Below are 130,000 nucleotides of genomic sequence, written 5' to 3'. Positions count from 1 at the left end.
AATCATCACTAGTAACTTGGTAACTTATGTAGAAAAATCTGACATGTACTTTTTGCGAAATTTTTTTTGTGCGCTTATATCTATTGTGTGAAAAAGAATTAAGTGCATCACGATGTGATGTCGAATTTTGTTTCTGTCGTTGCATTGCACCGGATTTACTAACAACTACACTTTCAAGTGCTAAATGTTTTTAACTTCAATAATGTAAAATTATAATATTTAAATAAATTTAAATGTAAATTTTGGAAATCGCAGAGATTAGCTGGTAACAAAAATAAGAAAAATTAGGGCTCTTTCACTTAAACACTAACAACATCAGTCGCTCTCGTGCTCTGACAAAGAAGAAATACTAAAACCGCCCACTGCTCATCAAAATCTCGGTCCCAAATCTAGTGCCTCCTAATCAGTAATCTAAAAAGGCTAATTTGTTGGGCCTTTGGCTGACCCGAAAAGGTTCCGTTGGGGGTCCATTAGTCGATGCCGAACCAGCTGTTCACTAGCAGAAAACAATGAAAAAAGTCACTTTCGAGCTATGGTCCAAAGATGCATTCTCGTCCCGGGCCGCGGCGGTGACTGGACGATTGAGGTGAAGTGAATTAATTTTGCTGCCGAAAAAATGATTAAAGAATGGTAGTCATCATCCCAGATCGCCCAGATTGGACGTGGGAAGATCACCTCTGGATACTAGCTGGCAACCCAATTAATTTTAATATCGTATTTTGGGGCTTGAAAAGTGATTTTACAACATCAAACGATTAGCGTTTGAAAATAGAGTGTGAGACAAATTGTATTACATTTTTTTTCTAGTTAACTAGGTTTCTTGTTTAAGAAGTATTATTCAGAAGTATTCAGAAAATCGCAGTCATTGCTTTTCGGCGACGATTACGTCTTATCTTATGGCATTTTCGCTTTTGACTTTGCACTACACCAGTGGAGTCAATACTACACTCATTCAAACTTGACTACATTCAGCACATCTCATTTTTTACACTACACCGGTGTAGCACCAGTAAAAAAGGAAAATACTATTAGACACAACTCGCTGATTCACGAAGCATCTATGGGCGGTGAACCGAAAGAATGAAGATGTTTATCGATCACCTGGTCATTGAATAATACCGCCACCCTATTAGCCAATCAGACCAGAAAGATGAGTTTTTTTTTTCAAATGCACTGTGGATGTAAAACTGCAAGATCGCTAGATAATCCCCCGCAGGCAATGAAGATTTGGCTGAAGATCGATTCGATGCGCAACTCTGTTGGTGGGACGGCGGAGAAGCGCCAACTAGGTCAAACTTTAACGAAGAAGCTACTGCGGTTGGGCGTTGATTTTGTTTATAGTGTGTCGGAGTAATCGAACAGCGGGATCTGGTGTAGGTACCTACACTTTCTTCTGCCATGGATGGGTGTGGGCAAATTGATTGAATCTTTTTTCATTATATCATCTATCGTTATTTAGCGGGCCTCCACTGTTGCCCAAAATTACTAAAAATTATGTATAATTGCATGCCCATCTACTAGAGATTGAATCGTTGATGGAATAAAAATCTCTTGCTTATTGATTTCTTTCGGATAAGCCCGTATTTTCGCTGGGCTGAACTTTTAGGAAATCGATTTTCAGTTATAGCCATTCCTTACAGTGTGGGTTGAGGTCGATCAAAAGATCGAAAAAAAATTCTATTATCTTAAAATATAGATTCTTAACAATGTTTTCCCAAATTTTTATGAAGTTCCAAGCAGTAGAAGCAAAGTTATAACGTTCTTCACCTAGCTCCCTTAATAGGGCCTGGGTATATACTTGAAACTTTAAACGCGATTATCTCGAAATCATGTTTTTTCCAAACACATGACTACGAATGTTGAAAAAGCTTTCAACCGTTTTCAAAATTTTTTTTTAGTTGCTCCATCCAGATTTTCATATCAATGCTAAGATTTTTTAATATTTTTTCAGGGTTGGGCGTAGCGTAGTTGGTAAATCGATTGCCTTGCACGCAGCGCACCTGGATTCGAGTCCCGACCATGTGCGGGGTCTTAAGGTTTAAAAAATTTTCATTAGAGATTTTTTAAACCCGAAGAGGCGAATGACCTTAAGATTAAAACCTCTATAATCAAAATAAAAAAAAGATTTTTTTTTTCAAGTGAAAATAGTGACTTTTTTGAAAAATCATCACCATTTGCAAAACTAAAAAAAATATTCACAATGAATCGTTCAAAGACACCACAAGTCCCTGTACTAACATTTTTTTTTTGCGTTTATGCTTTTAGTTTATGCTTTTTGTTGAGACAGGCGTCATAGTCACGGCAAACCTCTTTGAAAAAACGCATTTTGCAAATATTGTTATAACTTCGACAATTATTAATTTTTTTCGTGTTCTCAAGTGGATTTTGCAAATTAGACATTGCGCTACGCTATGCGTGTAACAAGTATTTGACATAAATATGGCAATATACCTTCACAAAATTTGAAACTTTTCCCTTTTTTTGCACCTACTCGTCAAGACCAAGACCGAAACATATATAACTCGTTAAGTCGATAAAATTATTGAACTTGCTATTTAGATCAGCGTAAAACATAACTTGTTTGCCTTTCTCCTATAGAAAGGCTATGCAATCACTCTGAAAACCGATTTTTTAACCGAGGACCGGAGGGCTGAGTCTCATATACCATTCGACTCAGTTCGTCGAGTTATGCAAATGTCTGTGCGTATGTTTTTCTTTGTAAGGTTAAAAAAGCTTCAAAAACCTGGCCTGTAGTGTATTGGCACTGTGTGAGACTCACGACTCACGTTCGTGTCTAACCACTAAAAACATTCCTTACTTTTTACGCCTTTCTTCCCCACGGAACTACGTCATCGTATGACTTCGTGGGGGGGGGGGGGGGGTTCGTTGTGCTTCCGTCGCAACTCTTTCTTCTGCGCTATCTCAGAGCCTCGCTTGGTTCATGGAGTGGCTCTCAGAGCCTCGCTTGGTTCATGGAGTGGATCTACTTGGATAGTCCCCATAATGAACTCACACTTCTCCGACCGATAGTTCCCCGACGGAGAAATTTCCCCCGACACCGATACCCGCTTTCTTGAGCCATTTAGCTCCCAGCTTTATCGAGATGGACTCGGATATTATCCTACTGCGACTGCTATTGAATTTCATTAAATTCCGACCTCCGGTTCCGGAGTTACAGGTTAAAGAGTGGGGTCACGCATGAAATTCCCATATAAATCGGAATCAGCACGGTATCTAAAAGATGCAAAACTGCATAAAATATGTTCAAAAATGTTTGGATTTATAGTTTCAGCCCACTGATGCCCAATCAAATCCACGTTGACCACATTGGACAACTTTGGCGGAACCGGAAGCTTCGGGAAAGTGGTTCTGTTCCAGAGTTGAATTCACATCTGCTTCTCATAAATGTCTGACTCGATTTTCACAAAATCAGTCTAAAATGAAAGCTAGAATATTCCCATTGAATTCTATTAAATTTCCTTTGAATCGGAGTTCTGGTTCCTGTGTTACGGGTTGAAGTACTTGAAGACCTCAAGCGAAATTTCTATATAAACTGATAATCATGTATAAATGATGCAAACATAATTAAAATGAGTTACAAATTGCTTGCAATTGTTGGCCGATACTCTCATACCATTCGGCTCATTTCGTTGAGTTCGGAAAACGTGTGTATTCGTATGTGTGTATGTCTGTGTATATATGTGTGACCGACAATTGCGCATCGGTTACAAATTACGGAGATGACCGAACCGATTTTTTCAAAACAAGTCTCAGATGGAAGGTATAATATTCAGTTTAGTGTAGTTTCATTTCATCACCCCCCCCCCCCTGCCACCCTCGCACCTGCATTAGAGCATTGCAAAAACACTCAGTTTTGAAATCTCAAAGGCCTCCTATTGTGACAAATAGCAAAGTAAACTCAGATGCCAAATTTCATATTATTTGGACAATTTTAGACCTCCGCCCGCCTTTGCTTGAAGTTTTTGACATTGGTTTCATGGGAAAGTACAGTGTATCCCACATTTATACGTTCACCCTAATTTCTCAGAATAACTTTTTTCTATTCAATCAAACTGCACCAATTTGTTAGCGTTTGTTTTGAAGCTTAATCAACGACGTTTCCCGAACTTTAGAAGCCCTGGTGCGTGTTGTTCGTTTGTTATGGTAGTTTAAGTGAAAAAAGTGATGTCCCATATTTAAAAGTGCACATGACTTCTTTGCCTTTCTCATGTAGAAAGGTTATGCAATCAATCTGAATATCGTTAACCTAATCCCGGTCTATCCCCCCATCACACACCATCCCACCTTCCCTCATCAATTACCACCCCCATCCCGAAGAAAATTTCCTAGTTCCTCCTAAATTAACTTCCTTAGTATGTCTGTAAAACCGGTGAAAAGTTTGATTTGAAATAATTTTGAGTTTGAAAACTACTTTAAAATTGAAACTAATTTAAAATTTGTTAACAAGCTGAAACTTTTTGGCGGGGTCCGAAACCCCGAACCCTCCTCCTGGATCCGCTGCTGTGTTCAAGTGTTTTAGCTACGACACATAGCTTCTCAAGTTCGTGGCTGTCGATCCATTGTATGTAAGTGCAAATCGTACTGAATATGTAATGGACATTTCCACCATTATATTAAACATAACCAGCCATGGAATCGTACACGAAAAAACCAGTCATAAATTCATGGGCAAAAGGTCACGATTTCGTGAACTGAACATTTTACGAAAACCATGACCAAGTTCCTGAAATTATGAATAATAAACCTCAAATCCATGAAACTTGCTTTCAAAAAACTAGTTCGCCCCGACTATACAGGTACATGGCGTTACATTAGAATGTTTGGTTAGGATACTGTTGTTGTTCCCTAGCCATGTTTAGTTTTTGTTGTGATTCTAGTTCATGATTTGGGAATATACAGCCGACAGTCAAATGATGTTCATGATTTCAGGAGCTTATTCGCAATTCTAGTGATATCTCATCACGTTATTGTGCTATCTTATTCATGGGTTCACTATCGCATTTTTCTGTCAGACTAGTGGGATTAAAATTCATGATTTCAGGATCTAAGTCACGATTTTTGTAACAGCTGTTCATGTTATCGTAATATTTTAGTCATAAATAGAGTAATTCATGTTCATAATTTCAGGATCTTAGTCATGATTTTCGTAATTTCTGTTCATGTTATCGTAATGTTTTATTTTAAAACTTACTTCCAAATTTGACACGAAGAGTAATATGACTAAAGTTCATGATATCAGCAGTTTTACTATGGTATTCGTAAATTCTCTTCGCCTAATTGTGATCTATTACTTTTTGGTTACTATCGATTTTTTTTTTATTTGGAATAACGTGACAATATGAACTGGATCATAAAAATATGACTGATTCGCGATATCTTGTTCTGTGAATTATTTCACGCACACTATTTGGGATTCTCAGCGCAATTTTCGTTTTCTATCCAGACATCACCATTAACCTTATCAAGAGAATAACTATGTTCGAGGTCCTAATAGTTTTTTTTATATCTAATGCTCTATTATTGCGTGTCTATTACTATGGTCGCTAGCAGCTGGACATTTCATAAAACAGTGCATGGAATAAAAATAATTCTCCAAATTTTGTGAAATAGTTCACGGGAAAATTTCAGTATCATGTTGCATGAAATTGCAAATGATTAGCGATATCTTCTAAATATCACCAGCACGCAAAATAGATTGTAAATCATGTACTAGGCATCATGAAGCAGTTCACAAATACATGAATAATATTTAATGATTTCGTGAAGTATTTTACAAAAATTAACGTGAGTTGTGACTTATACTAAACATCATGAACCAGTTCACGAATACTTGAATTATATTTCATGATTTCGTGAACTATTTCACGATCACGGATATTGGATCGTGACATAATAAGAATCATGAACCAGTTCACGAATACATGAAAAATATTTGATGATTTTGTGCACTAATTCACGAGCACGGATATTGGATCGTACCTAATATATTAGAGATCATGAATTAGTTCACGAGAATTAAATGGATTCATGAATACATTTTTGAATTTCGCGAAATAGTTCACGAGAACATATCCAGAATATTTTGATTTCGTGAACTAAGGCTCCTATATCTATGAAAATCATCATGAGTCAACCTTTGGTTTTATGAATAATGTGCATAATGTCATGAACTCGTTTGCGTACTGAAAATCGCATTAGAAATGACTTGTTCACAAAACAAAAACAAATAGGGTTAACGTGCCCTTATTCATCTCATTAGTCACGATGTCACACTATTTCGCTGAAAACTCGGCTTACAATTCTTGGATTGCGCTTAAATAGGAGCCAACATCTTTGCTTCGGTCATAAGAAGCAGATCAATAAAAAATCTGCCTTGAAAAAAGTGAAATACTCGCATTAGAGCGAAGCGAAAAGTCGAGTACAACGCACCCTTATTCATCCTACCATTTGAAATAATGCGTTGAATAGAGATAGCAGACACTGCTCTAACTAATGTGTTCAAATGGGTGGGATGAATAGGGGTGCTAAGATGAATTAGGGCGCAGTAACCCTAGTTCCACTAAAATAAGCGTTATGCGGGTGAAGGGAAATTGAACATAATTATAAAACACATTTTTGTTCATGGTCCTGTTTTCACATCGCAAAAATGTGTATGTTCCGCAAAAATTCGTGTAGTTTGGATCAATGAGAAAGGCACAATTGCACCGCTAGGTGGATTAAAACAGGTTTTTTTTATTAACGACAGAGAAGTTCATTTTTCTTTTTTGCCTTTCTCATATAGAAAGGTTATGCAATCACTCTGAAAATCGTTAACTTAATCCCGGCTCGGAGGACCGAGTGTCATAACCCATTCGACTCAGCTCGTCGAGATAAGAAAATGTCTGTGTGTGTATGTACTTGTACGCCAAAGTTTTTTCTTACGCGGGGGATACGTACCGCATAAAAAACCGCGTTAATTAGAAAATCCGCGTAAAAAAATCAAGTTAATTGGACAATCCGGGTAAAAAAACCGCGGTAATTCGAAAATCCGCGTAAAAAAACCGCATTAATTCGAAAATCAGCGTAAACAAAATCTCAGCAAAAGAAGTTGTTTTGTGCGCATTTCGCAATTACCACGGTTTTGCAAAAACAAAATGCAAAAGAAGATTTTTGGGAAGATGGAAGAGACGGGTCTGGACTCCTTATGGCCCGCACCTCAACAATATGGATATTTTCGGAATGGTCTTGAAGAGTAGGTACCAGAAATTGATTTTTAACGGCATTTTGAAATCCAAGATGGCGACTTTCGGCTTAGCGAAATTCGCTATAACCCGATCAACATGGGTTTTTTCGGAATGGTCTTAACAAGTTGGTGCTATGTTATGTGTGACGCCATTTTGAAATCCAAGATGGCGACTTCCGGTTCAGCGGAGATTCTCTACAACCCATGCAATATGGGTATTTTCGGAATGGTCCTAACGAGCAGGTGCCAGAAATTTATGTTTGATGCCATGTTGAAATCCAAGATGGCGATTTACGGTTTAGCGAAATTTGCTATAACCCATGCGATATGGATATTTTCGGAATGGTCGTAAAGAGTAGGTGCCAGAAATTTATGTTTGATGCCATGTTGAAATCCAAGATGGCGACTTCCGGTTTTCTGAAATTCGCTATAACTCAATCAATAAGGGTTTTCGGTCTTGGTCTTGACGAGTAGGTGCCAGAAATGAATAAATTAATTAATCTGGACCTTCCCCGCAAGGTTTTCCATGAAAAATTGATTTTTGACGTCATTTTGAAATCCGAGATGGCGACTTCCGGCTTAGCGAGATTCTCTACAACTCAATTAATATGAATATTTTCGGAATGGTTTTGACGAGTAGAAGACAAACGTCGATGTTTGGCGTCATTTTAAATTCTAGATGGCAACTTTCGGTTCACCTAAATTCCCGCATGAAAAATCTGGGCAATCATCCAAAATATCCTCGAATATAAGATCTTATCATAAACCAACGAAATGAAAAATATTTTTATGTGTTCATCCAGAAGAGTGGAAGTGAGATAAGAAAGAGAAGTATGTGGTGTGAGTGGGGGGGATTGAATTGATTCAAATTAAACACATTGCTTAAATTCAAATATATTCAACTACAGTGAAGACTCGTTTTTATCAGCCCGTTGGTGAATTTTAGGCTGATAAAACGGGGACATTGATAAAATCGGGACATATATTTTTCTTTCTTTTTAAGAAACCGAAGATCTTAAAATATTCTTCTTTAGTTCCTAGATATACCCTCATAACCTTTCCTGATTATTCAGCATAAAATTCCCTTAAGGGGATCTGACAGTGCAAACTTCAGAAAAAATATATTTTTTGCATATTTCGGATCTCTAAGAAAAATATGCATAAGAAAGGATTTACTCGAATTCAACTTGGTTCGTCCGCTAGAGCCCATCAAACTACCAGCTATCAATTTTCATATGAAGCTGATAAAATCGGGTCAAAAAGCTGATAAAATCGGGTGTACATAAAATCGGGTGCTGATAAAATCAGGTCTTCACTGTATTTAATTAAAACTATTTGTACTCCAACTTCAACTTCCAAAAACACCGGAATTGATTGGGTTATAGCGAATTTCACTAAGCCGGAAGTCGCCATCTTGGATTTCAAAATGGCGTCAAAAATCAATTTTTGGCAGCTACTCGTCAAGCCAATTCCGAAAATATCCATATTGTTGAGGTGCGGGCCATAAGGAGTCTTTCAGACCCGTTTCTTCCATCTTTCTGAAAATCTATCGATTTTTTTTTGCAAAAACCGCGGTAATTGGAAAATCCGCACAAAAAAACCGCGTCAATTGGAAAATCGCCGTAAAAAAACCTCGTAAAAAACCGCGTAAAAAACCTGAGTGTATGTATGTGTGTATGTGGAAAAAAATGTTACCTCTGTTTCTCAGAGATGACTGGACCGATTTGCATAAACTTAGTCTCAAATGATAGGTGCAACCATCCCATCGGCTGCCATTGAATGTTTTATTGATTGGTCTATCGGTTCCGGAGTTACGGGTTGAAGAGTGCGGCCACACAGCAAATTCCCATATAAACTGAACTGAAAAATGCTCAAAGGGTTTCATTTCAAAATAGATTTGTATTGTGGTTTTTATATTGAAACGACATTTAATTAGCAAGGGGTGTGAAATATTTTTTTCAATACTAAGTACTCAAGGAAGAGCAAGGAGTTGAACGAAGAAACTTACCGAATTTTTTATGCACCGAGGCGCAAATCTTGAACAAAAAGAATTATAATTTTAGTCGGTTTCTATTAGTCAACTTTATTGGATGGCCATACATTACATTTCAACATCGGGAGAGAAGGTGATGCAGCCGGCTCCTTGAACCGACTGTAATAATTAGTTTGTTAGTTTGTACAGCTCCGTGCTAGTAACTGGGGCCAATTGGAACGAAAATCTCAATAAAGTCATGGGTGTGCTTCGATTTCGTCTTATCAGAAACCGACAGTAACTTATTGCCGTGGGAATAGATTAGCGCCGGGTTGACGCTAAATTCCAAAGCGAGTACACAAATTATGCCAATGAGACACAGCGAAGCCGAAACTTGTTTTGGTTTAGCAAGCCAATGCGAAAGCAGTATGCTATATTCCTCACTAAGGAGGAAAAGTTGGGTAAACACCAATCTTTCTCCCAAAGGCGATTGTTCGTGAAACCACTCTTTGTACGTGAAGGGCACAGATTCTAACTTAATAAAATCATGGGTGCGTTCCGATTTCTGGAAAATCTTTCAAATCTTTAAATTTAATTCCAATGAAATATTCCGAGAAAATATTACAAAATAAGGAAAATCTGACGAATATAAAAAAAAAACCTTTGCAAGCTTTCGATATGACGTGTCCAACACGATAAGTCTTACTAATTTCAAACATATCTGTAAGGTATCGAGGAATTTTTCGAACATTAAGCAAGATTTTAGGCAATTTTGAAGGTAGGCAGGTATATTAAGGGGTTACATACCTTTTTATTTTTCAATAAATCGAAATAATTTTTATTACTTTATCTGAACCACCTTTTGAATATTTTTCCAATTTTTTTTTGTGATCCGAGAAATAGATCGAAAGTTACAGCGCCCCGAAGCGCACTTCATCTACCAAGAGCAGTGGTAGCTTGAAATTTTAAACTCGATTTTAACTTCAATCGTGATCACTGCAAACCTATTAAATAAAAAAGAGTTTCGGGGAAAAAGGCATAACTCCGCCAATTATCAATATATTTTAATAAACTTATTCTTGTTTATTTTACTGAAAATTGTGCTACCAAAATACTATAAGTTTGATGTAATGAAATCATTGCTTTAGGCCTTTAGGTAAATTCAAACTTTCTTGGCATTTTTCGCACACAAAACTATGTAACCCCTTAACTATCTAGAGCGATGATAAAACGATTTTTGATTATCGATCTTCAAACATTATATACATAACATTTGAGTGCTGAATTCTGTACACTATCGATGATACAATGTTTTGAATGGAACGGTTTTTTTTGCTTTTTGAGAAATTTTAAATTAGCTTTTATTTTATATTGGTTTCAAACTCAAAATCATTCCAAACTAAATTTGGCCAACAAAACTGATATTCATTAAATAAGATTATTACGTCTAAAGAATTGTACAATGTGCATTATAAATCAAAATTTTAGACACCTCTCGAAAAAAATCTGGATCCACCCCTGAGCGCAACTAAATAAACGTTTTTTTTCTGAATACTCCATTTGTGGATCTTGTGAGCTAAATTTAAAAAACGCATCCAACGTATCGCTGTGGTTTTAGGAACATTTCTTAGCTTACGTAGTCAAAAACTATGGTTTACTTTTAATTCAAATGCCGTAATAATTTCAATTTAAGATCATAGGGACCATCCTTAAATGACGTAGCATATTTTGAGTGATTTTTAACACCCCTCTCTCCCATCGTAGCATTTCGTCACAAACCTCTAAATACACCCCCCCCCCCTTGGTATTACGTAGCTTGACGGTAACGCTCCCCACCCCCTTGTCAGGGTAATTTTTGAAGTTTTCAAACAGCCAAAAAGTACATGGAATAAAAAAAACTAAATAAAGAACAAGAAAAAAATAAGAACATCTGTTCATGAACAGCAGTACCGATGACGACATGAACGTGAACGATAACATGAGAGAAGACCGAATGATCCACAAGCTACCGTAGACAACGAGGCTGATATATCACCATTAAGAAAAAGGATCTGCAAACACAGCAGCAAGCTGCACCAACAACACCCTGTGGACAGCGGGTAACTTCACGTTTTGCCCTGCTCAAATAAAGATAGGATTTTTGGGAATTAATATTGCATAACTAAAGTAGGCTACAGACGCGCACGAAACTTGCTCTCTTCATATCGCTGATACTTCCAGTTGCTTTGTTGGATAATAAGGCGTGGACGTTGAAGAAAGCAGACTTTCGAGTGCTAAGTATATTTTAGACAAGAATATTGCTTTCACCTAATACCTGGATTGTTCGACCATGATGATAATGATGATGCTGTAATGCATTTAATTCTGTAAAAAATACACAAATACTCACTCAGTACATTAGTCTGAATTGAAAATACTGAAGCGGGTCGCCCCTCGAACTATCCATAATTTCTTGCACCGTTGTGCTGTCAACCTTATCGACCATATTTTCTCTCTATTCCAAATCAGATGGATTTTGTGATTGTTTGAGCGAAATTGGCGAAAAAGCGCAGCTTCTATCCTACGCCACGGTCGTTGACTTCGAATTTTGTTTTATAGATCGAGTCTTCGGAAAAGCGAATATTTTCTGTGAAAAGGAGGTATAGGCCTACCCAAGTAACAATTCTGGTTTTATAGCACAACTCAAGTGCATTCTAAGATTTAAGCAGGGCGTGTGCCATAAAACCTGAATTGTTAATAGGGTACAGAAATCGCTTATGTTCAGTTTTATCACCTGCACCATTCAGTAGTGATATCATTCAACACGTTAGCCCAAGCAGACATTTTCATGTTGCAGAACTTCCCAAAACACGTCGTCGAAAGTGACAGCGTTAGAGTTAGGATTTCCGTGTATATAGAAGACATAAAAATAGCGGTGCACATGCATGATTCGACAACGCGTAGTTACCCCAAGTTCATTAAAAAAATACATGTCACAATACGGACAATATGCATTTTTTACACTTGACACTTGGGTAAAACGAGATCTCAGGTATTTCTAACAACATTTTTGTGGCATGTTTGGGGGTCGAAGGACCTATTCTTTCCTACCTGACAATTCAAAGCACGTGATACTATAATTACGCAAATCATAATATGCATTTATTAAGGACAGCTTTCTACTTACCAGAATCAGATGGTACACCGTGGAAAATCTTGCGCTATTGATACTGAGGAGAGTGCATCACTATTGTCAAATTTATTTATCGTACATGAACTGTTGTCAAATTTATAGCTGTTATTCAGGCCATAATGGTAACTGCAAAATCAGCATCCAGTATTCTCAAATCAATAGTCAGCTCTATCAACGAGGAAGCAAATTCCAATAATGGCAGGTTTACGCTCATAACCCAGAAGTGCAAAGGACAAGAAAGAACAGCTTATCACAAGCACCAACACAGCTTTATAAATTTCAAGATGATGATATAGACGTGAACGACAAAAAGAGGAAAAATGAATGAGCTCCATGATACAGCAGACGTGTTTCCATGCGCAATAGCAAGTTGCATACACGAGATGTGACGGGCACTCAATAATATAAATACTTCATTTTTGGGTTGTTGGCCTAATTGCCAATACCTTATTTAACTGCTGGTATTCAACGGGGAAAACAGATCGAACTGGTGAGTTAAGCGAAAGCAATTATAATCTGAAAAAAATCCCCCAGAGGCAGGATTCAAACCTGCAACCCTTGGGACTCCGGCCCCATGCACACATCCTCACACCCTTATGCTATCCCTAGGATATGATGACGTCTCAGAAAGCGCACATGATTACTGCATTGGCGACAGTGATCGTACCCTGCCTCTTACCCGCCGAAACACGATGGACAAAGAGCCAAAAATAGACACCAGACGATAATAAAAACCCGGGTCTTTGAAATTAAGGTTGAACAGAAAAAGGGCAAAATTCGAAAACAAAAAAAGCATTTTTTTCCATTCCGCGTGTTAGATTTTCAAAAAAAAAATCAATCAGCAGTACTGTAACAACATTCTACATAAGCTGATTCATTTTATGAAGATCTATCACACGGTGTTGAAAAAACTGCTGTTTTCGTTTTCGATTTTTGCCCATTCTCTGTCCAACCTTAAATAGATCAAATGTGTTGAGTGGAAGCTACGGTTGTGTGTGATCTCACTTTGGAGGTATTCTAAACCCGTGTAGCATTGTATGGAAAAATATAGGTAATAGATTTTTGATTCAGTATTTCGCTTATTACAGCTGATTTTCTCAGACAACAATTGAAATTCGTATATTTATAAATTATTTTACTTCAACAGCTGCCATAAACAAACCAAAATTGACCATTTCAGTGAATTAATCGACCGGTAGTGAACACCAAGCACAAGCTAGTGCTTACAATTAAACCTAACACTTCGTCGCTAATAGCGGGTGTCTTTCCCAAGCAGTTTTCTCATCATGTTTTAATTGGACGAAATTAGGTTAGTCATAAATCGTTCCCATTCCAGGAAAGACCGCTGGATCAAGCTTATTTACAATCACTACAAAATGCTCCACTACATTTGGGAGCTCAATGGAGGTTAATATTTTAATTTTGAATAATATGGTGCGTGTTTATAAGGTTTCCAACCCAAATTGCGCTGCGGCGATAGTGTGCTGTCATAACTTTTAATATCCCATTGTACCTGTTTGGGTGCGGTTAGCATCGACAGATCGCACAAAATGGGTTGTAAAAACACGTTCGGGTGCTAAGGTGCTAACCGCCGACTTTCGCCAAAAGAAGAACTCTGGAGCTGATGTCATCTCGCGGGAGCTCACTTTTATCCGCTTAGCGCCGAATCTGTTTCAGGTGCGAATTAATGCGTAATTTCGGCGAACCATTTTTACAATAGTAACAGATGCAAAACTATAACATAATTACGCTGAGGTCTTCGACCCTGCCTAATGCAAATACGCGTTTGGAATTTCAAAATAGGAGAAATAATCTACGCACGCCAGTTGGCCTCAGGTTCTTCCATCGCGGCGCTCCGTGACCCAGTGCAGACAGAAGCCGAAGAAACGTTGGAAAGCAAAACAAAACAATTCGCACATTCGCTTCTTCGGTCTCAAGAAACGTTATACAAATAAGGCCTCTAAGTGAAAGGTTCGAATTCCATGTGGTTCCATTGTTATGATGGGGTACTCAAACCGGAATTCTAGCCGCTGCTGTTTGGTGTTAGAATCGTTCGATATGTGCTGTGTTAGATCTTAGAAATGAGTAATTACCTACTTACTCATTTGTGCATGCTGCTACTGGGAAAAAATCATCTTCGTTCAAAAGGGGAATTTCACGCGGAAACTCAAGTTACCGTTGGTATGTATGCTGATGGTACATATGTTGATGTGTATTACTTCTTTGCGAGAGAACGCATGTTCTACTGGAGGCTAATAGGTTCATTATTCTCCTCCGCAGAAAATAATAAATCTCGTCTCAATTCCATTAATTATAACTGCCAAGCACGTACCAATTCCCATGAGCAACCAGAAGAAGGGCCAACAGCTCATAGCTCTCGTAGGTTGATTCTGATAGCTGTTCTTCGGGTTGCAGTAGAGTGTCGATCGGTTGAAACATATTATGCAGCGGGTTTAACATTTGCACTTAGCCGCTTCCTTCTACACTGAAAAGAAATACATGGTAGAGATAACCATAGAGCCATGGTAGAAAATACTATTTTCAATATTCAGTAAAATTTACCATACATAATTATTAAACTACCAGAAAATATTTGAAACTACAATATAGTCTTGAGAATCACTCATGTTAGTTTTTACTAGTTTCTATATTTAATTTAAGTATGCTTCCATGGTTGAAATTACCGCTAAAATATTTTAAATTTTACTATGCTTTTGGAATCAAATTTCTGTAGTTTGTTCAGCTTGTATCAGTTACCACGAACATGGTAATAGTGAAAAGATTTACCAGTGTTTTTTAGCTGAATACGCTGTACTTTTGAAATTACTATAAGCATGGTTATTTGCAGCATATTTTAGTGCATTATAGCAGTACGCCATACTGTTATAAATATCAATGTTCGTGAATGTGAACGATTTTTCGGCTTTCTTATTTTGTTTTTCCAAAGTGAGGTTTTATTCAAATGAAAACAAAGTGAAATCAATTGTTAACTACATTTCTGATCCACAATTTATTATCGGTAAGTGAAATATGATTGGATTATGAAAAAAAAAACTTAAAAGCTTTTATTGTTGCATTTTCTCTTTATAGTTACCGACGAAAACCTCGAAATGTGAAGACTACCGGAAACAAAAATTAGATAATCATTTAATGTTTTAAGTTGAATTGTGATGCATAAATTTTTAAATAAAATCGAAAAAAGTTGGTTTTTGTTTTAACTAAAAGAAATTAAATTCTATAATAATATACTATATTACTATTACAATAGCATGGTAAACAATAGTAATTTCAATCAGATAGAAATTTTCAAAACAACTATTCATATGGTAATTCTAACCATTTATTGTAATTAGAGGCATAGTAAAAATGACCATAATACTACTACGAAATAGTAAGAAATACCATATCGCTATGTCGGAATGCACATGGTATCAATAACAGGAATAATATTCAAGTCAAGCATAATATATTTTCTACCAAAATTCACTGGTACGGCCTTTTTAATTTAAACCTCTAATATAGTAGTTTACACCATGGTCTTCGTTTCAGTGTAGTCTTGGAATGTTCCTCCGGTTTCTTTGAGTGCAATAAAAAGTCCTTCGCGAGATAATTTGAATTGGGGTTTAATCTAAACTATGAATGGAAAAGATACGATTTCTAAAGTCTGTCGATTCAAGATTACTGACTTTATTCTTGAAGCTACGAATGTGAAAAATGGGTTTGTGATAATGACTCTGGCAAATTTTAACAGATTTCGACACTTTTAGATGTTTTGAATCCAGGACTTTTGACCCTGTTAGAAGTAACCGCATCAGTTAATCTGATTATCAGAAAACCGGATTTCTGGGCGGCTTGTCTCAATACTGGATACGACTTGTGAATTTCAACACAATTCAATATAGGTATCAACATTCTTAGAATTAGAGGTGGGCGCAGCGTAGTTGGTAAATCGATTACCTTGTACGCAGCGCACTTGGGTTCGAGTCCCGACCCTGCACATAGGGCTAGAAATTTTTAATAAGATATTTTTGTAACCCGAAGAGGCGAATGACCTTAAGGTTGAAACCTCTATAATTGAAATACAAAAATCTTAGAATTGCCTCAAAAGTGTGTTTCTTATTGTTGCAGGCCGTATGATGATTTGACCTCGGAACGGTCACTCAGGGTTCCATTCATCAATCATTTAACGAAAAGAAGCAGTCTTCTGAGGTGATTCCAAGAACTCCCACATGGCTAGGTTCCAAGATCCATTGAACTCATCCAGTTCATGTTCACAGAGTCTAAATATTGATTAAAAGATACGATAAAAACAGTAGAATAACACTCTTTATACATTATTAAGGTCTACTGATATTTTGCTTTGCTTTTTTATACTAAAACATTAGGCATAACCTAATTGCCTAAAATTAGTCCACTTGAGAACCAGTTCCTATACTAGCTATCACACATTCATATTAATAGTGTACTATTAAGTATATGACTCAATTTGTATATTTTATGATACGTTGGCATCCATAAAATTTTGAAAACGTTGCTTTTGCTCTACTTTTTCAGGGTTCCTACCTCTGTGTGTCGTCCAGATCTCATGACCTATACAGCCAAGCGGTCTAATAGGCGTTTAATAGATAGATAGTTTTTATGCGGAGGCATAGGCACTTTATTTATCTTTGAAGAATTATATCTTTTGGTGTCGTTGACGGTTGACCCAGTCGGACTAAATAAACGTTAAATCTCTATGATGCTGTCATTTTTATTGGGTTCGCAGCATGCATACTAGGCTGTCCCAAAAAAAATCGATGTTCGAAAAGTAGTGGTGTTCAACCCTATAATGAAAGATAAGCATATTTTAAGCACTTTTGTAGAACAAATCAAGTTTCTAAAAAAATCATCTAGAGGTACCGCAAATGCGATTTATGAAAAATGGTCATTTTTTAGCAAAATTTTCGTATATAAGCGGGTTTCGCAACTTTTTCAAAACCCAATTGTTTTTAAATTATTTTTTTCTGTAGACCTTAGAGAACAATTTCCATTTAGAAGTTTTTTACTAAAAGTGCTTATATCAATGATAAAACCTCTTAATCATGGCGAAAAAATATGTTTTAGTAAACTTTGAAACGAATATCAATAATTTTTTTTTCATTGAATCTAAGGCATGTATTGGAAAATTTTCGTTAAGGCAAAGTTTCAAGGTTTGAAATCAATATTGTGAAAATTCGGTCAGGTGGTTGAGATACAGCATTTCTAGTAAATGTGTTCAAACCTTGAAACTTTGCTACATTTTTTTAATTGATCAATATCTCAACCGTAACTTGACCAGTGTAGGCATTTTGGGTGTCGAATAAAAAGGATTTCCCTCTATCTTACAATTTTTTTCCATATGTGAATGGTAAATCTTATTCTAAGGTAGTTATTGAGGTATTTATGGAATTTTGCATGACCTACATTTTCGAAAAAGAAGTGATAACACCAATGATGCTATAGCTTGTATAACATTCACGATTGATTAGATTTATTTAATAATGTTATTGTATGATAAGTCTTGTAATAAAACAATCAAATTGAAACCATTTCATATGTTATCGAATACATATGGCATGATTGAAGCTTTAGAAGATTTATTTGGGCCCTTTCTGTTTTTGGCGATAATTAGTAATAACTCGTTTTTATAAATGCTATTCTTTGGACCATCTTTGCTCAATTTTTCACATGAAGCTACTAATCGTACAGGTTGATCATTACTGATATATTTTCCGAGTATGCTTAAGATTTCCGAGACAACTTTGACATGACTAATACAATTCTTGGTAGCCCGTGCTGATTGATATGTGTTAAAAACAAGTTGTATCGAAATATTGGAGTTAAGTACGGATAATATAATCTAGCAGCGTGGGTTCGAAATATTTAGCTCTAATATCAGATATCCATGATTAAATTAATTGTGCAATGGTTAAGAACTTGAAAAAGAAAAGTACTGTGGAATGTTTGATCAGAGTAAAACAGTTTGAATCTCTATACGCAATCAGATTAAGTTGCACAAAATATATTCCAATATTTCGATATAACTGGATTTGTCTTTAACACAGATCAATCAGCATGAGCTACACTGAATCGTTTTAGGTATGTCAAAGTTTGGTCGGAAATCTTAAGGTTGAACTGAAAAAGGTTCAAAAATTTACAAAGAGATAAGCAGCTTTCTCCACTGCGTTTGCTAAATCTTCACTAAATTCAATCAGTAGTACTAGTATTTGATTTTGTTGAAGAAAATCGGTGGGGAAATAAACTTCTATCTTCGTTTTCAATATTCTTGTATTTTTCCGTTCAACCTTAAATGACAGCAATGATCGTGCTGAAAGAAAAGTAGCTTTATGTGGAGAATTCTACGAGATGGCTCTAACATGACACTGATAGAAACGAATTGTTACTGACTATCACCTAAAATAGCAGGAGTCAAATTAACTCTTCTAGTAGTTCAATCATGCCATATTTATTCGATAAAACATGAAATGGTTTCAATTTGAGTGTTATTTTTTACAAGACTTACACCCTCGATTCGGCTCAGCTATTTCCCAACAGCCGTGTAGTCAGCAAATTTGGAAGCTGATGTCTCAGTAAAGTAAGTTTTGTTTGCTGATTTTCGGTGAAATATTTTCCGAGTCTCAGCTAACAAACGTCACTTTTACTGAGATCTCAGCGAAAAAATTGTGTGCTGAGATCTCAGCTGTTGAGATATCGGCAAAAGATGTGAAAAAAGCTGAGATACGGCAGAAAAAATTAAGTGTTAATAACATTAATAAATAAATCTAATTAATCGTGAATGTTATACAGGTTATAGCGTCATTGGTCTTATCCATGAGCGGATCCAGAAAAATTTTCAGAGGGGGTCCGAAATATCGATTTTGAAATGGTCATTGTACATTACGTAATATGTAATACTCTCATTTAATAAAAATCAGTTTTGGTGATCGAATCTGGTTTTGAATGATTTTGAATTTAGAAAAAAATTAAAATAAAAAACTATTTCAAAATTTATCAAGAACTACCAAAAATCGGAGGGGGGGTCCGGAACCTTCCCCTGGATCCGCCACTGGCCTTATCACTTCTTATTCGAAAAGTTGTTGATCATGCACAATTCCATAAATCTTTCAATAACTACCTTAGAATAAGATGGTAAATTCTACATGGAAAAATTTTGTAAGATCCTTTTTATGCGACACCCAAAATGCCTGGTCAAATTACGGTGAGATATTGACCAATTAAAAAAAACGTGGCAAAGTTTCAAGCTTTGAAATCATTTACTAAAAATGCTATATCTCTGCACCCCGACCAAATTTTCACAATACTGGCTCACGAAATTTTTTGTAATGAATAATATTTTTCAATACATGCCTTTGATTTAATGAAAAAAATAAATTATTAGTATTGTATTGATTTTCTTCAAAATCAACCAAAAAAATATTTTTTTTCGCCATGATTTAGGGGTTATATAATTAATATAGGCACTTTTTGTGAAAACTTTTAAATGGGATTTGTTCTCTATGGTCCAAAGAAAAATAGAAAAAATATTTGGGCTTTAAAAAAGTTGCGAAAACTACATATATACTAAAATTTGGCTCAAAAATGAACATTTTTCATAAATCGCATTTGCGGAACCTCTAGGTGATTTTTTGGAAATTTGATTTGTTCTACAAAAGTGCTTAAAATATACTTACCTTTCATTATGGACTTCAGCACCATGACTTTTCGAACATGGATTTTTTTGGGACAGCCTAATGTACACATCTTATTGTATTGCTTCTCCAACTGATAGTTGAGGATTTCCAACCCTTCGAATTAGGAGACGTGAGTTGTGCAACAAGGGCTCAATTCTAGTCAACAAATGCTTAGAGTCGCCCTAAGACCTCTCTGGCCCACTGTTGAACTGCCTCGTGCACAGTGATGTACCAAATCGGGTTTTTATAGTTTAGGGGAAAAAACCCAAGGTTTTTTCCCGGTTGAAACGGTTTTTTCGTGGGAAGATTGGGTTTTTTGTGATTTTTGATATTTTAGTAATTGAACATTAATGTATTGTTATCCAAACATTTTTATTTTATTTATGAGCATTATTGTCATAAAGTTTTGCATGTATATGAATTCTGAATGGTTTTCCTCGATTGAATCATTGTTATAGCGGTGATCCAACATTTCTTTACAAATATTGTGGTTAAATAAGTGACAAAATTTTTCAACACGTTTTAGGCTAAGTCGATTGCGTTTCTTACTGTGAATCCACCTAAACGCACTAAAAAATTTTTCTGCTGTTGCTGATGTAGTTGATGCCGAAAGAATTCGGATTGCGATTTGTGAGAGTTCTTATTACTGTTCATACTAAAGACGAATGTCAAGGCCACAAGGCTTTCTGCATATTACTCACTTTTACTTTTCACCGAACTAAATAGGTATTTTCTAAATTTTGTGTGAATACCTACCTTATTTTGCTAAAAGTATAGCAACACCTAAAATGAGTAACAAGGAGAATAAAAGAAGCTTAGGCATCACACGATTATTCTAATTTTCACTAGTCAGATTAACAATGACTATTGTCCCCAGTATTATATGAAACAAGTTGGAATATGGAATGGACCGAAATTAAAGTTGCAGGAACAGAAATTGCTTCGTAAAACCCGTTATAAATATAATAGAATGTAAAAAATTGGATTTGAACTTCAAGTTTCGGATAGGAGCTTTTCGATTATGTCCTATTGAATAAAAACCGTAAAAAAGTATATTCGGTTCTTACAAATGACTTTTCTTTATCCAACTTTTAATCTTGAATGTAACGTTGTATGAATTTCCTGTGAGCGAATTATACTGGAGGTTCATACTCCCCGACTTCGTCGGGTGAGAATATTCTAAGCGATTATCATGCTCGAGGATCTCTGTCCGATTTTTAGGCTTGATATTTATATTCGATTTTTATATGCTAAGATATCTGGAGTGGGTTCTACAAAGTATGTTTTATCCTTGCGACTTTTATTTTCGGTCTCTCAAATGTAAATGCAAGATTCTTTAACCCTCCGGAAGTCGCGCTTATGGCCCACTGAACTAGCAGCCGCTGGTGCCCTAAGACGATTTTGCTAGATTTTCGGAGCAGCGTGCACTCAGTGCACTAACGCGACTGCCGAATGGTTAAAAACATTAAATGAACATCATACATTCGATAAAACGAAAAAAACCCATATTTCGTCCGGGTTAAAATGATTTGGGAAAAAACCCGGTTAAAACCCAAAAATAAAAACCCGGGAAGATGGAATTTTTCCCATCGGTACATCACTGCTCGTGCATCACTAAATACATACAAAGCAAAACAAAAAAGACATAGGTAGCCGGCTTCTTCTTACGATTCTATGAAAGCGAGTAGCAGAAGCAGCGACTTTCGTTTTCCTATGACAATATCAGAATTCAATCTCGTTTTAATTTTAAATCAGCAATTTTGATATTCATTTTAATTTTCATTAAATGAAATTATAGCAATGTGCATCATAGAACTGCAACTAGAACGTGGCAACAACAGGAAATATGCACATCAATAGTTCTTCAGTCGTCCAATAGCTAGTCATCGCTAGCTTCTAATTCCACGAAATAGAACAACGACAAGTAAATATCGTTAGTAGTGTATTTTCGTTCGCTCAGCACTACGTTCAATATCGAAGAGACTAATGTCGCTCTCAATCTCAAAACGAAAACGAGTGTGCGTAGGAAATAATGAAATTGATCTTACTCGTATGTTTTGTCCTAGGCGGTTGTCTCATTTTCGTTTTCGCAAAGTTCCGATGCTTTAGAAAGTAGCATCGCTGTCTCGTTATTTTCACCTGATTTTGGTAAATGAAAAAAACATTTTTCGACTCTGGTGCCACACCTGTCATCCGCTATGGAGATATACAGACTTTGACAGTTTAGCCAACATATGATGGGCCTAGCCGCTTCTAGGTCCATGTTGCCTGTGCAATAGCATTGGGTTGTTTTGATTTTAACAAAGGCAGATATTAGCTAGGACAAGATGGCTGTCTAGCAGGAGCCTGCAAAAACTACTAAACCGATTTTTTTTTATCATTTTTTGAAGTAGAATACTTCTAACGTTTCAATATGGGGTCCCGTTTCAAAAATTTCAGTTGAGAAATTTTCCCAGATTTGAAATGCGAATATCTTCCGTTCTACTGGACGAAATCGCAATATTTTTGCACTATCTGATCGGAAATTTGTGCACGTATTTCGTATTAAATTTCGGAATTACTGCGACTACTATAAATAAACCAAAACAAGGATTTTCAGAAAACAGCGAGGAAAATGCGCAATTTGCCAGCATATCCCACGCAGAGCCGTCAAAAAGGAGCATGTAAGCGTTTCATTACATACGGGAATGTTATATATACAGGTCACGCGAGCTTGTTTTGTATCAGTGGGTGCTCGCTTACCACACGAGCAACATGCTCGTCCGGACGGTACAATGAGCGGTATCATGTTTGCGTTCCCGTACCAAGCGTCATCGCAAGGTTCTTCGTGATAAAATGCAGGGCATCACCAAATCCGCCATTCGGCGTCTGGCTCGTCGTGGTGGTGTAAAATGCATCTTCGATTTCATCTACGAATGATGATGGTGTGCAAGAAAATGTCATCCGAGATGCCGTGACCTACACTGAACACGCCAAGCGCAAAACGGCAATGAATGTCGGCTATACTCTGAAGCGGCAGGGACGCACTTTGTATGGATTTGAAAGTTGAAAAGGTAGAACTCACTTGTATCATTATAAAAAAGGCCCTTTTCAGGGAAACCAAAATCATTTCAAAGAATAAGTTTGCATTTTCTGTTTCATGGACTGTTTCTCCCTGGAGAGCAATTTGGGTTAAACCCTAAATTATGATTTATTTCAGTACGCAAATTGCAAATATGGTCAGAAACAAACTGGAGTGAAGTGGAAAACATTTTTACTAGGCGCATTCAAAAAAGGTTTCAATTCTCAAACATTTTACCAAAGTGCCGTATTACATTACTCTCTTTACCCTGAGTGTTCGATAATCTCCGTATTGGAAACACAATTTCAATTTTGTTCTTTATCAAAAATATGCGGTCGACCAACGAAAGGGTGGAGCTACGAAGAACACATATTGAGGACAACACAAAAAAGGACGAGCTTATGCTGTTTTCGGTTTTAAAATCGAGTCGCCCTAGGTTCGCTCTAATGTTTACAGTTTCCATACAAAAGTGACAGCTCCGAGCGAACCTAGAGCAACTCTGATCTAAAAACGAAATCAGCATTACATTGTGCTGTAGTCAGGTATAAAAACTCAGCATGCTGTTGCTCACGCTCAGTTCGTTTCCAGCATCAGCATACAGCAGTTCGTTTGCAGTATCTCCCGCAAAATTCAAACCGCCGTCCGTTTGCTGCTGTTAGAAGAGTTGGCCAAGCACGCCGTCTTCCATGGCACTAAAACTGTTACCATATACACCAGCTCCAAGTAAATTCCGAACACTGTCCAAACAAAAGACCCTTTTCAGGGCCATCAATTTATCGACAAAGAATGAAATTGAAATTTTGTTATTACAAGCAGCAGAAAGTGGCTTGTCAAGAGCGTTGGATGGTAAGTGAGCCACTTGTAAACAATACCGTCGCTTTCAAATAGAATGGAACAAAATCAAAAGTTATTTGTAGACAGGTTAGTGTAATGATTCAATTTACAAAAATCGAACGTTTTCTAACGTTTCGATATAGGTGTTTCGTTTCAAAATTTTCGGCCAGAATGCCCCTGTTTTTTCAAACGTGAAAATGTTTTTTTCAAACGTGGGGCTGTTGTATTGAATGAAAACCTTCGATTTTTGCGCTGATTGGAAATAGTTGTGACTATTTCTGTAGAATGTACAATTACTGAAAATAACGGATTTTGTGAAAGCAGTGGTTGGTCCATACAATTCGATTCTAAGCGAGCCAGACTAGTTTTCGTTGGAAGGTCCACCTCTGACAATAGAAGTAAACTATTTTATTTTGAATTCAACTACAACTTCCTTGAAAACAGCACAGTTAAAAAACTTTTGGGAAAAACGCGCAGACCTAAATTTTCCACTATAATGGAAACTGCCTGTGCCCCGCCGCACAGCATCAAGATTGATAGTAATTCAAGCCGGGAGGAAAGAGGTTGTAAGGCAATGGAAAACGAAAATTTCATTTATATTTTACTGGAATATAATTGGCTGGTCCTGAAAAGAACTTGTTGGTTTGTGGTTTATTTTGGGTCACAATTTAGGCCTGCTCGATTGCTGATAGCTGTGAATTTCTCGCAGGGCGACAGTTTCTGTTCAGTAGTGATGAGGCTTCCTAACGCCAACCGTGACTGGGGTACTTTTACACGACCTTCGTTGCTTAATGTTTGCGGGGAGGCTTTCCTCTGGTGGACTTACGAGCGGTTTGTTTGGTACGGGCCATTTATCAACAAAGAATCGAATTGAAGTTTTGTTATTACAAGCATCCGAAAGTAGCTTGCCAAGAGCGTTCGATGGAAAGTGAGCTACTTGTGAACAATATCGTCGATTTCAAGTATTTCACAAAAGAAAAAGTTATCATTTGTTTGTTTGTTTACAGTTTCGTGTTTACTAGGCGCATTCAAAAAAGGTTTCAATTCTCAAACATTTTACCAAGGTGCCGTATTACATTACTCTTTTTACCCTGAGTGTTCGATAACCTCCGTATTGAAAACACAATTTCAATTTTGTTCTTTATCAAAAATATGTGGTCGACCAACGAAGGGGTGGAGCTACGAAAAACACATATTGAGGACAACACAAAAAAGGACGAGCTTACATTGTGCTGTAGTCAGGTATAAACACTCAGCATGCCGTTGTTCACGATCAGTTCGTTTGCAGCATCAGCATGCAGCAGTTCGTTTGCAGCATGTCCCGCAAAATTTAAACCGCCGTCCGTTTGCTGCTGCTAGAAGAGTTGGCCAATCACGCCGTCTTCGATGGCACCAAAACTGTTACCATATACACCAGCTCCAAGTAAATTCCGGACACTGCCCAAACAAAAGGCCCTTTTCAGGGCCATCAATTTATCGACAAAGAATGAAATTGAAATTTTGTTATTACAAGCATCAGAAAGTGGCTTGTCAAGAGCGTTGGATGGTAAGTGAGCCACTTGTGAACAATACCGTCGCTTTCAAGTAGAATGGCACAAAATAAAAAAGTTATTTGTGTGATTTGTAGACAGGTTAGTGTAATGATTCAATTTACAAAAATCGAACGTTTTCTAACGTTTCGATATAGGTGCTCCGTTTCGGCCAGAATGTTGCCTGTTTTTCTAAAAGTGTAAATCTGCTATTGTACTGAATGAAAATCTTCGATTTTTGCGCTGATTGGAAATAGTTGTGACTAGTTGTGTAGAATGTTCAATTACTGAAAATAACAGATTTTGTGAAAGCAGTGGTTGGTCCATACAATTCGATTCAGAGCGAGCCAGACTAGTTTTCGTTGGAAGGTCCATCTCTGACAATAGAAATAAACTATTTTATTTTGAATTCAACTACAACTTCCTTGAAAACAGCACAGCTAAAAAACTTTTGGGAAAAACGCGCAAACCTAAATTTTCCACTATAATAAAAACTAGTGCCCCCGCCGCACAGCCTCATCAAGATTGATAGTAATTCAAGCCGGGAGGAAAGGGGGAGGGAGGTTGTAAGGCAATGGAAAATTTCATTTATAATAATAATACTTTATAATTGGCTGGTCCTGAAAAGAACTTGTTGGTTTGTGGTTTATTTTGGGTCACAATTTAGGCCCGCTCGATTTCTGATAGCTGTAAATTTTTCGCAGGGCGACAGTTTCTGTTCGGTAGCGATGAGGCTTCTTAACGCCAACCTTGACTGGTACACTTTTACACGGCCTTCGTTGCCAACTGCTGGTGGGGAGCCTTTCCTCCAGTGGACTTACGAGCGGTTTGTTTGGTACAGGCCATGTAGAGAAAAATGCTGATCTGCTACTTCTCTGATGCTGGTAGTAGGACGACGGGTAAACGCTCGTTTTCGTGCCTTCATTCATAAAAGTTCAACAATATTTTCAAAGAATGTTGCAAATTGTCAACTTGATAATTCCAAACATACTCCAAATAAACTATGAATGTGCTAAAGTCGACAAAATCGCATAGAAATTGCTTATTCCAGAGCAGAATTTACCGGTCTAAAGTGTATTCTACTTCACTCCGGTTATGTCTCTGACATTACCCACCCATCTTTTTTTCAATGGATCTTAATAATTCTCGCACCTTAACGATTCCTTTTTTATGCATAATTTTTTGTTGTATGGGTAATATTTTTTGGAATACAGTTTTTAGAGCTTGAAACACCGAATTTTTTAAGGAAAATGTTCCCGAATGGAGGACAAAATTATTATTTATTCAACTAATCGTTAAAATACGAGGATTGCTCCTGCACTAATGGAATTTTATGAGTTTTAGGATTACAGTTGATCAATTGGTCTTCCATAGTGATAACCGAAAGCCTCTTAATTAAAAAAGGGTTTCGGCTAAAAGGTCATAACTCCGCCAATTATCGATATATTTTTAGAAACTAATGCTTGTTTTTTTTTCGCTGAAAAATTTAGTAACAACATACTATAACTTTGGTGTAATAAAATCATTGCTTTTTGCCCTTCCGTAAATTCAAACTTTCTTCAAATTTTTCTCGCAAAAAGGTATGTAACCTCTTAAGAGCAAATCCGATAAAAAAATCTTAGCCCAAAAGTGGGATGTAAAGATTTACCACTTTTACCCTGAGATGAGAAATATTGCATTTTTATCCAAAGAATGGTTTCAGAACTTATTTATCACAAATCAGTGAAAACCATCGTCAATATGGAAATGGGGTAGTCATTAAACATCGGAAATCGATTACACGGAGCTACAGTGATTTTGTACTTTTCAAGTGACCTAGTATAAACTTCATGTGAGCAAATTTCTAATTTGAGAAAAAATTAATAACTCTGCCATTTTTCAACCTATTTTGACCATAAATGAGTCATTGGATGTGGAATTAAATGTTCTCTTTAAATTTTTATTAAAACAAAGAAGCTTCCTAATAAGAATGTTGAGCAATTTTCATAATTTTCGCGATAACATCCCAAAATAATGGTTACTTTTATATTGTTGTCCCAAAACCGCATAGTACTTTCAACAAAAGAATATAGCATAGAATACCGTTGGAAAGGTCATTTCTTCTTCTTTTAAAAACACTAAAGGAATTAAAAATCGGTTGAAAAATGACTGCGTAGAAAAATAGTTTTTCTCCTATAAGTCTAGATTTTAAGGGTATATTAAATTGAACAAATGTGTTGTATTTGACCAGACCTACAACCTACCAAAAGGTCACTTTAAAAGCACATTCAATTCATTTTGTAGCACCGTGTAGCACCAATATGACGCCTTTAGGTTACCACAAAACAGTGAAAACCATCATCAATATGAATGTCATTTGAAAGACTTTGGTCAATATAAATCGAAAATTGATGATTAACGGGATTTTGAAATCCAAGATGGCGACTTCTGGTTAGAAGATATTAGAGAGAACCACGATCAATATGCGTGTCATTTCAAAGGGAGCAGTCAGTAGACCACGGAAATTGATGTTTAACGTCGTTTTGAAATCCAAGATGACGACTTTCGCTTACCATAAAATGGTGAAAATCATCATCGATATGGGTGTCATTTGAAAGGGTATGGTCAGCTAACAAAAAAATGATCATTAACGTTTTTTTTTGAAATTCAAGAAAGGTACTATAATACAGTTGAAAGCATCATAATGAATCATGGTCAGGATAATGTGATTGATTTTAAAATCTAACCGATACACTTCCTCTAATTTCATGCTGGATGTATAACGATGTAATTGTAACTTGACAACGATGTTCATTAAAATTATGAATGGCAACCTGCCTCGATATTTGTGTAACTGAATTGAAAGAAGTTATGTCATATGTACAATATTAGAAACTTGTCTGATGTAAGAATACTATTTTTTTTATTTAGTTTATCACAAAGCTCCTTGTTCTACAAATCAATAAATTCTTTCAATTCGATGCCTAGAAAGATTATACTTGCAGCGCCATTGGATGAGTATCGTAAGGAATTGTTGATAAAGTTGTATTATCTTTACTCAACACTATGACTAACCTCGGGTATCGTTACCATACTGGCAATAACGGAGTTAGTCCGTTTGGACTAAATTATTCTTACGGATATAACAAGATATCGGTTTCAATGTAGTATATTCACAGACAAAAATATCCTTGGAATGCCTTAGGTTAGTGTTAGACAGTTTTCAATAGAGGGGTATTATGTGGATGACATAACACAACTGAGATGTGCACTGCCACTAAGCTCGTCATTTTCCGCTGTAGCGCGTGTGTCTGTATAGTGTATACGGATGTTTTGGTCAGGTTTAAAACTTGAACTTACTCCCTCCAGTAGCAGTTTGAGCGAGTGTTCCTTTTACTTTAAAATTCATGCCATAATAAGTTTTAAGCGTTACTGGACTCAACATTTTTCGCCTAGTTAGGGGTCACCCATATACCACGTGGACAATTTAGGGGAAGGTAGGGGTCACAAGAAAGTCTATGCTTGTTCATGGGGAGTAGGGCGGGTTGGTAATGGAAATGTCCACGTGGACTTTTTATTATATTTTTGTTTTTTATAAGAAAATGAAATAAATTTGCATCGTCATTGGTGTGAGCGCTTACCTTCAAATTTTTTTTCAAGATTTTTATATAGCCAAAGTGCCTATAACAGCATAGTGGGTGATTGCCACTTTAACAACAACAAAAATCAGAGGAAATCGCGCAAAACAAAATCCGATAAAATTTCAATTTTCTGTGACTTGGTCAAATACCACTAATTTTGGATTTGAAATTGAAGTTGAAGTTGAAATTACGAGACAATTCAAGAATCCATAAATTACTTCAATTTGATACTATGTTGCGTTTCGGCTTCGCCTCATCAGAAACCGACACTAACACATTGTCGGAATAGATTAGCGCCGACTTGACGCAAATCCCCTAGAACTAAAACACACTATGTGTTTCAATCAAACGACTGATCAAACGTGATGTCCCGTTCGAGCAGAAGTTCTGTTTATGCCGATGAGACACAAGTGAAGCCGAAACTTGTCTTGGCTTAGCAGGCCTATGCGAAAGCACTATGCTATATTTCACCCTAAGGAGGAAAATTTGGTAAAAACCAAAATTTCTCACTAGGGTGAAAATTTGTTGGTAAAAACCAGTCTTTGTACAGGAGGGCACAAATCCTTATTTCATACTATGTTGCGTTTCGGCTTCGCCTCATCAGAAACCGACACTAACACATTGTCGGAATAGATTAGCGTATTAGCTGTACAAAGACTGGTTTTTACCAACAAATTTTCACCCTAGTGAGAAATTTTGGTTTTTACCAAATTTTCTTCCTTAGGGTGAAATATAGCATAGTTCAATTTGATGTTATTAAGATGAATCTTTGAAACGTAAATATAAAAGCTCATAATATCGTTCAGAAATGAGAAATTTCCATGGATATTTCACAAAAGACGAAAAAAGTGTATGATATTCTGTTGTTATGGTTTGAATGATTTTTATTGCCCTTCTTCGCCATAGTAGTCTAACACGAAGGAAAATTTGGAAAGTCCACGTGGACATCGTAGGGAGGGAGGGGTGGGGGTATAGGAATTGTCCACGCTTGTCCACGTATGGGGAGGAGCGGGTTCAAAATGAAGGTTTTTCGTCAGCGTGGAATATGAACGGCCCCTTATCCAGTCTAAGAATTTGTGAGATCCACCAAAATCAGGCGCAAATGTCGAAAGAGCGACAAAAAACAGAACTTTACGAAAACGAAAATGAGACAATAGACTAGGATAAACATGCAAGTAAATTCAAAAAGAGCACTTTCATTATTTTTTCCGCACACTCGCTTTTGCTTTGAGATTGAGAAAGACCACTAGCTCGCATTTTCGCCGCTAGGTGGCACTGTATGCATCGTATTATCATTGTAAGTGAAAATAAGAAATATAACTTAATTGTCTACAACTTTGTCAAAGACTACTAGTCAATCCGGTTTTGTTAAAAGAAGTTATTAAAATTTTAACGAAGTGATGTCTGAGTCAGTTTTGCATGTGGCCTAGCAGTGTAGGGTTGTGCATCAGGACTCGATTCCCACGAACCACACATTTTTGTGAAATAATGGTTAGATTTAGCTCAATAGTATGTTTAGAAGAATTGTAGTACATAATACGTGTTTTGTATAGTTTAGAAAATTTTTTGTTCCATCTGTGGCCGCATAGAGGGCGACAGCATTAACTTTTCTTAGAAGAGTGATAGAATATCGACATGTTGGGAAGAGTTTTTGCAAAATACCTGTTCTACAACTTTGTGAAGGACACCTAATTTCTATCTCTCTCCATTGAAAAGTTAGTGTTGCCGCCCTCTATGCGGTAACATATTGAACTAAAATGTTCTAACCAAAACATGACTCGTATTATTTAATATAATTGTTCTGAACATACTATTGAGCTAAACCCAACCATTATTTCACAAAAAAATTTAATTCACGCAGTTCGAGTACTGATACACAACTATGCAAAACTGACTCAGACATCGCTAAAAGTTTAATAACTTCTTTTAACAAAGCCGAATTTACTAGCGGTCTTCGACGAAGTTGTGGACAGTTAAATTATCTTTCTGATTTTTGCTTACAGTGATAATACGATGCACACAGTGCCACCTAGCGGCGAAAATACGAGTTAGTGGGTTTTCTCCATGTAAATTGTCGAAAAATCCCATACAATCTTCAGGCACGTTGGTCCGGTAGCTAGACTTATCCGATTTGCCTCAAATTTGGTGCAAGTACTCCTGGTGGGACTAGGAATCGACTCAGAGGTGGACCGATAGGGTCATTTTTTTTCTTGTCACTCTAATGTACATTACACGTTGTCACGTTTTTGCAATGCTACCCAATTTCAGATCCCTCACTGTAGGTTTAAAAACAAATTTGCGATAATAAGGACCTAATCGAGCGGTGAAACCGTCGAAATTGACTACTCCGCAGTTGAAATATTCACATCCACCACAACGGATGGCGGTAGTTGAAAAAGGCGTCGAAACCGCTAAGCTTTAATTATATTCTAATTAGGTTTGTCTTTCAATTGGCACACTGACTAACTGACTGAGTGGGTGAATGACTGAATGAATGAATGTCTCAAGTAGTGGACACAAAATAGGCGTATCAATTAAAGTTACCATTTAAACATGGACAGAAATTCCTATCCATCAAAGCACAGTTACCGCCAGTTCGTCGCATAGCATGAATAAGTATCTAATCCGTGGTCAATTGGTCAGTGTAGGTGAAGAAGCAGAACAGTCAGAATAACTACCTCTATGCAAATATTAGTCGCGTGCCATTGGCTCTGTTAGGGTGTGTTTCTGTAATGATAGATTAGCGTAACGGATTGGGTGTCCAAATGTGAAAATCGACAACGCATGTTGAATTAAATACCGTAGTGCTCAACCACTTCTATTTCTTGAACCATGCCCACAATTTTCAAACTGAACTGTTCATTCAAGGAAATCTAAATCTAAGTCGGAATGTTGTCATGAGAAATGATTTTGATTTATTGTGAATAAAACACATGTGCGATTTAATTACCTTAACGTTCCAATTTTCTTTTTGCAGATTTCCGACAACTCACAGAAATCCCCCGCCTCAACGGACGGGATCACAAAACCATCCTCGGTCTCCTTCTCTAAATCGCAGGATAACCACCAGCTGCACAATTTCGGGAATTCTGCTCCAACGGAGGAGGACGAAGACCTTGATGAGGATGAAATTGAGGAGAGTAAATTTTGCACTCTACCACGGAGCGGACCCAATGCATTCACCATCCGACAAGTAAGTCGTTAGATATCTAAACTAGCACATTTACCTAACACAAAATTCCATCTTTTAGGCTCGATTTGTCAAAGGAAACGGTGCAAAGGCTCTCGGCTTTTCTATCGTCGGCGGAAAAGACTCCCCCAAAGGATCGATGGGAATCTATGTGAAAACCATTTATCCGAATGGGCAGGCTGCCGATAAAGGAACCCTACTGGAAGGGGACGAAATTCTTTCGGTGAATGGGAAAGCATTCCAAGGATTGTCACACCAGGAGGCGATCAATGTGTTCAAATCGATCAAAACTGGAGAGGTGGTTATACTAATTGGACGGCGCAATAATCGAAGAAAGTTGGATACACCGTCTCCTCAGGGAGTTCCCCAGGCGTGATCGACCTGGTTGTAACAAGGTGAAGCGATGTTGACGGTTAGCCGCTTAAGAAACGTACTATCGATTTGCGTGTAGATTACAGTAAGCGGTTTTTCTTAAAATTGGATTTCTAAACAAACATTGCAATTATTAGTCATAGATAACATTCAATGCAAGCATATTATCTACACTTACATTAACGAAAAAATCACTTGCTATTTAAACACCTTATTCGGCTTTGTTGTAATCGCAATATCAAAATATGGATATGAAAGCCCAAAAACTTATAGACTTCTATGAAAATAGAAAGTTTACCTTTCTTGTATCCTAATCAGTACACAATAGAATTAACTGCGACAGCTACATTAGACAGTATACATACAGGATTGATAAGTTTATTTTGTTAAATGATGATTGTATAAACATTTAATCAGGATTGGCACTAATTATCAGGTAGTTTTTTGTGGAATTCTTAACTCACTGGTACTGAATTCCATATACGAGCCGATTAGCATCTTTGAACTTGTAAAACTAATGCACACCTAGTCTATTAAACGTGAATGAAATGTTTGTGCAAATTCAATTGTGAATTTTGTGAGCTCGGTTTTCTTAACAATACCAAAGGATTGTCATCAAATGTTTGAGATCAAATATTATTTTCCACTACATTTTTGTTAAATATTTTGTACATTCTATCTTCAATTGAAGATATCGTTAAGAATCATGATTTTAAGTCTCCATATATTTACACACCATAATAAAGTGAATATGATAAACACGTTTATGAACAAGTCATTTCGAACGAAAAATAAATCTTTTCCCTTTGCAGCTCAAATGCTTCTTATTTGGTTTTTTCTTTCACTGTGGTGGTATCGTTTGTAATGTTATGGGTTTTCACATTGGGTAACCACACTTACCAATTACCAAACATTCCTTGTCTAAAATAGACCATCTATTTGAAACCTAATTAAAATTAATACATCGAGGGTTGCCGAGCCTTTTTATCTTGATGCACTAATAGTGGTGAATGAATAACGAGAAAATAACCTGCGGACTCACCATCTGCTTGTGAAATTCAAGGCTGCGTACGATTTAGTGAAACGAAACGAACTATGGCAGATAATGTTTAAGCATGATTTTTTCACAAAACTGATTCGTCTGCCGCTGATGGGTCAAACGAAGCATTTGTGATGTTTGTTTGATTAAACAAGGGCGAAGCAGTCTCTAATCTATTGTTCAACATAGCGCTCGAAGCTACGATACGAAGATACAGATGTGCAAAGGATCCCCATGCTTCTTGGCTTCGTAGAGAGCATCGACATCATTAACGTTGATCGCAGGGCAGTGGAAGAGGAGTTTGTTACTTTTAAAAAGGAGGCTGCGAAAGTCAGACTAATAACAAACTCTGACAAGAGAAGACATAGTGCTTGATAGTTGGTAGCGAGCGTGATAACCAGAACAGTGTTGATTCTGGGGTGGAAATCGATGGAATACGGTACGAGGTTGTCGAAGAATAACTGACATACAAGTGAAGTCTTCAATTCGTGTAAGATATAAAATTATCGCTTTGCAATGACAATAGCAATCGCTATACAGCCCTTGCGTTCAAACTTTGATATAATGGTGGTTCACATATGCGAACCGGTAGGCAATGGTGATTCTTAACGTATTTTCATTTTAATATTTGTACTAGCTTATATCTCTGTTCACTGTGCTTGTTATGCAAAAAGTAGATCAAACGTGAAATCGACCGAAGAAAAGAAAGTAAATGAAGAGAGGTTCCCTTTTGCCGATCGGACAAAATGAAAAAGTCTTCAATTCATGTATCTTGGAACTGTAGAAACATGTAATAACGATGTTTAGTAAAAAGGCGTATTGCGACTGCGAATAGGTATTTTTTGTATGCTTTGCATTACTATATATAGTCTCGTAGCCTACAAACGCACAGAAAAATTGTTTTATGCACATCGCTGATACTTTCTGTTGTTCTGTTTGCCGGCCTCGAAAGGCTGATAAACCCGAATCCAATCGATCCAAAATGGAGTCTCCGCAGTTCTCTTTCTAGAGTTTTTCTATTAGATACTTGTATTACTTTTGCGCACAATTTCTGTTCAATCACGTATATGGCATCCCTATCCCATTTGTATTGAACTGACATAAGTCTCAGCGGGCACACAAGTTATGGGCCCCACTGACAGTTCAAATTGTTCTGCTCGTTTTGCTCCAAGCTCGACCTTCACTATTCAGACACGCATGTTTGTTAAAAAGTTTAAATATTGCACCGCCAATTTATGAAAAGTGTTGTTTTGGATATGTCGGTGAATAACAAAAACTTTTCACCATGATTCACCAACAAATTGAACAAACTCGAGTATCACAAAATTGTGTCGAATGAAATTGATTGTTTATTGTGGATCGACCGTAACGCGACGTTTTAGATGTTGGCATAGAAATCATGGCGGCGTAGCAGATACCTGTGTTCAATGTAATCATTTTTGCTCTATTTTCCTATAAATATAGCAACACTGCCAAACATCATTTCGCTATCCCTGCAATTGCGTACGGTGCAAAGTCAAAATCAACCAATAGTGACTGGACCATTCTGATGTAAAATTGATACAAAAACGACCTCCTCCTCTATTGTCATGTCTTGTCTTAGGTTCAAATTGCTGACAGGGATACCGAAGTATCAAAAAATGCAGTCAAACAGACTGTCAAAAACTGCAGCCAAACAAGCATGATGGTATTGTGAGGGATAGTAAAGAGGGAAGCCCATGCAAAACCAGTACATATTCATGATTGCTAGTTTTACTGTTTTGTCTCCGCAAGTCTGTGTAAAAAGTGTCTGTAAGTCCTGGTTCCCCAGGCAGGACATGTTCTGGTGTTTAACAGACTATCCTGGTGTCCTGGAACATCGAGGAAACTGCTTTTTTGTCCTGGTGTTTCTCTTCCAAGGCAAAAAAATCTTCGCTTCATTCATTCTGATCGCTACGTAAACAAATCGAAACGGTTCTGGTCGTGGACCCAATTCTGGGCGCTATCGATATTGATAGAACAATAGGTTTTTTTCCAGTACCAGAAGAAACTGGAAGTACTCCAAAGAAAACCGCTGCTGTGCTCTCTTCTTATCATTTTTCTTCTTCTGGTAGCAAACCGGAGTAAAAAGGAGCAAGTATTTTTTACTTGTTTGCTCCGGAGTAACTTCCGGTAACCTCATAATTACCTGGACTTCTTCTTGGTTTGAATAGTCTTTCAACTCGGCGGCTTTCGTTCACAACTTTTACAGAATCACATTGACGGCTTGGTGACTCCGCTTATTCTCATCTTAGGGATCATCCATAAATGACGTAGCATTATATGGGGGAGGGATGAGATTTGTATTATGTGATGATGTGTGACGACAGGGGGTAGGTGGTCATGTCATGCTACGTAGCTTTTTTAAAGGGGAATAACTACTATCGTTTTTCATATTTTTAAATAATTTTACGGGGTCAAGGGGGGGGAGAATCACCGTCAAACAACGTAATTACCGGGGGGGGGGGGGTATTTAGAGGTTTGTGACAAAATGCTACGATGGGGGAGGGGGTGTTAAAAATCGCTCAAAAAATGCTACATCATTTATGGATCGTCCCTTACGAGCATCTCTTACTAGTGGCATTCCGAGCAAATTCTCATAGGCTTAGACACCATACAACCTCTTAAAAAGACCATAAATATTATCCGTGCCAAGTTTCACAACCATGAAAACATCATAAGATGGTCTCAATCATCCATAAATACACCAAAATATGGTTTTTATGTGGGATCAACCGGACCATGGTGATGGTGTTTTGATGGGTCGATCCCATTAAAAACACTATCAAAACACCATGCAGTGGGGGTGCCATTGAACCACGACCATGGAATCACTATGGGCTTTCATTTGTTCGGGATACTTCTATCGTAGGATGGACTACTAGAAATCCGCGAACATGTTTCCAGTCCATAAAAGGGCATTATGTGAGACGTCAAGAACTATCGAATTACTTCTTCGCTGTCTCGAAATTTTTCGAGCTGGTCATTATAGAACCTCGTAAGGCTCACTGACAGCAATACCTTGGTGGCTTCACGTCGGATGTTTGACAGCAACTTACTTTCTGTTTCAAACATCCTACAATATCCTACATCCAGCACAATAACGAGTACGGAATGTTCAGATAAACTAACAATCAATATTCAGCTTTTGGTAAATCGAACCACGATGTAACATTCGTAATGCAGATATTTTTAATCAATGATAATTCCTGTAGTAGTTTCGATCCTACCTCAAGAGAGACATTTCCAGATACCCACATTTATTAGCGCATTTGCCCAAAAATTCACCCGGCCTTTCCCGATCGAAAGGAACGGCAGCCCTTCATGAAACACCGCGCTTTGCCAATCTTTCACAATATCGCAAATTTGCATAACAAAGGGCTGACTGAGAACACAAGTTGTTCCAAAAATCAGCCTTGCGTTATGAAACGTTTTGTGCCGGTTGATGCAAGTAATGCCAAATTCACCACGTTCAGCAAAATTCAAAACTTTCTTTTTAGATTACAGTTTCATCAATGAGCAATACTTATCAATCAAATTCTGTTTTAAAAATTGTCCTTTTGTTTAAACCGAAATGGGAAGCTTTTCACTACCGCAAATAGCAAACACAAGTACTAGTTACACCAAAAACTTGCTGACAACCCTAGAGCGGCCTTTAGTAAGCAGTTGGTGCGGCGTGTTTGTTTCGGTGAATGTCTCAATGCATCAACGTCAACAAATACCGCATGGAAGGTACCTGATACTGTTGATGTATCTGCTGTACTTCGATGATGTAGATCTAATTCTATAGACTTCACGACTGTCCTATAGAATTACAGATATTTCGTCTGATTTTCTTTACCATCTGCAACCAGTTTTCGTTGATTGGTACAAAAAGAGTCGCAGGTGCGTAATCTGAAATGGTGCTCGGTCTGCTCATTCCCATGACAGGAGAACTAGGTTGGTTTTAACTATCTGCAAAAATTGAATGCGAAATTTTTCTTCTATCGAAAACCTGAACAAAAAAACTGAAAGTTCATTTACAACCACATGCAAAGTCAAACCAAAGGAATTTTATTTGCTTTTCCTCAGAAAATACCTCACCTCAACTGGTTTTGGTAGTGCAAAATATTTTTGTTTTCCTCACCAAATAATTCAGCATCATTTCTTTTTTAACGGGAATAGAAAAACTTATGCGCAAAATGTGGCCTATCTAGCAATACACTCATTTTAACAGGATTATAAAGGATTATTGAACTGATTGTAAAAGGCTTATAAAAGCAGCTCAAAACCTACTCTATGAATTAGTCGTAACTACAACTGATCCCTGTTCAAACCATTCGGAATCCTGAATAAAGTCAGTATGGATTCCAGCTCAAATGCTACAAACGAATCCGAAAACGATTGTGTCGGAGTCGGTTATTACATTTGAGTTGGAATCCATACTGACTCCATTCAGGATTGCGAACCGAAATGGATTTAACCCATTCATGCACATGTTGTTTGTGGACAACAACGTTTTTAAACAACTAAAACTTTTGATTTAGGCAAGATTTGCTCACAAAAACAAGTATGGCTAATAAATATGTCTATTGGCTTTCATTTGAGTATTAACAGTTATAAGGATCAGCTCTAGAACTGAAGTTATTGTCATTAGTCTGATTGAACTCCGATGGAGCAGTGCTGCCAGGGACCGTTTACGTTTGCGATGGAAAATGAATTTTTCATACAACTTTATTATGTTGCAATATTAGTAAAAACTGATAAAACTTATCAATTTAGACTATTTTTGGCTACGTTTTCCACGCAATTGGACTATTGTAAATACTCTAGGAGAATTGTAGTGAGCATTGGAAGGTAAAAATTGAGCAGCTTCTAGCACTGCAAGGAAATCTCATAAAGGTAGGTGGTACCTTTATGAAAAAAAAGTTGTTCGAGTTTTTTGGCCCCACCGTTTTCAAGGAAATAGCTTCGAAACCCTACATGCACTAGAAAAAAGTTGGGCATGAAATAGTTAACTGGGTCTAAGCCCAGCTTTTCCATAACGTACATGCAGGACAAATATTTTACGATAAAGTCAAGGGAGCGTTACGATTTGGTCTCATCAGAAACCGACGCTAACTTAGTTTCGGAATAGCTTAGCGCCGGCTTGGCGCTAAATCCCAAAACTGAAACACTATTTATGTTTTCAATAAAACGACTGGTCAAACGTGATGTTCCGTTAGACTAGAAGTTCTGTGAAGCCGTTGAGACACAGCGAAGCCGAAACTTGTCTTGGCTTAGCAGGCTAATACGAAAGCACTATGGGACCATCCATAAATGACGTAGCATTTTTGAGTGATTTTCAACACCCTTTCAAAACCTCTAAATATCCCCCTGGTAATTACGTAGCTTGACGGTAATTCCCCCCCCCCCCCACCTTGTCAACGTAAATTTAAAAAAAAATGAAAAATGATGTTAGTTATTCCTCTTTAAAAAAGCTACGTAGCATGACATGACACCCTACCTCCCTGTCGTCACACATCATCACAAAACTTCCCCCTCCCCCATATAATGCTACGTCATTTATGGATGATCCCTATGCTATATTCCTCCCCACGGAGGAAAAATTTGGTAACCACCAATTTTTCTCCCAAAGGCGAAAATTTTTGTGTAACCATTCATTGCGCGTGAAGGGCACAAATCCTAACTTAATAAAGTCATAGGTGCGTTTTGACTTCGCCTCATCAGAAACCAACACTAACTTATTGTCGGAATAGACAAGATTCGGCTTCGCTGTGTCTCATCGGCTTAACAGAACTTCTAGTCTATCGGGACATTACACTTGACCAGTCGTTTGGTTGAAAACATAAATAGTGTTTAGGGACTTAGCGACAAGCCGGAGCTAATCTATTCCGACAATAAGTTAGTGTCGGTTTCTGATGAGACGAAGTCAAAACGCACCCATGACTTTATTAAGTTAGGATTCGTGCCCTTCACGTACAAAGAGTGGTTTCACCGAAAATTTTCGCCTTTGGGAGAAAGTTTAGTGTTTACCCATTTTGTCCTCATTAGGGAGGAATATAGTAATAGTGATTTTACGATGCTCAATGAGGCCAATCTGACCATCAAATTAGACTTTACTTAATTCTCGACAAACATATAATTAGGGCTCAAAAGTCAAAATTTACTTTGAGGAGAAATTCTGGAGCAACCATTATCGCCCGGGCCAGAGCTGCAAATTTTCAACAAGTAGTTTTGACTTGAAGGAAAGACAAATCTCAAATCATGCCCTACTATGTTCAATTTGCAGTCTTTAGTTGGCATCATTCATTCAAACAGCCGAGCTGCTCAATCATTTTCCAATCATTTTCAATTTCATCGACCCTGTGCATATCACTCTACTGGGGTATCGACTAGGTTTTTCAAGCAAAACTATTCTGAACATACTTCTTGCTGTTCATGTAAGCTTGAAAACGCATAACATTCCAACATTTGACCTAAACTGGCATCTACAGAGCACATGACAACTTTGGTTAGTGAATGAAAAAGCATCAATTTGAAATGAAGACGTACGGTTTGGTCATGAAAATCCCACCAACTTGAAAGTGGGAGGCTTTGATTTTGAATCACAGTTGGGGTTGAATTGAACTAGAAGTTGGCATTTGAAAATGAAAATTTGCACCACTGGCCCAGGCACGATGTATAGCAGTCAACGAAAGAGAAAACTTTCTTCTTTCGTTTGCTATAAACGATTGTTCAAATTGTTCGAGTATTCTTCTATTCTTCGGTGTAAAACGAAATAAGTATCAATTTTCTAAATAGGATTATAATAAATCTGACCAAACTTTTGCTTTTGCAATTCTCTCAATGTTTACGTTTCGCAGATCGGCCCTTTTCATATGTTTGGCTAGGACTTCTTTCAATCTCAAGATGCCCTCTGTCTATCAAACTCTAAAATAATAGCTTCACATTATTCTTCATAAACAGGTTTCAAATGTTTTTTTTCGTTTTCTACCAGTTTTTCGTAACAAAACAAAATGTTTGCGTGAGTGTCAAAAGAACGAGATTTTGCATTATTATCGCTTAAAATAATATCAACGCTAATAACGAAAACATCGATATGGAACTGCCGTTAGTGCTTGTTGAGAGCGAGCATAGCTTTCGCCAGGGCGAATGTTTTAGCTCATACGAGCAGTTCATTGCCAGACTGGAACGGCACAGTGCGAACGATTTTGTACACTACTGGCGTCGAGACTCACGAACTATTGAAGGAGCCGCCCTCAAGACAGCACGTCCGATTGCCGCAGCCCTCCGGTACTATTCTGTGCGGTATTCGTGTATCTTTGGGGGCCAGCGCTTTACTACTAAGTCAACCGGAACGAAGAGAGTGTATGTTGAAAATGTTTTGATTGTATCGTTTTAAATTTTTTATTATATCTTTAGGCGATCCACGCTTCGGAATGACTGTCCGGCATATATTGCCCTGCGCGCGTCCAAGTGTGGCCAACAGTTGGTAGTGATGGGCACATCAAACGTACATAACCACGAGGTCACTGAAGAGATAAATAAAAATCTGGCTCACAATAAAAAGCTTTCGGCGGGAATGAAACACGAAGTATTGGTGCTTCTTTTTCACAACATTGATAAGAAACTGATCAGGGAGTATGTACGCCTGAAAAACGGCAAGGAGCTTACTACCAAAGATCTTTTTAATTTAGCAGCCTCATTGCGGAAAAACTCGTGCTTTGAGCGAATGATACTTGACACCAAAAGAAGTTTGGAATTGGCTGCAGAGCTAAAGGAATATATAAACAAAAACGGTTCATACTTTCCGAGAGTTTCATCAGTCGAGCTACATATGAAACTAGAAGTAGAAAAATCCCCACAATCTGATGTGGCATCTCATTGCACAGATACAACGGAGGAGCGTTTATTGAATGACAACTCAAGTGGCATGAACGCATACGTAAACAATTCAAAAGACGATCAAATGGTTTCAGGCTCAATTCAAAATGATTATACAAATCATGACTATGTTTTTGAATTCCTGGATGATCCCGTAATACCCAAAAGCGTTGCAAACAGGAAACGGGCAAGGTGGAAACCTGTGACTTGTTTTACCTGTGGTGCAAATAATCAAATAGTGCGAGCACAACTAGATGTGTTGCGGGCTCGAAGAGACAAACTGCGAGAAGAAACTCAGCTACTAAAGCTGAAAAAACAAAAACTTAAAATGGAACTAAGGTTAATGAAGCAAAACATACATGATCTCAAATAATAGCCATTTCTTAAATTACAAATACCATTTCTTTTACATATACAATACGGTGAAACCTTAGAACTAGTTTAAAAATTTCATTGATACAATTTATTCCGACGTATGTTTTCATTAACGTCATCGAGGCACTCGGCTAGTGGAAAAGAATCTAGAACAAGCGACTTACTCATGTCCGGAATGTACTCATTGTTTTTTATAAAAACCACTTGCGACATAGTCTGAAACGAAAAAAATTACATTAATCACTTAAAAGGCTTTCTTTTTTGTGTCTTAATTACCTCCGCCAAATCTCTGAGCAGCCCAACCAATCTTTCAGTCAGCAGTTCCTTTCTTTCGCCATCAGTGTTTTGTTCGCAGGCCACAAACTTTTCCAAATCCTGCACCATTACTTCGATGTCTTGGATAGTATCTCGAATTTTGGCGCACTCTCTTCTATTGAATCGCTCCACCCGATCAAAATCTATCTGTTCCAGACAGCGATTTTCAATTCGTCCAAGAGCTTCTGCCGATTGCTTCAATGATTTTACCAACGCCTCCACATCAACACTCTTCATGGCTAGTTTGCTACTGTCGCACAAATTGGTCAGCGACCCGGACTGGCCGTTGGCCAGATTGGTTTCGTTCAGAATTCGTGACTGTTGCAACGGAACCGTCTTCTTTTGTGTCAGATTTCGGTTTACCCGGGAAGCTGTTCCCCCGGCAGGGCGTTGACGAATTTTGTTGAAAAGTAAATCGACGTCCTCCACGGACAGGCGGTTGGACGGATCTACGGTTCGTACATCTGAGGTCGGTGTCCATTCTTGCTGGACCAGCGCGAGAAGACGATCCGGTAGTTTCAGGTCTGACAAAAGTTTGGACTGTAAACGACCAGTGCTGAGAATGCGATTAATTCTATCTAAATTAGTGATTATGTTGCTGGACAGTTTGTTCAGATCGTCTTCCATGACGAGGGATGAGTTGTTAAACTATCAATTTGTGAAATTAGATGGAAGTTTACACGAACAAGTTTATGTTTTAATAATAAACACACCGAACTATTACAATAGTTCTAATAAAAAATGCTTTTTGGTATTTTTATCTGTTGATTAATGGCTATACAAATTAAACGGTTTTCGAACGCATTTTTGTGACGAAGTAAACAAACCCTGTAAAAAAAAGTACGAGACGCTTCACATAATCGATCCAAGTAAAGCATTTTTTCAACAGCAGCGCCATCTCCATATCACGACCTCAAGAAACATTTTTTTGACAGGGTATTAATCTACCTGATATAGAACCATATGCTATTAAAAATCATTTTCATGTGCGTTTTCATGTTATAGTGCATTCAAACTACGAGTTAAAAGTATTTTAACGCTATCTTGATGATGTTTTTCTTGTTACTAATTATTATAACGTGTTTTAACTCTGTAGTCTGAACATAGTATTAGAAAGTAAAAGAAATGATTCCCTTTGAATGTCACATGGAAATCCATTAAAACGCATTTCATGTGGTGTTTCAAACTAAATTCAAACAAATTCCACGTGAATCCAGCTTTTTACGTGCCATAATGGCGGTCTAAATTGTTCAGTTCGTAATACGTTCAATGGCCCTTTTTTGACAATAATCGTTTACGTCAACCGCCCAGTGAGATTAAATCATCCTACGTTAGGCCAATGCGTTAGATGTTTATTCAATGAACGCCCGACATTTTCAATTGGGCGTTGCTGTCAAGCTGGTGTAAACGATTATTGTAAAAAAGGGCCAATAAGCGTATTACGAACTGAACAATTTAGACCGCCATTGTGGCACGTAAAAAGTTGGATACGACATATTTCTAGAGCTTTTTTTCGTTACAGCATATCTAACAGAAACGTCAAACGGAGAAAATCGCGTGCGAAAATTTCCTTGCAACTTTTAAATTTATTTAACAATTAAAGCACACAGAAGGCTATTAATTCTTTTTACTCATTACAGGATCGCATAAGCATATTACATGTTTTTTCGCGAAGATAATAGAGAGATAATTGATAACTATTATTTTATTACATTTTGCCGATCACCTTTGCTATTATGCTGTTTTACATATGTGGTCTTGGCAACACCGTTTGTAGATGGTACATTTTACTGTGACGTTTTGAGAAACGGGTTTGTAGTTGTGATATATTTCACGTACTGTATTGCAGCCGAGAGTGTAGATATGAGGTTTGGCATTGGAAAAAGATGCTAACTACAGTCGACTTGGAAAAACATCACAACGCATCACATCTACAAAATATTATCAAAACTTTGGTATACTATATCTGACATTTTGACTTAAGATTAAATTAACATGTAAATAGTTATTATTTTTCTCTATTATTTGTGGACGATGAATACCTCCATGGTCCATGACCGTTTCTGCAGCTGGAATGATTTTCTAATGGGAAAATATATAATCACAGACCTACCAGACATGACTCTGAGAACAGTTCACTGAATAAAACGTGATCATAATTTCCAATTTAAATTCACTTGGCACACTATCGCTGCCTTGTGGCGATTCTTTAAACTATGCAACTATACAACGATCACAGAAGGACTAAGCACTCTATGCTATGCTGGTATGACTCATCGCACCCTGGGATGCACTGCAGCTAGCTCAATGGAAGCCCTTGATCTCCCTGCCACAGTCGAGCCATTGCAGCCAGCGTTCACCAGTCGTCCCGGTCCTGTGTGCAGGAGTGGTGAAGGGGTCTTCCAAATCGATACCAACGGCAAGTACGAATCTGATTTTGGTAAAGCAAGCACTGATCAGCTTCTCGCTTCCAGTCAACCGCAGCATCCAAACCTATACAAATGTATTACCAGAATGCCGGCGGTATGAATTCAGGAATCGACGAGTATTTGATAGCAAGTTCGGATGAATGCTTCGACATAATCGCCCTCACAGAGACGTGGCTTAGCGATAGCACTCTGTCAGTGCAAGCATTTGGTGCCAACTACGATGTTTTCCGTACTGATCGCAGCTCACGCAACAGTCTCAAGGCTACCGGCGGCGGGGTACTTGTGGCTATCCATTGTCGATTGAAAGCGCAACTGATTGACGATACTTTGGGGGTCTGTGTCAAGCAGGTATGGGTGCGAATCAAACTGGCTGGCTACGCACTTTTTCTTTGCGTGGTTTATCTTCCACCGATCCGCACTCGTGATTCGACATTGATTGATTCACATACTGAGTCACTGGAACGGATTTCCGCTCAAGCAAGTCCGGTTAATGCGATCCTGATTGTTGGCGATTTCAATTTCTCCGGATTAAAACGGCGCTCTGTTTCTGACGAATTTATGTTCGCTGATCCCGAACTGTCATCTTTTCATGATGGTATAACCAGTTTGCTTGACTGCTACAGTCTAAATCTGCTGGGCCAAACGAATAATGTGGTGAACGAGAACAACAGAATCCTTGATCTCTGTTTTTCGAGCAAATCTGACTACGCGCCAAATGTTACCGCAGCACCGTTCCCCCTGGTAAAGACTGTTAGACACCACCCTCCCCTGCATATAGTGCTTGAAGCGATTCGAGTGAAGCATGACCACAGACTAACAGACATAACACTCAAAAACAAAGCTTCGCTCGCTTTAACGGTCATTTTAAATATATTTGTAGTTGGGACTGTGGCCACATTTGAAATTATGGCGCCACTGACATATGAACAAGCATATGGGGGATAGATCACTAGTGAAAAATTGTTCCCAAACCTGAGGGGTAACCCACCAGTAAATGAGTGATTGGGACTGTGAATAAAAGGTGGAGCTAGTGTTCTGGGAAAATTGTCGGATCGATGTTTTTTGAAGGAATTCCCTCATAGTGTTATGTCTGTTAGTCTGTGGCATGACTGCAATGCTTCTGACACCGTCAGCTATAATTTTAGAAAAGCCGACTACAATAGCATCATACTGGACTGAAATTCTCGACAATGATGATGTCAACGTTGCAGTGCAGACCTTCTCCAATGTTATGAGCTATGCTATCGATCGCTATGTACCCAAAAGAAGTGGTCTTCAATCTAAGCACCCAGCGTGGCACACAGCCGAACTGAGACGGTTAAAAGCGACTAAAAGAGCCGCTCTGAAGAAGTACTCCAAGTTTGGGGGCTACGTGCTGCGACAACACTACGTTCATGTTAACCAAGTCTATAAAAAGACATCGAAGTAAGTTGAAGTCCGAACCTAAAACATTCTGGAAGCATGTAAACGAGCAAAGAAAGGAATCCGGGTTGCCTTCAACGATGAGCTATGGAGGACGTATGAGCTCTAGTTTACAGGCGATTTGCCAACTATTCTCTGAAAAGTTCGCGAGTGTTTTCTCCAACGAGAAACTGACACCGCGGCTCTCAATGTACCTCAATCATACCAGTCGTTGAACTCTATCAATATCGACAATAATATGGTGCAACTGGCGATTGGCAAAATGAAGGCTTCAACCTCGGTAGGCCCAGATGGTATACCAACTATTATTCTAAAAAAATGCTCTGCCGGTCTAATTGAACCCCTTTTTGTCATCTGTTTAAATTGTCGCTAACAACCGGAGTATTTCCCGAACTCTGGAAATCCTCCTTCATATTTCCAGTTCACAAAAAAGGTGACAAAAAAGTAGTTGACAACTACCGTGGTATTATAACGCTAAGCGCAGTTCCTAAGCTGTTTGAAATGGCTGTGTTGGAACCCATCTCCAGCCACTGCAAGCAGTATATTTCCGAGACTCAGAATGGATTTATGCCGAAACGTTCAACATCTACGAATCTTCTGTCGTTCACAACATATATTACAGATGCCATGTCGGACGGCCTTCAAACTGACGTTATATACACGGACCTTTCAGCTGCATTTAACAAGATTAATCACGCTATTACAGTGGCAAAGTCGGATAGGTACTAATATTCTCCGTTGGATGCAATCGTATCTCAGTGATCGTCGTCTAGCAGTCAAGATAGGTGATTGTGTATCCGTAGAGTTGCTTTGCTTTGCTGGTATTCCGCAAGGCAGCCATCTCGGTTCATTGATTTTTCTTCTATATTTCAATGACGTCAACTTTGGTTTAGAAGGACCACGGTTGTCTTTCGCCGACGATCTCAAGTTATACCATAGAATCCGGAATACTGATGATGCAGCTTTCCTTCAACGCCAACTGGTAACCTTTGCGGAATGGTGCGAGTTCAACCGGTCATTACGTTCTCGAGGAAAAAAACGCCAATTCGATTCGATTACTGTCTAGCTGAATCCACGATTGACAGAGCGAATTGTGTAAAAGATCTCGGAGTTTTTCTCGATGAACAACTGACGTTTAAACAGCATATCAGCTATATTGTGGCAAAGGCATCACGCTGTTTGGGGTTCATAATGAGAATATCTAAGCACTTTTCAGATATTTACTGCTTGAAATCTCTCTACTGCTCACTCGTTCGATTAACTCTGGAATATTGTTCAGTTGTGTGGAAACCTCATTATTATTATCCATAGAATTGAGACAGTACTAGGGTGACCATACATCCTGGTTTCCCAGGACATGTCCTGGTTTTGCATTGTCTGTCCTGGTGTCCTGGGAAGTCGAGGAAAATGCTTGATTTGTCCTGGTTTTTCTCGTGTAAGCCTAATATATTTCTATCTATTCAGTCTTCGATTTTCACTATGCTCTAGATCGCAGTAACGACTGACCGCAACCATAACTGCAACATATACTCATCCTCAATCGGAATGTGTCAAACAAAACTTAATATAGTCGAATCTCCCAATTGTACCTTTTGATGGTTCTTTAAATCTCCCAAGAGTACGTCGTCAATATCGATGAAACAATGATTACCAGCGCTTCTCCTTGGCTTAAATCGTCATTCAATCCGGGACTCGAAGAATTCCCTTTGGTACCTCTGAAAAGACACATCGGCATTTTGGTGCTTCTGCTTCTACTTGAGATCTCTTGCTAGTGGTTTTTTTCGTCTTACTGGAAATCCATTCCATAAAAAGAAAAATAGCACCTAATCAGTCGCTCTACTTGTTAACAGTGCAGTGAATCAAACGAACGTTTCTACCTAAAGTCTGCTGTCTATATGTACCGTGCCAGTATTATAAACAAGCAAAGCAATCGAATAATAAATATTTTCTAAAGCCATTGTGAACAATAAAGCACCGTTAATTTCATCGATACGATATCGATAATTCATTTCAAGATGTTTGAAACTCAACAGCAAAATTCAACAGCAAATTTGCAAATGCAGTTTAGACTATCGGAAGCCGTCGTTATACAAGCTTACTACAACTTTGGCTATAACGGAAAGCTACGCAATGGAAGACAACATGCAATACGTCGTTGAGCATGATAGGACCAAGATACCCATTTATATCGACAATGATAAGATTGATATGCGTCTGCACGATCAACACCTGGGTACTATTAATAAATTTATTACAACCATCATGTCGGAATACGTAACGGTGGAATACTTTAAGTTTGAAACCCGGAGAAAATTTAGGTATTTCCAACGGTTTTTATTTCGTGAGAATGCGAGTGACCTATTCCTTCATATCTGAACTTTCAATTCAAAGCAAAACGCGTGACCAAATCTCAAATCACGCTGCGCACGTATGAAGGACAGACTCCTGCGTGTCCTACGTTGTTATACAAGAAGACACACTACGAGAAACCATGTACACAAACCTCTAACGAAGCAATATCAACTGCAAGCATACCCTTCACACAGCCCTTCATCAACATCAACTAAATCACAAACCATCGGATTTGTAGCTCAGGCACCAACGATTACTGGAACAACAGAACGTACGCACAGCGTGAACGATCATTGTGATGTGCCTAATACTTCCCAAACAACTGCCAGCACCACCGATATTAAAGTAAATAACAAAGAACACGGATACGCGATCGTGACCCGTAGGCCCCACAAGCAACTCAAACCAGGTAATCGTAAAAGCCCATACAACATTAACAGCGAGAATAGCATGAACGAAAACGAGGGAAACGAACCAAACATTTCTTTCATCGCGACGTGCATGAATTGAATTTTGTTTTCTTTCAAATTCACGCAGGGATGTCAATTTTTTCAAGCTCGGGCTCAAACTGATATTATTTACACCAAGCTATCCGCCAGTTTTCATATAACAATCGATTAAACGGAGAAATTTTTGGTAACAACGGTAGGTTTTGCAGCTCTCAAGTCGAGAGATAATGGTTGTCAATGGAGATTGCCAGGCATAGCGCAGGGAAGCTACTTGGGATCACTGATGTTTCTGATTTACGTCCATGTCGTGTTTTTAGTACTGAAAACTCCTCGCCGGCACTGCATAGACCATCTCAGCATTAAACGTTTGCTTATGGTGGTGTAGCAAGAACTGCCACTGTGAAATTCCGATGAAAGACTTTCTGGCAGAGCTCTTCCTCCCAGACTCCCATAACTTTTTTACTGTGCAAGCTCTGCCTGCCAGACCCCAGAACTTTTTAACTGCCGAAAGCATGCGGAAAAGGCAATGTCGATTGAGAGGTAACGGGGGAATCAGTACCCTTTCGACTGTCCTGGTTTTTTACTCGTCTAATATGGTCACCCTAGACAGTACAGCGCAGATTTGTTCGGTTTGCCCTTCGTCGATTGCCTTGGAGCAACCCTCACCAGCTGCCAAGTTACGAAAGCCGGGGTTTGCTTATTGGACTCGATACATTGCAAGTGCGGCGGGATCTATTCCGTGCTATGACGATTTCGGATATTTTGCAAAATCGAATTGACTGCCCCGAGCTTCTCAGTGCGATAAATATGAACGTTCGCCCTCGCGCCCTTCGCAATAATTTATTCCTCCGATTACCTCTTCGCCGGACTAACTATGGAGTAAACGGTGCCATCATTGGTTTGCAGCGGACCTTCAACAGTGTCATTCGAATCCGAGTGTCGATCGAACATCTTCACATTCCACGTAGCAGATTACAATTTGATTTTTTAAATAGATTAAGAAATTATCATTAGGACGGTTTCGAAGGTAGTTTGGATATCTAAACCAGGTGCGCTACTGTCGTCATGTTTTTTTTGTGGCTGAGTGCGACAGAATTGACAACGGTTATTCCTCTACCCAGTCAAACTAGTCCGGAACCGATTCGGACTTCCAGCATGAATTCCAGCTCAAATGCGTCAACCGATAGTCAGAATCGGTTGTTTTCTTTGAGCTAGATTCCATGCAGAATCCATCCAGGATTTCGAACCGGTTCCGGAATCGATTTGACGGATAGTTGGGATAGGTTGGTGTGGCGGCGCTAGTGTTTTTAGTATATTAATTCAAATGTTTACACACGTTTTTTAAATATTTTTGTTCGATCGTGGATGTCTGTTCTCTGTGACAACGCTATTTGATTTTCATTGTTATTTTCAACTGGATTAGTATTAACTCTTAACAATGTGTCAAATAATTTCCTAATCGACTCTCATTTGATGGCCAGCAGAAAACATACTGAATTAATTGCAAACTCTGCCAAAATCATCGTATTTGCGGTGCATTTTGATGGCCACTGCTTCCTGCATACATTGCTCCTCTAAAGTTTATCCTCGTTTTGTTCATACAGAAAGCACCTTTAAGTTTTGATTTCAAGACGACCCGGTCAGCGTGGCAAGCAGAAAGTAAGCAAAAGTTGAGCAAAGCGAAATTGATGCTGGCAGAGTTTCTGCGAGCATTTTGCGCGATTTGTGCGAGAATTCTGGCAACGAATTCGCTCAAATGCAACAACCGTTTCTGACAGAAGCGGTTAAACCAACCGATGCTGCTCACTTTTATCCAGAATCGAGCCAGAAATGTACGGCCAAGATCTCTGCACGCTTCCTGCCACATCTTTGTCAGATGTTTTGCTCAATTCGTACTAAATTCTGCCAGGTAGGAATTGCCAGGATCTTTGCACAGTTTATGTCCGAGTGATGCCAGGGTTTTGCTCTGTTTCTGTCAAAATTTGCCAGAAAATGCGAGCGAAACCGAGTTCGCCCTAGCTCAACTAACCCGACAGCCCGCTTGGACGTGCCTGGCAGGATTCCCCCCAGATAGCCGGCAGCGAAATAAAAACTCTGGCAGAATTTCTGGGGGTCTGGCTGGCAGAGCGCTGCCCAGCCGGCCGGCTCAAATGCAACAACCGTTTCTGGCAGAATTTTTCGCCTTACGGTTATTAACGGTTTTTTCTGCCGGATTTCTGCCAGGCACGCACCGGCAGGACCGGTTTTGCACCGCTTCAGGTTTTGCTTGTATTTTTTCTTAATTTTTTTTTAATTTTATGTAAATTTATAATAAAAACATGTCTGGAGACATGAAATCCATATTACTTACCTTGTTTTAAACCAAAATCTTTGTTTCTTCCTATTTTTTCATCTTCCAAAACTATCCTTCTTGGAAAAATATAAATATGGCGAAAATGAAACAACGATAAACAAAAAAGAACCGGTGAGGCGAATCTGCCTGCCATAACTGGAAGGAGTATAGCTGAATTCTGGCAGCGCCATTTTGATAATTTTGACAGCTGCCGGAATCCTGACGGACTTTTGCTGGCTGCTCGTTTTTCTTCCAAGCGGGAGGATACGCGCAGAAATCTGACAGGGCTGCCAAACCAAGACTTACAGACATCTAGCAGAGTGGTCTCTGCCAGAAAATTTGCTCACTGGGGAACGGTTACTACAATCAATACTCGACAAACATATGATTACGGCCTAAAAGCCAACTGTCAAAATCAACTTTGAATGGAAATTCCAGACAAACCGTTACTAGTCGAACATAGTTCACAACAGTTTATGAAAGAGAAAACTTTTCTCTTTCGTTTATTATCAACATCTGTGATTGGAGTGTAACGGTTTGTCCGGAATTTCCATTCAAAGTGGATTTTGACAGTTGGCTTTTAGGCCGTAATCATATGTTTGTCGAGGATAGAGCACCAGTTTATTTTTGTTTGTCCCTAACAAAGAGAATAGGAAAAGAGACGAATAGTGTGAAGCCAAAAATACCTTATTGAGCAGACCAATCGTGCAATGTAAATAAACATTACTCATGCCTGAGTTGGAGGAGATAAGTATTGTAAATCTATCAAAAAAAAATTTGAATTTTCGTCAGAATTTAGTGCAATCGTGATTGTAAGGTGCATTCTAGAGTCTATGTATGAGTAAAAACAAGTTTTAGAATTATTTCATCTCTTTGTTTCGAAATGCACATCGTTTGATAAACAAATTCAACGATCGACAAAAGGTTTGTTTTCAAAATATAATAGGAGTCATTTAAAGTGCTGCCTTTGGAAACGGTTGCCAAATTCTAGTGTTGAAATCATCGTAAAGGGAGTGTTGCCGTTTTGACTGATTTTCACTCTGCGTCTCTTTCACTATTCTCTTTGGTCCCTAACATAGTTCATTTAGCACAATAACGGCAATAACAAAACGCGGACGTTTAACCCTTTCATGCCCAACTTTTTTCTAGTACATGTAGGGTTTCAAAACTATTTTTCCTTGAAAACGGTGGGGCCAAAAAACTCGAATAACTTTTTTTCATAAAGGTATGTGGTTTCCTTGCAGTGCTAGAAGCTGCTCAATTTTTACCTTCCAATGCTCACTACAATTCTCCTAGAGTATTTACAATACTCCAATTGCGTGGAAAACGTAGCCAAAAATAGTCTAAATTGATAAGTTTTATCAGTTTTCACTAATATTGCAACATAACGAAGTTATATGAAAAATTCATTTTCCATCGTAAACGTATACGGTCCCTGGCAGCACTGCTCCATCGGAGTTCAATCAGACTAATGGCAATAACTTCAGTTCTAGAGCTGATCCTTATAACTGTTAATACTCAAATGAAAGCCAATAGACATATTTATTAGCCTTACTTGTTTTTGTGAGCAAATCTTGCCTTAATCAAAAGTTTTAGTTGTTTAAAAACGTTGTTGTCCACAAACAACATGGGCATGAATTGACTAATCTATGTGGAGTGGTGTTGGTGCGAGATTGAGGTTAAATCGGGTAGTTTTTTTTGCCAAATGAGGTTAAATCAGATGGCGAATTGAAAACATAGCGTTATATGTATGTTGTCTATACACATTGCAACTGTGTTGGTGTCCTAGACGTCAAATAAGTCAATGGGTTGATGGCATGTGTTTGGGTATTTTTGTCAATCATGTCATACGGTTGCGCACCTCTTGTGGTGAGCACGGAAAGTTATGGGAATGGTAATCTAACGTTTGAAAATGCCGTTAAATTTTTGCAACACCTTGGTGATCTCGAGTGTCATGTCTGGTAGGTCTGTGATATAATTAAAATCAAAACTTTTCAGATTATTATTTATTACCTTTCGCTCAAACTTGAATAATATTTTTGTGTTTCAGGTGAAATCGAGCGATGGTCCCGGCTAGTTGGAGCTGGTTAATTTCGGATAATTCGCAAATGCTCGCCTTTTCAATCAGATCCTTTCCTTCTTCAGTACTCTCCAAAAGAGACAGGAGCAGGTTTGGTGTAAGCGTGATAATCTTATTGTCCAAATTTCTTATTGTTCCGCTAACATGGATTTCCTCCTTGGAAAATCCTCTTCTAGATTCTGTGTTTCAGTGTCCTCACTATATTCTAATATTGGATCATCATTCTGCGTAGTTGTTCCGCTTTTTGGCGCTTCCGGCGTATGTGGTTTCATTATTAGGGTCAAATACCTTTTCGTCTTCTGTCTAACTGGTGCCAAATTCTAAAAATAAACGCTGGACAATTCAGGATTTTCGGATACAAATAACAAACAATGTATTCTACTAGCATTTATTTAGTACTGATGTAGTATAGAATGCTCTAAACACTATGTTTTGCATGTTGATTTAATATCACTAGTAGTAATACATAATAAGGATTTTTGAATATATTATTATGCGATCATATAGTATCCACACCACTTATGGTTATTATACGTGTTATATAAATTATATTGGATTTTAGCGATACAATAATCTGCTCATAAGCGGTAGTCGCATATTCTACCTAAATATTCAAATTGCAGTTTTAAAGTAAATTCAAAAATAAAATATAAATTAGATGTTCCAGAAATCGTCTATAACTCTTTGCCAACGAACTTATATAGTCACTAGAGGCAATCAGAATACACCAACTGCATAAGTGCGTTTAGCTTAAATTTCCCGTGTTGGTTTTGTTTAACCACCAAAGTAAACCACCTTCAAAGTAGTAGTGAAACACAATGAACTCCTCAAAGTTTTCCTAAATTATTTACGAAACCAGTTGTCACATCTTTTACACATATTCTAACGATTAGAAATTAAACAAGTGCGGTTAGATAGTTAAAAGCTTACGTGCTATACTTGATTTGCATGCTTAATCCATGTCGTCATCATCGTCGTCGGAGATGGTGTACTTTTTCTGCGATCGCTTCCTGCGCACCGGCGTCGCCTTCGATCGAGAGGCCGACATTGAGGATGATGACGACGTGCCTGCTTTGGAGATTTTCAATTTCATCTTGACGCTACCCGACTCCTCATCCGAGTTGTCATCGTCGTCTGAAATCGACGTTAGATTAAAGCGACTTCCATAGTTAGCAGACTGAAGGGGCTTACCTTCGTCATCGGAGTCATCTTCATCAGCAGCCTCGATCACCTTCTGTTTCGCGTTGGTGAACACCGATTGTAGCTCCAAACTGTCCTCGTAGATGAGGGATGCTTCCTCGTTGTAGATCTGCGCATTCTGGCACAGCTGGAAAAAGTCCTTTTGCAGATCGTTAAAATCGGCGTATTTGGCTTCTTTGATTCGGGTGAGGATTTTGTTGATGTCGATAGGACGCTTGATGACTTCGTAGTAGTCTGGCAGATCTCTCTTGGAAGGCAGCCTTAGGAATGGCTGACTCAGTACACGACCTTCTGCATCCGTGTATTTAATAACAGCATCGATCACTTTCTCCATTTGCTTCTTAACCTTCGGATGAGTGGTTCCCTTCCTGCGTTTGGTTACCGTAGAAAGGACACTTTCTTCATCCGATTCATCCCGTTTGCTCTTTCGCTTCCGACCTTTGCGTTTTTTCTCGCGCTCCTCTTCTTCGAGTTCCTCGTCAAAGTCTGCTCCATCGTCAATTGCCTTCAGCCATTCTTTCTCGGTTAAACTATCCGTGTAGTCAACTTCCTTTCGCTGTCTAGAGCCACGGCCCAAAATCGAATTGTCCTCTTCGTAATCCCAACGGTCAACTTCTTCGTCTTCCTTAACCAACCAATCCGGTAGTTCCGATTCATCAAGCAGCCGAGGCTTAACCTCCGCAGCCTTCCGCTCGGCATCCATTTTCTTAAATAGTTCCAACTCTTCATCGTGACGAGAAATCATCAAATTTATCATTTCATCATCCGGCACTTCGTTCTCTTCCTCCTCATCCATTTCGTCCTGATGCAAAATAGTTTGCAAGAACTGTTGCCGCTCGCTACCGGTGGATTTTTGATCGAACATACCCGCCTGAATGACCTTTTCATCCATGTTAAGTTTGTATCGGGCGGCTGCCAGAATACGTTCCTCCACCGAATTAACGGTCATTAATCGCAACACACGCACCTCATTCCGCTGGCCAATTCGATGGGCACGATCCTGGGCTTGCAAATCCTGATGAGGATTCCAATCCGAATCAAAGATGACGACAGTGTCGGCCGTTTGCAAGTTCAAACCCAAACCACCGGCACGGGTTGACAGAAGGAAAATAAAATAATCCGAATTTTTGCAATTGAATTTCTTCAGCAAATCTCCACGCTCCTCAGCCTTGGTGGTACCATCCAATCGTAGGTACCCAAATCCGCGCCATCCCAGATAATCTTCAATAATGGTCATGCACTGTGTCATCTGACAAAAGAGCAGAACACGATGTCCTGTAGCATTTAGCTTTGGCAAAATCCTATCAAGTAGTTCAAACTTTCCAGATGTTCGGTACAAATCAGGTCCCGTGACGGTTCCCTGCATTCCAATGTGATCGCAATATTTCTCCTCGATATGCTGGAACATGAACGGATGGTTGCACAGTTTGCGCAACTGAACGATCGTGTTCATCAGTGCCTTTGCGCCTCCCTTGCCCTGTTTACCCTTCTCCGAGCCATCGGTAAGGAGTACGCCCTTGCTTTGCATGTGCTTGTAAAGCACTCGCTGCAGTCCGGACATGTCGCACTTGACAATGTACTCAACCTTATCCGGCAGCTGCGATTCGACTTCCTTCTTCAAACGGCGCAACAAAAACGGACGCAGCACCTTATGCAGACGACGAATAATAAGGATCGTTTCTTCCTCGTTCAGCTCGACCTTTTCACCAGTGGTAGCAAACGGTGCATTGAACCATTGCTCGAAAGTGGAGCACGATTTGAAAATCGACGGAAGTAAAAAGTTTAGCAAGGCCCACAACTCGGGCAGTTTATTCTGGAGTGGCGTTCCCGTCAACAGCAACCGGTGCGGTGCGGTGTAATGTGTGTTCAGCACCTGCGTCAGTTTACAGTGGTGGTTCTTCATACGATGGCCCTCGTCGATGATCATGTATTTCCAGGAGATCTTAGCAAGCACGGCTTTATCCTTGATCACGTACTCGTACGTGGTGAGTAGCACATTGAACTTGGTTGCCTTCATCTGATTCTGTACGGCACGTCGACCTGCGGGGGATCCTTTGTAGGCGACCACACCCACTGCTGGGGCCCATTTTTCAAACTCTAGCACCCAGTTGGATAGGGTTGACAGCGGAACGATAATTAGATACGGACCGTTGTTCTTCTTTTTCTCCATCAGATAAGTCACAAGGGCGATGGTTTGGATGGTTTTTCCTGGAAGAAAAGGTTTATTGAACATTATCATTATTGTTGTTATCGAGTAAAAATGCGGTAAGGATTCATTCATAAATTATGTCGCGCTTGCAGGGGTAACGTACTAGAGGAGACGGGGTACAGAGTTAGTTGTGAGAGTTAGTAAAATATGGAGAGGAATGGCTCAATTTCGGGCAATTTTTGCTCGACATAATTCGTGAAATCTCACACCTATGTTTTATTGATTAAACAAAATAGCACTCACCTAGACCCATCTCGTCGGCCAAAATTCCGTTCAAATTATTATTAAACAGCGACACCAACCACTCTAGACCCTTGACCTGGTACTCCTTTAATTTTCCATTAACCAGAATCGACGCTTGTTCGGTGACCTTCTCGTGAACGGTATGCGCAATGCTGTAGTAGGTCTGCTCCTCCGTCTTGTACTCATCGTCCTCAACCTTCGCCTTTTGGATAACCTCCTTGGTCTTAGCATCGTCGGAAAAGTCATCCCCTTTCCTATCGTCTGAATCATCGTCATCCTCATCGTCCTCCCCGTCGGAGATGACATACTCCCAGCCGGGATGCCCCTGCAACCATCCGTACAAATCTCTCAAATAAGGAGCATCGTCTCCGGTAATCATCTTTCCGGTAGCCGTCTCCATTACCGTAACGCGACAGTCGTGCGCCTCGCAGTCCGTATCGAGCATCTGAATGTCTCCGCTCTCCAGCACCATTCGCTTCTTTCTGCGTTTGCGATCCTCTTCGTCGTCCTTCTTCTTCTTCTGATCGACCTTGTGCTGTTTGACCATCTCCGTCAGATTGCCAATATATTCGTCCGTTTGGGAGAGCAGGAACGCTAAACGTTTGTCTTTCTTCTGATCGATAAGTTTTCGGTAACCCTCTTCGTCCTCGGCCATCAGGCGACGCATACGTTCCTTCTCGATACGCTCCTGTTCCTTCTTCTGCTCGCGTTCTGCATTGGCATGGTAGTTCATTATAGACTTGTTCAACCGACCCAGTTTGGCTACATTATTGCGATGATACTCCTTAAAGTCTTTTCCGTGCTGAAGAACCAGAGCCAAGAACTCCTGGTGTTTCTGACGACGCTTACGCTCTGCCTCCAACTTTTGTTGTTTCTCCAGTTTTTCGGTAGCTCGTGCTTCACGTAATCCCTGGCGTTTGGTACGTTTGTAAGCCTTAACATTAACGGCCGTCTCAAGTGTTGTGTCCCGTCTGGTGCATTGGACAATTTCCGATCTCAGCTGACGCTGGAAGTTTAGCACTCGTAATGCTCTCAGCTCAATTTGAGCTTGAATCCTCATGTCCTCCGGCATCATAGCAGGAAGGTTATTCAGTTCCTCCATTCGTAGGGCGATTCTAGCTGACATTCGATTTTCTCTCTCCTGTAGGATAGTTATCGGATCCAAACCAACTGGTTTGGCCACGGTTGTGACTCGATTTTGTTTCTGAATTGGCTGAACTGCAGGAGCCTGTGCTGCAGGACGTGGTCCCGCTCCAGCAGGTCCTTGGGAGCTAGGTCTTTGAGGCTGACCCGATCCTGCTGGACCACTCATTTGCTGTTGATGAGATGGTTGCTGCCCACCCATGGTCATGCCAGGCATAGGGCTCTGATTCGGAGGCATCCCTCCAGCTGGCTGTTTACCTGGCTCGGGAGGGCCTGATTTACCTGGCGGAATACCGGGAGGACCTTGTGGAGGTCCCTGTGGAGGACCTTGTGGTGGTGGCTGCTGCTGCTGTTGCATTCCTGGCTGAGGAGAGGGACCTTGTTGTCCAGGGAAGGGGCTTGACGGGGGTGTTGGACATTGTGGCGGTGTTCCATCGGAACGCTGAGCCTGTATCTGAGAAGCTAGCTGCTTACTAATCGGTTGATGGCGAGCCAGCAACCGATAGGCCATAATCTGTCCACGCAGCTGATGCAACTGGTTCGCATTCAAATTTTGCTGCTTGGAGGTGGCACGTAGCGCCAACAACTGTGAATAGCGAGGATCTTCCTGAAGACCTTTCTCCTCCATGGAATCGATGGCTCGCTGAAGTGCATTGAGATTCTCTTGTCCTGGTGGAGGCGGTGGACCGCCGGGCATCATATTTGGACCTCCGGGACCACCGGGCATGCTGGGACCTGGACCGGACATGTTTGGACCGGGACCACCCGGTTGCATCGAGACGGGAGGTGGAGGACCCTGCAAATAGATGAAGAAGGGCAATAAAATTAGTGTTCTGTTATGACGGGGGTGTATTCATTTCGTTATAATTTTTGTCACAGCCAGTGGTGAAAAAATCTGGTTGAGCGCTGGTGTGGTAAATAGGTTCTATCACATTCGCCCGAATGACATTCACCCGAAAGTCATTTACCCGAATGACGTTCGCCCGAAAACCATTTACCAGAATGGACCATTTACCCGAATGCCATTAACCCGAATGGACCATTTACCCGAATGCCATCAACCCGAATGGACCACTCGCCCGAATGTCATTAACCCGAATACCACATTCACTCAAGCATAATATAAAATCGGTAATTGTCTAGTTTAGTGACTTTTGTGATAGAAGTCCGACTTTAATACGGTTTTTTTTGCCGAAAGGATGCATTTTAACCTAAATAAACCAAATCCGAGCGGGAAATGTGAAATCTTTAACTAAAGTTTGATAAACTGAACAATAACAAGTGAGCTTATACAGCTGAGCTAGTGTGATGCGGCCTGGCCGCATATCCGAGGCCAAGGATCCGTTGGACGAGGCGTTGATCCACGCGTCGCCGGAGTTATAAGCAAACCTGTGATCCCCTTGTTTGCCCGGTTTACTCAAACATAGGGGCTATAGCTAGTTTAAAGCCGACTGAGCGGTAGCGAAGTCGGACAGTGCACCAGAAAGCGATGTCGCGTAGCCACATTAGTCAACCGTACACTGACCAATGTGGCTATGCGACATCGCTTTTAGGTGTATTATTCGACGTCACTGAGGTTCTGTTGCCAACGCGACAAATGCTCTTCAGGTGCAAACTGATGCATATAGGACGCAGTTGTCAGCTCGAGTGGTGAAATCTCGTGATAAATCGGACAAAATAATAAGAAATCTTTCGGAAACACGACCGATCGAGGTAAATATATATTAAGATGTTCCGTTAACGAATTGAATCAATTAAATTAGATATAATTACTAATTTAAAATTATATCTTGCATGGTGGGAGTCCATTTGGCACTACACCGTTAGTAAATAGTAGCTCATAAATGTTATGTGGCGAAGCTAGTGTGATGCGGTTTTGCCACAATTACCGAGGTCGAGGAACCGAAGCGGAGGTCCCTACTCGGCAAACCTGTGATCCATTGGTATGCTTGGTTTACTAAAATATAGGGGTAGATTCCTTCTTTAAATATGAGCAGTTCTTTGAGTTTGTATACCAAATAGCCCTCGTAATCAAACCGGTGATCCATTCGTTTGCCCGGTTTACTCACACTTAGGGATTGATTCCTTCTTTTAAATATGAGCAGCTCTTTTCCCACAATTAGAGGTTGATTGCTTCTTTCAAACATGACAAATCCTTGGATCTGCATGCCAAATAAGTCTGCAAAGAAACTGTTGATCCACTCGTCTGCCCGGTATACTCAAACATAAGGGTTGATTCCTTCTTTCAAAACAAGAGCAATTTCTTGAATCTATATACCAAATAGCTCTCTACGCAACATTGGATTTCGAGACAGTTCAAGTTTTTTTAGAAAAATAAAACAACTTGGCCGTCAGACAAAATATTCGGAAGATCACCGAATACAACTAATTTACAAACAAGTTGTTGCCTTGGCTTTCTTGCCCCATCAAGGTATTCCAATGTCACTCGAAGAATTGAGGAAAAGTTGCCCAAAAGGCTCTCGACGATTTTTTGGATTACATTAGTAAAAATTGTATTTTTGGTAGGAAGGAAACTAATCAAAAAGTTTCTCGATGACCCTTCTTTGCCCCCCGCTCCGTGGTCAGTTTTCGAAAATGTATCGACAAAGTTTCCTAGAACCACCAATAATGTGGAAGACTAGCACAATAAATGGAACGGTTTGTTAAGCCGTGGAAATTCTATGGTGTGTTGAAGCAGTTGCAGCTTGAAGAGAAAAACCCTAGTACGTATGTTTTACGTACACTACAAGCGGTGCCAACAGCTAAAAAGGACTTAAAACTGGAAACCCTAGTTAAATCATACAAACCAGGTGATTGGATTAACTATTTGACTGGTATAGCTTTAGTGTTAATTTCTTCATATCATCAAATGTAATAAAATTTGTATTTCATCCTAATAAATTAATTTTTTTCGATTGACATTTCGATGTTTTGCGGGTATATGGAATTCGGGCGAATGGCATTCGGGTTTATGTTGCATTCGGGCGAATGTCTTTCGGGTGTTCGTGGCATTCGGGTGAATGACATTCGGGTTTATGTGACATTCGGGCAAATGTCCTTCGGGTAAATGGCTTTCGGGCGAATGTCATTCGGGCGAACGTGACAGAATCGGTAAATAACATTTAGGTTACTTAATGCAGAAAACCGCCCAACATTTGCATGAACTGCCAGAGAAGAAGTGTTAGATGTAACTCTTTGCTCTGACAGTATAAAGCATGCGTTGGCAAACTGGCTTCTACCGAATGAGCTCAAACCGTTGTTATCTGATCGTCTTTGATCATTTAAATGTTCCGCTAGATATCGTCACATATCGTAATCCCAAATCTACGAACTTGGACCTCTACAATCAAGGCTTGGCGACTAGATTGCAGGGGTATCTTCCGACGATTGAATATTTACGTTACTTGGATGAGGTCGTGGATAAAACAAACTCACTCATAGCAGGAGTATACCAAGAGGCTTGTCCGCTTCGAGTTATGCGTGCTTCTAGAGGAACACATTGGTGGAATACCGATCTTGTTCGACTCAAAAAAATGTAGAAAAGCTTGGAATCGCAGACGTATGAATGGGTCGGAGACCTTTAAATTGGCTCGCAAAGAATACACAAACGCCTTTCAACTCTCTGAGCGAAATGCTTGACAAAGCTCTGCACAAATGTCTCAAGTCTCAACGAGACTAGCCGATTAAGTTACTTTCGAAATCGAAAAACTTTCATGTCAGTCCGATTAGAAATGCTAATGATGAATACTCGTCTGACGAACATATAGTACTCAACTATCTTTTTGACGCACACTTTCCAGGCTGTACGGAGCCATCACTGACGAATGCCTCTGAGTTCTTTTCAGGTAGTTCTGATTCTTGGACATTTACTCGTAGAATTGCGACAACCGAATCGTCCAAATGGGCGATTGATAGTTATGCTCCGTATAAGTCTCTGGGAAAACGATCACTACAGTTTTACTACAGAGAGGATATGAACACTTCAAGCATATTTTTAAAAAGGTACTTACTTATATTGATGCCACAGGATACATTCCATTAGCGTGGCAGGAAATAACTGTCAAATTCATTCCTAACGGTGGCCGCGTCACTTGTGAGGAGGCAAAGAGCTTTAGTCCGATCAGACGGACTTCCTTCCTTCTCAAATCAGTGCAACGTTTAATCGACCACTACATTCGGGATGTTAGCTTAGGTTAGCGTGCAACGCAACATGCATATCAGCGGGGGAAGTCTACTACCACCCTGTTCACAATGTCGTCTGCAACACTGAAAAAGCAATCAAGTTTAGGAGTTTTTCTCGATATTGAAGGTGCTTTTTACAACGTGTCTTTCGAATCCATCTTGGAAGCAGCGAGATCATGGATTACCTTCATATATCACGAACTGGATACACGCAATGCTTAGCAACCGACATCTGTGCTCATCGTTAAGACAAGTAGAGATAAGCAAACTGAGTGTCTGCGGATTTCCTCAAGGTGGTGTGCTGTCACCACTTCTATGGAACCTTGTCTCCAATGGCTTGTTGAGGAAACTTAATGAACTTGGGTTTCCGACGTATGGTAACGCCGATGATTATCATATAATGATCACCGGTATTTGCATTAACACACTTTTTGATTTGATGCAACAAGTCCTATGTGTTGTTGAGCAATGTTGTCTTCATGTTGGACTATCAGTTAATCCAAATAAAACATCAATGGTGCTTTTCACGCAACGAAAGATTACAACCAGAGCTCGTCCATTGCAGTTCTTTGACTGAAATTATTATCGCAGATCACGTTAAGTACGTTAGGGTAATTCTTGACTCAAAACTTAATTGGATAGCTCGCATTGATTTCAGAATCAAGAAAGCTTGCATGGTCTTGGGCCAATGTAGACGGGCTTTCGGCAAAACTTGGGGACTCAAACCCAAGTACATTTAGTGGATCTACACAACAATTGTTTGGTGGCAGAAGTGAAAAGTTATGACAATCCAATCAAAGTTAAACCGGTGGCAATTACTGGTGCATTCTCAACAACACCTACTGCTGCTCTAGAGGCACTCTTGAACATAAAATTTCTGAAACAAGATGCACTATCTTGTGCATTTCCTCTTAAAGTTACTGGACTTTGGAACAGTAACTCAATCGTGCAACTAGCCACACAAAACTGTGGCCCCAAATGGTTACTTGGGATGAGCTTACACTTGCTCCCAGTGTGACCTTACACTCACATGTAGTTTCACATTCAATGTGATAATTTTCCCTGCGGGGAATGACTGTCTGCAACCAAAAGTAAAATAATCGGACGGGGGCTCTAGAATACTTTTTTAATTTTACAGAATTTTTGTTTGAAAGCTTAGGTTTTGCAATGAAACTGTTTCACATTTTTGCCACTAGGTATTGCTATAGACATTCAAATATTACTAAACCTGAGGAACATTGTTTGGGAATAACAATTGATCCAGTCCAAGCGAGAATTTCGCCTGAGAACCACCATTGCTGGCCACGACCATCTTTACCGTAACTTGGGATATGAGAAAGGAAGTGTTGATGTGGTACTTACTTAACGGAAGGCCCCGACTCAGTGACACTCCCATAAGTACCACGGATTGGCTAGTGAGTGGGTTGTTAGTCAGGATTCGCCTCAAGCAAGAGATGCGACTGAGAATATATTCTCTTGCATAAGGAGTTTGAATACTTTATTGACTGTAGGATCCGTAAATGTTCTAGATGCGAAGGCGTGTAGCTCTGGATAACCGCTTATCGAGTTCGTTAAAAACAACTTGAATTCCGGACAGCCGGCTATGGGGAGTGTTGTCGGCTATATAAAATGGTCCATAAATAATGAGTTTGAAGGGATGCGTTCATCTACATAAATTTCAGCCAATTGGAAAAGGGGTATTGTGGGCCAACTCTCTTATATTACCGCGTGCTATATCCCCTTTGTCTAATACGAACCAAATGATGTTTTTTTTGGAGTACATTACTTCCATTTTCATTTTGCAGCATTTGGTGGGGCAATGAGAGTGCAAGTCAGGCCGATGATAGGAGAGGTAATGACAGATGGACCATTCCACAAAAAAAACGCCATGGGAGAGGAACAGGGTGTGGGTTGGGGTAGGGTTATCCATTTTATCCCGTGGTTTTATCAAGTTTAAAAGACCGCAACCGTAGATGTGCGTGGACGATCGGGAAAAGCTTTGCGTTTGTATGTTCACGTGTTTGTCGCGTTTGCCAGAACGTATGTGATTTCGCGTGTAAAAATTCGATTGTGTTCCTGTGTGGCCATATGCATATTCGCATGTGTTCTTAAATGATGACGCGGACCGTGAATTTGGTACTTGTTATTAACGCACGGTTCTGGTACTAGAAGTTCCCCCATAACACTAGAGTTCCCGGTCACGTTTCCGTGGAATGTGTTGTCCAATGAATATCAGCCTCACTTTTTTATTGGTCCAACTGAAGACATGAATCTAGGCTGTTAAGAACGAGGGCAGGGACATCCTAACGTGACCGACTCATGATCGCGCGAGCGGTGGGTTGTTGGCGAGATCGCGAGTATGTATGGATGGTTGCAATTGAATATTCGCGTTTGTGACTCGACTTTGGTTATCGCGAAGGCTAACGGCGTTTGTACGTTTTGAATGAGATATTATGCGTGTATATGAGAGAATATGCAATTGATTGTGTCAGTGAGCGTTATAATGAATCTAAGTTAAAATATAGTAATAAAAGGAAAATGAACATGCCGAATTAAAAGAAAAAAAAATGAAGACATTAAGTAGAGCGGAATAAATTCACTGTTTTTTTGGTTTACATGAGTAGTGGAAAAGCAAACTAATAGAAGTAAAACAAAAACAGACAAATGAAGTAGAAGAAAAGAACGGGCGGGACATATTCTAAGTTGCTTATATTTGGGAACATAGCCACTTTATTTGACGGTTTGGTTAGCGTGGATGATGGTTCTTCAAAATTACTAGGCACATTTTGAGCATTTGACTTGATATGGTCCCAATACTTTGGATAGTTCACTTAAACTTTAAATTCAATACATTGTGCAATTTAATGATGTTTACTTTAGATTTGGGTTTAAATTTGTATAGTCCGAGAACTTCGGCTAATAGCCTTAAGTTTTAATGCATTGTGCAAATTGAATGATATTTAATTTAGATTATATGTAATGAACCATCAACCATAGGATACTGCATCGGTCTGGATCTAGTTGAATTGATAGCAAAAATAATTCAATCTGCCAGTCGTCCGGGTATCCCTTCGCTTCTATCCACCGCCTGAAGCACGCGCCGTGTTGCTATTAGATTCTAGGGACCAACAGAATCTAAGGTCTCCAAGCTACAAATCCCTAAGCATAAAAATTTGCAGTCTGGAGTCCACCGCCAAGCCCACGGGTGTATTCAGAGGACTCTGAGTGCTGACAAAGTCCCACCTTGAAGTGGAGAAAACATATTTCCAGAATTTACCGGATCTCGCGCACCAATTATGTGACCAAGGAGGTATATAGAAGAGTAGATAAAATCTGTAATAAATTGGTACTCTTTTCACAGATGCTGGGGTAATGTAGTAAAAAGGAAGTTTTTCTGTCAAAACTATTCGTTTTTTCTTTTTTTATTTTTTCCTCGTTCTGGAAGATGGCTGATATAATCTTGAATCAACGTCCTTTTTCAACAACATCTTATAAGATACAATTGGCTGAAATTTAAACATTTATATTTGAACAAACTCGATTAGATATGTAGTCATTTGAGAATTCTGATGGACCGTTTCGAAATTAGAATAGAAATGATGAATAAAAACATGATTCTATGAGATTTAGCTTCGAGTTTGTTGACTTTTTGGAAAAATTGGAGGAATTCTGTTCAACGAACAATATACCTACAAGGCTCTTGTACTCCAATCACACATTGGCTTTAAAATGAGAAAATTTCACATAACCTGGGAGAAAGGTGTTAAAGCTTACTGTCATAATTCTCTTTGAGAAGAAATTCCGGAATCGCTATACGCTGAACAGAAATCACAATATTCAATGAGAAATAAAAGTGTTGTCTATTGTACGAAAAAAAGGAAGCTCAGTATAAAAGTAAATATAGAAAGTAGCACCCCCTGTCTCAAAATTCTGGACAGTTTCCAGTTTTCTCGCTCTTTTCCTATACTATGCGAGAAATCAGACTTAAATTACTAGGAGAATTCACTGAATGTATGGTTCAGCGGGATGCTTTCATGTTCGTTTACTGTTGTGATATGTGTTCTGCAAGTAACGTTTCCGAAATTTCTTCTTTAAATAAATTATGAAACTTGGTTTTGATACCTTTCCCTAAGACTTTGTGAAATGTGTTTCTTTTGGGAATAAAATTCGATTTGAGTACAAGCGAAATCCTACATTTATAAATTTTGATGAATGGAATCTGCCCCAAGTTATCAAACATATACCGCCGCTATACGTTTAAATGTCCCATTTGTTATGGAATTCCCTGCACACATGGGACAATTATACGTATAGCGGCAGTATACCTAAAGCTCAAAGTTTTTTTCTCTTGCCATCATCTTTGTTTTAATAAAATTGCAACATCTGCAAATCTAAAAACTGATAGAATGTTAATAACTTTCTCAGATGATTTTAAATCAGTTTATATTATTCTACAATGTTGCAGACAATAAAATGTTGCAGTAATGACCCGTTTTTATCAACCAACCGAAAAATTTTGGTTGATAAAACGGGCAAGTTGATAAAATCGGGAAATTTTTTTTATCTTCTTTTTTCCATCCAACATAATTAGAAACAACTTGCAAACTATTTGAAGTTGTCAGTTTGCAGAAAAAATACACCTAATGCCCTATCGGTGCAAAATATTGCATTTACCCTAACCATCCGCGAGCTGTCTAATCCAATTGCCAAGTATGGGATCCATCTGAAATTTTGGAGATAGACTCATTATGAATGCCAATATATTCTTTCAACAAAATTTAACAGTTAAAGTTCTTAAAAGCGGGATGTAGAAATTATTAATTAGTCGCAGAGCGTTGGTGGTTCTCTGCCATTCTACGCCCATGATGCAAAACTGACAACTAAGAAAAACGTGATCGAAAATGAAAATTAAATTGGCGATCTGGAGAGTAACTGTACATCAAATAAAGCTTTACAGTCTAAAATAACATTCATATCCAACGCTTCCAATGTAATTAATCCAGTTTTTCTTTAAAAAAAATTAATTTATCTAATTTTTAACAAAAAATTCTCAGTGGGAAAATCTGATAGAAATCGGATAATTCTAAGCATGTTAATCCAACCACGGCAAATGATGTTTTTTATTCATTTTGTTTCCGCAAGTGAGCGCTGAGAGCTTTCTTGTTAAGCGGGGGACTTTTAGTTTTACTAAACTCGGAAATGGATGTGTTCGCCATGTTTTCAGTTTTTGGAAGCGACGGCAGTGATGAATAGTTTTGCAGGATTGATTTCAATATTGTAGTTATTAATGTTGTTGAAATGTTACCTGCTCAAATGTAGTAAACTATATAGGTATCCGCATATCTCTACAATCATACCAAGCTGCATTGGTATTGAGCTCTGTCATTTTAATTTGGAGGTAAGCAAATCGCTTACACAGTAAATTGGGAGGGAAAAAAAGCTTCTGGGCGTAATGGGTAGGCAGTATAGTGTAACAAACCGAATAAAACGTCAGATATTTGGATAGGTTCGTTTGGAAATAAGGTTTTGATTTTATACGGGTTTGTATCTGTTTATTTTTTTAGCAGAATTTTAGTGATCCAGCAATTCAAATGCTGAAGTGATAGAGGATGAACAGATAGAGGAATTGATCAGTGCTCATTCAGTGGTGGATGTGACTTTTGACAAGAAAAACAAAAATAATGAAAGTAATTGTGTCGAAGCAGCATGGATTGAGATTGCAATCTACAGTTGGCACGCGTTAAACAAAACCGAACCGAGAACCAGAAGTTTTTTTTTCTTGCATTCGCATTTCAAATGCCAAAATATCCTGACTCCTGCGGTAGAAGACAAATGGTTTGAGGCGCCGGAAAACTACGCTTGCTCATATAACCCTATTCCACGCTAAACTTTCTTCCTTCAACTCCTTGCTCTTCCTTGGGTACTTTGGCCCTTAAGGTTGGCTCTTAAGCTCTTAAGAGCATGACACAAAAATCGAAAACGAAAAAAAACAGTTTTTTCCTCGCTGTGTGTTCCATTGTTCGTTCCTCCTTAACCCTTTCATGCCCAACTTTTGTCTAGTGCATATGGTTTCAAAACTATTTTTCCTTGAAAACAGTGGGATCAAGAAACACGAAATGCCTTTTTTCATAAAGATAGGTGCTTCCTTTGCAGTGCTAGAAGCTGCTCAATTTTTACCTTCTAATGCTTAATGCAATCCTTCTAGAATATTTGCAATAGTCCTATTGTGTGGAAAAGGTACCCAAAGACAGTCTAAAATGACAAGTTTTATTAGTTTTCGAAAATATTGCAACATAACAAAGATATATGAAAAATTCATTTTCTGTCATCAACATAAACTGTCTCTGGCAGCACTGCTACATCGGAATCCAATCAGACTAATTGCAATAACTTCAGTTCTAGAGCTGATCCTTGCAATTGTTTATAATCAAATGAAAGTCAATAGACACATTTATTAGCCTTACTTGTTTTGTGAAGAAATATTGCCTCAAACAAAAGTTATAACTGTTTAAAAACGTTGTTGTCCACAAACAACATGGGCATGAATGGGTTAATATAGTAAACTTTACTGCAAATTAAATGACGTTACAAAAGTGAAAATCATTTAATGTCTATTATTTTGTTAATATTTTTATTCGGATTCACACACACACACGCCTAATTTGCCGGATTCAGCAAAAAAGTAACTACCAAGCACTCTTCTGTTCTTTATTATGAATCATTCGATTTCATAACACTTGAATAATCAATTAATAAAATATCCATGAACAAGACTTCAACAATAATCATTATTGTATAATATGAACTGATGAGATAAACTAGAAAACCACTGAATTACTAATTTCCTCCTTCCATTTCGATAAATAGTATGGAAATTTATTCCTTGAAAACGCACATTTCCATCGCCAACACGCTACTGTGCCTAACTCGGAGCCAGTCTTGTTTACGTTATCTGTGGAGAAGATAACGGTACGACTTCACAAAAAAAAAGTTTCAATCGCAACAGTCGAAACTCAAAGGGATGCTTCCACCGCTTTCTGTGTTCTCTCAGCGATTTATTCTCAGAGTGCATAGGGTTCCTCTCTCTTGCTCTTTTCGTAAAAATGTAATGCTCAATCTGCTGAAAATGTCATTTTTCACTTTGGCTGGCTGACGTCTGAACATTGTAAATTGGAGTTGCTACTTGCAGATCAACTTAATTAATTTAATCAGTTTGTCGTTCCGTTTAGGTCAACACAAAATTCACACTAACGGGTACCAGTTGTGACAGTGTTAACTCGAGAAACTCGCAGTCATTGTCTTATCTAGGTCAAACAAAGCACTGCCAATCAACACTTTAATGCCTTCACCTGGAATCTCTTATCAGTGCGAGAATTTACACCTAAACCCCTAGATCGCCAACATCGTTCCTAGCGTAGTATAGTAAGCAAACGACTATTGCAATGAACGATCAGGAAATCGAGGAAGCATTCCAGTTGGCGGTGAAGTTAACCAAACAGTGCGGTCCCATCGTGCTGGAGGGTTTCCAGAACTCGCTGAAACATGTCGAAACCAAGGGCCGTCACTGGGATATAGTGACCGAGTACGACCGGCGGGTGGAGGATGTCCTTATTAAGGGACTGTTGGAACGCTTCCCATCTCATCGGATGCTGGGTGAGGAGTCTGCAAGTGATGCAAACCAGAAGGAGCCGCTAGACAAAAGACCAACGTGGATTATTGATCCCATCGACGGGACGAATAATTTTGTGCGGGGTGTAAAGTTCATTGCTATTTCGGTGGCGCTAGTAGTGGACGGTGATTTGAAGATTGGAATTATATCAAATCCTTGTCTGGATGAGTTTTACACCGCGGTCAAAGGGAAAGGTGCGTTCTTGAATGGCAAACAAATTCACACTAGCGGTATCGAAGAGGTAAGCTTAAAATTTTTGGATGCCACAAGAACGACAAAAATAATTTCAAAACTTCTCCTTCTAGTTGAAAAGCGCCCTGGTAGGTCATGAATTTTCCATCGCAAGCTATCTAGCCGCCCGTCCTTACATATTCGGCCGTGGAATCGAGTTCATTAAAGAGTGCACTGGACTGCGAGCATTCGGTTCGGCCGCTCTCACATTGGCCTATGTCGCTAGCGGCAATATCGATTGTTACAGCATAGAGCATCTTAAACCATGGGACATCGCAGCCGGAGCACTGCTGGTACGGGAGGCAGGAGGCGTCGTGACGCATATTAACGGTGGCCAGTACGACATCCTCAAGCCGGACATTATCGCAGCCAGCAGTGAAAAGTTAGCCCAGCGTGTGCTGGAGATTGTTCTTCGAGTGGAAGAGGACGTAAAACAAAAGCAATAAACTTTTCTCATTCATATAACATATTACAACTGAATTCAGATTAAAGAATATTGATACATAGCTGCTTGACATTTTATCCCGAATGGGGTTTAGAATAAAAAGAAACACTCACCGAATTGGGTTGCATTGAATGGGGTGGGTATCCTCCGGGTACCATTCCTGGAGGCATTGGAGGGCCCTGATGTGGTGGCATCCCTGGATGGGGCTGTGAAGGTGGTGGACCCGAATGTTGTCCCATTTGCGGATGTGGAGGGCCGGGTGGATGCTGCTGCATGTGCTGAGGCGGGGGTCCTGGTGGTACTCCTGGTCCACCAGGTCCTTGCATATGGTGCGGCGGGGGTGGCCCTTGGGGACCTCCTGGACCTTGTGGTGGCGGAGGTCCGTTCATATGGGGAGGACCATGTTGTGGAGGCGGTCCATGATGGTTAGGAGGTTGCGGCCCATGTTGCGGGGGTGGGCCTTGCATTGGCATATGACCTCCTTGTCCACCTTGCGGTGGTCCTGGAGGTCCGTGCGAATGTTGTGGACCTTGGCCCATATGAGGTGGACCTTGTGGCGGTCCCGGTGGAGGCTGATAGGGGCTATGCGGCGACGGGGAAGGGGCCGGACTCTGTGACGGTGGTCCCATTGGGCTCGGTGCCTGCGGAGGAGGCATCGGACTATTTACCGGCGAAGGACTCGCCATCTTACTATTGCCACTAAAACTTTTCACGAGGTTGCACAATTTTTTTTCGTTCTCTGGTTATTTTGATAGACAGTCAACCCCTGCATATGCTGGTAGAAAGCATAGCAAGAGCTTCAGAAGAAAATGGCTGCCGAGAGAAAATATTTCAATCGTTTTATTACCGCTAAATCCACTCTATTTAAAAAAAACCTTTACTTTCACTTGACACCTTTTACACTAATGTTCATTTTTCAACTAAAAAATACCCAAACAATTGCGTATTATCCTGAAATTTTAGCAAAAGTTCACTGCAGCAAATAGCTTTGTTACACAAAAAAGTGACACGACGGAGTGAGAGAGGAAGCAAACAAAAAAGCCGAAGCCGATCGTCAAACGAGTGATTTGTGGATGTGTGCGTTAAATGGTTTGACAGACGGGGTTGTAAGGTCGCCACATCGTTGAAAGTGCTGCCGAATATAGTTAAAATATGAAAAGTGCAAGTGTTGTATAACAGTTTTAATATATGACCTTGCGCATACACTAAGAAAATTATATGGTAACATTTACTATATGAGGAGGTTAATTCGACTTTGTGAGTATAGTTGTTTTTAACCGACAATAGCATCAGGTCACTTGAACCATATCCATGTTCAAGATTACTATACAAGAGCTTTGGACCATAATAGTATTATTGAACATTCTATTGTAAGCATGAACATTATAAGTGGAATGCTCGGTATAACAATACGCATAGTTATTTTGACCTCGAACTGTTTGTTATAACTAAACTAGGAGAATGGAATATTTTACCATGCATTATGCATAATAGTAAAATTGAACACTCTGTTGGAGGAATGACCATTATGAGTGAAATGCTTGGCATAACAATAAGCATAGGCATCTTGGCCAAGGCTTGTTTGGAATAACTACAACATTGGGATTTTAACATTTTTTGCTTAATATCGTTGTTTTGAAAATGACACGCAAATATAATTAGATAAATGGTAAAGATGTATTTGAGCCAGTTTCAGCTAATCTAGCTTTTGGAAATTTCTCGCGGGTCTCTTAGTTTATTGATGACATACACATCTTAGTCTTCTATTTCTGCCTTTACGCTTAGCTGAAAGAAACAAAAATTTTGAAATTAAGACGTTGTTATTAATTTAAATTAAAGTATTTACTCACATTGTACAATATTTTGTATTTAGCGAAGCAAACACTTAGTCCTACAATCCATTGAAGAATATTATCTTCTATTTCCTCGGACTCAGAAGCCGATTCTTAGTGTACAGACCTTGGTACAGACCATTTGTAATGCTAGTGCTAAGCTCATATTTAGCCACTAAATATCTTTCCTGATTGGAACTCGGCTTATGAAACCATCGACTTACCGTAATATCACAGAGATCTTATTGCAATCGTAAAAAAAAATTAAAAGTACACCAAAAATACGCTTGTATTTTGTGTACACAATTTTCACTGCAATGGCCGCATCGTGTTGGAATACAATCTGAATCTGAACGCAAACATTGACTAGTTTTATGGTTGTTAGTAGTACAACTCATTTTCAGCTGAAAATCACTATACGCAAAAGGTATTTACAACAGATCTCACGTCCATATAAATGGTGTATATAGTTAATTCAATCTTTTCATTCATATAATAACTATAAATTTAGTGTTCACGACTTCTTACTATATTGTGCAGAGAACAATCAAACGAAAAGGAGTTATAACAATGACACTGGTGATTTTAAAGATGTTTACCATGTACATATTTTCATTTTTACTTTTATTTTACTAGTGATCCTGACTATTCCATTGTCAGTCTTTTGATGATAGATATTGTTGGAGTGAGCATGTTCGAATTGTCATAAATAACAACAGCATGGTTAAGCCAACGACACGACTAGACACTCAATGTAATATCTTGAAGAAAAAGTGCCCGAGTAATTTACCACCAGTTACCATTGCATTGAGTTGCCCCTCGATGCCAACAAATAAATAATTTCTCCAGCAACACCTTTTGATTTTTAGGATACATAACAACATAGCAACCATCTTCTGTTTATAACATCAACACAAATTTTCTCACTAGAAAAATTATTTTGTGGAATTGCGTGGTGAAAATGTGGATTTTGCTTTGCGTATCATCATCAAGTAGATAGCGTAGATTCCACTTTTCGCCCTTGTGGATGTCAATTGTAGAATCAGATATGCAGGTTCGTGTGATATTGTAGTGCTGGATGTGTTTCGTCGACCTATACCGAGTATGAAGTACTTTCCTCTGCCCGTCAAATGGATCACCCGCTCTGTGGTAGTACTGGAAGCAGAAAGGACAAAATTTGAGCCAAAAATTGCGATTGAGCAGACTATGACCGGCGAGCTAGTTATTTTTGCTAGAAGGGATAAGGTTGTTCGATTGTAAGGCTATCACTATCCGGAACGTCACCCGTTCGAACTATTCAGTTATGATCATTGTTCTCGGGCTGCGGAGTGGGGGCACCATTAGCATGGCCAATTTTCTGAAAGAAAACGATCTCCTCCGATGACGATGATAAGAGCAGAAATGAGTATACTTCTTTGATAATTTTTTTCTGCAGAGTGCACCGTTTGTTACCTTCTTCTTTTAGGCGAGTTAGTTCTGAAGTGACCGATGAAATTAGTGTGCCGGAGAACACGGTTTCAAGCTGCAACATATTACCCAGTTAAACTCATTCCGGAACCGGTTCGGATTTCTGAATGGAGTCAGCATGGTTTCCAACTCAAATGCAACAACCGATTCCGACTCAATCGGTTGTTGCATTTGAGCTGGAATCCATACTGGTTCCATTCAGGATTTCGAATCAAATTCCGAATGGTTTGACAGGGTATCCGCTTACTTCCAGCAATAGAACATCCTGCAGCTAATGGCTAGCTGAAACAACTTAACATTGACTTTAAATCACCCGAACTAACGCTAAATCCACTGTTATGTGGTGGGTCAGAGAGCTTTGTCTTATTAGTTAGGAAGCAAAGCAATGTGTTTAGGCAGGAAAATTCTGGTTCCGAATATCAACCAACAATCTACACATTGTACACGCGTACACGGATAAAAAATAAATTAATATTTCTTTGGCCTGATATAAGGCAAATGCGCAAACAGGCTATTGTCTCAAATAAACATACGAATACAAATACAAATCCAAATTGATTCAAAGTTAAATTCTCGGCAAACATATGATTACGGCGTTAAAGCGCACACAGCAGTCAATGAAAAAGAAAACTTTTCACTATTGTTTACTACCAACATCTGTGATTTGCGAGTAACGGTTTGTTCAGAATTTCCACTCAGAACGAATTTTTACAGTTGGCTATAACGCTTTAATCATATGTTTGTCGAGAATTGGTGTAGAAAGCTTCATTTTAGATAAAATTACTGCAAGTTTCGGTTTATTCTGAAGCTGCGATAATTTAAAAAAACAGTTGAAACAAATTTTGGACCAAATTTCAAAACACGTATGTACCATGTTCCAATTAAATATAAATTTAGCATATAGGGTTACTGTGCCCTAATTCATCTTAGCACCTCTATTCATCCGATCCATTTAAACCCATTAGTTAGAGCAGTGTCTGCTATCTCTATTTATGGCATTAGTTCAAATGGTGGGATGAATAAGGGTGCGTTGTACTCGACTTTTCGCTTCGCTCTAGCGCGGGTATTTTACATTTTCCAAGCCAGTTTTTTTTATTGATCTGCTTCTTAAGAACGAAGCAAAGATGTTGATACCTATTTAAGTGCAATCCAATCAGTGTAAGCCGAGTTATTAGCGAAATAGTTTGACATCGTGACTAATGAGATGAATAGGGGCACGTCTACCCTAGATAACTTTGAGTTATTCGAAATGGTGTTCATGCCGAAAAATTGATCAATTATATTTATAATGAATCAATAAAAATAGAAAAATCGTCGAGGGCTGCCTTTATTTCAGTTTCTGATTTTATAGTAATTAAGGTAAATTTTAATGAATTAGATGTTGTTACTGTTTTTTGCAGTGGTAGAGCGTCGTCCGGGTGTCACTATGGTCAGTTTCCTGTACTGTACGTACATCTGTCTCCGCTGGCCTCCACGTAACGCTGTAAGTTATATTATCAGTGACGTTATCCTAGGCGCTGGCTGGCGATGATCGTATTTTTGCCATATTCAGAATGAATTGTCTCGAATATACCTTTGAATGTCATTCCGGGACTGCAGCACAGGGCAAGCAGCATTCTGTACAGGAACTGCCTACCATTTTCTTACTGGTGGAGATGGTCATACCCCTAATCGTTCGACATCAACGGCGCCGGGGAACCATCAGTCACACACTAGTACATCTTCATGAGTTGAGCACAGTTTCTCATTCAGGAATGTCAGAGAGCACACGCTGCAGGAGTGGGATTGAATAGGGCTTACATTAATCGTTTGCAGATAAATACCATAGAGCTTCATCGATCGGTATATTACGTTGGCTTCGTGTCTGTTGATGTTGTGGATATTGCTGGTGGTTGATATGCTGGGTTCGGTATTGGGGTGGCGCTTTGTAGAAAATCCTCCCGAATTTCCCACCGACTAAATCGGCTTGCCTCCGCCTAATCGGCCGACAATTCAACCAATTAATCGGTCGATTGTTGCACCGACTCTTATGGGGGTTTAACAAGGACATCTACCGACAAGACAACCGACTAAATATGTCCGACGAAATCTGTTGAAATCGGTCTATTTCAACCAATTAAATCGATCGATTAGTTGGTTTAGATTAAATCTGGCGATTAATATGATGACGAAAATTCTTCACCGACGAAATCCAACTTAGTCGGTTAATGAATCTGTCGACCTCGAAGCACCCGATTTCGTCGGTCGACTAGGAAATTTATGACTGTCAAATTTTCTATGGGGCATGTTGACTCGATTCGAATTACATCAGGCTCACACGACGTTTCAATATGATGTGCATGAAGAGGTGGTCATCGTGATCGACTATCTTGATTTCAGCTGCCTGTTTAACAGAATTTTGGTTTTCCAGAGCATTTTGTTGCTGCAACAGGGAAGCAAAGGCTATCAGTTTCTTGCACAGTGTGCAGCGATATTCAGGCGACGAGATCGTTATGGTTGTTGAAGTTGGCATTACCAGTTGTGTATTTGGCTTGCACTGCCCCACTACGAGGATTGGAATCGCAGGATTTTGTATTTGATTGGTTCCTTCTGGATTGGCTTGACATCCAGTTACTGCGCCGTGTTAATGATAATTTTCGCCCCGTTGCTGTAATATGGATCTAGATTTGTTGAGGTTGTTCAGTGGATGTTGCGGGTTTTCAAATCAATTCAACTGACTCGAAATCCATTCTGCTGTCAGTTGGATCCGGCAGTGTGCCGAACTATCTAGATTCACCACCATTTACTGCCGAGTTATTCACCGTTTTCACACTCTCTAGTTTTGGGTTTGTTTTGTTGTCACTATTTTCCCTTCGTAACCAGGGAATGCAACGGTAACTATTTGAAATAAATAATAGATTCCAAAGTGTTGCTAGTTTCACGCATTTTCTCAGGAAATTTTAAATTTGACAGTACCAGTTACCTGAGTCACTGAGGGGTAGTCAGATTTGCGATACAGTTTTGGAATGCCAGTGTCTAGTCGTGTCGTTGGTTAAGCGACAATCGACTTTAGTAGTATTTATTATGATACAAAAGTTTAGTATTACCATTGTCATGGTCGTTTCTGTTATATTTGCAAATAGTTAATACAACCACGAGAGTCAGGTCACAGATACCATAGGATTCTTCTCAGTGTAAAGATAGTTTACCAAGATGGTGACATGACGCCATGTCATCACAGCCAACATAAGGACGTTGTTTAGAAGCAAAATTTGCATATAATTGACATAAACTAAGTTCTAATTAAGAACGACGCTTTATTTTACTCATCTTTGCAACGAAGAGATAGAGAAATATTTTTCCCGCATACAACATGAGTTTTGCGCATTTTTTGCCGGTAACTAGGAGAGCAGAGAGAAACCACATGCTCTCATTACTAAATCCTCTTGCTTGTGACAGAGCAAACCTTTATTAAACCTTTTGCTTTTACCTAGAGCCAAAAAAATAGTTTTTCTGATATTCCGTTTTTATCCAAACGTCAAAAATACTCAGCAAATTTCCAGAGGAGGAGGAGTATTGCTGACTTCTTAGTAATTTGATCATTAAATTTGACGAATTGCTAGAGAGAAATTAATTTACCAGCTTTTAAAGGTTGTACAGAAAATTAAAATTCGAACGAAAGTAATCTCACATTTCCTGGATTTGGTTACGAATTTTCACCCGGAATTTCTGAACACAAAACATTCTCATCATTATTGTTCGCAAAAATCTTCAATAACTATCAATAAAGCCGAATTATTTCCACTTTTTTGCGATTGAATCTACACTTCCTTGCACTATCAGGCTAAAAATTATCATACTTGCGACAGTCAAATCCTTTATCCAAAATCGTCATGTATAAAATTTCCCTAGTCAAGGAATGAATATACCTCAAACATTTTTTTTGTTGGAGACGGACCACTGCGACCAATATTTAGATCTATTGTGGCAACCACAAAAATCTCACTAATACTGCTTTCACTAGTTTCTGTTGAAAATTCATGGTTTTACGAAAGACTAAGAAGTATTCGCAATGTGCAAACACGTCGTGTTAATGTTTTTCCCCGTAAATGGCGATTTAACAGATGGTTAGTTGTACGTGTTTTGTATGTTTTTGGCGAGATTCGATGATGTTTAACTTTTTGCCGAACAAGTTAGTATTTTACTGAATAGTGGATAATTTACCGAAAAAAGCAAAAGTAATAATAAATTCAATTAAAAATATTCCAGGTTTTAGCAGCAAATTATTCGTAAATCTACCGAAGTTGCTGAAAAATGAATACGCTTTCGCAATTTTTTTAAATCAATTGCTGATCTCCGTTAAAAATTACTGTGCAAATCGTCAAATGAAATTACTGAACAACTTTGGGTTAGCTTAGTGTGTACATATAAATGGCTGGTTTGAATATGCAAAGCCTAAGTAAAGCACTCATTTGATACAAAATATCGCCATTTTGTTGTTTTCGAAACCATCTTATTTTATTCGCATTTTTTTCAAACATGTTCTTTCTGTAACTGAGCATCTGATGAGAAACACTGCCTCTTGAATTGGACGAGAATTAATACTTTCGCATCCCCCCTGAGCGGTAGAGAGATATGCGTGAACACAAAAAAATCTCTTGATTCTCGAGAGCGTGTTCTCTCGCTTTCGGTGGGAGCTAGTAAGCAGCCCTACTGCGTTTAACTGCTTGCAAAAGAGATAATGAGCTAATATCGAGAGCAGTAAAGAAGCCTGAGAACGAGAAGCACGTTAGCTTGCATCACATTAGAGAAAGAGTCATTTTTTCTTTTATTTACTGTTACGGCCGTTTATTGATAACATTTCAAGCGATTCTGACGTTGTCAAACTGACCCCCATCGATCGATGGAAAAAAAACGTTGTTGCCTATTAACAAAAGTCCATAATTTCAAGCAAGATTTTTGAAATCAACGTAACTAACAAAAGTAAACAAACTGAGATTATCACTCCCCCGCATTCTACGCATCTTAGTGTACATACTGACAAACTTTCGTTTCATTATTCGTTAATGCTGTTGAAAAATGCCCATTCGAAATAATAAAGAATCAACGATTGACGCACCAACAGTGCTGGAATACAGTTTCGTCATTTTAGTTTCATTAGTTTTGGCACTGCTGCAACACTTACTTATTTATTCCGAATTAAAATAAAGAATGGCTGACTTTCCCCAAAAACCATTCCATAGAAACTAAAATACCGAAGTGTTTTCCCCAGAAAAAACTATTTTCCAAAAAACCATATCCAGAATGAGCATTGGTTCATAAGTTCATTCCACAGTTCCATTTCCCAGACATTTTTTTTTGTTAGAAGCGGGAAATTTTTTTAATGAATCTCAAAACATTTTTTCAGTATGTTAGCCATATTGCTCACCTCGAAGAGTGCACTGGTAACAGCATTAGACAATAGCAATATTTTTCATTTAATAATACAAACATACATATAGGTCAAATCTCAAAATTCAGTACAGGTGTTTTTTCAGTGCCATTTGGCAACAACCATAGAAAGCTCCCTTCATAGGATCCAAGAGAATGAAACAGTGTTATGTAAGTAAGGTTATGTGGCGAAACCAAAACTTTGTACATTACCTAAGTCAAGGAACTGATGCATGATGTTAATCTGGTAAGGATAAGCCGTCGAAAGCGGCGGCTCCTCGCTCAAATATTGTTGCACCAATTCGGCCAAAACACTAGCTACACCTTTTCTACACGGTTCCAACCACTCATTTACAAATTAGTTAACCCTCAGGCCCAGGAACAATTGGTATATCCCCCGTATACTTGCGCATATGTCAGTGGCGCCATAATCGCAAATGCGATAACAGTCTCAACTAAAAATATATTCAATTCAAAATGACCGCTAACATTGACGAATAATTGTTGTCGAGTATTATGTCTGTAACTCTGTGATATAAGTATCATTTGGCGTAAAGTATGAAAATACTTTCGAATGTATTTAGTGCAACCTGTTTGAGTAAACCGAGCAATCGGGTGGATCGTACATTTGCTTACGAAACATTCCCAATACAAAAGAAAAGCTCTAAAACTCACGAAACCATTTGTAAAAATATGCATTCATTTCGATTTTAATATGGATTCAACCAAAGCTCCAAAGATGGAACCAAGTCCTATGTTCGAGTAAACCGGTTATACGAGAGGATAACAGGTTTGCTTTCGATGGCACATCCTCAGCAGCTTAACACCGCTTAAGTTCCTTAAATTAGGTATGCGCAACCCTTTGGCTTAACCACAAATAATGAATAAAAACATTAACTTTTCTGGGGAATGGAGCATTCTGGGGAATGGGACATTCTGGATAATGGTTTTCTAGGAATTGGTACATTCTGGGAAATGTCTTTCTGGGGAATGGTACATTTTGGGGAAGGGAATTCTGGGAAATGGCTTTCTGGGAAATGATAAGCTTGGTCGCCAAAATCGACGAAACTGAAACAACGTAAGTGCAACAAAGATACCAAAAATAACGAAACCAAAAAATGTCATGATCTCGAATGTTCGTCCGATTCAGTGAAAAGTCACTTCGGTGACCATTTTTGCTAAATATTTGGTATGGTTTTTCAAATAACATTTGAAACAAAACCTTGAGAATGTCATCGCCGTTTTCTCTGCTTGCGGCAAATGCGAATTTCGCTGTTTTCATAAATCAAGCTTGATTTTGTTTATCTGCCCTTTTCACAAATATAAACGGTTATTCAAATTAAGACAAGCAGGCAGCTCTGCTTTTTGTACATCCCGCCGTGAATATAACAGTTTTCATAATGTCAGATACAAAGTCAGATGGTTGTTTTGTTTCTGCTCGATGCACGTAATTATTGAACATTATTTTGGTGATTGATGAATATTATTTTTATTGAGGGTGTTGAATACAATTTATTATAAATCTGCAATAATTTCTTTTAGTATTATTTGGTTGATCCTAGATATATTTGAATAATGTTTCTGCAGAAACCATCAAAACCAAGCTGTTCCACGTGTTGATTGCTGTCATGTCAGAAGGTGAGATAACGTTCTTTACGATTTGTAATTTCTAATTTATGAATCATACTGTATCATAACATCTGTATATAACATCTGTTGAATTTAGGTCAAACAACTTGTTTTAATAAAAAAAAGAAACCGTCGCGCGGTAACATTAAACGTAAATATATTGAATAAAATTTCCAATTTTGAAAACCTTTTCCAGCAGAATCAAAATCCAAACCGTTGCAACAAGAAACAGAAGTCGATATAAACGATGTGTTCGAAGATTTGCTGCTAGTAGAGGAACGGCTGACTGAGCGCAGCTATCAGGAAGGACTGCAGGTTGGATCGCAGGAGGGAAACGTAGAAGCTTATCATTTCGGATATCATCGGGGCGCGGAAATCGGTGCCGAGTTGGGATTCTATTACGGCGTACTTTGCGCTCGGGAAAGCAGTGCAGAGGGGTCAAGTTCGAAAGCAACTGCTCTACTGCAAGAGCTGAAAAAAGAAATCGAAGCGTTCCCAAAGGTTAATGATTTAGAAATCGACATTTTAGAAAAATTGCTGAAGCTGAGAAATAAGTATAAGAAATTGTGCACATTGCTGAAGATTTCGGCGAAATATTCACGAACGAATGAGCTTTCGTTTTAGACCGGTTAGGATGGAACTGATTCGAAACCACTTAGAAGTATTAGCCGAGTTCTTGAAGCCCCGGATGGATTTCCTGAACTGCCACATGGTTGATTACCTGACAAAAGATCATTGGAACACGTTCATTCCCTTGGACATTAGGAACGAGCTTAATACTAGCGATGATTTGATTAAAGCTAAACAAATTTTCTGGAATCAATTTAATGGCGACTATTTGAAGGCTTGTGGATTCCCTGCGATTACAAAGCATATTCAAATTATGAAGCGCTACCGCTTGGATGCTCTTCCCGGTGCTTGTATGGCTTTGGACGATCTTAAATTTGCTTTCAATGCATGCTTGAAGCAGACTCGTCTTAGAATGCCAGAACTGATGAGTACCAAAAAGTGTCACGAAGTGGAAATTGCTTCTGCTGTGGTGGCCTCACTCTGTGCAGTCGTGGCGAGTAAGAACAGTTTGCCAAGTTTGGATCAAGTCGCTGTAGTTGATGCTGGCGATGGCAAGGGATATCTATCGTCTCGTGTAGCTCTGGAACATGGGATTAAGGTATTAGGAGTTGATTCTAATGAGGGGCACACGGCTAGCGCAGAACAGCGGCGGGATCGGTTGAAGGTAAGTTGTTTCTTTTAGTTTGCTATGTGAATATTTTTGAACCTGACTGAATTGTAATATGTTTTCAGAAAAAAGTCCGAGGAGCGGTGAAAAGATCGAACCTGAACAATGATGATTACTTTACCACAATGCTTCAAGATACGAACCGAGTGGAGCTCAACTACAAAACGACAACTAAGTTAATTGATTTTGAAACAGATCTAATAGAACTGGTTAATGGCCAATTCCCCGATTCGAGCTCCAGTCACTTTTGTCTAGCTGGCCTGCACACGTGTGGCAATCTGGGACCCAACTGCCTTAGGTTATTTCACCAAAACCGGCATATTAATGCCTTGTGTAATGTTGGCTGTTGTTATCATTTGCTGGTGGAAGAATTTGTACACGATAGATATTACAATCAGGACAAAATAAAGGATAATCCAGGTTTCGGCTTTCCGATGAGTGATTGTCTTCGTGATAAAGGTTTCTTCCTTGCGAGAAACGTTCGTAACATGGCAGGAGAATCTTTGGAGCGCTCGGCAGTGAACCAGGAAGATCCCAGCGATAAACTTGGTTATCGTGCAATGTTACAGCTTGTTCTACGGGAGCTCAAAGCGGACGAGGACAGTCAAGTAGGAAAGATGAAGTGTAAGGATTTTTTAGATTACACCAGAAAATCGCTCAAGCGGCTGCAAATCGACGATTCACCGATTTCCGATGAATATCTGACTGACATGGAAGAAAAGTTTGAGGTGGAACTGAAACAGCTAAAAGTATTTTATCTTTATCGAATGACCTACGCACCCGTCGTTGAGGGTCTTGTGTTGTTAGATCGTCTTCTTTATTTGAAAGAACGTGGTTATGATAACAGTTTTTTGGTGAAATTATTTGACCCAGTCGTTTCACCACGCTGTTATTCAATTTTAGCATTTAAATGAAAAAATAGCTCGATTTAAATAACGTTCACTGCTAATTTCTAATCCGAATGCTACAACTTATCAATTACTAAATCAGCAAACAACCCTTCGTTTGAATGCAATGTAAAGGCATTTTTCTTGTAGGTCAATTTCTCCGGCGTTGATTCCGATCGAGCTATTTGGTATTGCGCAAGTATCCGCACGATGGCAACCTTTACCTGCAGCGTTCCGAAATGTGAACCCAAGCACGTCCTGGGACCGACACCGAACGGCATATAAGTACACGGGAGAATATTGTCCAGGTTCTCTTTCGCAAAACGTTCCGGATTAAAAAGTAGTGGATCAGGAAAGAACTGAAAATATGCGGAATAGTACGTTTTACTCTGCTGTTAGCTATTAAACGAATGCAGCCTAACCTTTGGATCGCGATGAATAGCGTAGATAGGAACCAGCACCGGCATTTTATTCGGTATTACAAAGTCGTGGAAGGGCTCAAGTTTGTAACCGGTGCTGCCTTCCGGCAGGGTACACTGACGCTCCAGAAACGGTAGCACTGGATAGAGCCGAGCAGCTTCCGAAATCACCATTCCAAGGTAGGGCATTTCATTCATCAGGCATTCATAGGGAAGATCCGGGCCATGTTGCTGTATGCAGAGGCGTATTTCTTCTCGTAGTCGATGCTGAACCTTTGGCTATGAAGATGATAAAAGTTTTTTTTTACTTTAAACGAATAGATAGAGCATTTCAAAAATATACGTACATTCTTGGTCAATTCGTACAGCGTAAATGACAGTACCGAGGAGGTCGTTTCGAAACTGGCCATGTAGAAAGTAGCAGCTTGAGCTACCAGTATGTCATCCTTCAAAGCTGTTTAAGGAAAAGAGTCTTCATTAGTTATTAATAATATATCTCTGTGTGTTTTTTATTATTGGACTGAAATTTTACCAGGACGTTGTTATTTTAAACCACGGGATTTCAACAGATGTCTTGGGTATTAACAAATCGAGGAACTGAGCGGAGCTACCGACAAGAAAATTTATGCTAAGAGCTGAATGCTTTCAGCGGGCGAATAGCTATACTAGGAACGACGGGCGATAGTTTTGAACAACGATTAACCATAAGAAAAATAAATTGCGCTCGTGATATCACAATGAAATGATTCCGACAACATTCACAATTGCCCATAAAGTGCAATCTTAGTGTCGGAGTAGAAATGTGTATCGACAACTGTCGTTGAAGGTCATTCGGACAATGATTCCAAAATGTCTGACTATGATTTGACGAGTAAAATGAATGATAACCGTTGTACTTTGCGACGAATTCTTCCCCGAGAAGGCTACAAATATTACCGAATAAGTTAACAACTAAATCCTCAAACAATAAACTGTGCCCAGTAACCAGGCCAGTAATAGCTATGTGTTGGCGAAACTCGATGGGAGTGTCTTGGCCCGTGTCTAAAATCCGAGCGAAATCGCGTTTCAAACAAATTCCGGGGTTTAAATTCTACAAGGATCCTGCTCGAGGCTAGGATTTTGGCAACTTCAAGGTTGTTTTCGCGGAGCTCTCGAAAAAAAATGACTACGTCGGCCAATATGATTCGCGAGTACACACAGGTATGTCACGACCGGTGTATCAGAGAACCTGTGCCACGCCACTCATAGGCCATCACGTTGTGTTTGTCATTCATTTAAGAACTTGGATTTGGTTTAGGTATGACAATTAAGTTTAGAGTTATTACGACTGTTGAAATATTCATCGAGCGGGCGTCCTAGGCAGCCTAGAATTCCCACCGACGTTGCGCTTGTAGATTGGACGATCGTTATAAGTACAGGGCAACCGATATGTAGAATTTGGCGACTTAGGCGTAGATCAACTGCTTGGTCAAGTCTTTTGTCGCTGGCTGGCGAGGAATACCTGCGTTAGGATCCCAAAGCAGACCTAGTTTTTGATGACCTTATTCACTGTGCATTGCTTCCACGGCACTTTAGTCTCACGTTATTGGGTGGCAAGTGTTGCAAGAACTCCAACGAATTGGAACACCATTTGTGAAGGGGAAAGCCAACAGCTGCCAGTGGATGCTGCAATTGCCGGTCTGATTCGATACCCGATGACACCGAATCGGCACCTCTTTTTTGATTATTTCAGCTGCAAACGTCCTTGGTTGATTGTACCAGGCATGCTTGAGCTGGAGAGGCGTCAAATTGTATGACATCTAATTTGGTCACTTGGAGGCTGATTATCAATGGTCTGGAATTTACGGTTCAGCTATGTCTATGTCTGAATTTCGGGCTACGTAGCAATTTCGTGTCTACTACTGGGAATTTCTTCTGTGCTAAATATTGGCAGTCGTTGAACTTGGCCACGGATTATTTGAATGCTTGTTTGTCATCGAACCTCCTTATCGGATCTCCTTTGTAAGTGAACAGAAAGTGTGATTTACAGGATTATTGGTTGTTTGTTTATTACGAGGATTAACCTACTTGGTTCTTCGCCCGAGAAGATAATAAAATGTTACATCTATTATATTACATTCCATTGTAGACTTTATTGGCGATATTCTAAAGGTTTACTAATAGGTTGTTCGTTGAGGGTCGCTGGAGTGCTTTGGATTTTAGAGTACAACTCCAGAGCGGGTGAGGCGAACAATCCGGTGGGGTACCTATAATATCTCGAGCAGCTCGGCATCTCTCGAGAATGAGATAATTGTCTCCTCACTTGTCAGGTCGTTGGCCAGAATGTCTCGGATTGAAGACGGTAGTTGATGGAGGTTTCGAAAATTTTGACAATCTACCACGGTGAGTCTGTTACTCCGATCGATCCATTGTTCCGGTCCTTCCTTGATTTTTGGAGGTGGCCGGGTTGGCTCTTCCTGCTAGTAATAAAGTGAGTCATGGTTTCTGATTTGAAGTGGGAGAAAATACCAATTTGGTCAGCAATCTTCGGTCTGTCTCCCACGAGCTGTCAATGAGTCGGCTTCCTACTTTCCTCTAATCCCGCAGTGACCGGTTACTCAGCATATCGTAGACAACGGATCGCATGTGTCCTCTATAGCCTGTATGTAAGGGTGGCATGACGTTCCCGTTTCCAAGCGGGATACCCAAGTAACAATTTAAGTTTTATAGCACAGTACAAGTGCAATCTAGGTTTTAAGAAAGACTTCAAGAGTGCTATATAACTTATGGGATATGACCGTCATAGAGTACGTCAGAATGATAGTCGATATTCCCTCTGGTCTCCTTTCAATCGCGAGACTGATGGCAGCAGCTTCTGCCGAGAAAACGGAGCAGCTTGTGGGGAGGCGGTAGACCAGACCCGCTCCTATTCCGCAGATCCCCACTCCAACTTATTCTTGCACCTTAGAAGCGTCAGTGTTATTCCGGACGCGGTTCGGGAATCGTTGGTTCATCAACTCTAGAAATTTGGCCTGAACAACTTCGGGATGAGGGCATCAGGGGTCCCTATTATTGGCTCGAATCAAAAGTCGTCAAAATGTCAGTTGACGATAGGTTCATCCGGAGTGTTCATTTGTGTTTACATTTTGCTAGCGTTAGCAATTTTATTTTGATTCCATCACCCAAAGTGGTACGCCTTAAAATAGGGATAGCGCCCATGTTTGAGTAAGCCGGGCAAACGAGTGGATCACAGGTTCACTTGCTTCCGAAGGCGGGTCGACGGCCACCTCGTCCGGCGGATTCTTAGCGGCTTTGGGCCGCCTCGGTTCTTATAGGTCTCTATTATGCGGCTAAACCGAATCGTACTGATACACCTAATACAGCGGTTCCTGAAGGCTATTGGATGGTTATCGGAACCCAGTAAAGTTCAGCCGCTAATGAGCTTGATTTCTGGCTGGCTCTAATTCGCATTCCGGCTCCAGTAACACAACCGATTTTGCATTCCGACTGAGCTTAACTGGGAAGTTTCCTAAAATTTAATCTGGAAAATAAAAGTTGTCTGGCAATGCTCCAGCACCCCGTTGAACTCTAATTATTTCGACACCTGGGCGCGAGTTTGACGCTACGGAATGAACTTTGTTTACTTTCGACAAGTTTTGATTCAAGCCAACAACATCCAACTGTTCGCAGCGACCTGGGTAAGTTGGTGTTAATGTTCGAACCTGTTCGGACATTTCGTGTACCACGGTCTGTTCCGGGTTCTGTGGAGGCGAGCTATTTCTCGGATGTATGTGCCGATGTATTCTACCCGGTCAAAAAAAATGCGGACGAATATGATCAGGCGATTTAAACGATTCAAACAGTTTGACGTTTAACTCAACTCGCCTATGCGAACTGCCCGTGGGAACAAGTGCAATTTGCGAATGCGATTAAAAGGCAATTTTTTTAGACAAATTTTCAGGCGGCTGAAATGGACTTGGTTGTTTTGTGCGTTTTTCAAACATGGCGGTTCATGTTTGGTTTAAGCTTAAAATTGTTTTTTTTAAACGATTGGCGTGTTTGTATTTTATTTGTCTGGTGTACTTCATTTAGCCAAGGAATGTGGGAAATTGTGGAATCGTGTGTAAGTATAGTGAAACAAGATCTCTGACCTAAAGCCTTAATGAAGGTCAGATTGTGGTAAGTTTTGGTGTGCAATACCGATTTCACCATTGATTCTTCCTATAGTTTGGTGATGATTACCTAGTGTACTCATAAGTTTATGTGAGTAGATAATGAATCCGAAAATAAGTATTATTTGTATTTTCATATTGGGCAATTGAGGGCGATTAAATGGCGCGTTCCGTGGGCGATTTAAGGGCGGGTTGGGCGGTAAAAAAATGACGGCGGCAAATCGCCCAAATGTTGCATTTGAATAAGCCCCCTAATTGCCAGCAATTTGCTGGCAAATTGAAGGGCAATTAGCGCATCCGAGTTGGCAAATAGCCCCCGTTAGCCAGCAACTTGCCCTTGCCCTTTTTGACTGGGTTATTTCTCTTCTGGGATGTGCACGAGGAGGCGCAGCTTGCCACCCGCCAGGGTAATAATTTAGCACTGGCTGAAAATATATGTGATTTTGTGTATACACTCCGTAGAGTGTATTTGTTTTGCAACATAATGCTCACCACTGTTCCATATGATCGTTCACATTTTGCGTAAAATTTTGTTTAAATTTTTATTTGTGAACTATTTGGTTAGTCCAGATAGGTGTAGTAATGTTTGTTGTATAATTGTAAATAAATAAAATAGGGCTTAGGTAGGTCTCCGCTCTCCTTTTGCAAAATGCGTGTGGTTATGCTGCTCATCGGCGGTTACAGCTATGTCTGTGTTTTGTTTTAGTCGGGTGGAAGGCGGCCATCGCAGTGAGAAGGTTAGAAAGTGACGAACCACGGTATTGAACAGACGTCCAGTTAATTTTGCATTTTGCACTGGTTATGGTGGCGGGAAACTGTCTCGAGAAAAGGTGATATCTCGGCAAACATATCATTACGTCGTAAAAGCCACCTGTCAAAATTCACTTTGAATGAAAATTCCAGATAAACGGACTCTTGCCATTGTGCTTACAGTCGTAGTGGGTTTGCTACATTGTGTAAGGTGGTGGCTGTGTCTACAGCGGCTACCCGTCGCTGCCGATGGATTCCCATCAGTTTCTCTTTCTTTTTTATTTTGACTATGTAGTCACATTTTCTTTTTTACATTTTACATGTCGATTCTCACGGTAAAGAAAGAGAAGTCTGTCTTTACTAGGAGGCATGTTGGTTGACTTGAATGAATCGTAGTTATGTTGCCTAAGCTCGACCCCCCATCAACAGAAGACAAAAGTTATGTCCGTAAGGTATTAAGTCTGTTCTAATGATCCTACCACTTCTAGTTTTCCGGTACTATGGCTCTAAATTTTCATAACTTTCCCTAATCTCTAGCTAATTGAATGTCGTTAAAATGTAAAAAATGAAATATAATGATTTGCTTTACACTACTAACTCACGAATTTTTTCCTTCGCTCCGATAGTGGCACCGTCATTCTTCAGACTAATCATCGAATCTATAAAATCGCCTCGCTTTTCTCCGCTCGCCTCCCGACGCTCAATCTCCTGTCGGATAATTGTCCGGAGGAAGTGTTCCGTATCCCGTGGAAACAATTTAAACTTCAAATACGGTACCAGTTCGGGCATGAAGAAAAATGAAGCCATAGTGATGCCCCGTTTTGGTCCGTACTCGAAGATCTTTTTGCCGTAGTACCGGAACTCGGACTCCTCGTCGCTGAGACACTTGGACTGAATGCCGAAGAATGTACTCGCTATGACGTCGGTTGTGAAGCGGGCGCACAGTTCTTTGAACTCAGTCTCTCGTGTAAGTGGTTGCTTCTCTGGAAGCCCGGCGAGGTGGTCAAGCATGTCTTTGCCAATCTGTGAATGAACGAAAATGAAATTTGTATTTTAAATCGAGAAAAGGAGTTTTCATGGGGTTTGAAGAGAATAACGAGAACGCAACCTGATTGATTAAAGGCAGCATTTGTCTTAATTTCCACGTGGTTACTTGCGGTGATAAGTAGGATCTTAAGTCTTTCCATAAAGGCTCTTTAATCATCATTAGATTGTAATAGCCGATGCAATCGTTGTTTCGGTCTGTACACATTTGTCTGTTTAGGAAGTAGGCAGAATCTTCCATCAGCAGTTTTTTAATTAGAACTGGATTCCGAATAATTAAAGCTTTCCGAAAAAATATATTTACTCCGAAAAAACTAGCTTCGCTGGATCGCTTGTGGTTATAAATTTGCTCTATATATTCGAACATTGATCTCATCTGCAGGGCCACCAAACCGAAGTTACCAACGAGCGGAATTTCCAGAATGTAGCAAACACCGTGCTCGTTCCAAAAGTTATGTCGCTTCCATCCATGGTACACTAGGAACACTATTAATAATACTATTATCATTTGAATCGTGTATATCACAGAATTGCACCTTGGTAGTAGATACTCTATATTTAATTGTCACTGAAAAGCTGTGACAACAGCAAATTGATAACACTAATCGTAATCGAGAACCCTTCCAGCTGTTTCTTATCTCAATTCGGTCGAATGCGGTTTGAGTGTGTTATGTTTATAGTGAAATCGATGCATTTTGAAGCCAACATTTACCTGATCGACAAGGTCGTACATTCGTTTGATCTTATTCAAGCTCAATGAAGGTGTCAGGAAAGTACGTAGCTGCTTCCAGTGGGGATTTTTGATCATGAGTAGATTGTAGTACCCGATGGGATCGCTTCTGTGATCAGTGCTCATATGTCTAAAATAGGAAAAAATAGATCGTCATATTGGTTTAGGAAACATAAGGTTTGTGTTTTCTTTAACTAAAGTTCATTAATTGTGGGATTCAGGCCCGTGCGCAAGGGGACATCACGCTTTACTAGAGGTTTGCTCAGTAACACTAATTGAATCTCCATTTTTTGGAGCGTCAGTCCGACGCTAGCTTAGTCCTGTCACTAAGTTAGTGTCGGATTGTTATGAGACGAAGTTGAAACGCAAATTTAATAACTAGTTTGACAAAATATACAAAACCTAACAACTCAGGAAACTGGCTGGGGCAGCCACCCGGCCAGCTAAAACAATTACTCCTACACGGAACCTGGATTTTTACTATATGCATAGCACACACTCTAATCCAACTACTTAGTAATTTAGTAGGGAACAACGTGCTAGTTTCTGTATGGTTCCCTTGTGCCATTCAGCACCGCCTTTGGCTCTCTATCCGGAGCAATTTATTACCGCAACTCCTTTAGGCCGTCTGGCTCTCTTCTTGTGCCATTTAGCTCAACTTCGCAAACTACTCGACGATGGACCTAGCTTACTCCGATGAAGAATTCCCCGGTGAGAGAAGTTCTCCCGAAACCAAGCCATCCAGCCATGCTTTGAGGTCGTTCCTGTGATTCCGGTAGAGCAAGGCGTTCGGCTCGCTGTTGCCCCGACACCCCGCAACTGGTAATATCTCTTCGCGATCTACACAATCTAGTTCCCGCCGGTGAATCTTGCTTACGCCGACGGAGAGTTCCCCGGCGGAAGAAGTTCTCACGACACCGATTCTTATTCTGTTTTCGCTATATTTCTGTCGGGTCAACCGGTAGGGTGCGGTGGTCGGTCCGGCGATTCAGGATGGATCATGGCGACCGGTACTCTCCCGGCGATATCGCTTACTGCCTCCAATGATATTGTTCTGTGCGCGCTCGCAACTCCTACGGCCATCAACCGGAACATGCAGTACAGATTTTCGCGATTACGTTTGGTTTTCAGCGCTGCAGCTCAGGCCGGAACACCATATCACAGTATCGATGACGAAACACTAGCTAGTAGACGTTACGTTCTACTTCTCGAACCGCCGGCGTTTGGCATGATCCTCACTAACCCGCTCGTGACCTTCATTGACCTTATGCAGGCATAGTGGTCGTCGATTAGCTTACCGAGTTTTCTGAGTGTATCCAGTAGACATATGGGCCTATACCAGGCGGGATCGTTCGGTAACTTTCCTGGTTTTAGCAGCATAAGCAGCTTGTGTACCTCCCACATTTCGGAGAAGCTACTATCATCTAAGTACTTCAACAGCACCATCCTGAACATTTCCGGATATAGCACAGCTTTCAGCGCCACGTTTGGTATTCCATCCGCACCGGGAGCTGGACGCCGCCTATTGCGTGGCTCCAGTTTTCGCGGCATTATGGCATCACAATCCTTCTTGTTAGATCAGCCGCATAAACGTTCTCGGTCTCGCTGTGCGGCCGAAGTGCCTCAGCGAAGAGATTTTCCACTACAATCGTATGTCTAACTTCACTAGAGCTTCCTGCAGGATACATCCTCTTGTGTAGGTTACTCCACTGTCAACTTTACTGCCCGGGCATTGAAGTCACCGCCGTCTTTCGACCGGTAAACTGCTCGGTTAACTTTTTCAACATTAGGATAAACTATTCCACCTTGTAGGTGCGTAACAGCTGCACACGAAGACACCGTTGATATTGGTGATCACGAAGCCTTTTGTTCACGAGTTTTCTGAAGTCATCTCGGAACCTCGCTTGATCCATGAAACGGCTTGACTTTTCATCCAGTAAATTCCCGACATACCTCTTGCTTTCCGTCATCCTCTCCATCTATATTTCGCTATATAAATCCTCTGCGTACTCGAGCCATTTAGCTCCGAACTCCAATCGGATATTGCCAAGCGATAAGTTACCGCAAGGCATTTCTGCGAGGGGCAAGCATTAGCAGGTTTCAGTGCGTCGTATTGAAAATACCAACGTATTTTGAATAATTATATTCAAAATACGTTGGTATTTTGATAAACTGGAGGAATTTCTAAAAGTCAATAATGAAAGTATTTAAAATACTTCTGTTGTACTTAATAATGTACTTAATGTAATTAATGTCAATGTGTACGTACTTAGAATATTTAAAGTACATCCTCACGGTAATTAAAATATTTTGCGTATTTAAAGTACAAAGGCGCTTAAAATCTTAAAATCATTTCAGTAATTAAAGTACAATGAATTTTGTAACCGAACGTTACAGGAATCAAACTGCATTTTTTGACGCTATTTACAATGAATCAAAAGAACATTCAAGGTGCTTAATTTATACTCAAAACATATTCAAAACAAGTACACCGTACATACCAAATACACAAAACCACACCGGTGGGACTTGCTGCTGAAAAGGCCCGATTGGAAAGGGGATCGTCAGTAGGCCTATCAAGGTCGAACACTCGGAAACAGGGCAAGAACCGCCATGGATTAGTCACCGTTGGTGAATTTCATACAGGCGAGCGAGTGCGTAAGACGTGTTTTAATTAAAAATCAGTGAGTGACTTAAATAGAGCAGCCAAGCGTCATCGCCATTCAGGACCTTTTGATACCCTTTTGATACCTACCATAATTTGGGAATCATATATGTTTGTCATCAACCGACCGAGACGGTTGTGCCTCCAGGTGGAAAGATTTGTTCTCGAGAGAGTGACGGAGTGCGAGACGCTGTATGCGTTATTGTGGGAGAGAGAGAGAGAGAGAGACCAGTTTGTTAAGTGTGAGTCGACAGTGGATACGTCGGAGGCGTGGTCAACGGCATCCTCGACAAGTGGTGTTTTGACAGCAAACCGCGGGTAGACGAATTTGCCTACCGCGGTGGCAGAGATCGACAGTGATCGTGCCTGTACACACAGAAAAAAATATAGTGTATTGGTGTCATCGGGCAATTCTAATCGACGAGAGGGAAGCGTCACAGGTAGACCCATTTGCTCTATTTGTCTACCGCAGAAGTGGTACGACGAATAAGGAAAACAAGTGGCACTGAAAAGTGCCGCATCGACAGTGGGATTTTCGCAGCAAGCCACAGGTAGCCACATTTGTCTACCGAGGTGGTGGAAACGGAGAGAGCGCGCTTGTGGTGGTGATACCGACGAGCAGCTTAATCGGAGAGAGTTTTGAAGTGTTGCAGGTAGGACTATTTCTCTACTGAAGAAGCAACGCGACGAAGAAGAACAGCAGGTGTCACATTGTCAAACAACGGGCACCGAGTTTACAACGTAACACATGAGGTGTGTTCTACAGGTATAACAGGTATATTTTTCATTCCTTTTTGTGATAGTTTTTCTTGCTAGGTAAAATGGATGAAGAGATGGGAGAACGAGTAACAGACCCTCCCCCTAAGCCTTATGCTGAAAATGTAAATCCGACTAGAATTAAAATTTACCCAGAGTCGTCAACGGGACCATGGATTGTATTTATTAGGCGTAAAGTAAAGGCGCTAAATATTATTCAAATTTCTAAAGATTTGACTTCGCGATTCTCGGATGTAAAAGAGATCGTCAAAGTCAATAAAGATAAAATACGCATTGTCGTTGGTAGTTTCAAACAAGCCAATGCAATTGCTTCTTGCGAGCTTTTTACGCGTGAGTATAGAGCGTATATTCCTTCAAAGGAAATTGAAATTGATGGGGTCATCACAGAATCGAGTTTGACTGTTGATGACTTAGTTAAGCATGGGGTTGGTCGTTTCAAAGACACCATACTTAAAGACGTAAAAATACTTGAATGCAAGCAATTGCATTCAGTATCACACGAAGGAGATAAAAAAGTTTATCGACTGTCTGACTCATTTCGAGTGACTTTCGCTGGGTCTGCGCTGCCCAACTATGTCATTATCGATAAGATTCGTCTCCCTGTTCGCCTTTTTATCCCTCGTGTAATGAATTGCCTTAATTGCAAACAGCTTGGCCACACAGCCACTTACTGTTCCAATAAGGCACGGTGTGGCAAATGTGGGGGTTCTCATCAAGAGGATACATGTAATGAAAATTCAGAAAAATGTTTAATGTGCGGAGAAAACTCACATGAGGTCCCTGCATGCCCCATTTATAAATTGCGTGAGGATAAAATTAAACGATCCTTGAAGGAGAGGTCTAAGCGCTCCTATGCAGAAATGTTGAAAAATGCTACCCCTAAACCCATCTTCTTAGAAAACACTTACACATCTCTATTTTCGGAACAGTCTGACTCTGACGGAGCGTGCGAAGGTACATCATTTGTTTTACCCGGAAATTCCAGAAAAAGAAAACAGTCTTCTTTTCCCAAGCTGCCAAGCAAGGGCCTTAAAATTTCTCCACCAATAGATAAACTGCGCCCAAAACCGAAAAATTCCGATTCAAAACCGAAATCAATTCCGCCCGGTTTTGGGAACGTACAATCCAAACAGAACACCATTACTGGAAATAATAAAATTTCGACTTCCTCTGAGCCTCAGCCGGGGGTAGGATTATTGAAATTTTCTGAAATTGTTGATTGGATTTTTAAAGCATTCAATATTTCTGAACCACTAAAGAGTATACTTTCAGCTTTCCTCCCAACAATTAGAACATTTTTAGAGCAGCTGATTGCTCAATGGCCCATCCTTGCAGCGATTGTATCTTTCAATGGGTAATTCACCTCCTCCAATGAAAGATTCCATCACTGTTTTACAGTGGAATTGCAGAAGTATCATACCTAAAATTGATTCCTTAAAAATTTTACTGCATAATTTAAAATGCGATGCTTTTGCTCTATGTGAAACATGGCTTACCTCAAACATTAATTTCAACTTAAATGATTTCAACATTATTCGCCTAGACCGAGACACCCCGTATGGAGGAGTGCTTCTAGGAATTAAAAAGTGCTATTCTTTCTATAGAATTAACATCCCCTTGTTTGCGGGCATTGAGGCTGTAGCTGTCCAAACGAACATTAAAGGCAAAGACATGTCTATCGCTTCTATATATATACCTCCCAAAGTTCAAATTGGACAACGTCAAATTTTTGAGGTAGTGGAACCCATGGCTGCTCCGCGTCTGATACTGGGAGACTTCAACTCGCACGGAGTATTGTGGGGTTCCCTCTACAATGATAATCGATCCTCTTTGATTTACAATGTTTGTGACGAATTTAATATGACAGTTTTAAATACTGGCGAAACAACACGCATCCCCAGACCTCCTGCACGTCCAAGTGCATTAGATCTATCTCTGTGCTCGACATCACTTCGGTTAGACTGCACGTGGAAGGTTGTACCTGATCCTCACGGTAGCGATCATTTGCCAATCGTTGTTTCAATTAACAGTGAATTAGGCCTTACGAATTCAATCAATGTTCCTTATGACTTAACACGAAATATTGATTGGAAAACATACGAAACATTAATTTCCACTTCTCTTGCTTCGACAGAAGAGCTACCCCCTACCGAAGAATATGAATTCCTAGCGGGTTTAATTATTGAAGCAGCAGAACAAGCCCAAACGAAATGCAATCCTGGAATGACAATAAATAGACGGCCCCCTAATCCTTGGTGGGACAAAGAGTGCTCTGATGCATATGAAGCTAAACAAGTTGCCTACAAAGAAATTATGAAACAGAAAGGGGGTATACGTGAGAACTTTGAAAATTATTTCATTTTGCAAAACAAATTTGACAGTATACGTCGTGCCAAAAAATCTAGTTATTGGAGACACTTCGTTAATGGCTTGTCAAGAGAAACATCAATGAGTACTCTTTGGAACACAGCCAGAAGAATGAGGAATCGAAACGTGACTAATGAAAGCGAAGATTTTTCGAATCGTTGGATATTTAATTTTGCCAAGAAAATTTGTCCCGATTCTGCTCCTGCGCAGAAAATCACTCGCGATGCTCCCACAAGTAACGATTTCATAGATTCGCCTTTGACAATGATGGAATTCTCAATTGCACTCCTCTCATGCAACAATAATGCTCCGGGACTAGACAGAATTAAATTCAACTTGGTGAAGAATCTGCCTGACCTAGCAAAAAGACGCTTGTTGAATTTATTCAATAAGCTTCTTGAGCAGAACATTGTCCCGCACGACTGGAGACAAGTGAGAGTTATCGCTATTCCAAAACCGGGAAAACCAGCCTCCGATCATAACTCGTATCGACCGATTGCAATGTTATCCTGCATCAGGAAATTGTTGGAAAAAATTATCCTACGACGTCTCGACAATTGGGTTGAGGCGAACGGCTTGCTATCAGATACCCAGTTTGGTTTTCGGAGGGGAAAGGGAACGAATGATTGTCTGGCGCTACTTTCGTCAGAAATCCAACTAGCTTATGCAAAAAAAGAACAAATGGCGTCTGTGTTCTTAGACATAAAAGGAGCATTCGACTCTGTTTCCATTGATGTTCTCTCAGAGAAACTACATCAATGTGGTCTTTCACCAATATTAAATAATTATTTATACAACTTATTGTCAGAAAAGCACATGCATTTTTCATATGGCGATTTGGCAACATTCAGAATAAGTTACATGGGCCTCCCACAAGGTTCTTGTTTAAGCCCCCTTCTCTACAATTTTTACGTGAATGATATTGATAATTGTATTGTCAGCCCATGCACTCTAAGACAACTTGCAGATGATGGCGTGGTTTCTGTTACAGGACCAAAAGCCTTAAATTTACAACAACCACTGCAAGATAGTTTGGATAATTTATCAAGTTGGGCTTTGAATTTAGGCATCGATTTCTCTACGGAGAAAACAGAGTTGGTTGTTTTTTCAAGGAAGCGTGATCCAGCTCAGCTTCAGCTTCAGTTGGTTGGTAGAACGATAGCCCAAGTCCTGACTTTTAAATACCTTGGAATTTGGTTCGATTCTAAAGGCACATGGGGAGGCCACATTAGGTATCCAATAACGAAATGCCAACAAAGGATAAATTTTCTGCGAACAATAACTGGATCATGGTGGGGTTCTCATCCAAGTGACATGATAAGATTGTATCAAACAACAATACTTTCAGTAATGGAATATGGGTGCATCTGTTTCCGTTCAGCTGCGAACACTCACATTATTAAACTGGAACGGATACAGTATCGCTGTTTACGAATTGCCTTAGGTTGCATGCAGTCGACCCATACGATGAGTCTTGAAGTACTAGCGGGAGTTCTTCCTTTAAAAGACCGATTCTGGGATCTTTCTTCTCGTTTACTTATTCGATGTGAGGTTATGAACCCACTGGTAATTGAAAATTTTGAAAGACTTGTCGAGCTTCAACCCCAAACCAGATTCATGACAGTGTATTTCAATCACATGTCACAAGAAATAACGCCTGCTAGGTATGTTCCCACATACGTCAATATACTAGATATTCCTGAATCCACTTTATTCTTCGACACGTCCATGCAAGCAGAGATTCGTGGAATTCCGGATCATCTACGCTCGCGGGAGATCCCTAAAATATTCACAAGTAAATATCAACACATAGACTGCCTTAAAATGTTTTACACTGATGGGTCACGAATCAGTGAGGCCACTGGTTTCGGTATTTTCAACAATAATTTTTCAATTTCTCTCAAACTTGCAGAACCCGCCTCTGTTTATATAGCGGAACTAGCAGCAGTTCACTATAGTTTGCAAATAATTAATACTTTACCCCCGAACCATTACTTTATCCTCACTGATAGTCTCAGCACAATTGCAGCTCTACGCTCAAAGAGGATTGATAATCACGATCCATTCTTTTTGGGGAAGATACGAGAATCTCTGAGTAACCTGACAAGAAAATGTTATAAATTTACCCTAGTGTGGCTCCCCGCCCATTGCTCTATTGCGGGCAATGAGAAAGCTGATAATTTAGCCAAGATTGGTGCACTAGATGGTGAAATATATGAAAGACCCATCGCTTACAATGAATTTTATAGCGCTTCTCGACAGAGGACACTTGCTAGTTGGCAAACATCTTGGGACAATGGAGATATGGGACGATGGCTACACTCAATTACCCCTAAAGTATCAACGAAGGCATGGTTCAAAGGATTGGATGTAAGTCGGGACTTCATCCGTGTGATGTCTAGGCTCATGTCCAATCATTATACTTTAGATGCGCATCTCCGTCGTATTGGGCTCGCTGAGGGTAATCATTGTGCTTGTGGAGAAGGTTACCATGACATTGAGCATGTTGTTTGGTCCTGCACTGAATATCGTGAAGCCAGATCACAATTAGTAGATTCTTTACAAGTCCGAGGAAGACCAATCCATGTTCCTGTTAGAGACATCCTGGCGTATCGCGATCCTCTATACATGGAACTTATCTATCATTTTCTAAAAACAGCGTCTGTCAAAATTTAATTAAATTCATCTCCTCATACTCTCATCCAAGGCTAATCATCCACCAATTAAAGGAACCTAGAATATTTAGTTTTTAAATTTAGACAATAACAGAAAAAAAAGTAAATAAATACACCCGAAAATACTAGATCAGTATGAAATACAACAATGTAAGGAAAAACAGCAAACAATAAAGTGATTTCAGTGTTAGTTTTAGACAAAGTACTAGTATAGTTAAAATTAGTCTTAAGGATTTTTGTAACGTGCTATGTAAAAAAAGAAACTGGCGTAAAAAGCTATTGCAAATGCCGTGTCAAATAAACGTATGAAAAAAAAAAATAATTTGGGAAGTTGCGAACTCCCGGAGACACACCGCACACGCATCGGCCTAGGTGACTTGACGGTCACCTACGTCTAACAGTAAAGGACCAGCCTTCAGCCCTCTGGTCGCCAACGAAAACCAGGGACAAAGACTCGGGCAAAGGCCCTAACTACCAAGGAGAGCAACCCTTCTCGGTCTGGTAAAAGTCGGTCTCGTCCGTCGCCAACCGATCTCGCCAACGAAGGAAGCGCCTGTTGGACACCTCGCCCAGAACGCCTTTCTGGACCGCCATTTTACCCACAACCCCAGCATCGAACCCTAAACCCAAGGATCAGTCATCGCCATCTTGCACGATACCAATAATACCGGACCAGAAGACGATCAGCGAGCGCTCGCCGGTTCATCTAGCTGCCAACAAACCATAGAGTACGGTATGTACCAGTGAACCCACCAGTGAAATCCATAACATTACACGAACATCACACAATAAAAGACAGACGTTAAGAAGGTTGAGTGTTTTCATAGCATAAGATCCGCGAAATCCCTCCAGTTTGCCCAGTAGCGCGCCGACCCTGCGACTAGGTCCGAGTCACGTGCTGCTGAAGCTTGTCGGGTAAACCTTAAGTTACAAATTTGACGCGTACTTTTTAAAATCTTTCAAGTACTTAAGTACATTAAGTAACTTAAAGTAACTAAATATGTAAGTCTTTTGGCGCTGCGTCGTATTGAAGATTTAGTGCTTGCCCCTCGAATTTCTGTGAGCCGCTCAGCTCCTGTTTTTGTGAGCTATTAATCTTTCGTCTCAGTGATCCAGTTTGGTCTTGATACCATGAGCCATTATGCTCCGGTTTCCGAGAGCTATTTAGACTCGGACGGTTTTCATCAGGAGACATGAGGCCCCTCGAGCCAGCAGAGGGTTTCTCCAGATGACATCGTAGTGCAGCTCAGATGCGGATCGGCAACACACCGAGTTGCCCTAGTTTGCTAACCCATACAACATAGATGTTTCGCGTCACCTTGAAGTCGCATCAAGCCATCGATGGTGTACGGTACAGGCGGTAGAAGGCTCTTCTGAGAATAATAAAAAAGAAAAGGGACAGTTAAATCTGTATATTTGGCAAAACAATACTCGGCACATACTCGGACAATATGTTCGATATCGAGATAACCGTCGCCACAAGTGTAGACACCACCATTCGCGAACCGAATACGTCGAAGATGAGCGTGTAACGAGCGTGTAAGAGTCTCGATAGAGCAGGGGATGTTCGAAACTGTAGAGTAATGATCGGGGGACAAACTATCAATAATTCCAAGGGTATACTTAAGCTGACCAATTCTGACGAAAAAATCCGTACACCATACCGCAACGAAGCGGAATCATTCACCACGCTCAGGCAAACAGTCCGCACAGTGTACGGATGTTTTCGTCAGAGTTGATCAGCTTAGGTATACTGCATAGCATCAAATTCTCCGACGTAAACTGAAGCAGTGTCATTGTATTTAAATGAGGCGATGAGGTTTTGATTAAATATACCAAAGCCAGTGGACTGTCCATGATCGCATATCTGTCCCATAATGATAGGAAATCCCATAGAAAACGGGACAACTATGCGATCATGGGTAGTGGAGCCATCGAGACTTGATCCGTTGGTGTTGCAGTTGACTTCTCGAAATTTAATATAAAAAATGTTGGGGATCACTAGCGGACGTGTGTGATCGATCCAGAATTCCACGTATTTCATATTTCATTGGATGTGATGAAGAATTCAGTAGAATCAGAAGCATGCAAGAAATTGACACGGTTGGGATAATACGAAGAAGAAGTCAATATTTGAGATTCATGATGGTTTAAGGCTCAAGAAACCTTTTTGAGCATGTGTGAGTAGTATGCGTAGAAAAACTTGTGTTCAGCTTTGCCGGTTTACCCGAATAGAATTTTACAATAGCATTTACCCTACAAACAATCATAAAACAATAAATATTATAGTTATTACTGTTTCAACATTGTTCGTCGCAGAGTTCTCGCAGTAGATTTACAATAAAATTTCATGTAACAATCAATTTTACTGTTCAGGAAAAAACTGATGCAGTAAATTCACATCAAATTTTGTTGTTTTCGAGAAAAAAATGTATGGAGAAAAATCGATGTTTTAAAATGTTAAGATACATAACCCCCCTTTTTACTGTAAAAGTCGATTTTACATTGAAATTTACTGTAGAAACGTTAAAGTTTATTGTTTTTGTATTGAAGCATAACACTAGAACTTGCTGTAAATTATTGTAAAATTACTGTACTGTCACAGTGAAAATCATGGTTTCGTTACTGTACATTTCTATTCGGGTATCCATATAAAATCTTTTCAAACTCTAAAAGAGTAATATCAGTCGATTGATTAGATAATTACTATTCAAATTATGCCAAATAGTTGGTGGAAAAACTATTGATTGATCAGAACGGTGCTTTTGAAACCGTGGCTGTGTTTTTTTTCATTGCGCAGTTGTGTAGCGTTCCTCAGCACAGTGTGGTAGTGAGACAAAAAATCACAGCCCGGTGAAGGAACAAGAAGACGGGGCGCACAGCGAGCACGATGGATCGACCAGATAGAGGACGACCTGCGGACCCTTCGAAAACTGCGAGGCTGGCGACAAGCAGCAATGGACCGAGTGGAGTGGAGGCGGTTTCTGCATACAGAAAGAGACAATAAGGCTCTAGCCTGAACGGTAAGGTAAGTAAGTGAGCTCCCCAGCAACAATTGTGGTTTTATGGTACTCTTGAAGGCCTTCTTAAAACTTAGAATGCTCTTGTAGTATGCTATAAAACTAGAAATGTTACTTGGGGTGATAATCGAGCGCCTCTCCTGGCATAGAATAGGGGCGAGTGCTTTGCCATAACACTGCATTCGGTTACAGTAAATGCGAAAATATTTAATGCAATGTTAGAAAATATAATATGTTCGATTAAAATGTGAATAATATGTTAAATGAAATTATTTGAGTTTCTTTTACCAAAGTTATCTTCTGAGAAAATTTTATCATTCCTTGTAGTCAAAATTGGCGAGAGACCTCAACACCATTGGTTTATTATGGAGGCTAGGCCCACTGCCGGGGACTACATCGAGTAAAAAGCGAAGAAGCGGGGAGCTTCACGCTCGGAGCAGAGTAGATTCACTGACGGGACATATCCGAGTAGATCTCGATAAAGCTGGGAGCTGAGTGGCTCAAACAAACGGGTATCGGTTTCGAGAGAAATTCCGCCGCCGGGGTACTCTCAGTCGGGGTAAGGTAAGTTCACGGCGAGAACTATATAAGTAGATTGCGACCAATTTGGGAGAAAAATCGATCACGAAAACGTCAGCCGGGGAATATCCGAGTGGAGCTCGGGGCCAAGCGTCTCACGTACGCAGGGAATCTATGCAACGTAATAGATGGAGAGAATGACGAAAACCAAGGGAAATGTCAGGAACTGAATGACTCAAAGGTCGAGGTTGGGATAGTGCTGAGTAAGTCCACCTGATGCAGAGATGTGCAGCGAAACGGGCGCCAACGCTTACCGTGTCGTTTTAGCCAAGATGAAGGGTCCAACGTGCTGACAATCTGAAAACTAACTTCCGCGACCAAAGGGGTTGAAAGCGAAGAAAGATTCCGGTCCGGACGGTACCCCATCGTAGGACTGGAGATCGCGTTCTTGGAGTTTTCAGACATAATCAGAGTTGTGCTACAGGAAAACCTGGATGAAGGGTGCTTCCCCTCCACAAGCTGGTGTTGCTGCCATCAAAATCAGGGGAGCCACCACGAGATCCCGCATAGTATCATCCTATCCATAGTATCATTGGCAAACTACGCTGAAAGTGAGAACGGGCTATGGCAAAGGAAGTTCGGATTCCAGAAAGGGAATTCGGCGGTGGATGCAATCCGCACAGTAATCGCAAATGTGGAGAAAGCTTCGAATCAAAACAGAAGGGGAAGAACGCGTTAAAAAGCGCGAATTGGATGGCTATCCCCGTTGCACAGAATGTAGGTCCTGGATTACCTGTACAAATTTCTGAAATGTTACTACTAGAACCTAGTGCTGGTCTACAAGGCGAACATGGGGCAGAGGTAGATTAGGGTCAGGGCGGGAGCACTTTAGGGTTCCCTACTCGACTAAACTGTGTATTATGGAGTACAACGTATTGTTAACATCAGAACTGCCTAGGAAAGTTGAAATCGTCGGTTTTGTAGATGACATCTACCTGACGATAACTGGTGAGACTCTTAAAGAACTAGAGATGCTTACCGCAGAGTCGATAGGCAGCATTGGAACTTGGTTAGCTGAAGTCAAGTTGCATCTGGCTTATCACAAAACGGAGGAGCAAGATGCAGCAACAGGTGTCATGTTGCTGCTGTCTCATCCCCAATACTGAGGTATGACGTTCAAAGCGGGCCCGGAAGAAGCTGGCGAGCACGTTTCACCTAACGTCTGTTCGTCTCTCGAGCGCGTATAGAACAATATTGTCGAAGGCGGTATGCGTCATAGCCGGGATGGTACCCATCTGCAGCATTCTGGTTGAGAATGCAGAATCTACCAGCGGAGGAATACACGAATGGCTAGGAGACTGGAGGTATACAATGTGGAAGAAGGAATGTGGTCCGACCGACTCACCTCAAATGTGTCGGTGTGGGTGCTTAGGAAGCATGGTGAGGTGAACTTCCATTCAACGCAGTTTTTGTCCAGGCACGGATGCTTCTGGGAGAACCTGCATTGGTTTGGACATGCTTCATCACCGCTTTTCCCGGAGTGCGTGATTGTGCAAGTAACGCCAGAACATGAGGTTGTCGAATGCCCTAGGTTCGAAGAAGTTAGGCGTGACAGTGGAACATATCGTCGAAGAGATGTACCTCGATGAACATATCTGAGATGTGGTCAACAGAGTAGTGTCGAGTATACTCTCCGAGCTGCAGAGGAAGTGGCAAAGAGACCAACAAAGCAGTGTCACCGTGAAACATCATATCGACTTCGGGAAAAATTCCGTTGCCGGGAACCAGTTGAGTAGTTCGCGATGTAGCACCAGAATCGGGTCACCGGGGTGCCAGCGAACCGCAGGCCAGGCTCCACCGGAATCGCCGGATCGACCTCGAGTAGACCGCTTCGAACAGCCAGCAGCGGTTTGTTGGACGTCAGTGAACCGGAAGCTACGCTCCACCCGTAATCGCTGGACAGACCTCGGTACCTTTTGTCCACCGTTTGGGGACTATATCGAGTAGATTGGGACGAAGCGGGGAGCTAAATGACTCACGAAAATAAGCATCGGAATCTGGATAAATCCACCGCCGAGGAAAACACTGGGCTGGATTCTAATTTGGCTGGGAGCTAACTCCTTCCCCGGGGAACTCTCAGTCGGAGTTTCACCGCCGGATAATATTCGAGTAGATCTCGATAATGTTGGGAGCTAAATGACTCAAGAAAGCGGGTATCGGTGTCGGCATAAATTCCGCAGTCCGGTAGCTCTCAGTCAGCTTTAGGTGATTTCGCCGCCAGGGACTATCCGAGTACATTGTGATAAGGCTGGGGATGGATGGAGACGAATGTAGGAGAAGGGCTTAATGGCTCTAAGGTCGAGCCATTTTATGGATCAAGTGAGGCTTCGAGACAGATGCGGAAAACTCGTGAACAAAAGAAAGAGGTGCGACAAAAGCACAATGAGAACCCCCCATCAAGTACTACCTTGGCACGAAAGTGAGGCACACTACAGGCTAGTCGTTTGAAGCCTTTTGAATCTTACTATAAAACAAATTTCCCACCCCCGAAACATTTTTTTGCTACGCCACAGATTTTCCACCCAGTGCTAGATTATAGCACTGACGGGTTACAGATGAAATAAAATCGAGCATATTGCGCATTTCCCACCAACCTGGACTTCGCCCTTTCAAAGTTCGAGTGATCTTCAAGCTGCGAGCTGTCAAGTCACATTTATTTTAAGTGATAGAGATAGTAATTTCATAGATCTCAGTGTCATTACATAATGGACATTTGCTAATATTTTGAACTGTTGAGAATGCTAGGTTCTTACTGAATTATTTATTATTATTTAAAAACAGGGCTGTCCTAATTCAAATGGTTGGATAAAATGATCGTGTACTGCCAAAAACATTGGCCAGGATGACCCGATCCGTAGATCTTTTTTTATTTCGATTATAGAGGTTTTAACCTTTAGGTCATTCGCCTCTTCGGGTTAGAAAAATCTCTGATGAAAATTTCTAACACTATGTGCGGGGTCGGGGCTCGAACCCAGGTGCGCTGCGTACAAGGCAATCGATTTACCAACTACGCTACGCCTACCCCCATCCGTAGAAGAGTAAAATAGTAAATTAGTAAAATTACCTGTCCCTCATAAAGCATTGTCCAGATTGAAAGGGATTTTGCTTTATTTTTGCATCGAAGAGCAACAACCTTAAAGGTTAAATCGTCAAATAAGCAAAAAAAAATATAAATTATATTTCCGTTTGATTTTATACATTTTCTTGGAGATTACGCCTTCTTTAAAACATGAGCTGTTGCTTCGAGTTTAATATTTTCGAATTTTTTGGGTTAATTTATTTTGGAATTAATTATGAAAGTGGCCTATTGGGGTTGCTTTTCGGTTCGCGAAAGCTGATCCACCGCAGATAGCGTTCAATGTTAAGAAGAAAAGTTATTCAATGGTAGATTCCAAGATTTTCGTTTGCATCAATCATTCTTCACTGAGGGAATTGGAAACAGTTGGTCCCAGAAAGCAAATCGCTCAGTGAAAAGTCCTCTTTCCATCACCAGCTCCTGCCCGATGTTTAGGTAGTGATCCTCGGTGCTGCTAACGGGAATCCAATCCGGCATTGATATTTTATCGGCTTTGTTTGGATTTCTGAAATGGAAATTTAATTATTATGAATACATACTTTGGTAACAACCGAAGTTGTACCCGGTTTTCGCAAAGGTGCTCCACATTCCGGTAACCCTTTCAACGGTTGAATTTTCCGGATCAGTAACATTGAAAATAGGTGCCCTTGATGGAATGACTAGCAGATACAGTAGATCATCATGATGAACCGCTCCGTATGGTGTTTTATCGTCCGGATAATATAAGAAACTGTATCGTCCAACGTAAGAAAATTTATACTGATAAACGGTCGTATGACGGGATGCCAGTTGTATGAACCGATGCATTGCGAATCCAATTAGGCTGTCGGCGAAGAGCTGCGAAAATCAAATCAATACATGTTTATTACTCTATAAAAGGACATCTTGAATCTGATTTGCGAAAATACTTACATAATTCAACCCCGTCAACGAATTGCTAAGGCTAAGGCTTTCATCGCCAAGAAATTTCTCTCGCAACAGTTTGCTCCTGTTTCTGGACTCCTCAGTGTGCCTTTCATACAGGAACAGAACTGGTGCAAGAGTATCGAAGTTTTGATCTAGCTCATTTCTAAGCGTTTCATTTTTCAAGAATGCCACTGCAGGGCCAGCAAATTCGTCCTTTGTTATTCCGGCGATTATCGGCACCTTCATGAAATCACCTTTCAAGAATGCCTCTGTCGGATCTCGATCGAGGAAACGTTCCTGTCCCAGGTTTGGCTCAACTACCGGCTTCCACAGCAGCACTGGATTCCACGAAATCACAAACATATACTCCAAGCTATCGGCGAACTCCGTCGCGGGTTTCTGGCGCAAACAGGCAACCATTTTCTCTGTGGGTGTCACTTCGCATCCCAATAGAGCAGCCTGTTTACGAGCAAGTTCGATTTGATCGGTTGGTATATCCACTTGACTGGTTGCCGCAGCACTCATTACGATCGCCCGGTGGAATAGTCCGCGGGACATGGGCGAGATCAAATGTAGCGCCGAGCTTAACGCTCCTGCGCTATATCCCATCAGTGTGACCGAGTCCGGATTACCGCCGAAACTGGAAATGTGATCCCGGATCCATCGAAGGGCCATCACTTGGTCTTTCAGACCGGCATTCCCCGGGCAATCTGCCGTCCCAGTGCTCATAAAACCAAGTGAACCTAGCCGATAGTTGATTGTAACCAGGACAATGTCTTGATCCATGAGGTACTGCGGACCTGCGTTGTTCCGACTCTGTCCAGAGAAAGCGTAAAATCCTCCGGGATGAATGTAAACCAGCACGCTCTGGGGGCGAATTCGAATCAATTCTCCTGGGATTTGCTTAGTGTATACATTGAGGCGGAGGCAATCTTCCGAAACTTCGCTTCGGTTGTAGGCTGGCTGGGGACACATCGGTCCATCTTCGGTAGCATCCAGCAGGTCTTCCCATGCGGTGACTGGTTTCGGAGCCTGGAAACGTAACTCTCCGGTGGGTGGTTGAGCGTAGCGAATGCCACGAAATGCAAAGAATTGTCTTCCTAGTCGACTTTCCAAAACAGATCCTTTGATAGAACCAAGTGAAGTGTGAACGACAGGTGGTTTTGTACAACTATCTGCTACTACACTGTTGGAAATAATAATTCCAATCGAAATAAATGCGGCGAAATGCATTTTGCTCTAGGCAACGTTGAAAACTGTGTTATCGTTCGCTTGCGAGGTATATTATATAACCAGTGAGATTGAAAGGGGATTTTTTCTGCCATGGTTTAACCGATCATTTCCATAAACATTTCGCTAATGGAGTAGGTTTTGAAGAAGTCATGCGAAAGTTAGTCACATTCGCTGTTCATACTTTGTTGATATTCTATTAGAATGATGAAAATAGGGGTTTTTTGGCTCGCAAACGCTCCTTCTGTCTCGCACTACTTGTAATTGTTTTAGTGCAGCGGTTGTATAGTGATCGATTTCGGTTTATTGGTATGATGCAGTCTTGCAAACTAAACTCTCGCTGTGTGATCACTTCAGTTGCGCTGTTCTTTTACAGGTTGGGTATTTTTTATGGTATGGGATTTATGGAATTCAAATTATACAAGGGGTTACATACCTTTTTGCGAGAAAAATTTCAAGAAAGTTTGACTTTACGTAAGGGCATAAAGCAATGATTTTATTACATCAAAGTTTTAGTATTTTGGTAGTAGGGGAAAGTGGTCGTTGCTGGCTTTGGTCGGTTGTTGGCACCCCTACGTAACTTTTGGCAGAAAGCAGATATGGTCATTCTGACAAATCTTATGAAGTGTTATATCCGCGCGTTATTTTTGTGCTGATAGCTGAAGCAAACAGACTCGTCCAAATTTATTCAAAAGTTTTTTTTGATCATTTGCTTAGTGTTATAGAAAGAAGTAAATTTATCGAAAAAATATGCGCATTGAATATTTACAAAGTGCATTTATTCTATATTGCGATTCAACATTGAATGGCGTCGAAATGTTCGCCACAATTTTTTTGTTCAGTTCTCAAAAAGGTTACAAAAATCAATTGTTGGCACCCAAACATGTACGGTTGTCGTCACCCCATTTTTCGTGGCAAATGCTGAATTCTCTATAACCCAATCAATATGTATGTTCAGAACGAGCTTGACGAATAGATGCCAGAGATGATTGATTTTTGACACCATTTTGATATCCAAGATGGCGACATCCGGTTTAGCGGAACTCTCTGTATCCCAATTAATGTGCATATTTTCGACATGGTTTTTTATGTGCCAAAAATCGATGTCTGATGACATTTTGAAATCCAAGATAGCGACATCTCTATTCTTAAAGCACCCAGATTGGAGGTTTTCAGATTTGTCTATAGTAAATAATCCGTAACATCTATTATGACGGATTTTTGCCTTTCTCATATAGAAAGGTTATGAAATTGCTCCAAAAACCGACTTTTCAATCGAGGCCCGGAAGGCCGCGTGTCATATACCATTCGAATGTCTGTGTATGTATGTGTGTATATCTGTGTATATGCTTTTTAGAGAGCATTAAAAACTTTCAAGAAAGCCCTGAGACGGGAAAAAATGTACAAAAACCCAAATGTTTCAGGGAATGGGTTTGGGCTGCCATCACCTGACTTGATAAAAACCACAGCTCTTTTCCAGAACCTGATTCCTACCTGCCACTAATTTACGGTATTACTTCGAGGAGGGGTTTTTATGTGTATAGCACCTACTCTTATTCAATTACTTAGTAGTTCGTTCCTTCAGCAGGGTTACAGAACCACTCCTTAACACACCACCAGTTCTCCACCATCCACACAGAATGGCAATTTCTGCAGTCGCAGTCGGAAAACTGGCTGTGAGTGCTCCTCCCCTACTAAGACAATCTGGGCGGCAAACTTCAGACTGTCCAATTCACCAAGCCCTTCGGCTCCCTTGTGCCATTCAGTACCACGACACGGCTCCCTTGAACCAGTTAGCACAGCAACTCCCTTCTCGCACCATTCAGTGCCATTTACTCGTTGAGTTTCCGACTTGTTCGCAAACTACTCGGACTAGTCCCCGACGGTGGACCTAGCCTACTCCGACGGAGAATTCCCCGGCGAGTGAAGTTCTCTCGAAACTGAGCCAACCAGCCAGGTGTCGAGGTCAGTTCGGCAATTCGGGTGGAACAGGGCGTCCGGTTCGCTGGTGCCTCGACGACTCGTGACTGGTGGTGTCTCGTCGCGGTCTACTCGGTCTAGTCCACTGTGCTGAATTTAGCTTACGCCGACGGAGACTTCTCTGGTGAAGAAAGTTCTTCCGATACCGATTCTTCTTTGGTTTTAGCACTAAAATTTCTTGTGCCCTTTGGCTCTCTCGTTTAATTTCGATCAACTTCCCCGATGAGCCATTCAGCCCCCGCTCTTACTTGTTTGCGAACTACTCGGTCTAGTCCTCGACGATGGATCTACCCTACTTCGACGGATAATTCCTCAGCGAGAGAGGCTCTTCCGAAGCCGAGCGGTAGATTTCCCCCGATACTGATGTTCATTTCCGTGAGCCATTTAGCTCCGCTTGTCCCGATCTACTCGATCTAGTCCCCGGCGGTGGATCTAGCCTACTCAAGGGGCCAGCCAGTAGGTGCTGAGGTCCATCCAGCGATTCCGAGTGGAGCGTAGCTTTCGGCTCACTGGCGCTCAGCGACCCGCTGCTAGCTATTCGATGCGGTCAACTCGGTCCAATCCCCGGCGGTGGATCTAGCCTACTCATGAGCTACCCGGTGGGGTGTCGAGGTCGGTCCGGTGAGTCCGGTATAGCTCGACGTCCGGTTTATTGGCACCCCGACGACCCACCGGTCCCCGGCGGTGGACCTAGTCTACACCCTCGGAGAGTTCCCCGGCGGTGGAATTTCTGTCGAAACTCAATTTGTGGCTTCTTGTTGGTCCCTGTTCTTGTCTGTGTGTGTGTATGTACGGACATGTTAACAAAATGTCCACATCAGTTTCGCGATGATGGTTGAACCTATTTTCACAAATTTAGTAGTAAATGAAAGGTATAACTTTCCCATAGGTTGCTATTGAATTTCATTTTAATCCGACTTCCGATTCCGGAGTTACGAATTAAGAAGTACAATCACATAGAAAATCTAGCTATAGTTTGTCCACATCGGTTTCTCGGAGTTTTCTAAACCGATTTTCACAAACTTAGCCTTAAATGAAAGGTACACATTTCCATCGTCTGCTATTGAATTTTGTGTGGATCCGACTTCTAGTTCCTGAATTAAAGGGTGATGAGCACGATCACGCAGAAAATCCTGATTCCATAGGATACTGCGATTAATGTATAAAGGTGATTTTTTATTAAAATTGTGATTATAACTGCTTGAATGTGTAGTTGTAGGCCCCTAGCATTCATTCAAAGTCTTTTTGGCCACATTGGCCACTATTGGCGGTTCCGGAAGCCCCGGTGAAAACGGCTGGATCAATTTGACAAAACTTAGTACCAACTGAAAATTTCTATAACCCGTAAACTGCAGTTTAATTTTATTCCTATCCGACTTCCGGTTTCGCAGTTACGGGTTGTTGCGTGCGGTCACATCGTCGCTGTTGTGCTATCTTATGACAAGCGCCATTTAGCACATTTCGAGAAAAACGATTTTTAAAGTTTGAGATTGAATATCTTGAAATTTATAAATGGTATAAACAATCCAAAGAAGACAATTGATGCTTCTATCTGTTCTGCATTAATCTCTCAAATATTACGAAGATCGGTTGACTATGTTGCGAGTTTTTACTATGAATGTAAACAAAAGTCGCACTCACACGTGTATTTTTTTTTTTTTTTATTTAATTCGTTTATTTGACACGGCTCATAGCGGTAGCTTAACGGAGCCGTGGATCTTTTATATGTTTACAATACATGTAAAAATAAAAATAAGAAAACAACAACAAGAATTAATTAATTGGATCTCGTGCGCGCAACTTTTTATTGCGAGCGGAGACCTTTTTTCGCGAGGTCTGCTGGCAAACAGCGTCAGGGGGGTCATTCAATTCTCTCTTGTTTTTCACGTCCCGGTCGAAGCTGGCTTGGTGTCCGGGATCAGATGTTCTCCCTTGCTTCTTGCACTTATTGTTGACTATTGTAAATCCGTCGTCATTGTTACTGCATTCGTTGCCGATGTTGCTTACAGTTGCTTTTGGGGTGCTTGATGATTCTTTTGCGGTTGTCATTATGGTCTGAACAGCTGCCACAAAATTGGCCACCGTTTGTGGTTCAGGCATTGGTATTGAAAACTCTGTTTTAGGTTGGTTTGCCGTAGATGAGTTGGCAATCGGTTGAGATGCATTTTCCTCTGCATCTTCCGCGCAAGGTTGTCCATGATGAGCTGTCTGATTACAATACTTGCACGTAGGCGTTTGCCCCTCATGGGTGCATAGCGTAGTTTGCATAATTGTAGTTCCGTGAGTATTGAGTTTTATTGCCAAGTAGGAGGGTATAGGCCTTTCAACCCGCATCCTCACTACAAAAACGCCGTTAGGAGTACCCGGGAAGAAGTTTCTCCAAGTATCAGGTGTAACGGATTCTACTTCTCCGTATTGCGACATGCATTTTGCAATTGGCTCAGGAGGGGTACGAGGTGATAGGTCATATAACCTTACATCAATATAATCATTCTCAATGTATACGGGAATCTTAATTCCAACGTTGTCACTTTCAATCACGTGTTTTAAGTTGTTCTTCAAAACGAAACGCTCGGCTTGTGCTAACGTGTTGAATGATATTAACACTACATTGCGAAGATGATGATACTGAAGGTACAAGACTTCCGCAAGCCTAAGTTGCATTTTTACCTTCAGAAGGTATTCCACTTCACTAAAACTCGGTCGTTTTAAACAAAATTTAAAGTCAACGACCGCAGCGTTGGGTCGAAGTAGCGCTTTTTCGTCAACTTTACTCATGATGACAAGAATAATCCGATATTTCCTTTGTTCTCGAGACAATGCACACTAGATCGAGAGGCCTGTTGTTCACTTGGCTCGATTGTACGTCTGACTGCGGCAGAAGTAGAAAGTAGACTGACACACGTGTATTGATGACAAAATTTGTATGACGTGTCATAATCGTGCATGGAAAATTTTCCATAGAAAAAAATCATCACTTTTTAACTTTTATTCATATCTTTGGGTTCATATGGTCTAGAAACATTCGGTGAAATGCATTTTAAAGGAAATGAGTCAGGGAATCTAGAAAAAATGGTTATTCTTGATTACAGTGTTGCCAAACATATTTTATTTCCAGTTCAAAACTAAAACTGTGTTTTTCTCACAACTCGTATAATTTTCTTTCGAAAATGTTTACGCTATTGTGTTCCTCAGACATTTTCACACATAAAACCGTCTAAAACTTCAATATAACTTGAGCCAATCCCTAGATATAGTGATTTGAAGCAAAAAACTCACAATTTCTCATCATGTTTCTAGCTATATCTAAGTAACCAAGTAGAATTTCAAAATTCTGAAAACGCCAATTTGTAGAGATTTTTCAAACAAGTAATGTGGCATATCTAACTCAGTTTACCCCAAAATGGCGTTTGTCATAAGATAGCACAACAGCGACGACATAGAAAATTCCAATAAATCACACCGATATCGCGATGAATGCACAAAGGAAAAAATTCGGTAGAATGTGTGTTAAACAACTTGCATTTGCGATTCTAAGTTACTGGTGGCCAACCGAGGTCTCGTTGACCACATTGACCATCATAGACAGTTCCGGAGGTACCCTAAAAAAGTGGCCACCTATAAAAATTAACAAAGCTCACATCAGTTGATCGGGGATCTTGGGCCGATTTTCACAAACTTAATCCCAAATGAAAGGTATATTATCCCCATAGATGTCTATAAAATTTCGTACGGATCGGTTATACGGTACCGGAAATATAGACCGTCCAGTCACATATGAAATTCCCATATAAGCCAGAACTAAATTGTTTTCAATCGGCAATTAAATTTCAGAAATCGAATTCGTATGTTCGATGCCAAATATATCTAAATTCTCGCAATTTTTTTTTTTTTGACAAAAATCAACAAGGAAACCAAACTATGTCTCCAACCAATGGTTCAAGTTTTCGATTTAGTCTTTTTACTTTAACAAAATTTTGGAAATCAAATCAATCTTATTTTTTGTCATGTCATGCACGATTCTCGATAGTACACCTTCACTTCGTTTAGCGTAAAAAATACTATCGAATCACAAAATAAATTTCAAAATACTTCTTTTTATGTTTTATATTGAATTAAACTCTTCAAAAATAATATGTTTCAGTAAATTAATCACCCTATTAGTGATAAACTACCCTATGATGATGATGATGATGATGATGATGATGATGATGATGATGATGATGATGATGATGATGATGATGATGATGGTCCCACCTCATACCCCCACAAAGGTGTGAGCTGAACGATTTATCTAGAAGATAATTAATATTTTAAATCATGACAAGACCTGTTAACAAAAAAAACGGACTGGTTCAATTTACAGACATAGCCTTTCCTTCAAGAGAACGTAACCAGATATATTTCGAATATTCTATCAACAACCAGAGTCCATCAAGAAAATTTCCATTCCGGGAAGATACTTGATAGAATCGGGAATTGAACCCAATAGCTTCCATTTCTGATAATTTTCTGTAAGACTTCTTCCGCCTGACTAAGACATCGGTACTACCACCTGCTAAGGTGAGAAGTGACGAGCCTAGTGGCAGTGCAGTCTAATCGAGTTATATCATCCACATCAGGCCCCTTTATTGAAAGTTGCGTACCACTAACCCAAGGCAATCCAGGGATATTCCTTTCCGGGAATACCCTGGATTGATCAGGAATTGAACCCGATATCTTGTTATATCAGAAGAAGTCACCAAGCCCCCCACTCAACGAACCAACTCCGTTATTGCCGCTATGGCAGCAATAACCGAGGTTAACTCTATTGTCGAGCAAAGCCAGCAAAGCAACTCCATCATTAAATCAGACCCTGATCACAACAAAAGTCTAAAAGCTTCAATTCAACCCGATGAGCTCTTAGTACTGGTCACCATGGTCGATTTCAAGTTAGTCTCTATCTGCTTATCGCGCGCGTGGCTCAGACTTCTGTAGACATCTCATTATTTTTAAAAACTATAATAAACAATTAACAAAAATCCATCATCATCATAGCGAATATAATAACTTAGTGTGACTAAATGCAAATAATAGAAGAGAAAAAGAAATACAATCTTCGTGGTATTACATAGTTATTCAAATAACTCCAAAATATAAAAATTTAAATCACTATGTACATCATTTTAAAATGTTTTGGTTTCCATCAACCAGGATGATTGAAACGACGTGTAAAACATTTCCTTGGTCTAGTATAGGTCTTTTGAATATGGCAGCAATTCGTTGAGCATTTCCATAAATTTATACGAATTTGAATTTCGTAGGACTTCTTTGAAGTTCTAGAACTATCCTACATCTCTGAAATTCGTAAGATATTTTATTTCCTAAAGCAGAAGGTGTTGTTTTTTGCATATTTTATTCTTGTAATATTAATACTATGTTCACACTACAGAGATAAAACATGTTATAATAATTGGCAGCAAGAAAAACGTCATCAAGATAGCGTTAAAACACGTTTTAACTCGTAGTGTGAACGTAGTATAACAGTAGATGAAAGTATTGAAACAAAATCCGGAATACTGGTGTTATCTGTGTGGTCACTTCCTTGCAGAAGTTTCCGTTTTGTAGGTGCGATAGCGTCACAAATCTTCTCAGCTACTGGATCACAGATTTCTGGAAATTTCGAAGATTTCCTTGAAGTTAGTATGGCTTCTCCAAAGCTTGTGGAACACGCTGTACCTACAGTTTTCCTCTAAATACTTCGTTGAAGTTAAATATGAGTTTCATGAAAAGTACTGATGTTTAAAAGATTTTCCATAAATCCTTACAATATTTTTCATCCTTCGCGAGATTCCAGAGATTTTCATTACGGTCGTAAGATTTTCTTGAAGTTCAGTTCAGTTTGACTTAATTACAGTTAGCCGTTAACAAAATATGCTGAAACTGTAATACTATTTTTAAATGTTCAGTTCGCAGTTCCTGATGTTGGTAAAATATGCGTAAAAATCGTCAATGCTTTGCTGTTTATAGAAAATGTTTGCTTAGAAAGTCTCTGAAGTTTGAAGTATTTCTAAATGATATACGACCTTCGAAAGCCTATATTAAAGTTCGTTGAGATACTCTGCAGTTTGACATAAACAAACTAAAGCTAACGTTAATGTCGTACAAATTGTGTGATGTTCTAAGCATGTCCTTGTAAGATTGAAATATATAAAACTTTCCTTAAATTTGTAGAACGTCTCTAAAACTTGTAGAATTTGTTTATTCTTGATATATTTAACGATGAATTTATGACTTGAAAATATTGCATATATGGGAGTTGGAAGTACTTTGATGGATCTGGCAAAGCTACTCTGAGTAGCACACAACTTATCTACAATATGTACAAGTTCCCTTGAAATCTACACTGCCGATGATCGCAAGTCAGACCCATAAAGATAGGAAAACCCATAGAAAACGGGACAAATATGCGATCATGCACATCTGATTCAAACATATACGAGCATCAAAAATGAATTACTTTTACGTTTTATTTTAATTTTACAGGACGTTGAATTTCGTAAATCACGTAATTTTACTCCACGTATGGTGTTTGTTATGAATGGTAGTAAGTGTAATTTTATGTCATTGAGCATATGAAGTATATGTTTCGTGTAAAATTAAACGGAGCACGGCTATATTTCGTCATTTCGTGAATTACGGTTTGTTAAATTATGTCATGCTTGCAATTACGTCAACGATAAAATTCAAATTTTTTTGGTGTGTGGGTAGTACAGAACTTTTATAAAATTTGTCCAATTTTGTTGAAGTTTACAAAATAAAATGAAAAAATATTTTTTATTGTAGGTGTACGTACTATCGAGGCAACATGTACGTACTGTCGAGGTATACCTGTAATAAAAATGTAATATATACATTAGACCATTTATAAGGATTTATACCAACCATCATAGTATTTATGAATGAGAAAGGCACAATTGCGCTAGGTGAATTAAAACAGGTTTTTACTATAGCTTCCACATGTTGGATTGTTGTATGGTTGCGAAAATCAATTTTGGATATGTAGACATCCTACTATTGCAAATCAAAAATATCCACATTGTACGGTTTCGTATGATAACTCGCCAAGGAAAGTCGCCATTTTGAAGTCTCTGCCGTCTTGGGTATTTCATATAAGAAATTTTTTTTTTAATTTAATTAAAATACTCTAAAACCCCATCGAAAAATATAAAGAATGTCGGAAATTTCATTTACTCAACCTTTCCAATACTACTGTCATTATATCCACATAATTTGCAATCGGTTGATGTATAAAAATATATACGTTATCGCTTTGAATTTGAATTATTTGTTGAAAAAATGCATATTAGGGGAACATTGGGAGACTTGACCAGGTTTTCAGCTAAAACTGCATAAATCTCTAAAAAGGCCTTCAATCCCTCAAAAGTCATTGAGATATAATGTGCAAAGTTATTGTGCGTCTTCATGGTTTTTTTTTCAGAATTTTTAGTTTAATTTTCGAAAAGTTACAAAAAAATTTCTGAGATCGTTTTTTTTGGTCGTCTCCCCACTGCAAGGAGACTTGACCAAGGCGTGGGGAGACTTAACCAAGAGAATTTTGAAAAATCATAACAAAAAATAATGACATAAAACATACTGTAATTATTTTTTTTCTATATTGTCGAAATCTTTGGGTAGCAGTAAAAAATATAAACGGGTTGCATTTGATAAGTTTTTTTAATGCATTTCTTTTTAAGGATTAACTGTACTGCTTGCATTGCATGTTCACACATCACGAAATCAGTCGTACTATTGCTAACTTTGTTTACTAATACTAAAATAAAAAGACTTATGTTTGAGGTGGGATTTTTTTTATGGCGTGATTAACATTAGGGGAACTGTGGGTTAGACCTAAGACAAGACGTGACAATCGGCTTCTTATTTGATTGTTTGTATTCTTATTTTCACTATCTTCATCCCTGCTGGAAAAAAAAGTTTTGCCACTTGAGGGCTCCGACCAGTGTTGCCGCTTTTATTATTGAAATGGTTACTCAGCGAAAATTCGAAATTGTTTGCACATTTATTTTTTAAATCTGGAACATCGAGAATGGGTAGGCTTTTATGTAGTTTTTCCTGGTGCATAAATGAATTTTTTTTTTTGCGGTGCAGTGATGGAACAGTTTTGCAGAGCTGCGAGGTTGACACTAGTGGTGAAAGGAAATACAGTCTAGAGAATAAATTGATGTGGCATGTTGTTTATTTATATTTCAAAAATCATTACAAATAGGACATTAAAATAATAAAGTCTGTAAAAATATTACGTAAGCATACTTCTACTATTGAATTTTTTCTTTCGCTGTTTTCTATTCTCACCTGACTTCAGTCGGAATGCAACAAATCGCTTCACCAGGGTTTCCTTAAACTGCACGCAATGAAAAATCTCACTGGTCAAAATTTGCATTTCCTGCTCTAATTTGCTTTGCAAGTTTGACGATTCAGGAGTAATGCTCGATTTGAAACTGCGATACATAATTTCCATAGCCTCAAAAAATTCAAACAGTTCATCGGTTACAAAATGATAATCTTTGCTGGTTGATTTGGCTCTTAGACTCGAAAAACGAGAATGATCTGATAGTGGAGAACTCATTTTTAAGCAGCGATATTCCTGATCATCGCTGACATACGAGGCATTAGGGATTGGTTGCATGAACTGGGATAGTGTAATAATTTTCAAATTTCTTGAAAATTCAAGTGGCGTAGGTCGTCGTTGTTTATATCGTATAACCGAAAAGAGACTTTCTAAACAGTCTTGTACAAAACGGGATGTAAATATCATTGTGTGCCCACTACTAAAGAACTGATTAATTAACCTGATGATTGCTTTAGTGCACATCGTCATACCAGATTTCCACGGTTTCCATCGTCCTGCTTCCCCTACTTTGAGATCGTAGATTAGTTTCACCATGTGGTTCAAATGGTCAACAGTTTGTCGGCATTGTTCGTCATTATTCAAGCTTAGAACCTTCTCTTGCTTGCGGTTATTTATCATCTCAAACCATATCGCGCAATCCTCGATAAAACATGCGGTCGTGTATAATTCTAAACGGTTCGTTGCATCGGCTACCACTTTTAAGGCTGAAGATACGGCCAGGTTGCAAAATTTTGTAGAATTACTCACCTTCATTTTGTCTACTGATAATACATTTTTGTCGAAATTTACATCGTCCACAGATAGCTTATGGCACATTCGAAGTTCATTTCCATTTTCGTAGTCCACAAGTATCTTGAGGTGGTCACGATGTACAATATTAGATGTGTTTTTTTTGGTCCACGTACCATTTCGGAACTATTAAAAAGTTATTATTGATCCAGCCATTTACCGTATTTTTGAAAACATGGACTGGATCTGGAATTATTTCAAGTTTGCGGGTAGCATCTATGGGGTGAGGAACAGATAGATCTTCGTGGTATTACATAGTTATTCAAATAACTCCAAAATATAAAAATTTAAATCACTATGTACATCATTTTAAAATGTTTTGGTTTCCATCAACCAGGATGATTGAAACGACGTGTAAAACATTTCCTTGGTCTAGTATAGGTCTTTTGAATATGGCAGCAATTCGTTGAGCATTTCCATAAATTTATACGAATTTGAATTTCGTAGGACTTCTTTGAAGTTCTAGAACTATCCTACATCTCTGAAATTCGTAAGATATTTTATTTCCTAAAGCAGAAGGTGTTGTTTTTTGCATATTTTATTCTTGTAATATTAATACTATGTTCACACTACAGAGATAAAACATGTTATAATAATTGGCAGCAAGAAAAACGTCATCAAGATAGCGTTAAAACACGTTTTAACTCGTAGTGTGAACGTAGTATAACAGTAGATGAAAGTATTGAAACAAAATCCGGAATACTGGTGTTATCTGTGTGGTCACTTCCTTGCAGAAGTTTCCGTTTTGTAGGTGCGATAGCGTCACAAATCTTCTCAGCTACTGGATCACAGATTTCTGGAAATTTCGAAGATTTCCTTGAAGTTAGTATGGCTTCTCCAAAGCTTGTGGAACACGCTGTACCTACAGTTTTCCTCTAAATACTTCGTTGAAGTTAAATATGAGTTTCATGAAAAGTACTGATGTTTAAAAGATTTTCCATAAATCCTTACAATATTTTTCATCCTTCGCGAGATTCCAGAGATTTTCATTACGGTCGTAAGATTTTCTTGAAGTTCAGTTCAGTTTGACTTAATTACAGTTAGCCGTTAACAAAATATGCTGAAACTGTAATACTATTTTTAAATGTTCAGTTCGCAGTTCCTGATGTTGGTAAAATATGCGTAAAAATCGTCAATGCTTTGCTGTTTATAGAAAATGTTTGCTTAGAAAGTCTCTGAAGTTTGAAGTATTTCTAAATGATATACGACCTTCGAAAGCCTATATTAAAGTTCGTTGAGATACTCTGCAGTTTGACATAAACAAACTAAAGCTAACGTTAATGTCGTACAAATTGTGTGATGTTCTAAGCATGTCCTTGTAAGATTGAAATATATAAAACTTTCCTTAAATTTGTAGAACGTCTCTAAAACTTGTAGAATTTGTTTATTCTTGATATATTTAACGATGAATTTATGACTTGAAAATATTGCATATATGGGAGTTGGAAGTACTTTGATGGATCTGGCAAAGCTACTCTGAGTAGCACACAACTTATCTACAATATGTACAAGTTCCCTTGAAATCTACACTGCCGATGATCGCAAGTCAGACCCATAAAGATAGGAAAACCCATAGAAAACGGGACAAATATGCGATCATGCACATCTGATTCAAACATATACGAGCATCAAAAATGAATTACTTTTACGTTTTATTTTAATTTTACAGGACGTTGAATTTCGTAAATCACGTAATTTTACTCCACGTATGGTGTTTGTTATGAATGGTAGTAAGTGTAATTTTATGTCATTGAGCATATGAAGTATATGTTTCGTGTAAAATTAAACGGAGCACGGCTATATTTCGTCATTTCGTGAATTACGGTTTGTTAAATTATGTCATGCTTGCAATTACGTCAACGATAAAATTCAAATTTTTTTGGTGTGTGGGTAGTACAGAACTTTTATAAAATTTGTCCAATTTTGTTGAAGTTTACAAAATAAAATGAAAAAATATTTTTTATTGTAGGTGTACGTACTATCGAGGCAACATGTACGTACTGTCGAGGTATACCTGTAATAAAAATGTAATATATACATTAGACCATTTATAAGGATTTATACCAACCATCATAGTATTTATGAATGAGAAAGGCACAATTGCGCTAGGTGAATTAAAACAGGTTTTTACTATAGCTTCCACATGTTGGATTGTTGTATGGTTGCGAAAATCAATTTTGGATATGTAGACATCCTACTATTGCAAATCAAAAATATCCACATTGTACGGTTTCGTATGATAACTCGCCAAGGAAAGTCGCCATTTTGAAGTCTCTGCCGTCTTGGGTATTTCATATAAGAAATTTTTTTTTTAATTTAATTAAAATACTCTAAAACCCCATCGAAAAATATAAAGAATGTCGGAAATTTCATTTACTCAACCTTTCCAATACTACTGTCATTATATCCACATAATTTGCAATCGGTTGATGTATAAAAATATATACGTTATCGCTTTGAATTTGAATTATTTGTTGAAAAAATGCATATTAGGGGAACATTGGGAGACTTGACCAGGTTTTCAGCTAAAACTGCATAAATCTCTAAAAAGGCCTTCAATCCCTCAAAAGTCATTGAGATATAATGTGCAAAGTTATTGTGCGTCTTCATGGTTTTTTTTTCAGAATTTTTAGTTTAATTTTCGAAAAGTTACAAAAAAATTTCTGAGATCGTTTTTTTTGGTCGTCTCCCCACTGCAAGGAGACTTGACCAAGGCGTGGGGAGACTTAACCAAGAGAATTTTGAAAAATCATAACAAAAAATAATGACATAAAACATACTGTAATTATTTTTTTTCTATATTGTCGAAATCTTTGGGTAGCAGTAAAAAATATAAACGGGTTGCATTTGATAAGTTTTTTTAATGCATTTCTTTTTAAGGATTAACTGTACTGCTTGCATTGCATGTTCACACATCACGAAATCAGTCGTACTATTGCTAACTTTGTTTACTAATACTAAAATAAAAAGACTTATGTTTGAGGTGGGATTTTTTTTATGGCGTGATTAACATTAGGGGAACTGTGGGTTAGACCTAAGACAAGACGTGACAATCGGCTTCTTATTTGATTGTTTGTATTCTTATTTTCACTATCTTCATCCCTGCTGGAAAAAAAAGTTTTGCCACTTGAGGGCTCCGACCAGTGTTGCCGCTTTTATTATTGAAATGGTTACTCAGCGAAAATTCGAAATTGTTTGCACATTTATTTTTTAAATCTGGAACATCGAGAATGGGTAGGCTTTTATGTAGTTTTTCCTGGTGCATAAATGAATTTTTTTTTTTGCGGTGCAGTGATGGAACAGTTTTGCAGAGCTGCGAGGTTGACACTAGTGGTGAAAGGAAATACAGTCTAGAGAATAAATTGATGTGGCATGTTGTTTATTTATATTTCAAAAATCATTACAAATAGGACATTAAAATAATAAAGTCTGTAAAAATATTACGTAAGCATACTTCTACTATTGAATTTTTTCTTTCGCTGTTTTCTATTCTCACCTGACTTCAGTCGGAATGCAACAAATCGCTTCACCAGGGTTTCCTTAAACTGCACGCAATGAAAAATCTCACTGGTCAAAATTTGCATTTCCTGCTCTAATTTGCTTTGCAAGTTTGACGATTCAGGAGTAATGCTCGATTTGAAACTGCGATACATAATTTCCATAGCCTCAAAAAATTCAAACAGTTCATCGGTTACAAAATGATAATCTTTGCTGGTTGATTTGGCTCTTAGACTCGAAAAACGAGAATGATCTGATAGTGGAGAACTCATTTTTAAGCAGCGATATTCCTGATCATCGCTGACATACGAGGCATTAGGGATTGGTTGCATGAACTGGGATAGTGTAATAATTTTCAAATTTCTTGAAAATTCAAGTGGCGTAGGTCGTCGTTGTTTATATCGTATAACCGAAAAGAGACTTTCTAAACAGTCTTGTACAAAACGGGATGTAAATATCATTGTGTGCCCACTACTAAAGAACTGATTAATTAACCTGATGATTGCTTTAGTGCACATCGTCATACCAGATTTCCACGGTTTCCATCGTCCTGCTTCCCCTACTTTGAGATCGTAGATTAGTTTCACCATGTGGTTCAAATGGTCAACAGTTTGTCGGCATTGTTCGTCATTATTCAAGCTTAGAACCTTCTCTTGCTTGCGGTTATTTATCATCTCAAACCATATCGCGCAATCCTCGATAAAACATGCGGTCGTGTATAATTCTAAACGGTTCGTTGCATCGGCTACCACTTTTAAGGCTGAAGATACGGCCAGGTTGCAAAATTTTGTAGAATTACTCACCTTCATTTTGTCTACTGATAATACATTTTTGTCGAAATTTACATCGTCCACAGATAGCTTATGGCACATTCGAAGTTCATTTCCATTTTCGTAGTCCACAAGTATCTTGAGGTGGTCACGATGTACAATATTAGATGTGTTTTTTTTGGTCCACGTACCATTTCGGAACTATTAAAAAGTTATTATTGATCCAGCCATTTACCGTATTTTTGAAAACATGGACTGGATCTGGAATTATTTCAAGTTTGCGGGTAGCATCTATGGGGTGAGGAACAGATAGATCGGACAGCAAATCGTCTTTGTTAAAGACCACGCCAAGACATTTCCACATTCTCTGGTTTTCCGAACCGGAATCTGATGTGACGAAATGCACACGAAGACCTAGAGTCTCCGCTCTTGAAATAATCGAAACCACCATGTCTTTCAATAAATTTCCTGGAATAGAGTTTCCAGTGTATTCATGTGCTACTACTTGTTTCCATCGTGATGCTATACCGACGAGCATGAATACCAGTCCCTTGGAAGCTAGCTGCTCAGAAACAGGTAGCGTCGTGGTGCCGACAAATTGCCTCAAGTTTGCACAGTATTGCTTCCCTTCATCCGTTGCCATTTCATCCAGCACAATTCCGCAGTCCTTGTCGACTTCGGACATCATTGGTGTCTTACACTCCAAAAGCTTGAATATGTCATCCAGCATTCCTTAAAGGATATAAAAAAAGTAGGTATGACGGGAAATCTGTATTGTAGGGTGTTCTATTCCGGACTGTGAATATTTTGAGAAGAGCATGCATGAAACATAAAAGTAGTCCATGTTATATGGAAATATCAAAACAGAGTGCTTTATGTATACATGTTAAATATACAAAGTTTTAACACAGATAACAGACGTTTAGGCTCGATTTGAATTGTGTGTAAATACCCGCTACTGAGATTCCGAATAAATCAGACGTTTGAAACACGTTTGGCAAACGTTTGTAGATGGCGCAGTGATCGATACAATGCAGTTAGAACGCAGCTGTCAAATATGTATAGCAAACAGTTGCGCAGATGGCAATAGTAAAACACGGATTTCCAACGTTCATCAATTTGAAAGTTTACACAGGTTTTTGAAGAAATTTTGTTCTAGCCTAAACGTCTGTTATCTGTGGTTTTAAGTTATCATGCACATCTCTATTGGAATGTTACGTAAGCCGGTATATGTAGGAACGATTTTTTACAAATAATTGATAACTTATGATGTGAATTAAATATTTAGAACGTGGGTATAAGTTTTTGGTATTTCCGATGGTGCTATAAATAATTAAACTGGTACCTGTTTTGAAATGAATGCCCTCAATCTGTCGAAGCAAGGTTCTCGTTGATGGATAAGGATTTCCTCGTTTGATCAGAGTATCGTAACCTCCATGACATGCAAATCTGATCTGCAAACAGTCGATGATGGTTTCGTCAGACCATTTCTGAACTTTGAGAACTTCTCCGGATAATAATTTGAGCTGATCATAACGGGAAATTTTTCGTTCAGGCCGCTTTTGGAAACGAGCTGCATTTGCTGTTTTTAATTTTTCATATTTCCTCTTCCAGCGTTTCGCCTTTCTGAAAAAGTATAAGTTTGTAATCAAAACCAGTATTTGATTTACAAATTCAAATTCAGGTTTGCGAACCCTGAACTAATTCAGCTACCTTCTCAATTTGGACACTTGTTCCTGGTGCCCTTCATTATTGTTGGCAGAAAATGGCTGGGATTTATCAAAATCATCGCAGCTGCTACAATTTTGTTCGAACGTTAAAGGTAGCAAAAGATTGTTGTTCTCAACATTTCCTGCTTCACGTTCCTCGTCCATTGGCATTTTAATTGAAGGGACATTTGAGACTCCATCTATTTTTTTCTTTCCATTTGGAAAATGTATCTATACAGGATGTTATTAGCATTTATTGAAAAAAAAAATGAACATTTCAACATACGCTGCAAATCCTCGTCCCTGCGTTGATAACAAAAAACGGAATATCTTTTTCGCTCTGCACACAAAAACGTACCCATTGTTGTCGTATTACTGGATCTTTCGGAAAGCGAAAGAAACTAAGATTCGGTTGAAAATGTTTTGTGCGGCCACAGTGCATAGCGCAGCACTTCATTTTGATAAAATTTATCACGACGGAGCAAATCCACATACAATTTAAAAAGCAGGTCAAATGTGACTTACGTTTCCGATATTGGCACTGAAACTTTATTTTGAGCCTAACCTGACAAAACTGACAATTACAGTACTGATCCAAAGTTCCCAACAAGACAAACGTAATCCCTGTTAGAATAGGGAATAGCATAAATTATCTTCAACTATGCAGAAAAAATAGTAAACCTTTCATTGTTCATCTTGGTATGCACGACTTGTAAAATTATTTTTCCTTACAGCGAGATACATAAACGTCTAATGTATGATAAACATTTGTTGAACGAAAATAATTATATATGAAAACAGTAATGTTTTTTTAAATTTCTTTAGTCTTAGCAACACTGCCAAACCCAGCTTTCTTAGCCCTGCAGTAACTTTCGCATTTGACGTTATAAGGTGTTGATTGTCAAAATCAACCAATCCAGAGCTGGAACATTCTGACAGAAAATTGGAACAAAAACGGCCCCCCCTATTGTCACGTCTTGTCTTAGGGTTAGACGGACAGGTTGGGTAAGACGGACACATGGTTATTTTGGGGATGTAACATTACAACTTCAATTGTTATTGCATGTGTACCCTATCATTATGGTCAACCTTGAATTATGAAACACTTAGTTGGCCTTAAATACTGCTAAACGTGTACAATTTAAGCAAATATTGATAATTAGTAGAGCAGCTTGTTGCGGATGTAATTTTCAAGGTACCAATTTTAAGGTTTATTGATGAAAAAATTATTTTTTCGCGGATTTTTTCCTCTATTTCGATAAAGTAACTCTTAAGTGATATCTTTGTGGAAAATAACAGGAACGTTGATTTATGCGTGAATTAGCACAAACATTTAAAAAATAGTCTTGATTAATTCTCAATCAAATCTTGGTCAAGTCTCCCCAACATTAGTTATTGCGTTCAATGTTATTCAAATTCTAGTAATAAGTATTCCAATGTTCCAATTTATGTAAAATCATTTCACTGCCGTGCAAAGATTTAGATGGTATATTAGTACAATAATAGTAATTAGTAGTCGAGTAGATATGTCCAATATTTTCTGTAAGGAAAGGATTTTTCATTCCAAACTTTTAATATTATCTTAAGGGATCGAAACAAGTATAAAAATATTTTTGAAAATTTTTTAAGAATCGAATAGAAGATACCATAGCAAAAAATAGAATTTTGCGCTTGTTCAAGTCTCCCCATGTTCCCCCACACTAAACTGCTGCTGCTGCAAGGACACTCGACAGTTGGCAAAACTCGTGGAGCGATGAGGAACTTGGACGGTGGTTACATTCTGTTGCTCCGAAGGTATCAACGAAGCCTTGGTTCAGGGGGATGAATGTGGGTCTGGAGTTCATACGTGTAATGTACATTTTTATAAACACTTTAAATATCCCAATCTATCCCATATCCTTTATTTCTCGTTTTTATAAGTTCCCTGTCCATTCTTAAGGAGCCGACCAGCGTCAGAGTGTCACTATGTGACTGCCGTCGCTCTTACCCTTACCCATAGAGTGGGTCGATGGTCGCTCCTGAAGGATACCCCGCGGGTCTTTTGCATTTTGGTAGCCTGATGCCTTAACTCATGACGCTGATCTCCAGTTTGCCTGATACAACTGCTGCTGCTGTTACAATAATCATAATTGTATTACTTTCCTAATTTTAAGATAGATTCAATTTTTTCATAAAAAAACTATTACCCCCGTTTTGTATAATTGTTCCCCTTCTTGAATATTAATATTCAGCCTAATCTTAAGATAGCTATAGAATTTTTTCGTAAAAAAACAATTGTTCAATCTTGTATAGTTGCAAGTTCTTGTATTGTTGCAAGATAGTTGTAAAAAATGTTCCTCTCAATGTTAGAAAATATTCGTACATTGTAACATCTTAGATATTCAAAAAGTAAAAAAAAGGAATTTGGCACCGGTAAGCTAACGCATTTGTGCCTATTAAACGAATTGTGCAAAAAATAAGATGCTGCTTGTTGTGATGGCAATTGCAAAATTTTAGCAAATTTCAGAATTTCTTAAAAAATGCGGCAAGCGAATGCGACACGTGAATGTGTGAATATAAAAATCGAAGAAATACTTCAGTAATTTCACTAGTTCATTCAATAGCTTTGAATTCAAAGCGATGACATATACATTTTTATACTTCAATCGATAGAAGTGGATGTAGGCCACAGTTTTTGAAAGATTTTTTTGTTAAATTATTTGTAGAATCTACAAAAGAAAAACTAGAATGGCTGAATAACTGGAATGTCTAGAACGACGTATTTTCAGAATTTTTTTTAAGTATATTCATTGTATTTCAAAAGTAATTGTAGGCTATATTAATATCAACCGATTAATGCGTTAAAATATATGTCATTTTTATGGATTCTAAGTTATTACTGCACAAATTGAATTTCTGAATGTTCGTATTTCTATAATTTTGTGAAGTATTTCCAACGAATTCAAAAATATTTAATCCATAAATCATAGCATAAATCAATTGCAATCGATTGATGTATAGAAATATATTTGCCATAACTTTGAATTCAGAGCTATTTGCTGATTAAATATTTGCTGCGTTTGTTTGCCGCACTCCCTTTCATTGTTGTTTGAAAATGCGGCAGCAGAGATGCCAGATTTGCAGACAAGTCTGCAAATTGGCAGACTTTTAATTTAAGCTGCAGATTTTTTCGATGACGCAGATATTTGCAGATTTTTTAGTTTGGTTGCAGATATTTGCAGATTTCTTAGTTTGGTTGCAGATATTTGCAGATTTTTGAATATAAAGGCTTTTGGTTACACTAGCTCTCCTGACATTTTTTGTTCTTCCCAGACTTTTAAAATTATTATCGCAGACATTTGAAAAAAGTACCTGGCATCTCTGTGCGGCAGCAACTTTAGTTCATACCGCCTTTCCCGTAACGCTGTCAATTGTGTTATTCGTTTTTCTTAGTCGTGAGTTGTAAATATTAAACTAACTTAAAAAAATAAATAAAAAACTCAATTTATATTTCAACTTCACCTGTTGGTAAAATAAACAGCATCCTTGATGAAAACTTGCTTGATTAACTCTGGGTCTCGCAGCACCAGCGCCGGTCGCATTAGTATGCACACTCCAAGCAGTTTACCGTCCCGCACCATAGCATTCCGATAGAGGTCATCCATCAGTTCAAATGCACTTTTTCGCTGTAGTAGCATTTCGAGAAAATTTCCCACAAAGGGTTTCCCTGGGATGTACGGTACTGTCGCAGACTGCCAGTATCGGGTTCCCAAAGTGGCCGCGAACCAAACAGCGAATCCAGTCAGACAAACTAACACCATCACGGTAGTGTAACTGGTGAGTTGATCCGCACTGATCATTTTGTGTCGATACACTGAATGTCACTGGTGTTATATTGAAAGTTGAGCCACATGCAGTAACACTTGTTCTGACACTGGTGACAATTGCTGCATTCGGATAAGTTGTGAAGTAACCGAAGATCTTGACGCGTATCTGTACACGCTTCGCGGGAGAAACTGAAAGGCTGCGATCTAACGAAACACTTTCCGGGTACTTGCACAGTGCATACGGTTAGATAGTACTTATACTAGAAATCTAGAACCGAGCGGGGAACCGTGTAAGCACATTCATGTCTCGCACTGGACATGCATTAACTGTTTTTGTTATACCAAACGGCGTGGTTCAGTTGCTTATCATGTTACCGATATGACTGCGATTTTTGCGCTTCCTTTCTGGTGGTGAAGTCGCTTACTGTGAACTTTGCGTAGTTAATGGTAGCTGGGTCTTTTTAACAAGATTTATGTTTCTTGAAAAATTGAAGAGGCGGACGACTTCTACTGAAAACACGGCTATTTCCCTTCGATTGAATCGAGAATTACACTACACTCAATGCACTTGATACGAGCAGTTTCAATTAAAAATTGATCTCACGGAATTGAACGGTAGACTTTTTAAATTAGCGAAAATAAACTGAACTCGCATTTCCAGGGTGATGACACCAACTATTAACCCATTCAACTATGGCTGATATCATGACCGGAATGGTATAATGTGATTTGCAAGACACTCACTAGGTACGCAGCCGATGTACGTTTCTTAACCTTCATAACCTTCACCCATGGGATTATTATAATCCAAGTAAGAAGGAAAATTATACTAGGGTTAACGTAACTATTATCAGAATAAAACAACGCGTTCCAAATTAGCTTATCTGATTTTCTCATTCTAATTTTTTTTCAGTTAAGATTATTTATCAGAGAATGTGCTCATATTGCGATATTAGTTTTTTGAACTTTCGCTCTGTTTAGCGTATGATATCATTGTATTGGTTGGTTATGTTTTGACAATTAAAATTATCGGATTTGAAAGTTTTCTTTAGTAAATGTTCAATAAATAGGATATAATACAAGTTCATTGATTATTAAATAAGGACAAAGCCCTAGAATGGGAGATGTGGCCCTTACGAAGGCGGTACAATAAGAAACTAGCGAAATATGATCACGAACGGCACGGCTAGTGGAATTACATTCATAGGTCATATGGCTTCTAGTCAGTTCCCATTTCGTTCTGGCATAATTGTAGGCAGCGTAGAGTATTTCAAACTACGGGTAAACACTTTAATCTGTATACCCTTAAATATGACGTCACTAGCAATACTATTGTGCTTGTAAATACATCGAGTATTGCCCAGGTCTGACTATACACAGGTTTGTGTTGTTTATAAACAAAAACGTTTTTCAACAGTTATCACTTTTGTTTTAGATAAGATTTACTCATCATTATTGAAAACTGATAGAACCTGTCAACTTATACT

At 39.4% G+C, this 130,000-nt stretch overlaps 9 protein-coding genes across 16 annotated transcripts; 5 read left to right on the top strand and 4 right to left on the bottom strand.

The window, feature by feature from the left end:
* Nucleotides 1-28,565: 28,565 nt before the first annotated feature.
* Nucleotides 28,566-33,508, top strand: LOC131696220 (pro-interleukin-16-like). The gene is made up of 3 exons (XM_058984766.1): nt 28,566-28,607; nt 32,118-32,333; nt 32,392-33,508. The coding sequence occupies exons 1-3, from the start codon at nt 28,566-28,568 to the stop codon at nt 32,704-32,706; spliced, it is 573 nt and encodes a 190-aa protein (XP_058840749.1). The 3' UTR covers nt 32,707-33,508.
* A 7,238-nt stretch (nt 33,509-40,746) lies between these two features.
* Nucleotides 40,747-42,007, top strand: LOC131696221 (uncharacterized). Its single transcript, XM_058984767.1, has 2 exons — nt 40,747-41,109; nt 41,164-42,007. The coding sequence occupies exons 1-2, from the start codon at nt 40,841-40,843 to the stop codon at nt 41,996-41,998; spliced, it is 1,104 nt and encodes a 367-aa protein (XP_058840750.1). The 5' UTR covers nt 40,747-40,840; the 3' UTR covers nt 41,999-42,007.
* LOC131696222 (uncharacterized) lies at nt 42,005-43,119 on the bottom strand. The gene is made up of 2 exons (XM_058984768.1): nt 42,277-43,119; nt 42,005-42,216 (listed from the first exon to the last, which is right to left on the bottom strand). Exons 1-2 carry the CDS (start codon nt 42,940-42,942, stop codon nt 42,076-42,078), a joined length of 807 nt encoding a protein of 268 aa, XP_058840751.1. The 5' UTR covers nt 42,943-43,119; the 3' UTR covers nt 42,005-42,075.
* Nucleotides 43,120-53,753: 10,634 nt separating this feature from the next.
* On the bottom strand, nt 53,754-71,729 carry LOC131696223 (ATP-dependent helicase brm-like). Of its 5 annotated transcripts, none has more exons than XM_058984770.1 (4): nt 71,583-71,729; nt 70,815-71,514; nt 57,032-58,970; nt 53,754-56,787 (listed from the first exon to the last, which is right to left on the bottom strand). In XM_058984770.1, the coding sequence occupies exons 2-4, from the start codon at nt 71,385-71,387 to the stop codon at nt 54,332-54,334; spliced, it is 4,968 nt and encodes a 1,655-aa protein (XP_058840753.1). In that variant the 5' UTR covers nt 71,388-71,514; nt 71,583-71,729; the 3' UTR covers nt 53,754-54,331. The 5 variants fall into 5 exon arrangements, with proteins under 5 accessions (XP_058840753.1, XP_058840756.1, XP_058840754.1 ...); XM_058984773.1 differs by having other exon boundaries at nt 53,754-54,513; nt 54,571-56,787; nt 70,815-71,727; XM_058984771.1 differs by having other exon boundaries at nt 71,577-71,723.
* LOC131696225 (uncharacterized) lies at nt 69,555-70,762 on the top strand. Its single transcript, XM_058984774.1, has 2 exons — nt 69,555-70,266; nt 70,331-70,762. The coding sequence occupies exons 1-2, from the start codon at nt 69,799-69,801 to the stop codon at nt 70,700-70,702; spliced, it is 840 nt and encodes a 279-aa protein (XP_058840757.1). The 5' UTR covers nt 69,555-69,798; the 3' UTR covers nt 70,703-70,762.
* Nucleotides 71,730-80,817: 9,088 nt separating the features above from the next.
* Nucleotides 80,818-81,671, top strand: LOC131696219 (protein LTO1 homolog). 3 transcript variants are annotated; one of them, XM_058984762.1, is made up of 3 exons: nt 80,818-80,856; nt 80,997-81,047; nt 81,235-81,671. In XM_058984762.1, the coding sequence occupies exons 1-3, from the start codon at nt 80,829-80,831 to the stop codon at nt 81,660-81,662; spliced, it is 507 nt and encodes a 168-aa protein (XP_058840745.1). In that variant the 5' UTR covers nt 80,818-80,828; the 3' UTR covers nt 81,663-81,671. The 3 variants fall into 3 exon arrangements, with proteins under 3 accessions (XP_058840745.1, XP_058840746.1, XP_058840748.1); XM_058984763.1 differs by having other exon boundaries at nt 80,824-80,878; XM_058984765.1 differs by having other exon boundaries at nt 80,829-80,856; nt 81,238-81,671.
* Nucleotide 81,672: 1 nt separating this feature from the next.
* On the top strand, nt 81,673-83,189 carry LOC131696218 (probable methyltransferase-like protein 25). Its single transcript, XM_058984761.1, has 2 exons — nt 81,673-82,272; nt 82,341-83,189. Exons 1-2 carry the CDS (start codon nt 81,673-81,675, stop codon nt 83,187-83,189), a joined length of 1,449 nt encoding a protein of 482 aa, XP_058840744.1.
* On the bottom strand, nt 83,071-129,278 carry LOC131696216 (cytochrome P450 6g1-like). 2 transcript variants are annotated; one of them, XM_058984759.1, is made up of 6 exons: nt 128,209-129,278; nt 90,239-90,386; nt 89,085-89,505; nt 83,929-84,035; nt 83,585-83,860; nt 83,071-83,521 (listed from the first exon to the last, which is right to left on the bottom strand). In XM_058984759.1, exons 1-6 carry the CDS (start codon nt 128,544-128,546, stop codon nt 83,240-83,242), a joined length of 1,572 nt encoding a protein of 523 aa, XP_058840742.1. In that variant the 5' UTR covers nt 128,547-129,278; the 3' UTR covers nt 83,071-83,239. The 2 variants fall into 2 exon arrangements, with proteins under 2 accessions (XP_058840742.1, XP_058840743.1); XM_058984760.1 differs by lacking the exons at nt 90,239-90,386; nt 128,209-129,278 and adding an exon at nt 89,591-90,185.
* On the bottom strand, nt 105,494-108,143 carry LOC131696215 (juvenile hormone esterase-like). The gene is made up of 3 exons (XM_058984758.1): nt 106,328-108,143; nt 105,978-106,252; nt 105,494-105,920 (listed from the first exon to the last, which is right to left on the bottom strand). Exons 1-3 carry the CDS (start codon nt 107,552-107,554, stop codon nt 105,749-105,751), a joined length of 1,674 nt encoding a protein of 557 aa, XP_058840741.1. The 5' UTR covers nt 107,555-108,143; the 3' UTR covers nt 105,494-105,748.
* Nucleotides 129,279-130,000: the final 722 nt, after the last annotated feature.

This window comes from Topomyia yanbarensis, unplaced genomic scaffold (genome assembly GCF_030247195.1).
Source record: "Topomyia yanbarensis strain Yona2022 unplaced genomic scaffold, ASM3024719v1 HiC_scaffold_95, whole genome shotgun sequence".
NCBI classification, from domain to species: domain Eukaryota; kingdom Metazoa; phylum Arthropoda; class Insecta; order Diptera; family Culicidae; genus Topomyia; species Topomyia yanbarensis.
Note: the sequence above shows the minus strand (reverse complement) of the source record. Positions and strands in the feature narration are given on the sequence as shown.

What these genes read in the sequence shown, in the direction of transcription:
- LOC131696220 (XM_058984766.1), top strand. Translation starts at nt 28,566, where the DNA reads ATGACTAACCTCGGGTATCGTTACCATACTGGCAATAACGGA. An exon ending in ACCATACTGGCAATAACGGA is followed by an intron (nt 28,608 to 32,117) that starts GTTAGTCCGTTT and finishes TTCTTTTTGCAG; the next exon opens with ATTTCCGACAACTCACAGAA. An exon ending in ATGCATTCACCATCCGACAA is followed by an intron (nt 32,334 to 32,391) that starts GTAAGTCGTTAG and finishes TCCATCTTTTAG; the next exon opens with GCTCGATTTGTCAAAGGAAA.
- LOC131696221 (XM_058984767.1), top strand. Translation starts at nt 40,841, where the DNA reads ATGGAACTGCCGTTAGTGCTTGTTGAGAGCGAGCATAGCTTTCGCCAG. An exon ending in TCAACCGGAACGAAGAGAGT is followed by an intron (nt 41,110 to 41,163) that starts GTATGTTGAAAA and finishes TTATATCTTTAG; the next exon opens with GCGATCCACGCTTCGGAATG.
- LOC131696222 (XM_058984768.1), bottom strand. Translation starts at nt 42,942, where the DNA reads ATGGAAGACGATCTGAACAAACTGTCCAGCAACATAATCACTAATTTA. An exon ending in TGCTCAGAGATTTGGCGGAG is followed by an intron (nt 42,217 to 42,276) that starts GTAATTAAGACA and finishes TTTTCGTTTCAG; the next exon opens with ACTATGTCGCAAGTGGTTTT.
- LOC131696225 (XM_058984774.1), top strand. Translation starts at nt 69,799, where the DNA reads ATGAACGATCAGGAAATCGAGGAAGCATTCCAGTTGGCGGTGAAGTTA. An exon ending in ACACTAGCGGTATCGAAGAG is followed by an intron (nt 70,267 to 70,330) that starts GTAAGCTTAAAA and finishes TTCTCCTTCTAG; the next exon opens with TTGAAAAGCGCCCTGGTAGG.
- LOC131696223 (XM_058984770.1), bottom strand. Translation starts at nt 71,387, where the DNA reads ATGGCGAGTCCTTCGCCGGTAAATAGTCCGATGCCTCCTCCGCAGGCA. An exon ending in ATTCAATGCAACCCAATTCG is followed by an intron (nt 58,971 to 70,814) that starts GTGAGTGTTTCT and finishes ATCTATTTGCAG; the next exon opens with GGTCCTCCACCTCCCGTCTC. An exon ending in GGCCGACGAGATGGGTCTAG is followed by an intron (nt 56,788 to 57,031) that starts GTGAGTGCTATT and finishes CTTTTCTTCCAG; the next exon opens with GAAAAACCATCCAAACCATC.
- LOC131696219 (XM_058984762.1), top strand. Translation starts at nt 80,829, where the DNA reads ATGGTTGTTTTGTTTCTGCTCGATGCAC. An exon ending in TTTGTTTCTGCTCGATGCAC is followed by an intron (nt 80,857 to 80,996) that starts GTAATTATTGAA and finishes ATGTTTCTGCAG; the next exon opens with AAACCATCAAAACCAAGCTG. An exon ending in GATTGCTGTCATGTCAGAAG is followed by an intron (nt 81,048 to 81,234) that starts GTGAGATAACGT and finishes AACCTTTTCCAG; the next exon opens with CAGAATCAAAATCCAAACCG.
- LOC131696218 (XM_058984761.1), top strand. Translation starts at nt 81,673, where the DNA reads ATGGAACTGATTCGAAACCACTTAGAAGTATTAGCCGAGTTCTTGAAG. An exon ending in AGCGGCGGGATCGGTTGAAG is followed by an intron (nt 82,273 to 82,340) that starts GTAAGTTGTTTC and finishes ATATGTTTTCAG; the next exon opens with AAAAAAGTCCGAGGAGCGGT.
- LOC131696215 (XM_058984758.1), bottom strand. Translation starts at nt 107,554, where the DNA reads ATGCATTTCGCCGCATTTATTTCGATTGGAATTATTATTTCCAACAGT. An exon ending in CGTTGACGGGGTTGAATTAT is followed by an intron (nt 106,253 to 106,327) that starts GTAAGTATTTTC and finishes TGATTTTCGCAG; the next exon opens with CTCTTCGCCGACAGCCTAAT. An exon ending in AGCACCTTTGCGAAAACCGG is followed by an intron (nt 105,921 to 105,977) that starts GTACAACTTCGG and finishes TTTCCATTTCAG; the next exon opens with AAATCCAAACAAAGCCGATA.
- LOC131696216 (XM_058984759.1), bottom strand. Translation starts at nt 128,546, where the DNA reads ATGATCAGTGCGGATCAACTCACCAGTTACACTACCGTGATGGTGTTA. An exon ending in GCTGTTTATTTTACCAACAG is followed by an intron (nt 90,387 to 128,208) that starts GTGAAGTTGAAA and finishes TTCCTATTTTAG; the next exon opens with ACATATGAGCACTGATCACA. An exon ending in TGTACGACCTTGTCGATCAG is followed by an intron (nt 89,506 to 90,238) that starts GTAAATGTTGGC and finishes GTTCATTCACAG; the next exon opens with ATTGGCAAAGACATGCTTGA.